This window comes from Salmo salar, chromosome ssa01, assembly GCF_905237065.1.
Source record: "Salmo salar chromosome ssa01, Ssal_v3.1, whole genome shotgun sequence".
In the NCBI taxonomy this organism is placed as follows: Eukaryota; Metazoa; Chordata; class Actinopteri; order Salmoniformes; family Salmonidae; genus Salmo; species Salmo salar.
The window spans coordinates 37,138,594-37,282,772 of NC_059442.1; the positions used below are offsets into that span (position 1 = coordinate 37,138,594).

The 144,179-nt window shown below is 42.4% G+C and overlaps 3 protein-coding genes and 1 non-coding gene across 7 annotated transcripts; 3 read left to right on the forward strand and 1 right to left on the reverse strand.

Moving 5' to 3' along the window:
* Window positions 1-953: 953 nt before the first annotated feature.
* Window positions 954-25,654, forward strand: ehd4 (EH-domain containing 4). Its single transcript, XM_014192753.2, has 7 exons — window positions 954-1,235; window positions 1,370-1,855; window positions 6,808-6,984; window positions 12,998-13,095; window positions 21,589-22,001; window positions 22,956-23,120; window positions 24,194-25,654. The coding sequence occupies exons 2-7, from the start codon at window positions 1,626-1,628 to the stop codon at window positions 24,749-24,751; spliced, it is 1,641 nt and encodes a 546-aa protein (XP_014048228.1). The 5' UTR covers window positions 954-1,235; window positions 1,370-1,625; the 3' UTR covers window positions 24,752-25,654.
* Window positions 25,655-28,537: 2,883 nt separating this feature from the next.
* sptbn5 (spectrin, beta, non-erythrocytic 5) lies at window positions 28,538-91,662 on the forward strand. Of its 4 annotated transcripts, none has more exons than XM_014192723.2 (71): window positions 28,538-28,754; window positions 31,367-31,520; window positions 37,389-37,556; window positions 37,964-38,080; window positions 42,185-42,342; window positions 42,581-42,809; window positions 45,543-45,956; window positions 46,192-46,412; window positions 46,756-46,894; window positions 46,986-47,209; window positions 51,441-51,594; window positions 51,924-52,124; window positions 54,215-54,421; window positions 55,058-55,229; window positions 55,338-55,474; window positions 55,839-56,051; window positions 56,345-56,497; window positions 56,693-56,823; window positions 57,073-57,327; window positions 57,617-57,904; window positions 62,089-62,335; window positions 62,492-62,631; window positions 62,769-62,868; window positions 62,955-63,125; window positions 63,562-63,726; window positions 64,078-64,304; window positions 64,527-64,713; window positions 64,935-65,135; window positions 65,482-65,598; window positions 66,010-66,167; window positions 66,321-66,453; window positions 66,628-66,773; window positions 67,032-67,146; window positions 68,461-68,571; window positions 69,191-69,370; window positions 69,627-69,830; window positions 70,070-70,219; window positions 70,395-70,499; window positions 71,953-72,144; window positions 72,860-73,015; window positions 73,217-73,408; window positions 73,772-73,867; window positions 74,005-74,123; window positions 74,336-74,450; window positions 76,770-76,883; window positions 77,014-77,135; window positions 78,227-78,389; window positions 78,596-78,784; window positions 78,949-79,026; window positions 79,149-79,321; window positions 79,461-79,551; window positions 81,054-81,200; window positions 81,444-81,581; window positions 82,981-83,237; window positions 83,526-83,712; window positions 83,957-84,169; window positions 84,350-84,546; window positions 84,785-84,989; window positions 85,301-85,477; window positions 85,733-85,888; window positions 86,095-86,312; window positions 86,547-86,736; window positions 86,957-87,133; window positions 87,400-87,507; window positions 87,697-88,443; window positions 88,577-88,645; window positions 88,808-88,891; window positions 89,004-89,095; window positions 89,278-89,397; window positions 89,607-89,848; window positions 90,108-91,662. In XM_014192723.2, the coding sequence occupies exons 2-71, from the start codon at window positions 31,407-31,409 to the stop codon at window positions 90,254-90,256; spliced, it is 12,225 nt and encodes a 4,074-aa protein (XP_014048198.2). In that variant the 5' UTR covers window positions 28,538-28,754; window positions 31,367-31,406; the 3' UTR covers window positions 90,257-91,662. The 4 variants fall into 4 exon arrangements, with proteins under 4 accessions (XP_014048198.2, XP_045573440.1, XP_014048215.2 ...); XM_014192740.2 differs by lacking the exon at window positions 28,538-28,754 and adding an exon at window positions 31,089-31,207; XM_014192732.2 differs by lacking the exon at window positions 28,538-28,754 and adding an exon at window positions 31,105-31,211.
* Window positions 41,236-41,310, reverse strand: trnaa-ugc (transfer RNA alanine (anticodon UGC)). Its single transcript has one exon. It is a non-coding gene; the product is annotated as a tRNA-Ala (tRNA).
* Window positions 91,663-98,555: 6,893 nt separating the features above from the next.
* foxg1a (forkhead box G1a) lies at window positions 98,556-100,958 on the forward strand. The gene has a single exon (XM_014192712.2). The coding sequence runs from the start codon at window positions 98,749-98,751 to the stop codon at window positions 99,985-99,987; it is 1,239 nt and encodes a 412-aa protein (XP_014048187.1). The 5' UTR covers window positions 98,556-98,748; the 3' UTR covers window positions 99,988-100,958.
* Window positions 100,959-144,179: the final 43,221 nt, after the last annotated feature.

A 144,179-nucleotide genomic window follows, 5' to 3' on the forward strand; every position in this document is an offset into this window, starting at 1 on the left:
TTGTAGTGACACAAGTTTGATGTAATCATTGCGTCCTAGGAATGTGACCAAATACTAAACTTTTGACAACTTTGATACACATAAGTGAGTTTGTCCCAATACTTTTGGTCCCCTAAAATAGGGGGACTATTTAAAGTGCTGTAACTTCTAAACGGTTCACCTGATATGGATGAAATTACCCTCAAATTAAAGCTGACAGTCTGCACTTTAATCTTAGTCATTGTATAATTTCAATTCCAAAGCGCTGTCACTGTCCCAATACTTTTGGGGCTCACTGTATAAATCATGTTAGTATGTGAAGATATTGTATGATACCACACTTCTTTATGATATTTGCATCTAAGCAACATAAATGTAGATGCCTACATACTGTATGTAGTACATGTATTCTCATCAGACCTGGGTTGAAATACTATTTAGTATTTTACCTTCGAAGACATTTGGAAGTAAGGATTTGGATATTTTTTCTTTGAAAATACAAGTAGTTAACTATTGGAATGTATTTGGAAATACACTTGGAAAGTATAGGCAAGTATTTGAAAATACTCAAATACACAGACAAGTGTATTTTCAAATACAAATATTGAAATACTCCCATGCATGTGAACCCAGGGCCCATAATCCACAAAGCATCTCATTGATCAACTTAATCGATCAGTACTCCTACTCTGAGATGCTTTGTGGATACAGGGGTCTATTTGGTATTTGAAATAATGAAAATACTTTAGAATACATCCAAAGGAAGTAGTTGATTCAGCCTACATCATTTGAAAATACTCAAACAGAAAATAAGTATTTAAATAACAAATAATGAAATGCACATGTATTTGTTTAACCCAGGTCTGATTGTCATTGTCACTGAATATCGATTAAATTGTGTGTGTAAAAATGTGACAATATAAAACTCCTGTATTGTCCAACAAGTTTGCATTGAAGACTTGGAAAACTACATTTCCCTGCTTAGGGTAGAGCAGGGCTGCCAAATCCTGATCATGAGATTCCGTGAAAACACGGCACTTTTTTTCCGTAGCGAAGTTAGGAGAAAGGGTAATTAGATAAGGTTAGGGTTTAGCGAAAATGCTCTCCTAACCTGATACAAAAAGTCACTGCCGGTCGAAGCTGTACCGAAGTGTGATTTTTTTTTTTAGGGAGTTCCCAGCTCCCGGAGGGCCGAAACATTTCTGGTGTTCATCATCTCCTTCTAATCTGGGACTAATTCAGTCCTGGGACACCAGGTGAGTAAAATTAACTACAAGGTAGAAACAAAAAAACAGAAATGATTTTACCCTCCAAGACCAGGATTGTGAAGCCCTATGCTAGAGTATTTTTCGCTGTTGAATTCTCAGTCATGCCCATATGTCATTTACAGGAAGGGCGGTGCCGTTCAGGTAAGGCAGAGTCAACACTGAACCACTGCGCCGCGCAGAGGAGCTACTGTGAGCGACCAGTAATCCGTTGGGAAACAACCGTGGAATACAGGTGCCAAAGAAGAACATATTTTATTGAAAGTAACAAGTGAGATATTCGGATGCAAAGTAGATCGTTGCGCAAATCTTGAAAGCTGTGGGAAATAAGGAAGTCAAACGTTAGTTCTTGGTTTGGGAACATAGAAGAACAGCAGCATCATGTTTAGTTGGGTGAATAATGAACAAGGAGGCAGAAACAAGGACGGCGAGATGTACCAAACTGTGACGGAGGGTCTTCAACAACTTTACACAAAAAAAATATTACCATTGGAAGAAACGTACCTTTTTCATGATTTCCATTCTCCGGCGTTGGAGGCAGCAGATTTTCAGAGCAAGCCAATGGTTCTGCTGGTTGGACAGTATTCTACAGGGAAGACGACGTTCATAAGGTAGTCCATCCAGGCATCTGCAACAGTTATGCAGCCTCATTTTTTTTTGTGACAACTGTATTTTACCTACAGGGCCTGCATGTCAAATTATTGAGTTGTTAAATAATCCCTAGGCAAGTACTTTGACAAGTTGAGCTGTCAAAATGTGTGTGGGGATGAATTTATGTCAAAATGTAAATGAGGAAACAACCTAATGTGTAGCGTTAGAAAATGGTCTAACATTATGTTAAGGTTATAGATGGTTTGTTTATACATTTTTCTTTTTACCAATATTCCATATTCACACTCAATACAACATGAATTAGACTTCCCTTTGTCCTTAGATCAGGGGAGGTGCCACGCTAACTGCTTCTTAGATATGTTTTTTTTTTTTAAATGTCACGAGGTAGTGACATTAAATGTGTGCTGTTGGGTGTACTCAAGGACTGGAGTTGGGAAACATTGCTTAGAGAGAACAAGTTAATCCACCAGCCTGTTCTTGATTGGTTGCTTTTCAGTTTCCGCCATTAATATCAATGACATGTCTGGTGACCATTGAAACTTAAGTCTTTTGTGCACTCCAGGTCTCTGAACAACCAACCGCAATAGGTGAGAAAGAATAGAACCATTATAAAAGTCCAACTTCTCAGTTTCAATGGCAATTTTGAACACATTATTTTTGACTTATCAGGCCTAGAGCGAACACTGTCAGTTTAGTAGCTTTGTGAACGGCATGTTCTGCATCAAGATGGGACATGCAGCTTCACTATCTTTAGGAACGGAGCCTCTGGTAGGCTCGCTGCTGAAAGTAGATGCACAATACTGAGAATTAGGTCAACACACCCCTTTTTGTCCCAGGGGTATCATCTCACATTGCAGATTATGTGCACACAAGAAGAAAAATGGTTTCAATTTAGTCAAATCCCTTTATCACTTGACCTTCAAGTAAAAAAATAAAAAAAGTTACAAAAAAATCTACTTTAGTGAAAACAGTTTCTTATCCTAAGCAGACTACACAATTACTTGGTGTTTGTACTGCTCCTAAACAATAGCTGATTTCATTCTTGCAGCGCTCAGTACCATCAGACAGAATCCCACCCAATTCTAAGGAATGTAATGATGAATCAGGGGAGTTGATCATTGCCTGGTCCTAGATCTGTTTGTGCTGTCTTGTCAACTCCTATGGTCGTTGTCAAGCTGAACGTGATGTGTTTGGCAGAACAATGACCACAGGAGTTGGCAAGACTGCACACAACGATATGGGACTAGACTAGGGTAGAAAGCCAGTAACAGTCCTCCTAAAGACATGTCTTCTCCTTTGAGTGGATGTGGCCAAGGCAAGCTGGCGTTCCTCTGTTTGAAGACCTTTGACACAATGTCATCCTCTCACAGGAAGGGCTGAGTACCTATAGCATGGCCAGAACTTTGTTTTTCCTGCAATGTTACTGTTTTTTTTCTTTTTTCTTGGGGGGCATATATCAAGCACTCCGCCGGACTTTGAAGTGTCTTGTCTTGGGGGTTGAAAATGTGCCATCCAGTTAAGCCCATATCAAACGAAAAGTTTTTTTTTTTTTTAACACGCTTGTACACGCTGAATTTGGAATGCACAGGAGCGAATGAGAGAACAGATGGGACGCGAGCATCTACGGCGTCATAGCGCGTCAAATTAGAAAACACGTCTATTTTTCTGGTGTCTATGCAGAGCAATGCTGGTAAAATAAGCAGATAAATTGCGTGGGTCGTTTTGTAGAAAAGGAATTCGAGGAATTATGATCTTCCCTATGCTAGACTAAAGATGTATTTTTTAAATGTATGTAGCTTCAAATAAAAATCTTTAAAAGATGTAGCTTCAATGCCATACAACTCTCCTTCCGTGGCCTCCAACTGCTCTTAAATACAAGTAAAACTAAACGCATGTTCTTCAACCGATCGCTGCTCGCACCTGCCCACCCGTCCAGCATCACTATTCTGGACGGCTCTGATTTAGGTATTTGTAGTTGTCCACATATTCTAAGTGTCTGGTTAGACTGTAAACTCTCCTTCCAGACTCACATAAAACATCTCCAATCCAAAGTTAAATCTAGAATTGGCTTCCTATTTCGCAACAAAGCATCCTTCACTCATGCTGCCAAACATACCCTCGTAAAACTGACCATCTTACCGATCCTCGACTTTGGTGATGTCATTTACAAAATAGCCTCCAACACCCTACTCAACAAATTGGATGCAGTCTATCACAGTGCCATCCGTTTTGTCACCAAAGCCCCATATACTACCCACCACTCGCTAGTCACCATAGCTGCACCCACCCGTAGCACGCGTTCCAGCAAGTATATCTCACTTGTCACTCCCAAAGCCAATTCCTCCTTCGGCCGCCTCTCCTTCCAGTTCTCTGCTGCCAATGACTGGAACGAACTACAAAAATCTCTGAAACTGGAAACACTTATCTCCCTCACTAGCTTTAAGCACCAGCTGTCAGAGCAGCTAACAGATCACTGCACCTGTACATAGCCCATCTATAAATAGCCCAAACAACTACCTCTTCCCCTCCTGTATTTATTTATTTATTTTGCTCCTTTGCACCCCAGTATTTCTACTTTGCACACTCATCTACTGTCAAATCTACCATTCCAGTGTTTTAATTGCTATATTGTATTTACTTCGCCACCATGGCCTTTTTATTGCCTTTACCTCCCTTATCTCACCTCATTTGCTCACATTGTATATAGACTTATTTTTCTACTGTATTATTGACTGTATGTTTGTTTTATTCCATGTGTAACTCTGTGTTGTTGTATGTGTCGAACTGCTTTGCTTTATCTTGGCCAGGTCGCAGTTGTAAATGAGAACTTGTTCTCAACTTGCCTACCTGGTTAAATAAAGGTCAAATATAATCAGTCAAATAGGCTACATATTTGAAAACAATTGCAGGTTACCTGTGTTGATTTCGATCATAGGCATATAGCCTAGGCAGGCTACGGCTGGGAAACTCGAGGAACCCCGTTTTCAAGAGAATACTGTTATGTAGACGAACGAGAATAGCTAAATTCTTTCTAAACTGCTCGGGTTTGCTAGCTACAACTCTCCTCACGTTCACCGAGGTAAAGACAGATTCAGGTTGGATATTCACCTGTAGTTTTCCTTATGTCCACCAACAGCTGTTAGGGACTGTCAACATAGTGACAAATCACATTTTTAAAATTTCAATAGCTCTTTAATCATTACTCCTAAAACTTTAAAAACTGGTTCTAGCTAACCCGATGGCATAGACGCACATTGCGCACATTTTTTGTTGTTGTTGCCGGTTTACATCTCACAGTATTTTACATTTATTTATTGTGATTTTTGAAATTCAATAGCGCCCTGGTCATGTGACCCACACATCAAACAAGGTTCATAATATACACTCAGTGGGCCTAGACATTGCACACCCTTTTGTTTGCTCATTTGCATGTCATGAGATTTTATGAGAATTTGTAAAAGATTTACATTTCAATAGCACCTTTTGTCTTATGACCTTATAACTTATAACTACTTTCAGTATATCCACTGATTAGCCTTATATGTAGCACAACCTTTTGTTTGTCCATCTTCATCTCACACAATTTTACACAATGAATTGCCTGCTCCGCTCCCCTGAAGAACAGTGTCACTCACACACCTATTCACTTGGCCTTCTCCCTGGGGCCCAGGCAGTCCCCCAGTGACCTCTGACTCCAGTCCTCTAGCCGTACACTCCCTGCCCGCCTGCCTGCCCTCTCCCTGGGCCTGAGAGTGTATAGCTTACTCCCTGGAACTATAGACCTCCAGGCCTCCACACCTACTCTCCCTACCCGGTCAACACTCCTCTCCCTTGGCCTTAGAGCAGGGTTGGGCAAACTTTTTTTGGCTCAAGGGCCACGTCGGGATTTTGAAATTCAATGGAGGGACGCATTTTTAGGGGACCAATTGTTTGGTAAAATCAATTTGCGGGGGCTTCCCGAGTGGTGCAGCGGTCTAAGGCACTGCATCGCAGTGCTTGAGGCATCACTACAGACCTGGGTTCAATCCCAGGTTGTGTCACAACTGGCCGTGACTGGGAGACCCATGAGGCGGCGCACAATTTGCCCAGAGTCGTCCGGGTTAGTAGAGGGTTTGGCAGGCTGAGATGACATTCTCCCATCGCGCTCTAGCGACTCCTGTGGCGGGCCGGGTGCATGCACGCAGACACGGTCGCCAGGTGTACGGTGTTTCCTCCAAAACATTGGTGCGGCTGGCTTCCGGGTTAAGCGGGCATTGTGTCAAGAAGCAGTGTGGCTCGGCTGGGTCGTGTTTCGGAGGACGCACGGCTCTTGACCTTTGCCTCTCCCGAGTCCGTACGAGAGTTGCAGCGACGGGACAAGACTGTAACTACCAATTTGGATATCACGAAATTGGGGAGAAAAAAGGGATAAAAAAAAATAAGTACATGTAAGGTGAGTTAAAAGGAACACACAACAATAATTCACAAGGGGTACATAGTGAACATATCAAATACAACTCTTTTCTTATGGATTCTCATGGCAATTAAGTTGGCATACGCTGTGCTGTGTATGTGAATTGACAGTTTCCTCGCACGCAAATTTTGATGCCGTTGACGGCGTCTCTGTGTTATTTCGACTTTAGGCAGATGGCCTAGCACTCCCATAGTAGTATAGTATGTGGTATTTGCTCATGTGGCATTCACATAAATCTGCATATGCAAGTATTCTTTAGTGGTTCTGCCTAAACAGAAAGGCCTAGTAATAGTAGCCATTGGCCTGGTGTTTGTGCAGATGTTTCAGTCAACAGTCAGAGAGCTTTGTAATCATGTTGGAGTCAGATGATCATTACTGCTGTTATATTACTTCATCAACCATCATGCCAAGTCCTGTGTTGTATTGATGTAAAGTTTTGCTGATCTCAAAATATAAATGTCCACAGTGGTGATTTACTCTTACTCTGTTCTGTTCCAGGTACCTGCTGGAGCAGGACTTCCCGGGCATGCGGATTGGCCCAGAGCCCACAACGGATGGCTTCATCGCTGTCATGTATGGGGAGAACGAGGGGGTTGTCCCTGGTAACGCTCTGGTGGTCGACCCCAAGAAACCCTTCCGTAAACTCAACGCCTTTGGTAACTCCTTCCTCAATAGGTAAAGTGGACAGTTTTTTGGGGGGGGTTTATTACTGCTAACACTTTACATTAAAGGGGAACTGCACCCGCTGATTTGGCCTCGTTTTTTGGCTTGCTCGAGAAATGCTTGCGGCCATGCCTGAAGCCAAACGTGAGTTGGTTTGGGGGTGTGGTTTGATGTGGGTGTTTTTTGGGTGTGTCCTTGCCACCACCAAGACACACCCATCGTCAGAACCTTGCTCTCAGCTGTTTCCCACCATTCAATCACAACAAACAAACCTCCTGCAGGTTGAGTTCAATAACTATAGGCAAATGTATGCGAGATGCCAGAAGAATCTTTAAATAGGTCAGTAGCCTACAGATTAATATGAGAAGAATGCAATTGCTGATTTTATGTAGATATTCTAAACTTTTTTTTGTTAAATTTTAAATGTAGTAACAGGTCCATGTAGAATAAACAAAACTTTACATAATACCATAGAAGCAGTGTTCTGCTAATATAACTAACAATGTGCACCTTTCATTGGCATTCCCAGCTGATACAGATACTGTGCCTATCTGCATTTTGTCTGGTGGTAATGGTACACTTGGCAAACAATTTATTGGTCATACCTTCCTGTGCAGTGTCTCGTATACAACAGGAGTTCCCTGATCCTGGTGCAGAATACACAGGGTTTCTCCCTCCCCATATTGACTGAAGCCATTCAATTCAATAATAAAAAAAGACAATACAAGTAAAATTTGTCTAGTAAACTTTTAATGCCGAGTTCCAGGTCTCTTCATTCAGAGACATCAGTATCAAGTCTGTCTGTCAGTCTGGACTTCATCACATCATTTTGCAAGTCTCCATGTGCTGGCTCCATAAATGTTTCTGTGAACACATAGTCACTGTTCTATTACCAATGGCAGTTAGGATAGGTGGTATCTGACAAACAAACATACTATGTTGAAGTTTGAACAGGTCAGACTAAACATACCCAATTCTGGTCTACCCATCAACAACTGTTGGTGAGCAGACGAGGTGGCTGGAGGTAAGGTCTTTCCCAGCTCCACATTGATGGGCATGGCAGCGTAGATCAGCTCCTGGCCCCTCATCAAATATACTGGTTGCACACACACACAAAAAACACGATTACATTATCAATGGTTGTTATGATTAGCCTGGTGCAACCAACCTGACCGCTGTGTTCACCTTTCTATTTCACTTCAGATATCATATGATGTGAAATGGAATAGTGAATACAGCGATCAGTTTAAGTTATGCCCTAGACATTATATGGATCTAGGAAGTAGAAAATAAGCAACAAATAATATCAGTTTAAATAAATTATGTTTCACAATTGAGTTATCGAATGTGTCAAAATAATAAAGTGGGTTACCTTCTGTATTTGTACAAATGATGAGCCTGTGAACGCTGTTGCCGCTGACAGGTGAAGGTTGATGGCCGGATACTTACCAACATGTGTCTGACTGTTCCATTCATAGGAATGCTCAAAGCGAGAGCATGTCTGCATGATGCTGATGAGGGCCTCCTTGCTGGTCTTCTCTAGGCTGCATGTTTGGCTGCAAGCTGGACATCTCTCAAAGCAGCTGCAGCATGCAATCTTATGAGGTGGTGTTGACTGGGAGGGCCTGTGACAGGGTGATATAATTGACGGCCGAGTGGTAATTTGCATTTTCTTCTAAAGAAAGGACAAAGCTTTTTGCTAGTGCACTTCATGACCAAATTGACGACTAGTTATAACTGCTTGGCTGGGGAATAAGCCTACTAGTTTATTAAGCCAGGTATTTTTCTATACTACAATTCGCAACACACCTTACCTGTCATTGTTAATGGAGCCATCTTTGTCATCAGGGCAGTAACTCTGGTCACTATCAGAGGCCTCATGATGGCGAGTCCTTTTCATAAGAGTCGAGGGAGATTTTGGCAACAATGGAGGAGGTGTCACAAGGGTAATTGTCTCATGACGCACATTTATTCTGAGGTCTTCCCTGACAAGCTGTAAAAATAGCAAGTGAACAGTGAATGAAATGATTTTTGGAGGTCACTAAACAATTGCAATCATATTTCTGGACATGTTAATATACCCACCTTTGCTCCTTCTGGTAGGTCCTGGCATCCGTTCATAACCAGGGGATCAGTCTGGCACCCAACTGCACTTTGTCTAACAGAAAAACAGGGTCAACGATCGTGATCATCCCTCACTTATGCACATAGTTAGAGAAATAACGTGATCTCGTTTGGAAGCTAATTCTATGCTTTACCGATGTAGACTGACTGGCTCCAAATTGGATTCAGGCGGTGACGCCGTTACAGTATGCAACCAACTGTGACATGTTTTGTTATGGCCCTGGGTTGGTTTGAGTTTGTTGCTGCTAGTTCGAACACTGTTGTAGTCACACGGAGCGGCAGGTAGTGGTTAAAGCGTTGGGCCAGTAACCGAAAGGTTGCTGGATCGAATCCCCGAGCTGACCCTGAACAAGGCAGTTAACCCACTTTTCCCCGGTAGGCCGTCATTGTAAATAAAACATTTGTTTTTAACTGACTTGCCTAGTAAAATAAAATAAACACATGAGTTAGCTACTACCACCCTAGCTGCATCCAATATTTATTTGTGCCCTAGACATGGGTTGCACATTGTAGGCTTATTTGACTGTAAAAATAACTAATGGAATGACATTGCTCAAGTAGGCAAATATCTGTTGCTATTACTGTTAGCTAGCTAATATACGCTGGTCCCCTCAATCTTAGTTAGCTGGCTAAAGTTATAGCTACTGCATCTTAAGTCAATCTGGCGACATCACAATCATGACAAAAGGTTTTCCTACTAATTATTTGCCTACTTCTGTAAGGTTATCTTGTTTTCAAGCCAACTCCGAGTTGTATTGAGGTAGGCTAACATTAGCCAGCTAGCTGGGTAGCTGTACTAGTGACCATTGGGGACCAACAAACTCCAACCACGTATTCCGTACGGTAGGGTCCTTCAGCAGGGCATGCAAACCATAGTTGGCTGTGCATCCTGCTGGAAGCATGCATTGCCGAGCCAGAGGCATGGTCATTCCATATAGGGCTTTTCAGTCTCAATGGCCATGATCCTTTGAACCCGTTGGGTGAGACGAATCAACGAAGCCCCATTTAATGAAGGGGGGCAAAGTGGGTGGAGGGGTGATTTTGCACGTGTAGTTTAGCAAAAGGGGGCATGAATTATTGACATTGTAATCTAAACCCAACCTTCATTTACTTGTGACGCATTCAGGTTTAAAACTCTGAATTTATGACGACAAATTCCTATTTACACTTTGTAGACAATTTTGACACTAGAATATATGTTGCTGACTCATATCGATGTGACAGGCCTTTTTCAAAGAGATTAGTTCAGGGGTGGGCAAACTTTTTGGCTCGAGGGCCACATCGGGATTTTGAAATTCAACGGAGGGGCGCATTTTTTCGGGGACCAATTGTTTGTTAAAATCAATTTGTGGGGGCCTCCCGAGTGGCGCAGCGGTCTAAGGCACTGCATTTCAGTGCATGAGGCTTCACTACAGACCCGGGTTCGATCCCAGGCTGTGTCACAGCTGGCCGTGACTGGGAGACCCATGACGCGGCGCACAATTTGGCCCAGCGTCGTCCGGGTTAGTAGAGGGTTTGGCTGGCCGAGATTTCCTTGTCCCATCGCGCTCTAGCGACTCCTGGGGCGGGCCGGGCGCATGCATGCTGACACGGTCGCCAGGTGTACGGTGTTTCCTCCGACACATTGGTGCAGCTGGCTTCCGGGTTAAGCAGACATTGTGTCAAGAAGTAGTGCGGCTTGGCTGGATCGTGTTTCAGAGGATGCACAGCTCTCGACCTTCGCCTCTCCCGAGTCCGTACAGGAGTTGCAGCGATGGGACAAGACTATAACTACTAATTGGGGAGAAAAGAATTTGTAAAATAATGTCTTTAAATATTTGTTTAAAATGTCTCGCGGGCTGGATTTAGGGGCAGCCGTTTTTTAAGTTGCTTTCACAAAGCTGTTACAAGCTATTACATTATGTAACAACAATATTGTAACAAGTACTACACAGGTATAAGCATAGAATTACATTACTTTCATTTGAAGGATCTGTGGGTATAAGAGCAACTCCACATAGTGACAATTATTACTGAAATGCTGTGGCATGTGGAACTTTCCATTACATAAATAGGCAGCTGAGCCTTGGGAGAGGCTTTGAGCAGAGATATGTGGAATTGCTAACAGCCCCCCTAGCTGATAACTCAAGGTGAACACATTTTCTTTGATATGAGGATTGATTACAACCAGACACCACCTCCCACTGCCCCATGGTCTATTATCTTCTCTACGTTTACCTCCCTCTCTCACTTTGTCCTAATAAATCAGACATTAGTGACATGGGGGTCCCTGTTCATTATAACATCCTGTATAAGTCATTCTTGTGCAACGAGAAAACATATTTGAAATGTAATTTTTTTCACATTCTAAACATGTTTTGTTGAGTACATTTGTCCAATCCTGCATTCCTGCAGTGCAAACAAACAAAAAAAGATTTGGCTTTTCTCTCCCTGTGGTAATCATGTTCTAAAAAAGCAGAAGTTAGCGATTTATTTTGGTATTGTCGTCCCATTTCTTCCTGTCAGCCCAGCCCTTTTGGCATAGCTGTCATTTTTTCCGAAAACAGTTAGGAGAGGGAAGTGACTGTCACTTTTCATTTAGTGTGTGCTACAACTACAATATCTTGGAAATCTGTTGTTGGCTCAGTCAAGAGGTTCTTTTAGCTTTAATTTTAGCCAAACGACACTTGTCTGAAGCATGTTTTCTATTTCCAGATATTTGTAATCCATGGGAAATGGTTAAGTACTTATATGACATTTGGCCAAGTTAAGGTCAAAGACATTCCTGACAGGACAGAGGACATCTCCTTTCCAGAGGAACTTCTGACAATGCACATTGTTTCCAGTGGACGTTAATGTGCGTCACACAAGATGTCACTTGGAGTATGCTCCCCCCCCCCCAAACTCAGTTATTTTACATAGTGGAATTTATAGCTCTTAAGAAGGCGTAATGGTTGCATACTAGGCCTACATCATGTTTTTATTTTTGCAGTTGAATCCTTCCTGCCCAAGTGCCCAGACAAAAATAATATACTTTTTTTTATTTATTTAACCAGGTAGGCTAGTTGAGAACAAGTTCTCATTTACAACTGCGACCTGGCCAAGATGAAGCATAGCAATTCGACACATACAACAACACAGAGTTACACATGGAATAAACAAAACATACAGTCAATAATACAGTAGAACAATAGAAAACAAAAAGTCTATATACACTGAGTGCAAATGAGGTAAGATAAGATAATAAATAGGCCATGGTGGCGAAGTAATTACAATATAGCAATTAAATACTGGAATGGTAGATGTGCAAGTAGAGATACTGGGGTGCAAAGGAGCAAGATAAATACAGTATGGTGATGAGGTAGGTAGATGGATGGGCTGTTTACAGATGGGCTATGTACAGGTGCAGTGATCTGTGAGCTGCTCTGACAGCTGGTGCTTAAAGCTAGTGGGGGAGATATGAGTCTCCAGCTTCAGAGATTTTTGCAGTTCGTTCCAGTCATTGGCAGCAGAGAACTGGAAGGAAAGACGACCAAAGGAGGAATTGGCTTTGGGAGTGACCAGTGAGATATACCTGCTGGAGCGCGTGCTACGAGTGGGTGCTGCTATGGTGACCAGTGAGCTGAGATAAGGCGGGGCTTCACATCACCAGTGTTGGCCTGAATCTGCCAACAAGCCAGATTTACGGCTATCACTAATGCTATCTCTGTTACCATCACACGTGATCTGATCTGAATGGCTGAATCACTGCCCTTCCAAAGCAGAAACATACCAGCTTAGAAATGGGAAAAGATGGGGTAAAAAAAAGAGGAAGAAAACATCCTGAGTATGTTTTGACAACATGAGTTTAGCAGGGTTTTTTTCTGGAGCTGCTCTTCAATTCATGTCTGTAACATGTATTGTGTTTTCTCTTCTCCTGTAGGTTAATCTGTTCCCAGATCCCTAACCAGGTCCTCCGGGGTATTAGTATTATTGACACACCAGGAATCCTGTCTGGAGAGAAGCAACGCATTAGCCGAGGTCAGTAGCTAGCTATCGAGCTGAGATGTGACATTGCTTGATACAAGAGGAAGGCCTTTATCAATCAAACTACCCAACTTGGTAGTACTTTGCTTTAAGAAATAATAGTTATTTTGTTTATGATGAATCAATTTAACAAGTCTATGCTTGTTTGAATACATTTCACAGGTGTAGATATTTCACATACTGGCTTTGTATTCTAAAGTGCACTAATTTGATAAACTAATGGTAAATGGGTAGCTATCAAGTGTGATTTTAAAGTGTCAGAGCTGTGTTAAGTGTGTTGTGTAGTTGTTGTCAACGGATAGGTCACTCTATGCCAGCTGTTTGTCCTAATTGTACCAATATTACATCTGATAATATCACAACATGATGCAATGCCTCCAGTGCCATAGTTATGTTTTCTCCATAATTAGAATCCAACATTGGCTTTCCAAGCCTCCACTGGAGACCCTGAGATATGAAGTCATACTGAAGTAAGTCTTACGACCCTGCTACACTGCAACCATTGGGCAACTGGTGTTGCAGTCAGACATCAGCCGTTGAGGGAATGCTTCCTTTAAAAAATCAATGAAAGTTGCTCTACTGCTCATGTTGCGCTCGTGTTGCGTCGCATCCAATTACAGCATCCAAGCTCAAGAATCGCAGAGGTTCAGTTCTTGATGCCTGCATTCGTTCTATCTTGTGAATTGAAATTGTGAAAAAAACTTGATTTTGACTGCTTATTTTATTAGGATATCCATTAGCTGTTGCGAAAGCAGCAGCTACTCTTCCTGGGGTCCACACAAAACAGGAAACATGACAATACAGAACATTAATAGACAAGAACAGCTCAAGGACAGAAGTACATAAATGTAAAAATGACACACACACAGCCTACATATTAATACAGACACAAAATATCTAGGTCAGGTAGGGGAGAGCTGTTCTGCTGTGAGGTGTTGCTTTTAGGGCTGTCCCCGACTAAATTAAATCTTGGTCGACTTAGATTCGTCCTGTTTCAACCAATCGATTGGTGGAAATGTTTTTACTTATTTTTCCATATATAGACAAAATAAAATCAACTGCATATCCACTGAGCTTGTGTGATGCTTTAAGCACACTGTTTTAAATAATGAAGACATGTAAATTACTCAAAAAAGAGCCCGATGGTCACACTGTGTTAAAAGAAATGACAGCGAGTGCCTGTGTGACTGGCGCAAGTTGTGGCTCTCCTCCCTGCTGCGGTGAAAAGGCACCACAGCACAGCAAGTTTTTATCACACTGTCCGTGCTGAAGCTGTAACATAATTACAGCCATTTTAGTATCTTTCTTGTTTGTGACTGAAAAGTTCTGTTACCGAAATCACTTTGTTTAAGAAAGACATTCCCTATTTCCTCAACCCTTGCTCTCTTTACGTGAAACATGTAAGCATCGCATGCATGTGACCAATAGTCTTGCCCTATGGCCTATCATAATCACATCAATAGATTGGTTAAAACAAAATGGATGCGGTTGTTGAGTATCATAGTATCATTAAATGTGAAGACTGTTATTTTATGAAATAAATTCTCTATTATTCTGTGATTAAACTAATCATGTAAATTGAATTAACTAGGATGTCGGGGCACCACGGAAAATGTTCAGATTACAAAGGTATAATTTTCCGAATATAACTCTTCAGGTATTTTAATATCTGATCAATTAGTCTTCTATTAATGAATTATTGTTATTATTACCTTCATCAGTCTCATCTGAATATCGTAAATTGTTGGTTATCTGCACAAACCCAGCCTCTTATGAATCATCCATACACCAATTGTCTCAATGTTTAGTTAGTCAATAAATAAATCACAGAAATACATAAGCAAACCATAGATATTGGTTACTAACAATGATGGGAAAGAGTCCCTAGTGGGCTAAGCCGATATGACGGCTTGGTGGACAAAGGGAAAGGGGTGGGACTGAGAGAGAGCGAGAAAGACAAATGGATTCATTACACACAGTCGATAATTATATACATTGAAATGCTTATCCTTCGCACATGAATGGCTGCTCATTCGAGAATAATTGCAAGTATATATTTACGCCCGAATGTCATTGTTGTCTTCTCTGTTGGAATCCGGTCCATCTGCTGGAGCGTTCATCAGAGTCTCTCTAGTTGCGTTTCCCCGAAGATCAAAGTATTTGGTAGTTAAAATGGATATTTCAGAGTACCATTCAGAAATGTTCTCATAGAACAGATTAGAGGTCGACCGATTTTATGATTTTTCAACGCCGATACCGATTTATTGGAGGACCGAAGAATCCGATGCCGATTTTTATATATATATATATATATATATGTAATAATGACAATTACAACAATACTAAATGAACACTTATTTTAACTTAATATAATACATAAATAAAAATCTATTTAGTCTCAAATAAATAATGAAACATGTTCAATTTGGTTTAAATAATGCAAAAACACAGTGTTGGAGAAGAAAGTAAAAGTGCAATATGTGCCATGTAAAAAAGCTAACATTTTAAGTTCCTTGCTCAGAACATGAGAACATATGAAAGCTGGTGGTTCCTTAACATGAGTCTTCAATATTCCCAGTTAAGAAGTTTTAGTTTGTAGTTATTATAGGACTATTTCTCTCTATACCATTTTGTATTTCATATTCCTTTGACTATTGGATGTTCTTATAGGCACTATAAGAGTCAATTGGTGGTGTACCTGTGGATGTATTTCAAGGCCTGCCTTCATCTGTACAAACAATAGTACGCAAGTATGAACACCATGGGACCACGCAGCCTGCATACCACTCAGGAAGGAGACGCATTCTGTCTCCTAGAGATGAATGTACTTTGGTGCGAAAAGTGCAAATCAATCCCAGAACAACAGCAAAGGACCTTGTGAAGATGCTGGAGGAAACAGGTACAAAAGTATCTATATCCACAGTAAAACGAGTCCTATATCGACATAACCTGAAAGGCCGCTCAGCAAGGAAGAAGCCACTGCTCCAAAACCGCCATAAAAAAGCCATACTACAGTTTGAAACTGCACATGGGGACGAATATTGTACTTTTTGGAGAAATGTCCTTTGGTCTGATGAAACAAAAATAGAACCGTTATGTTTGGAAGATAAAGGGGTAGGCTTGCAAGCTGAAGAACACCATCCCAACCGTGAAGCACGGGGGTGGCAGCATCATCATGTTGTGGGGGTCCTTTGCTGCAGGAGGGACTTGTGCACTTCACAAAATAGATGGCATCATGAGGAAAGAAAATGATGTGGATATATTTAAGCAACATCTCAAGACATCAGTCAGGAAGTTAAAGCTTGGCTGCAAATGGGTCTTCCAAATGGACAATGACCCCAAGCATACTTCCAAAATTCTGGCCAAATGGCTTAAGGACAACCAAAGTCAAGGTATCAAGGCATCACAAAGCCCTGACCTCAAACCTATATAAAATGTGTGGGCAGAACTGAAAAGCGTGTGCGAGCAAGGAGGCCTACAAACCTGACTCAGTTACACCAGCTCTGTCAGGAGGAATGGGCCAAAATTCCCCCAACTTATTGTGAGAAGCTTGTGGAAGGCTACCCAAAACGTTTGACCCAAGTTAAACAACTTAAAGGCAATGCTACCAAATACTAATTGAGTGTATGTAAACTTCTGACCCACTGGGAATGTGATGAAAGAAATAAAAGCTGAAATCACTCTCTACTATTATTCTGACATTTCACATTCTTAAAATAAAGTGGTGATCCTAACTGACCTAAAACAGGGAGTTTTTACTAGTGTTGAATGTCAGGAATTGTGAGTTTAAATGTATTGGGCTAAGGTGTATGTAAACTTCCGACTTCAGCTGTAATTAAGTTGGTTTCCTCTCACCTCAATTTTCTCAGACAATTAGGCTAAGGCAAGGGCTGTTTCCTTGTCTCTGCTGCAGCTGCCTCCGTCGCATTGTTCTCAATCCCAATATGCTGGTTAACTTTGCTATTATGCACACAGCAACATAGGGAAAGGCACCAATTCTATGGCACACTGAAGATTGCTTCAGATCCGTGGACAGCGACAATATCAACATGAAAGAATGCACATTTTGTTTTAATATTAGATTTATTAGTTTTGCACCATTTATTTTTTTAACCATGTGTGTGTGACTGCTTGACTAAAGAAATGTTGGTCGTCCAAACAATCGACCAGTGGGTTAAATGGGGTCAGCCCTAGTTGCTTTATCTGTTTTTTTAAAGCAGGTTTGATCTTTTTTTTTTTACCTTGATTTATCTAGGCAAGCAGTTAAGAACCAATTCCTTTTGTCAATGACGGCCTAGGAACAGTGGGTTAACTGCCTTGTTCAGGGGCAGAATGACAGAATTTAACCTTGTTAGCGTGGAGATTCGATCTTGCAACCTTTCGGTTACTAGTCCAACGCTCTAACCACTACGCTACCTGCCACCCCTTGAGCAATATGAAATGGGGTTTCCATGCAGTAATGGCTCTATGTAATTCTGTATGCTTTCTTGAATTTGTTCTGGATTTGGGGATCATGAAAAGACCCCATGTGGCATGTCTAGTGGGGGATGTGTGTGTGTCAGAGCTGTGTGTAAGTTGACTAGGCAAACGATTTGGAATTTTCAAAACATTGTTCCTTATAAAAGAAGTAATTCAGTCAGTCTCTCCTCAACTCTTAGCCAAGAGAGACTGGCATGCATAGTATTTATATCAGCCCTTTGATTACAATTCTGGGCCAGCTGCAGCTTAACTAGTTATTTCTTTGCACCACTTGACCACATGACTGGACAATAATCAAGATAAGACAAACTAGAGCCCACAGGACTTTCTTTTTGGACTGTGGTGTCAAAAAAGAAGACCATCTCTTTACTATGGACAGACTTCTCCACATCTTTACAACCTTTGAATCTGTGTTTTTACTGTGATAGTTTACAATCTAGGGTAACACCAAGTCATTTAGTCTCTTCAACTTGTTTAACAGCCACACCATTCATTACCAGATTCAGGTGAGGTCTAGAGCTTAGGGAATGATTTGTACCAAATTCAATGCTCTTAGTTTTAGAGATGTTCAGGTCCAGTTTATTACTGGCCACCCATTCCAAAACAGACTGCAACTATTTGTTAAGGGTTTCAGTGACTTCATTAGCTGTGGTTGCTGACACGTATGCTGCGATTCAAATATATACATGGACACACAGGCTTTGTTTAAAGCCAGTGGCAGGTCATTGGTAAAAATAGAGGGCCTAGAGAGCTGCCCTGCAGTACACCACACCCTACATGTTTGACATTAGAGGCTTCCATTAAAGAAAACCCTCTTGAGTTCTTTTAGATTGCCATATTGTGGATTCAGAGCTGTCTGAGGTTGAAAAGCCATAAATGTTTTATCAACATCCGGTTATGGTCAATAATATCAAAGGCTGCACTGAAATATAGCAATACAGCTCTCACAATCTTATTATCAATTTATTTCAACCAATCATCAGTCATTTGTGTTAGTGTAGTACATGTTGAGTACCCTTCTCAATAAGCATGCTGAAAGTCTGTTGTAAATTTGTTTATAGAGGAAATAGCACATGTCCTCGACTATACATCACTAGTTATTTTTGAAGTCAAGACGCTAGCTAGCTACATTGACTATCTAGGTTCACAATGTAAACAAAAGCAACTTGTGTAACTAGAGGATCATTTAGTAAAACCACTATTTAATGAGTACTTGCAAGAGTCTGCTCCTCTCCGCTCTCAAAACTATGCACTTTGTGTAGCAGGTAGAAACATCACATTGACACAATGCTGATGGCAAAGAAATGTGACACTTATAGAGGAGCTGAAAGTGTCAGGTATTAGCAGCCCAGCTCCAGTTTCCTCTGTCTTGAAGGAACGATAGTAACCTCAACCCTGTTTTAGATATTAGGGTGATTTGTGTTCTGCCCACAGTTCTCGCTTTCTTTTCCTCTTTGAAAAAGCACAAGGTTTCAGATTTAAAAAGCTTAAAAGAAAAACGATACTTACAATGCATAATAGTGATGGGGGATCACTACAGTTATATACTGGGATATTATTTTTGACGAAAAACATTACCAGTCAAAGGTTAGTATTTCTACATTCTACAAGCAAGTCTCTTCTTCTTATTGGTGTCCTTTAGTAGTGGTTTCTTTGCAGCATTTCAACCATGAAGGCCTGATAGATGGCATCATGAGGAAAGAAAATGATGTGGATATATTGAAGCAACATCTCAAGACATCAGTCCGGAAGTTAAAGCTTGGTAGCAAATGGGTCTAACAAATGGACAATGACTCCAAGCATACTTCCAAAATTGTGGCAAAATGGCTTAAGGACAACAAAGTCAAGCTATTGGAGTGGCCATCACAAAGCCCTGACCTCAATCCTATAGAAAATGTGTGGGCAGAACTGAAAAGGCGTGTGCGAGCAAGGAGGCCTGCAAACCTGACTCAGTTACTCCAGCTTTGTCAGGAGGAATGGGCCAAAATTCAACCAACTCATTGTGGGAAGCTTGTGGAAGGCTACCCAAAACGTTTGACCCAAGTTAAACAATTTAAAGGCAATGCTACCAAATACTAATTGAGTGTATGTAAACTTCTGGGAATGTGATGAAAGAAATAAAAGCTGAAATAAATAATTCTCTCTATTCTGACATTTCACATTCTTAAAATAAAGTGGTGATCCTAACTGACCTAAGATAGGGAATTTTTACTAGGATTAAATGTTTGGAATTGTGAAAAACGGAGTTTAAATGCATTTGGCTAAGGTGTATGTTATCTTCTGACTTCAACTGTATGTAGTGCACTACTTTTGACCAGGGTCCATAGTGCTTTGGTCAATAGCACAATGTAGCAAACAGGGTGCCATTTGGGACAAATACCATGGAGATATGGGCGTTCTTTTACATCTGTTGTTGGTTGCTCTCTGTGTACAGCTGAGGTTGCATTCCTCAAGCTCTAGCCATGTAAACATTCTTTCAATGACTCATCATTGCATCACGACATCGGTAGTTTTCATGTTGAATTATATTGTACATTTTTAAAGGCCCACTCCTCAAAATCAGAGTGGGCGTTTTTGAATATGACAAAGACATCATGGCCAAATGAAGTCATTCATGATTACTGGACTTGGTGAACTCGGAGTAGTTATCAGAATAAGAAGTGCTATTGATATATTTCCAAGTTCCAATTGATTCAAATTAGTCATACAGATTTAAGTTTGTTTCATGAATGTCTGTCTATACCGATGTCCTCGGAGTACTCTCTCACATCATTACAGCATTGACAGTTCTCACACTATCCTCTCTCAGAACTCCTCCTAAATGGCTTGGCCCTTTTTTTAGGCTGCTCTCATTTTTTTATAGCCTTGTAATCCATGCCATTTGTTTGTGTTAGCAACACACCATTAAAGGGAAATTGAATTGCTGCTCGAAGGCAACTTTACATTTTCCTTTTGAAATTGAAGCACAATTTATTTGAGGATTATTGCTCATTCAAGAAAATCACAATATGCCTCGTCTTCCAGGCAATCATTTGATTGTAATGTCCTTTGCACATGCATGTATGCACACTTTTTTTTTTTTTTTTTTTTTTACTGGCGACCGTCTACAATACTTGTCAATGGGCCAACACATGATACGCCTCCTGAAATCTACCAGACGATCTAGGTGTCTGTCTTTGTGGACCTGTTTTCATTACAACCTGACATGGTTCATTTAGGAACGGAGTGCCACAGCTGCCACCTGCACCTTTTTTTTTTTTTTAGCTGTACCTGTAGGCTAGTGTTTGAACCTCGATAGGGTGTATTTTGTCTACAGGAACATAAAGGATATATCTGTCATTCATATGTCAACCCTCATTCTATTTCAGGAGGCCCAGAGTGTAGTCACTGGTTGGCTGTTGGCTGTTGTATAAACATTAGTGTTGACTTTCAAGAGACGGTGCGCTCTTTTTCTACTTACCCAGTCAGATTAACTCGTGGATACTATTTGTATGGCTCAGTGTCCGGTATGAAAGAAGTTGAAGGTAGTTTCGCGAGCAAGTGCTAACTAGCATTTAGCCCAATGACTGGAAGTCTACCGGAACAGCTAGCATAGCTGCAGAGACATAAAAATGGTAGTGGAGACATACAATTGGTATCTATGAGTTCATCTGACTCATAGAAGTAGAAAAAGAGCTTAATTGACAAAATCTCGCACTATCCCTTTTAAGATGGTGCTTTCACCCTTGGGCCACTGTAGAGATCTTAGTTAGAGGATGTATAAAAATCGGACTAGGTGTTGGATTTGTGTTTGGTTATTTGTTTGTTCCATCTATGTTTTCAAGTGCAGGAAATCGTCACATTCCAATAGATTGGAAATCAGGTGTTCTGCAGACAAAAGACTATAAACAATAGCAGTACAGCTATATCAGTTATAATTGATGTTTATCGAGAGTGATACTTCTTCAATGTTGGCTGAGCATCATGATTGTATTTTATTTTTTTTAAATCATTTTTTTCACTCAACAGGCTATGATTTCTCAGAGGTGCTGCGATGGTTCGGGGAGCGTGTGGACCGCATCATCCTCCTCTTTGACGCCCACAAACTGGACATATCAGACGAGTTCTCTGAGGCCATCAAGGCCTTCCGTGGCCAGGACGACAAGATCCGCGTGGTGCTGAACAAGGCTGACCAGGTAGACAGCCAGCAGCTGATGAGGGTCTACGGAGCTCTGATGTGGTCCCTGGGGAAGGTGATCAACACACCCGAGGTGGTGAGGGTCTACCTGGGCTCGTTCTGGGCCAAACCCCTGCGGAACACAGAAAACCGTAGGCTCTTTGAGGCAGAGACGCAAGACCTCTTCAAGGACATTCAGGGCCTGCCTCGGAATGCTGCCTTACGCAAACTCAATGACCTCATCAAACGGGCTCGACTTGCTAAGGTAATAAGCTGCTACGGTAACGCTTACTGTTCTCCCCACTCTGCCCTGCCAAACCCTGTGCTTTCTGCCCTGCCAAATCCTGTGCTTTCTGCCCTGCCTAATCAGCTGCTTCTGCAAAAGCTAACAAGGATCTAAATAAACAAATAAACAAAAACAGGAATCCGGCAGCTCTCTGTATTCCTTCCTTCTATGCTGAGAGTGTGTGAGACCATGTGATGTAGTAAAGCACTCTGTACCCCCAGGTTGGCCCTGTCATTTTCGGTTGCCCCTTTCCCTGGTCAGTGGGGAATGTATGATGTCCTAACCAAAAACTAAGACCCTGCTTACACACCCTCTCAACCTCTCCCACCCTGTCCCTGCCAGTCTGTCTGCCATGTTTACGCCAAACTTGTCTGTCTTTGTCCATCTGTTTGTCCATCCCACAATGCCTGACTGCTTCCAAGAGGAATAAACATCATATGGGAACTAAAGGCAAAACCTTACCTTGTCCCCTGGAGCGAACTTCCTTCCCTTTATTGAGGACATGTTAGTGTAAACACTGGTGTGAATGTTCCCCTGGCAAGGACATCTTAAAAGGTGGAGTCGCACTTGCGAACACATTGATAACCCTGCTGGTCCAACAATGCTTGGAGAGGTTGAAGGACCCTGCTGAATGAATGCAATCAGCTTCTTTCCGAAGTGTTCTAGTTTTAACCCACCTTGTCATTTCCCCTCATACAATTTCAGTTCACACATACTGTGCAAGTCTCATTATGAAATCAGATGAAAATATCAAGCATGGAGGAAGGGAACCACACATGTAGACAAAGTTTGCTCGACAGCAGCATGACCCCATACCTACAGTGTAATAGGAACTTATTTGAATATGTGGAAAGCTGAAATCTGCAAATGAATTCAAAAGACAAGTGGTTCATGCTAAAACCTACTAATACTTTACCTCTCTCTCTCTCATAGGTGCATGCTTACATCATCAGCTACCTGAAGAAAGAGATGCCGTCGTTGTTTGGGAAGGAGAAGAAGAAGGAGGAACTGATCCTGCGACTTCCTGAGATCTACACCATACTGCAGAGAGAGCACCACATATCCGCTGGAGACTTCCCCAACGTCGTCAAGATGCAGGTCAGCTGGGTTATACCATGGCTCCTGAGAGTAATGAATGCGGGTGTGTCCCAAATGGCACCTTATTTCCTATATAGTGCACTACTTTTGACCAGCTCTATCTGTGCCTTAGTCAAAAGTAGTGCACTATGAAGGGAATAGCGTGCCATTTGGGACGCATCATAGGTTATCATCTAGGTGCAACTCAATGGCTCATCTGAAAATGCAGAGTATTGTCAAATATTTACCCCTAATCAGTTTAGTTATCTTGAACACCTCAAGGGAGTTGTGAGACAGTACGTGTCGATTCAAGTAAAGGGGCAGATCATCAACAATGAATCAGAATGTCATCATTGCCATCCAGTTGAAAGCGAGAGACGGCCACACCCCTAGCACCTCCCCAGCTCTTTGTGAATGCAGCTGTTTTCTGTCAGCTACACAGAAGATAGAGAGCTAGGCCTTAGAGGTAGACTGAGCCTGCCTTTGGATTTGGAAGGGAGTAGCTCAACTCGTTGAACCTAGAGAATCATCACAACACTTGGACGTGAGAGCATTGCAGCTGGTTATGAGACATTGTCTAGAGAGAATGCTCCACATTGAGCATGTTCTGGTATGTATGGGTCCCAGAGGAGCAGTGTTATGCCCGGTCCTGTTATTGTGTGTTGAGGAGAGGGACCACCCGCCGTAGTCTCAAATTCCTCTGCATTTTAGTCATGGGAGATTTACTTAACAAAATGTTCTACACAGCACCTCAGAGACCTGTCAATCAGAAACAGTCAAACAATGAAATGTAACCGTAACATACCCTTTGGTCATCCCACCGTAATCTTAACCCTGATATGATTTTAGGGTCCATTAGACACAGGCAGCCAAATTCCCCATCATTTTCCACTAATTGGTCTTTTGACCGATCAGGTCTTTTGCCCAAGTCTCTCTGGGTCAATATATCTATTGCCAAGAGTCTTTGTATGGTTTAAGATCTTACCTGCACCCTACTTATTGGTTGTATGTAGGAAGCCTGTAATGTGTGATTTTGTGCCGCAACAAATTACATTGATCTCTGAACGTTCTTTGTGTCTTTTTTGTTTTTACAGGAGCAGCTCCAGCACTATGACTTCAGCAAGTTCCCCTCCCTGAAGATGAAGCTGATCGAGTCTGTGGACAAGATGCTGGCCAACAAGATCTCCGGCCTGATGACCATGATCCGCGACGAGGAGAGCAAGGCGCCACCAGCCCTGGTGAGCGGCGGGGCCTTTGAGGGCTCCCAGGATGGGCCCTTCGGCCAGGGCTACGGAGAGGGCATCAGCGCCGGGTCTGACTGTGACGACTGGATCGTGAGCCATGACAAGCACAAGTACGACGAGATCTTCTACTCCTTGAATCCCATCAACGGGAAAATTAGTGGAGTCAACGCCAAGAAGGAGATGATGAGCTCCCGTCTGCCCAACACAGTCCTGGGGAAGATCTGGAAGCTGGCGGACTGTGATAAAGACGGCATGCTGGATGACGAGGAGTTTGCCCTGGCACAGCACCTGATCAAGGTGAAGCTGGAGGGGTACGAGCTGCCCACCGAGCTACCTCAGCACCTGGTGCCTCCCGCTCACAGGAAGAACGAGGTCGCTGACATCCTCTACAACCACGACGCGGACTAAGGACGAGCCAAAGAAACACCAGTGGAGGACACTCCAACTCTGTTGTGTCCCAATGCCCAAACTCATGCATTATGTAATATGACGTGATGTTTTGGCCATGCATACTAAGTAGTGTGAATATTGGGAAATAGGCAGTGAGCCAGTCTTAACAGGAAACAAAGCGGGGAAAAATATGACTCAAAAACAAGCAGTGACCTTACTAAAGTTGGAATTAAAAAGGTATTTTTCTGACCCAAAGCTTTTATTTTCATCAATGAAGGATTTATTTAAAAGATTGACACTGCACTTGAGTTAACATTAGTGAAGGTTAGTTGTATCAGTATCCAGGAACAGTGCTTACCATACAGTGCCTACAGTACCATTCTGCCACACAATTTCACAATTGTCTTAAGTATGTTTAGTCTGTAGTCAGAATGTAGAGGAAGAAAATATGCGGAATTGTTTTCTTGAACAAATACATCCTGGGAAGCTGTCTGGGTGAGATACAGAGGAAGTTTTCACATGGAGAGGTTGATGTGATAGACTGAACAAAGGTTAGAGTGCATCTCCTCTTGTTTTAAGTGGCTTGGCCATTTTACCTACCGGAAAGAGATTTCTATTTTCAGAGAGCACAGTCTGGTTTTGAAAAATCAAGCATTGAGGCAGTGGCGATCTTTTTGCAGCAAAATAAAAAGTTTGGGTAACAAAATACATTTTGTCCCATGTTTGTGTGCTGATGACAGGAGTGGATTCCTTGAGGACACATCATTGATACTCACAACAAGCTTATGATTGTGCCTTTCCTATAAGTTCTTGTCTGTATAGTTAAGTTAAAAATGGTGCACTGTCTTCTTACCTGGCCAGCTTGTAGACGGCATATAGAGAAACTCAAACATTTTAAATGTAATAAAAAGTTAAAATGTGTTTTTGTAACATTGTTATTTGAATAGTGTAAGTGATATGCATGTTCATCTCTTCAGCCTTAGACTATTGCTTTGACATTTAAGCCCTTTTTTTCTACTTACCCAGAGTCCGATGATCTTATGGATACAATTTGAATGTCTCTGTGTGCAGTTTGAAGGAAGTTGAAGGTAGTTTCTGGAGCCATTGCTAACTAGTGTTAGTGCTATGACTGTAAGTCTACAGGAACAGCTTGCTCGCTACCTTCAACTTCCTTCTTTCTGTAAGTAGAAAAAATGTTTCGCTGTCCCTTTAAAACTTCTATGCAAATCCTGTTTTATTTCACTTTATCCAGGTATTTATGATCAGAGAGATTTCTGTATTATTCAGCCACTAACCTATGTGTTCATTGTACACCACACAAAACAGACCTGTCCTGAGGCAGGATTCATGTTTTCAGAACATAGGTTTACTATTTTGCACCGCTCTGCAAACTAAGATCTCATGCATACAACACTGTCTGTGGCTCTTGGGAGATGTGCTTGAGTGTAAATTCCTGCCTGTCAACATTGAGTCTACAGTGAAAAAAACTGTAGACAGAGATATTGTATAATTTCCTCTCTTGGGAGGTGGAGGCTCTGTTTGCATTTGTTGTAAAAATATGTTGCGCATTCTAGTGATTTACTAATTCTAATGATTTGTTTTTGGCTCACAAAAAAATTTGCAAATTAGCTGGAAAGGGAGGTCAGTTATGAATATACAGGAAACTCTGTCATATGGCTTTCTGTCAAACCACATGTGATGCACTGAAACCCATCTGAAACATTTAGAGTTCTCCTTTGTCAAGATAATCCAACCACCTGACAAAGTTTGGCATATCAAGAAGCTGATTAAACAGCATGATCATAACACAGGTGCACCTTGTGCTGGGGACAATAAAAGGCCACTCTAAAATGTGGAGTTTTGTCACTCAACACTATGCCACAGATGTCCCAAGTTTTTGAGAGCATGTGCAATTGGCATGCTGACTGCAGGAATGTTCACCAGAGCTGTTACCAGAGAATTGAATGTTCATTTCTCTACCATAAGCCACCTCCAGTGTTGTTTTTGAGAATTTGGCAGTACGTCCAACCAGCCTCACAACGGCAGACCACGTGTATGGCGTTGTGTTGGCGAGCAGTTTGCTGATGTCAACGTTGTGAACAAAGTGCCCCATGGTGGCGGTGGGGTTCTGGTATGGGCAGGCATAAGCTATGGACAACTAACACATTTGCTTTTTTATCGATGGACATTTTTATGCACAGCGATACCGTGATGAGATCCTGAGGCCCATTGTCGTGCCATTTATCCGCCGCCATCACCTCATGTTTCAGCATGATAATGCACGGCCCCATGTCGCAAGGATCTGTACACAATTCCTGGAAGCTGAGCATATCCCAGTTCTTCCCTGGCCTGCATTCTCACCAGACATTTCACCCGTTGAGCATGTTAGGGATGCTCTGGATCAACGTGTACGACTGCAGTGTTCCATTTTCCGCCAATATACATTAACTTCGCACAGCCATTGAAAAGGACTGGGACCACATTCCACAGGCCACAATCATCAGCCTGAAACTCTATGCAAAGGAGATGTCGCGCTGCATGAGGCAAATGGAGGTCATACAATATTCTGACTGGTTTTCTGATCCACATCTCATACTTTTTTTTAAGGTATCCCAGTCATGTGAAATCCATAGATTATTAAGGCCTAATGAATTTATTTCATTTGACTGATTTCCTTATAGGAACTGTAACTCAGTAAAATCATTAAATTTTTTGCATGTTACATTTATATTTTTATTCAGTGTACAGTGTATATACAGCCTTCCTGCATTTTGTTTCAATCAAAGCACATTCTGCCTAGTGGTACGTGTTGAGTTTTGGCTGCATTCATTTTTTGGGGGGGAATTTTCAGTTAACCAATCCAAAAATCTTAAGGAATGAGGTGGTGTTTTTGGTGTAGCAGTAAAATTTGATAATCCAGAAACGAGAGAGCCCATGTGTGGCTGTTTTTATGAGAATCTGTGAATATTTGGCCAAGGAAACATTTCTTGTTGGTCTCAGGGAATGTGAAACCATTAGGAAAGGAGACTTCTAAAACAGGGGTTGGGTGAAGTTGGAGCAAATATGTGGAATGAGCATGGAGAGCCTCACAAATTTGTTGAAATGACCTTATCGTTCAGTCTAATACAGCTATTTATTTTTGAAGCTCTTCATCAGAAGCACGTTTTTGTAAGTTGTTTGGCCTAACTGTCCTCTCCAAGTTTAGCTGGAACTTAGCCAGAAAGGATTTGAGAAATATGATTGTTTGACCGATAGGCCTATGACATTGGCCTACGTCTCGTCTTCCACTGTGCAGATATAAGATCTCAACAACGATTGGAGAGACTGGTTCAAATGTCTGACTGAAATACGAGACAAATCTACTTTTTTTCTAAATTAGTGGCGTTTGAATTTGTTGTTACAATGCAGGACCTGATTGTTTGGTTCTGGGACAAGGGTCAAAATGCGGGATTGTCCCGCACAATCCGGGACATGTGGTCCCAACTACCAGGGGCCCCCCACCCAGAATTATTATTTTTGGGAAACCTGCTAAACTTCCTGTTATTCTACACATTTTGCCATGAGTTTGAGACAAAAGGTTGCAGTTTCAAAGCTAATTTCCTGCAATTCTCCAAATTTTGCCATGGATTATTACATGTTCATATGCTATCTGGGGGGGCCACGATCCTAAAATCCTACAAAAGCGCGGTTGGTAATCCTGCCCCGACTGTGCTTTAGATCAAATCAGAATCCACTTCCTTCTCACGCCCCCTTTCTGCAATGTAAGTTGCCTATTCAGCATATTACTCTGTCTGCCAAATTGCCCTATAACGCTAGCCCTTTGCCTCCCATGCAGTCAGGTGAGTCAAGTGTTCATGCTGTAAATTCCTTACTCCAATGGTTTCAAAGTTCACTTCTGCATTACTGGACAGGAGAAGGATCCCCCCCCCCTAAAATCTGCGAGATGGGTAGAGGAGAGTCTCTGAGATTTATTCACATTGTGCATCAAAATCTCAATTGATAAGGATACTTTAGAAGGAAGGTAAGCCAAGAAACCATATCTTTTTTCCTATGGGCTTACGATTCTCTCATGTTAACTGTATAACTCCAGATTTGTCTTCCGTGATTTATTTACATTATTCAAGAGATAATGCTTATTATACTCAATCTACTGTATGTGTTGACAACAGCTTCATGATAAACACTGTTGTTTACCTTACAAAAGCTTTCTTTTCCAAAACGAGGCCACATAATACTGCTACATTACTGATACTGTGTGATACCTAAAGTCTTATCATGCCAGTATTTAGTACGTCCCGTGTACTTCACAGTATGTATATTGTTTTTAACTTTGTTGCATGTTCAATATATATATATTATGAGATACTGCTCATTGTTGTAACTATAGTCAGTTAGTATGACCAGACACCAGTGTCTTAGCTAGTTACTGAGTAAGGTTTCTTTTTTTCATTATAACGGCTGTCACATGACTTGGCTCAGATGAAGGATTCCAATGTTGAGCTGAGACAGTTTTAACACTGAAATGTATTCTTCTCAGCGGACGGAGAGAAGGAAAGGTTTGTCCGGTATAGTGTCCAGTTTGAATGTATGTGGGAATAAAAGCCTGTATTGTTACTGTAAAGTATAAGTAAGCACCAGCTAAAACCTACTACATAAAATGATGGATTTAGTTTATCTTAGTCCAAAAAGTACAGTTAAAGTCGGAAGTTTACATACACCTTAGCCAAATACATTTAAACTCTATTTTTCACAATTCCTGACATTTAATCCTAGTAAAAATTCCCTGTCTTAGATCAGTTAGGATCACCACTTTATTTTAAGAATGTGAAATGTCAGAATAATAATAGTGATTTATTTCTTTCATCACATTCCCAGGGGGTCAGAAGTTTACATACACTCAATTAGTATTTGGTAGGATTGCCTATAAATTGTTTAATTTGGGTAAAATGTTCTGGGTAGCCTTCCACAACGTTCCCACAATAAGTTAGGTGAATTTTGGCCCATTCCTCCTGACAGAGCTGGTGTAACTGAGTCAGGTTTGTAGGCCTCCTTGCTCGCACACGCTTTTCAGTTCTGCCCACACATTTTCTATGGGATTGAGGTCAGGGCTTTGTGATGGCTACTCCAATACCTTGACTTTGTTGTCCTTAAGCCATTTTGCCACAACTTTGGAAGTATGCTTGGGGTCATTGTCCATTTGGAAGACCCATTTGCAACCAAGCTTTAACTTCCTGACTGATGTCTTGAGATGTTGCTTCAATATATCCACATAATTTTCTTTCCTCATGATGCCAACTATTTTGTGAAGTGCACCAGTCCCTCCTGCAGTAAAGCACCCCCACAACATGATGCTGCCACCCCCGTGCTTCACGGCCGGGATGGTGTTCTTCGGCCTGCAAGCCTTCCTCCAAACATAACGATGGTCATTATGTCCAAGCAGTTCTATTTTTGTTTCATCAGACCAGAGGACATTTCTCCAAAAAGTATGATCTTTGTCCCCATGTGCAGTTGCAAACCGTAGTCTGGCTTTTTTATGGCGGTTTTGGAGCAGTGGCTTCTTCCTTGCTTAGCGGCCTTTCAGGTTATGTCGATATAGGACTCGTTTCACTGTGGATATAGATACTTTTGGATCCTTTGCTGTTGTTCTGCAATTGATTTTCACTTTTTGCACCATAGTACGTTCATCTCTAGGAGACAGAACGTGTCTCCTTCCTGAGCGGTATGACGGCTGCGTGGTCCCATTGTGTTTATGCTTGCGTACTATGATTTGTACAGATGAACGTGGTACCTTCAGGCGTTTGGAAATTGCTCCCAATGATGAACCAGACAATTTTTTTCTGAGGTCTTGGCTGATTTCTTTTGATTTTCCCATGATGTCAAGCAAAGAGGCACTGAGTTGGAAGGTAGGCCTTGAAATACATCCACGGGTACACCTCCAAGTGAAATAATCTGTCTGTCATCAATTGTTGGAAAAATTACTTGTCATGCACAAAGTTGATGTCCTAAACGTCTTGTCAAAACTATAGTTTGTTAACAAGAAATTTGTGGAGTGGTTGAAAAACAAGTTTTTATGACTCCAACCTAAGTGTATGTAAATGTACGACTTCAACTGTAAATATGTTGGCAATAGCAGACTTCAAACACAGTTCCCAGTCCAGAATATGAGCTGGCATTGCCCTGTGGATACAAAGAGCATGCCATGATCCGGATGATATTATCTATAAAGCCAAGAATTTTTACAGTCCTGTTGAATGGGCCAGTAAAAGAAATGAGGCGGTATAAAACTATATGATCAGCAGGGTTAGGTTGGACTAACTGTGATAATCTCTTCAGATTCACCGTATTGACACAGTCCAAAGACAGAACTATTTCACTCTGGACTCAAACCATGGGAATCGGGAAAATCTTGTTCAGCCACCGGACATAGACGTTGCTATTCAGGCTGATTTACAAACGGACTACCTTACAGCAATTGCGAGTACTGTTTAGTGTTCCAACCAACAAATAGTTTGTTTTGAAGTGACACAAAATATGGAGATTGAAACGAATACTCAAAACTTTGTATTGAGCAGTGTACTGTAGGCTGATTTGACAAGGAATGGTAGTGAGGTTGATATTGCTCTCTCCCTACAGGTGAATATATATGTGTGAATAGATATATATAACCGTCAGGATGGACGGGGAGGAGTTCGAGACAGGCCGTATTCAGGTTCTTCAGGAGCAGCGTATGGCTGTCCAGAAGAAGACCTACACCAAATGGATGAACAGTGTCTTCACCAAGAACGGGGTAAGAGGAATGGATGAAAGCAAATGGCCCTCTGAGACTATAGTGGGTGTCAACACCCACTGCTTCTCCCTCAACTGTTTAGGGTTTAAACAACGGCCTGGCTCACTGCCTAGTCCTGCTGCTTTTGTGGAAAACGCCTTTTGTAATTGTTTTGGGGTAAATATTTTGCTCAGTCATTGTTCTTCATGCGTATCAGCTTTTTAACTGTCATGCCTTTTAAGTACCGTGCTTATCAAGTGTCTAAAAGTAATGTTGTACACTAATCACATACTCTTGGTGCTGGTCAAAAGGTTCAACTTACCAAAGACCACACTTCACAAGTGTGCCTGATAACCTCTCCTTAGCAGCTGGCTGACCTCCGAGTCAGCCCTTACAAAAAAATATTCGTTTTTAAACTGCAGTAAAAGTGCACTAACTGCAATCGACTCTGGTATTTTAAAGGCAGTAATTGCAGAATAACCTAAGTGTAGTGAAGTTGAACTGCACTGTAACTGCAGTTAAACTGCAAAATTACTGCAGTAAAAAAAGTGTCATTTTGGATGCAGTATTTGCAGCATACTGCAGGTATTCTGCACTCTGTCTGCAATCTTCTTTCATAAAGGAGACCTCAAAGTGTCTGATTAGCCACTATCTGTGAAAGCTGTAACAACATGTTGAAGCTTAACAAAATCATAATTATCTCACAGACACTAATCAGCTGTTGGCTCAGAGGTAATATTGACTAATAGCAATGTAATAAGGAAATAGATCTGTGGTAGATCAGTGCCAGCAATATTTGATTAATCCAAAATTTGATTGAGATTTAACTGTGAAATTTGTTCCAATTCGCTACATTACATTCTATCCATTCCTCTGAGATGTACTCAATGTGAGCCTGATGGTGCAAAACTGAATGTAATTGGCAAGAAACTCAAGTTATTCAATTCAATACACCTTTATTCATCCCCTCAGGGGCAATTTAGATGGGTAGGGCTATGGCTTCTTATCGCCAAAACTGAGGATTGAACTAGCTGAGGGGACCGTCATGCTTTATGGACTCCAGAAAGGTAACAGTGCTGATGCTTGGTTAATATGTAACCTCACTTTATCATCTATGGCAGGGAGGGGGGAGGGAGGGAGGGATGGGGAGAGACAGAGAGAATCCAAGATCTGGCATAAATATTGCACCAGCCAGACACACAGGAAGGAAAGAGACTCTTTTTATAGCATTAGCTTTGTTTAATGTTCCATTTCTAGGGTAAGATAACATTGTTATTCAGATCCCATCAAGTCAGATCTCTTCGAGGAACTGAAGGTAACATAATTGGTCAGAATATGGGCACTGTTCTTTCTTTTATGTCCCTCTTTTTCCTACATGGGAACAAGGCATATAAAGGTTGTTCACACCCACACAGATGCATGGTTCACACAGATGCATGGTTCACCACATGTATTTGAAATGCTTCCTCTTCCCTTTCCTCCTCCTCTCTCTTTCTCTCTCCCCCTGAGTGTTGTTCTGTCGAAATCAACCCATAAGCAACATTTGCCTTGCATATCACGGTAGTGGAAATGTTGCATGGCAGGCAGAGGCCTATAGATAAGCCTTTGACTGGACACCACTTTTCTGGAATTACCCATACATAAGCATTTCACTGTAAGGTCTACACCTGTTGTATTCGGAGCATGTAACTACAAAGAGAACCGGATCACAAACACACCAAGTCAACCTGAATCTGTATTTACACTACAGCATCATGCATTGCCAACTACTATGGTCATTGTCATGACATGGCCATAGGTATTTTTGGTATTTCATTAGGATCCCCATTAGCTGTTGCAAAAGCAGCAGCTACTCTTCCTGGGGTCCACACAAAACACTAATCATAATACAGAACATTAATAGACAAGGACAGAACTACATACATTTTTTAAAAGGCACACGTAGCCTACATTTTATTTGTATTTTATTTCACCTTTATTTAACCAGGTAGGCAAGTTGAGAACAAGTTCTCATTTACAATTGCAACCTGGCCAAGATAAAGCAAAGCAGTTTGACACATTCAACAACAAAGAGTTACACATGGAGTAAAACAAACATACAGTCAATAATATAGTAGAAAAGTAAGTCTATATACAAAGTGAGCAAATGAGGTGAGATAAGGGAGGTAAAGGAAAAAAAGGCCATGGTGGTGAGGTAAATACAATATTGCAAGTAAAACACTGGAATGGTAGATTTGCAGTGGAAGAAAGTAGAAATAATGGGGTGCAAAGGAGCAAAATAAATACAGTAGGGGAAGAGGTAGTTGTTTGGGCTAAATTATAGATGGGCTATGTACAGGTGCAGTAATCTGTGAGCTGCTCTGACAGCTGGTGCTTAAAGCTAGTGAGGGAGATAAGTGTTTCCAGTTTTAGAGATTTTTGTAGTTCGTTCCAGTCATTGGCAGCAGAGAACTGGAAGGAGAGGCGGCCGAAGGAGGAATTGGCTTTGGGGGTGACCAGAGAGATATACCTGCTGGAGCGCGTGCTACGAGTGGGTGCTGCTATGGTGACCAGTGAGCTGAGATAAGGGGGAACTTTACCTAGCAGGGTCTTGTAGATGACCTGGAGCCAGTGGGTTTGGTGACGAGTATGACGCGAGGGCCAGCCAACGAGAGCGTACAGGTCGCAGTGGTGGGTAGTATATGGGGCTTTAGTGACAAAACGGATGGCACTGTGATAGACTGCATCCAATTTATTGAATAGGGTATTGGAGGCTATTTTGTAAATGACATTGCCGAAGTCGAGGATCGGTAGGATGGTCAGTTTTATGAGGGCATGTTTGGCAGCATGAGTGAAAGATGCTTTGTTGCGAAATAGGAAGCCAATTCTAGATTTAACTTTGGATTGGAGATGTTTTTTGTGAGTCTGGAAGGAGAGTTTACAGTCTAACCAGACACCTAGGTATTTGTAGTTGTAGTAGTCCACATATTCTAAGTCAGAACCGTCCAGAGTAGTGATGCTGGACGGGTGGGCAGGTGCGGGCAGCGATCGGTTGAAGAGCATGCATTTAGTTTTACTTGTATTTAAGAGCAGTTGGAGGCCACGGAAGGAGAGTTGTATGGCATTGAAGCTCATCTGGAGGTTAGTTAACACAGTGTCCAAAGAAGGGCCGGAAGTGTACAGAATGGTGTCGTCTGCGTAGAGGTGGATCAGAGACTCACCAGCAGCAAGAGCGACATATCAATGCAGTAACAAACTATCTAATAGGTCAAATAGGGGAGAGGCGTTGTGCCGTGAGGTGTTGCTTTATCTGTTTTTTGAAACCAGGTTTGCTGTTTATTTGAGCAATATGAGATGGAAGGAAGTTCCATGCAATAAGGGCTCTATATAATACTGTACATTTTCTTGAATTTGTTCTGGATTTGGGGACAATGAAAAGACTCCTGGTGGCATGTACAGTAGTGGTGGGATAAGTGTGTGTGTCAGAGCTGTGTGTAAGTTAACTATGCAAACAATTTGGGATTTTCAACACATTGTTTCTTAAATTAAAAAAAAGAGGAGTTGGCTATAAAGCACCAACAGATCTGGGAACAGGCTAAAGTGCTCTATGCTGTACTGTAAAAATCGACAAAGACCTGAGCCAGCAGGCGTGCATACTGTAACAGTGATGTATAATAACCAGTGTAATGATATAATGGATGAGCCCTGGCCTGGTACAGGGGTACCAGGCCAGGGCTCATCCATTATATCATTACAGCCTCTCACCACCTTGGATCCAGAAAGACCAGGGCAGACCAGGCCTACTTAGGCGCTCCGATAATTACCCCTCGAGGAGAGGCAGTCAGCAGACCTGAGTTCAAATACTATTTGAAATCTTTCAAATACTATTTGAAATCTTTCAAATACTATTTGAAATCTTTCAAATACTTTGAGCAATTGTTCTTGCCTGCCTGGAGTGGTGGGTTTTGAGGTTTTGGGACTAATGTATTGGTCCATTAAGCCAGGCAAGCTCAATCAATCACAGAAAGTATTTGAAATGAATTAGAATAGTATTTGAACCCAGGTGTGGCTGTCAGGAGGTAAAGCAATCTGTTCTGAGACATATGATTTCCCTGGCGTCTGGATTAGGGAGTGGCTGTCACACTGGTCCAAGAGGATAGGTGCAGGAAAGGGCGGGAAGGAGACGAGAGGTCGGGGGGAGGGAGGGGAAGGGTGCTTCTCTGAGTCACACTTTAATGGAGCACAGTGGCAGCAGGCCTAACTAACAGGCCCCAATGTCAGAGCAGAGCCTCATAGCCCTGGCTGCAGCTGGCTGACTGGGCTGGAGCCAAGCTAACATTTCCTGCACCTCCTAACCCAATGTCTTAAATTTACACAAGTCAGTGAAAATAGACACCCCAGTATGTATGAGAAAGTGAATTGGATTTTTGCAGAAGTGAAGGTGATGACGATTTGATCATAGTTTCCTTCCTGACTTGCACAATCTGTGAATAAAATGTTTCATCACATCCACTAATCATATTTCTAAGAAAGAGATGAGCAGGTTTAGAGCTTTACTCTAACTAGAGCTGGGTGATCAGGTGACGTCACAGAGGTGCAGTCTCATGGCAAGTTTCGTAACACGGGTCATAAAGGTGTTCTGATAAACAGGAAGTGATTGTTCATCACCTATGTCAGTACATCTTCTATCATGTTACAAATCATGTTACAAATCTTCTATCGTGCTATGCTTCCAACTGAAACTACTACTACAATAGCAGGAAATTGGCTGGCAGGACTAAGCATGAATCATATATTCAACAGTCCAGTATAGCCATTCTGTGCTGTCAACTAAAACTAATAGTATGGAATTGCTTGGCTGGAACATGTGACTGAATTGGAGAAACTATGCACACATATCATGTTTCCAAGTGCATGCAGAAAACAAATAACGAAAAAGGAAGAACCTCCAGCACTCTGGGGATCATGGATGCTCCACATACAGTACCAGTCAAATGTTTTAACACACCTACTCATTCAAGGGTTTTTCTTTATTTTTACTATTTTCTACATTGTAGAATAATAGTGAAGACATCAAAACTATGAAATGACACATATGGAATCATGTAGTAACCAAAATGTGTTAACAAATCAAAATATATTTATATTTGAGATTCTTCAAATAGCCACCCTTTACCTTGAGGAGCGCTTTGCACACGCTTGGCATTCTCTCAACCAGCTTCACCTGGAATGCTTTTCCAACAGCCTTGAAGGAGTTCCCACATATGCTGAATATTTGTTGGTTTAGCAACCAATATTTTTTGGTTGTTAAATTATTCCATATGTGTTATTTCATAGTGTTGATGTCGTCACTGTTATTCTACAATGTAGAAAATAATAAGTGGAAAATAGTAAAAATAAAAGTTAAAATAGAAAAGCCCTTGAATGAGTAGGTGTCAGAGGAAGGCCCTAAAAATGTACGCTGCTGCTTTACGCTGCTGCTCCTCTGTTATTATCTATGCATAGTCACTCTAATAACTCTACCTACATGTACATATTACCTCAATTACCTCGACTAACCGGTGCCCCTGCACATTGACTCTGTACCGGTACCCCCTGTATATACAGTAGTCTTGCTATTGTTATTTTACTGCGGCTCTTTAATTATAAATTTTTTTACGTATTTTTCTTAACTGCATTGTTGGTTAAGGGCTTGTAAGTAAACATTTCACTGTAAGGTCTACCTACACCTGTTGTATTCGGCGCATGTGACAAATAAGATTTGATTTGTGTCCAAACTTTTGACTGGTACTGTACATACAGTATACAACAACTTAATGGACCTCACACCAATGTCCTTTTTTTAATAGACCTTCATCAGTTTGACAACCCCCCCCCATTTACACACACATGTTGTCTGTCCCTCTCCAGGAGAAGCTGTCCCTTAGTGATGTGTACACAGAGCTGAAGACAGGGGTCCCCCTTGTCCGTCTGTTAGAGTTAATCTCCAGGGAGAAGCTGCCCAACCCCAGCCGACGCACCCTACGGGTCCACTGCCTGGAGAACAACAGCATCGCTATCAACTTCCTCAAGACTAAGGTACATTCACAATACAGAGTTTAGTGAACTGAAGGATTTAGAAATCCCCAAAAATATCTTACACCAGGACACTTCGCATGATAACTAATTCTGCAAGGATCTTTGAGGTTCATTTTTAGGGAAACAGGCCTACGTTTCATGTGAGGTGTCATGGGGTAAGATTTTTTTTGGTTTTACAGTTCTGGGGTTGTTTCTGAGTTGTTGGGGGTATTGTTTTGCCTCTGACAGTAGTTCACATGAACAAGTATGCTTACTTTTGTTTTGCAATATCAGAAACTAAAATTGGAATATTTCTTCTAGACTAGTCGCTAGCCATATTTATTTGATGTACTCTTGTACCCCTTTTACGATTGTACGTTTTGGATTTCTCCTGAGTAGTTATCAACCAGTACCTGCTGACCTTTCAGATTCGTGTGGATCTGATTGGCCCTGAGAACGTTGTGGATGGAGATCGGACCCTGATCTTGGGCCTGCTGTGGATCATAATCCTACGCTTCCAGATCGGAGCCATCAATCTCGATGAGGTATTTCCCATATCATTTTAAAGAGTAGAACAGGCTTGGAACCTCAGGCCAGAATAGTTATAATTCTAAAATACACTTGATGACCGAAAGTATGTGGATACCTGCTCGTCGAACATCTCATTCCAAATCATAGGCATTAATATGGAGTTGGTTCCCCCCTTTGCTGATATAACCGACTCTACTCTTCTGGGAAGGCTTTCCGCTAGATGTTGGAACATTGCTGCAGGGACTTGCTTCCATTCAGCCACGAGCATTAGTGAGGTCGGGCACTGATGTTTGGCGATTTAGGCCTGGCTCGAAGTCGGCGTTCCAATTCATCCCAAAGGTGTTCCATGGAGTTGAGGTCAGGGCTCTGTGCAGGCCAGTCAAGTTCTTCCACACCGATCTCGACAAACCATTTATGTTTCAACCTCGCTTTGTGCATGGGGGCATTGTCATGCTGAAACAGCAACGGGCCTTCCCCAAACTGTTGCTGCAAAGTCGGAAGCACAGAATTGTCTAGAATGTCATTGTATGCTGTAGCGTTTAGATTTCCCTTCACTGGAACTAAGGGGCCTAGCCCAAACCATGAAAAACAGCCCCAGACCATTATTCCTCCACCAAACTTTACAGTTGGCACTATGCATTGGTGCAGGTAGCGTTCTCCTGGCATCCGCCAAACCCAGATTCATCCGTCGGACTGCCAGATGGTGAAGCGTGATTCATCACTCCAGAGAACGTGTTTCCACTGCTCCAGAGTCCAATGGCGGCGAGCTTTACACCACTCCAACTGATGCATGACATTGCATGGGGATCTACAGTGGGGGAAAAAAGTATTTGATCCCCTGCTGATTTTGTACGTTTGCCCACTGACAAAGAAAGGATCCGTGTATAATTTTAATGGTAGGTTTATTTGAACAGTGAGAGACAGAATAACAACAAGAATATCCTGAAAAACGCATGTCAAAAATGTTGTAAATTGATTTGCATTTTAATGAGGGAAATAAGTATTTGACCCCCTCTCAATCAGAAAGATTTCTGGCTCCCAGGTGTCTTTTATACAGGTAACGAGCTGAGATTAGGAGCACACTCTTAAAGGGAGTGCTCCTAATCTCAGCTTGTTACCTGTATAAAAGACACCTGTCCACAGAAGCAATCAGTCAATCAGATTCCAAACTCTCCACCATGGCCAAGACCAAAGAGCTCTCCAAGGATGTCAGGGACAAGATTGTAGACCTACACAAGGCTGGAATGGGCTACAAGACCATCGCCAAGCAGCTTGGTGAGAAGGTGACAACATTTGGTGCGATTATTCGCAAATGGAAGAAACACAAAAGAACTGTCAATATCCCTCGGCCTGGGGCTCCATGCAAGATCTCACCTCGTGGAGTTGCAATGATCATGAGAACGGTGAGGAATCAGCCCAGAACTATACGGGAGGATCTTGTCAATGATCTCAAGGCAGCTGGGACCATAGTCACCAAGAAAACAATTGGTAACACACTACGCCGTGAAGGACTGAAATCCTGCAGCGCCCGCAAGGTCCCCCTGCTCAAGAATACATATACATGCCAGTCTGAAGTTTGCCAATGAACATCTGAATGACTCAGAGGACAACTGGTGAAAGTGTTGTGGTCAGTTGGTATTGTACGGTCCCGTGTGGCTCAGTTGGTAGAGCGTGGTGTTTGCAACGCCAGGGTTGTGGCTTCGATTCCCACGGGGGACCAGTACGGGAAAAAAATGTTTATGAAATGTATGCATTCACTACTGTAAGTCGCTCTGGATAAGAGCGTCTGCTAAAATGACTAAAATGTAAAAATGTCAGATAAGACCAAAATGGAGCTCTTTGGCATCAACTCAACTCGCCGTGTTTGGAGGAGGAGGAATGCTGCCTATGACCCCAAGAACACCATCTCCACCGTCAAACTTGGAGGTAGAAACATTATGCTTTGGGGGTGTTTTTCTGCTAAGGGAACAGGACAACTTCACCGCATCAAAGGGACGATGGACGGGGCCATGTGCCGTCAAATCTTGGGTGAGAACCTCCTTCCCTCAGCCAGGGCAATGAAAATGGGTCATGGATGGGTATTCCAGCATGACAATGACCCAAAACACACGGCCAAGGCAACAAAGGAGTGGCTCAAGAAGAAGCACATTAAGGTCCTGGAGTGGCCTAGCCAGTCTCCAGACCTTAATCCCATAGAAAATCTGTGGAGGGAGCTGAAGGTTCGAGTTGCCAAACGTCAGCCTCGAAACCTTAATGACTTGGAGAAGATCTGCAAAGAGGAGTGAGACAAAATCCCTCCTGAGATGTGTGCAAACCTGGTGGCCAACTACAAGAAACGTCTGACCTCTGATTGCCAACAAGGGTTTTGCCACCAAGTACTAAGTCATGTTTTGCAGAAGGGTCAAATATTTATTTCCCTCATTAAAATGCAAATAATTTTATAACATTTTTGACATGTTTTTCTGGATTCTTTTGTTGTTATTCTGTCTCTCACTGTTCAAATAAACCTACCATTAAAAGTATAGACGGATCATTTCTTTGTCAGTGGGAAAACGTACAAAATCAGCAGGGGATCAAATACTTTTTTCCCCCACTGTAAGACTTGTGTTGGGCTGCTCGGCCATGGAAACCCATTTCATGAAGCTCTAAGCGAACAGTTATTATGCTGACGTTGCTTCCAGAGGCAGTTTGGAACTCGGTAGTGAGTGTTGCAACCGAGGACAGACGAGCACTTTGCAGTCTGTCTGTGACCTTATTTGGCCTACCACAATAACAGCACTTACAGTTGACTGGGGCAGCTCTGGCAGGGCAGACATTTGACAAACTGACTTGTTGGAAAGGTGGCATCCTATCACGGTGCCATGTTGAAAGTCACTGAGCTCTTCAGTAAGGCCATTCTACTGCCAATATTTGTCTATGGAGATTGCATGTCTGTGTCCTATATTTTATACACCTGTCGGCAACGGGTGTGGCTGAAATAGCCAAATCCACTATTTGAATGGGTGTCCACATACTTTTGTATATATAGTGTATTTCCTCTGTTCTGGGCGTGACCTGGAATACACCTCACTGAATTTACATTTTAGTCATTTAGCAGACGCTCTTATCCAGAGCGACTTACAGTAGTGAATGCATACATTTCATACATTTTTTTTTTCTTTCCCCATACTGGTCCCCGTGGGAATCGAACCCACAACCCTGGCGTTGCAAACACCATGCTCTACCAACTGAGCCACACGGGACCTGAATGAATAGAGATTATACACTGAGTGTACAGAACATTAAGGACACCTGATCTTTCCATGACATAGACTGACCAGATGAATTTAGGCAAATCCAGGTGAAAGCTATGATCCCTTATTGATGTCACTTGTTAAAACCACTTCAATCCGTGTAGATGAAGGGGAGGGGATAAGTTAAACAATTCTTTTTAAGCCTTGAGACAATTGAGACATGGATTGTGTATGTGCCATTCAGAGGGTGAAAGGACAAGACAGAAGATTTAAGTGCCTCTTTGAACGGGGTATGGTAGTAGGTGCCAGTTGCAGTAGTTTGTTTCAAGAACTTCAACGCTGCTGGGTTTTTCACGCTCAACAGTTTCCTGTGTGTATCAAGAATGGTCCACCACCCAAAGGACATCCAGCCAACTTGACACAACTGTGGGAAGCATCGTAGTCAACATGGGCCAGCATCCCTGTGGAACGCTTTCGACACCTTGTAGAGTCCATGCCCCAACGAATTGAGGTTGTTCAGAGGGCAAAAGGGGGCAAAAGTACAACTCAATATTAGGAAGGTGTCCTTAATGTTTTGTACACTCAGTGTATACTGTATTATATGTCATACTATATTTTAAATCTGAACTTCATGTGGCTCAAAGAAATGTGAAAATGTTCATTAAAATTACAAGATGTGATACATTTACATTTAAGTCATTTAGCAGACGCTCTTATCCAGAGCGACTTACAAATTGGATACAGTGTATATTGTTCTCATCAAGTAAGTGCCAAAGGTCAAGCATAACCTCTTGGATTAAAAAACAAGAAGTAATACAGATAGTTTTCTTTAAAGTAAGTGCCAGAAGTGCAGACTGCATACTATGTCTGGTCTACCGGTTTCAGGCAAGTGGTGGTGCCAGCAACGCCCGTCGTTCTGCCAGGGAAGCTCTTCTGATCTGGTGCCAGCGTAAGACAGCAGGATACTCCAACGTCAATGTGCAGGACTTCTCAGGAAGCTGGAGGAATGGGCTGGCATTCAACGCCCTCATTCATGCCCACCGGTACAGAGCAGCAAGGGGAAAATGGCAGGATAGTTCCCGAGGGGCAGTTTCTTAGATTCAGATTAAGCCTATTTTAATGGAGAATCTCCATTTTAAGTGATTTGTAATCATCCAGAAGTACATTTGCTTAATCTGGGTCTGAGAACCCCCCCCCCTAGGAGTTTACAGATGTATAGTTTTTGTTAATGAATTTACTGTACCCATCATATTTTTTTAATGGAAAAACATTTTGTCGCAGACCTGACCTGTTTGATTATAATCGTCTGCGTGAGGAGGACCCTAAGAGGAACCTGGGCCATGCCTTCTCTCTGGCCGAGAATGAGTTTGGCATCCTCCAGCTGCTGGATGTGGAGGACATCGATGTTAAACACCCAGATGAGAAGTCTGTCATGACCTACGTCTCTCTCTACTACCACTACTTCTCTAAGATGAAGCAGGGACAGACCATCCAGAAGAGACTGGCCAAGGTCAGTAGAATCAGAATCCAAAAACGTTGTTACTAGGAATTTCTCTTGGTGATGTACATAGAAGCATCCATAGTCCTAATCCATCCTGTCTATGGTTATCTATAGTAAGATGTGTGAGGAAAGCATATCCTTGTCTCATATCCACGTCAGATCTAGTCAGGGATGGGCCCGCCTGGCCTGGTGGCTCAGTTGGGATGAAGATAACATCCATTCTCTCTTCAATGTTGACAAAACAATAGGCGAGGCCACTGTGCAGTGTACACAACACGCTCACACAACACGCGCACACACACACCACATTAACATGTTAATATCCAGACCTAGGATTCAGGTGCCCTCTGTAGGCCATTAGTTGAACTGCACCTCTCCTAATCTTGAATGTACTGTAATTTCTAAATAAAGGCAACGCCTCCTCTGACTGACCTGTGGATTAGGCCGGGGATTTCGCTGTGGAGCAATGGGAGGACGGGTGGTGCTACTGCTAGAGCTAATCAGATCAGTACAAACACCGATCCTGTAATGCAGACCAATGACTGTCCGTTGTGGGGAGAAAGACACTGAGACGCACTGTAGCCGGAAGCTAGGGGCATAACCTGAGTTTAACCTACTACTCACTGACTGACAACTCCTGCAAGATTGGGCCCAGCCAGCAGGACTGACAAAGTGGAAGGAAGGGCTTAATCTGACCCAGTCAGTGAGAGAGACCGTGCAGTTAGTTACTCTGTAGTGGATCTGAGGTAGAGAGAGAGAGAGAGAGAGAGAGACAGGGAGCTCTGTCGGAAGGACAGTACGCTAGCGTCGGTTATGTTAGCACAGTGGCCAGAGTGACCTGAGCCACATGGAGAGCTGCAGCAGGACTGAGTGGAGTGCTGTTTGTTTTGAATGTACTGAGCCTGAGGACTGAGCCAAGCTGGGTGACACATCATCATCCTCTCATCGCCACCACCATGCTAACACGTGGAAACAGACACAGCAACGTGTTTCTGCAGTGCTGAGGGGGAGAGCGAGAGTCTCTGTGGTGTGATCATAAAGGTGTATTACAGTACAGTAAATGATGACTGGCAGGTTGCGTGGGGGATAAGGCGGCAGTGTGAACTAGACACTATGATCATTTACAAAGAGCAGTGGGGCTGACAGGCATAACATGTCCTTCGGTGGCAGTTTGAGTAACCAATGGTTTAGATGGCAACACAGGAGGGGGTCCACCATTGGACTCCAAATGGGGAAACTGAGCAAGGTGTGTACTGGTGTAGTGTATATGTAGGCCTAGTGTGTATGTACAGGTGTAGTGCGTGTGTATGTAGCCCACCGGTGTAATGTGTATGTACTGGTGTAGTGAGCAAGGTGTGTAGCTATGCCTGGACTTAGTTTGGCTTAGAGATCTAGCCATCTGCACTGTCGGTTTCCCACAAAGACAAAAATGTGTTTGAGAAAGCCCTCACTGCTGAATTTCTGAATGTCAGTAAATGGCTATATGACAATAAACTGTCTCTTCACCTTGGAAAAACAGAGTCCATCTTGTTCTGATCCAAAGTGAAACTGAGGAAATCCCCTGATTTTTAAGGTGGTAGTAGGTGACATAGTAGTCACAGCAAAAGACTCTGTTAATTATCTTGGATCTGTGCTAGATAACCATCTGACAGGGGAGAGCATGGCACAAAACCTTATCTCCAAAGTGAACCATCAAATTAGGTTCCTGGCTAGAACCTCCAAAGATCTGGATAAGAATGCAATGGGGGCATTGTCAGGGGCTCTTGTTCAGTGCCACTTTGACCATGCGTGCTCTTCCTGGTACAATAGTGCCCCCAAGATAATACAAAATAAATGACAGACATCTCAGAACAAATTAGGATTATTCTTAAACTTCCAGCAGTTACGCATCTTGACCATTCCCACTTTGAAAGTGGTATGGGGAAAGAAACTTTTTTATCCTCCGCTGCCTTTCTTTGGAATATTCTTCTGAAAAATGTGAAATGTATAACCTCCATAGGTAGTTTCAAGTTCTCACTGAAAAGAATCATTAAATAGTAGCATGTCTCAAAAGTGTGTCATAAGATTATAGTATGTGGCTGAGATAGCATTTGGTCTGCCTTTTGGTGCCTGTTGTTTATCATATTGTGATTGTCTTGAATATATTAGGGATTGATTATTTTATATATTAATGGTGTGTGTGAGACAAGGGAGATGTACCTGTCCATAGTTGTTTATTAGGAAAGGGAATTGTACTAATTATCTCATGTTATGAATCAAACAACAATTTGGTCTGTCATTGTCTGTTGCCACTTAACTTAGTTGCATTTCCCCTTCCCTCTTCAAAAGGACCACAATTGAAATAAGCTTTTAAGCTTTATTGTGTTATCTTGATGATTTTTCTTATATTGTATGTGGAGGCGTCACAGGCGAGCGCCCTTATGTATGATTTTTTGTATTTTTTGTTGTCAAATAAATTCAATCAACCTTAACCCTTTAAAACTCTGTTTGCAACTGCAGTGTATGTAGTAAACATTGTTTGACATCATTGAATAGAGAATAAAGAATGACTGATTACTCCCAAGCAGCCACAAACTCTAAATTATGCAGAATGCACAGTACCCTCTAGCCTTCAGATTGAATGAAATTATATGAACTTTATTTCAATATGTCTTCATTATCTATAGGAGGTTCTACTGTATGTTTCATCTGTATCTTTCTGATTTGTTAGTTTAACTCCCTCTCTTCTTCTTCTTCTTCCAGATCGTGGGTCTCCTGAAGGAGCTAGATGATCAGAAGATCCTGTATGAGAGAATGGTGTCTGACCTCCTGCGGTGGATCAAGACCAAAGTGGTGGAGCTCAACGATCGCTCCTTTCCCAACTCCCTGAGGGACATGCAGCAGCTGGTGGCCTCCTTCAAGACCTACCGCACTGTGGAGAAACCCCCCAAGTACCAGGAGCGAGGGGCCATCGAGGAAAACTTCTTCAGCCTGCGCACCAAGCTCATAGCCAACAACCAGTGGGCCTATGTTCCCCCAGAAGGAAAGACCCTGGGGGACATCGAGAAGAACTGGGCCTTACTGGAGCGGGCGGAGCATGAGAGAGAGGACGCCCTCCAGAGGGCGCTGCTAAGGCTGGAGCAACTGGAGCAGCTGGCCCAGAAGTTTGGCAGGAAGGTAATGTTTTTTGTTTTGTAACTTATTTTTTATTATTAGGTGTTATTTGATTTATCATTGAGGCCCACTTCGGAACTAAGTGTTTTATTTAATAATAATGCTTGCATGTCTTGGTCTTTGATTAAACTTTCTATAAAGCACATGCATATAATGCTCTATAACATCCTTTATAATGCCTTATAGTACACTCATAATGGGTTATGACACTGACTAAAATTCAATTCCATCCATTCAGGCAGGGCTGAGGGAGGGCTATCTGGAGGACACAGCCCAGCTGATCAGCAGACAGGACCTGAGGGGGTTAAACAGCCTGGAGGAGGCCCAGGCTGCAGCCCGGAGACTGGAGGCCCTAGGGACAGACACCCTGGCTAGGGAGCCTCGCTTCAGAGCCATCAGCGACATGGCAGCTGTCATTGAGAAGGGGAACTACCACAGCAAGGCCCAAGTCATCCGGAGGTAAGGCTTATAACTAAATTACCACGGTAAGGCCCAAGTCACCTGTAGACAAGCAGCTGGCGTTGGCTAATGGGGATCCTAATAAATCAAATCAAAGTCACCTGGAGGTAAGGCTTAGAACTAAATGACTACAGCAAGACTCAAGTCATCCGGAGGTACAGTAAGATTCAGTGCTGTAAGACAGTGAATGTAAATACTTAGTAAATACACCAACAATCAGTATGTTTGTTTCCCATTGGTCCAAATAATTAATCAAAACTGAAATAAAGCCTACATGATTGAATAGGAACAGAGAGCATGTAGGAAGCATATCTGCACTGGTGTTTTCCGTCCGTTGTTTCAGAGAGGTGAGCATCACAAAGCGCTGGAAAGACATCCTGGTTCAGTTGCAGCAGAAGAGAGAGCAGCTGGGGGACATTGTGAACACACTGAGTGTCCTCAGGGACATCGAACTGGTTGCCCAGGAGCTCCGAGATCTACAGGTACACAACTAATGGGCAGCAAACAACACAGTATAATGTATAACAGTATTACGCTCAATGCTTCATCCTTCAATTTTCATACTTAATGTAGGTTTTAGCAGGGTCCTCTGACATTGGGAAGCAGCTCCCGGAGGTGGAGGCCCTGCTTCAGAAACAGGACCTGCTGGAAACCCAGATCTCTGCTCATGGAGAGACTCTGAGTGCCATCAGTAACAATGCCTTAAAGGGGACACACCGAGTTGCACAGCAGATCCAGACCAGGGTCAAATCACTCAACGCTCAGTACAACTCTCTGGTGGCCCTTAGTAAGAACAGGTGAGCACACACAGGACAACTTAGGCCCACATTTAATACATTGTAGATAACGGCAAACCCCAGGTTAATTTATACAACTATTTTAAGTATAAGTGTGGTTGTAGCTTAGTAATGACAATATTTGTGTGAGAAACGGATTTCATGGTGTGTTTGTTACAGAGTGGTTTAAACACTATCTGCAATTGATTGAATTGGTTCTTAGTTGGAACTTACTGATAATTGAGACCTATTAGTAGTGTAGTGCCTTGTAAAATCTACATCCACAGGAATGGTAACCGTTGATTGATGTGGGTCTATTTAAGTGATAATGCCCGAGAAGCTGGTGTTTTGGAGGATATATTGGCACGGGTGTTCGTCGAGTGCCGGTGTTGTGCTGAAAATCTCCCCCCTGCCAGAATTCCCCCACCCTCTTCGCGTTCTTCATTGCTGCGACTTGCTTGCGAGTTGAGATTTCTGCTCTTCACTCCGTTGTCAATTTAGCCTACATTTCACTGATCTAAGTAGCAGAAAGCATTTTTCGGTTTGGCTATTTGTTTCAAGTGTATGTGGTGGTTGTAGCTTGTATGGCACCCTGGGCGAACCCCCCCCCCTTCAGCGCCCGCCCCCGGCAAGATGACGCCCTGGGCGAACCCCCCCCTTCAGCGCCCGCCCCCGGCAAGATGACGCCCTGGGCGAACCCCCCTTCAGCGCCCGCCCCCGGCAAGATGACGCCCTGGGCGAACCCCCCTTCAGCGCCCGCCCCCGCCAAGATGATGCCCTGGGCGAACCCCCCTTCAGCGCCCGCCCCGCCAAGATGACGCCCTGGGCGAACCCCCCCTTCAGCGCCCGCCCCCGCCAAGATGACGCCCTGGGCGAACCCCCCCCTTCAGCGCCCGCCCCCGGCAAGATGACGCCCTGGGCGAACCCCCCTTCAGCGCCCGCCCCCGGCAAGATGACGCCCTGGGCGAACCCCCCCTTCAGCGCCCGCCCCGCCAAGATGACGCCCTGGGCGAACCCCCCTTCAGCGCCCGCCCCGCCAAGATGACGCCCTGGGCGAACCCCCCTTCAGCGCCCGCCCCGCCAAGATGACGCCCTGGGCGAACCCCCCCTTCAGCGCCCGCCCCGCCAAGATGACGGCCTGGGCGAACCCCCCCTTCAGCGCCCGCCCCGGCAAGATGACGCTCTGGGCGAACCCCCCTTCAGCGCCCGCCCCGCCAAGATGACGCCCTGGGCGAACCCCCCTTCAGCGCCCGCCCCGCCAAGATGACGCCCTGGGCGAACCCCCCTTCAGCGCCCGCCCCCGCCAAGATGACGCCCTGGGCGAACCCCCCTTCAGCGCCCGCCCCCGCCAAGATGACGCCCTGGGCGAACCCCCCTTCAGCGCCCGCCCCGCCAAGATGACGCCCTGGGCGAACCCCCTTCAGCGCCCGCCCCGCCAAGATGACGGCCTGGGCGAACCCCCCTTCAGCGCCCGCCCCGCCAAGATGACGCCCTGGGCGAACCCCCCCTTCAGCGCCCGCCCCGCCAAGATGACGCCCTGGGCGAACCCCCCCTTCAGCGCCCGCCCCGCCAAGATGACGCCCTGGGCGAACCCCCTTCAGCGCCCGCCCCCGCCAAGATGACGCCCTGGGCGAACCCCCCTTCAGCGCCCGCCCCGCCAAGATGACGCCCTGGGCGAACCCCCCCCTTCAGCGCCCGCCCCCGGCAAGATGACGCCCTGGGCGGCTGCCCATGTCGCACATACCTAAATCCGCTACTGATTTTGTATTAGTCTATAAATATATCTCTTTGCCAAAATTTGTGTCTTATTCAACTAGTATTTTTTGAAAGTGTAAGAATAATAATTCAGCCATAGTTGTTCTGAAATGTTTATTGCTTGCCAACGTTTTTATTTCTTTTTCAAATCAAATTTTATTAGTCACATGCGCCAAATACAACAGGTGTAGACCTTTACAGTGAAATGCTTCCTTAAGAGCTCCTAACCAACAGTGCTGTTTCAAAAAATACGGATAAGAATAAGAGATAAAAGTATCACATAATTAAAGCGCAGCAGTAAAAAATAACAATATATACAGGGTACCGGTTAGTTGAGATTTTACTCCCTCCTCTATGTTTAATATAACACACATACATGAATTATTAATTTCGGTTGCCTATCCTGATGTGAAGTTTGTTCTATAGAAAGTATCTGACTCTGATGTGTGTCACAGAAAGTATTTGACTCTTGACACAAAATTAAGGAAATTAGAAGGGGGGGATTCTGACCACGAGCGGTTCTGGGGGCAGGGGGGCCAATGCCCCTGTGACAACAATTTTGGACCCCCTTGTGGCCCCCCTAAATGTGGAGTATGAAATCATTTTTACATAACAAATTTTTGCTATCGTTCTTTTTTTACATCCGTTATTAGACAGTGGCAACGATGATGATTATGAACATGGTCTTTTGCCTGCTAATGCCTGCAATGCAGTGAAGAAAACGATATGACAACAATAATGTCTAATGTAACTGGCCCCTCTAACAGTACAACTGGCCCCAGCTTGGCCCCCCCCAGTTGAAATGGTCTAGAACCGCCACTGATTCTGACGGGGAGATTTTCGGCACAACACCGGCAAACCGTGTCAATATATCCGCCAAACATTGGTTTCGAGGGCATTATAATTTTTACACAACGGGTTACCAACATATTCAAATAATGATTGACATATTTTCATTAAAACGTTATTTTGATGAATTTATTCATATTATTTAATCCTTCCACAAGATCGTCCCTAAACAAATCTAGGGTTGCTACCCAAGCCAGCTATTCGTTGGTTCGGTTGCCAGAGACGCGACTCGGTCTTTCAGTCTTTTTATTCTGTATCTATGGACGCGACCTAGTCGTTTGTTCTAAATGTTCCATTGATAAAATCAACGTTCTTATCCCTTGCTTGCTAGCTAGCCAACCACGGCTAACTTACAGTCACATCAAACAGTGCAGACAGAATAACAACAGTAGCTGCATTTGTTTAAACTGTTTTCTAGTGACATTTATTTGGATACATGCATAACAATGAGCTAAAGAGGCACTCTTGTTGGAGATCGAATTTGAATATTGAAACAATGTTGCGAATGTCGGCGAGACAGATAGCAAGGTTTATACAAGTCTTCGCTGTTGAAAACTAAATGTTAGTCTAAAAGAAATGTGAGATAATGTCTAGATGCTTTTTATAGTGGGGATCAAGTTTATAACTTCCCTGCCTGGGCTGATGAGACAGTGGATTACGCAGTCAGGTGGAACAGAGTAAATAGGCATTTTAACTTCATAGATTTAGCCAGTGGTAACTTGTGGAATAGGCTGGAATGCGCTTCTAACCAATCAGCATTCAGAATTAGACCCACCCGTTGTATAATTAAGCAATAAGGCCTGAGAGGGTGTGGTATATGGCATATATACAACGGCTTAAGGGCCGCTCTATCGTGCATAAATGTATTTTGTCCCCCCACACCAAACGCGATCTACACATGCAGGTTAAAATATGAAAACAACTCTGAACCAATTATATTAATTTGGGGACAGGTCGAAAAGCATTAAACATTTATGGCAATTTAGCTAGATAGTTTGCACTTGCTAGCTAATTTGTCCTATTTAGCTTGCTTGTTGTTGCTAGATAATTTGTCCTGGGATATAAACATTGAGTTGTTATTTTACCTGAAATGCACAAGGACCTCTACTCCGCCAATTAATCCACAAATAAAACGGTCAACCGAATCGTTTCTAGTCATCTCACCTCCTCCCAGGCTTTTTCTTCTCTTGACTATATTGCGATTGGCAACTTTCATAAATTAGGTGCATTACTGCCACTGGCCTCGTTCGTCGAGATGGGAGAGGCAGGACTTGCAGCGCGATCTGCGTCAGAATTAGAACTGACTTCTATTTTAGCCCTTGGCAACGCAGACTCTTGTTGGCGCGCGTGAGCAGTGTGGGTGCAATAATTTAATAATATAGATTTTTAAATTTATTTTGCAACGCTCGCGCATGCAACACGAGCGATGTAGTCAGCCTGTTAACCGTATATTGGCCATACACCACAAACCCCCGAGGTGCCTTATTGGCATTATAAACTGGTTACCAACATAATTAGAGCATTACAAATAGATGTTTGGTCTTACCTGTGGTATACGGTCTGATATACCATGGCTGTCAGCCAATCAGCATTTAAGGCTCAAACCACCCAGTTTATTATGTTGGTTATTGTCTTAATGAATCAACAGGAGGAAAATGCTGGAGGGCCAGTTGAAGCTGTTTGAGTTTTTCCACGACTGTGAGGAGGTGGAGGCGTGGATCTATGAGAGGTGGCTTCCCCTTCAGTCTGCCAGTCTGGGCAGAGATCTCAGCCAGATCCAGCTGGCAATTCAGAAACACAAGGTCAGACCTTGGTTACATCACAAATGACACCCTATTCCCTATAGTGCACTACTTTTGACCAGGGCTCTCGTCCAAGTAGTGCACTATATAGGGAACAGGGTGCTATTTGGGTCAGGCCTTCTTCAGTCACACAAACAGTGATTATTCAATTTCAAGTTTAATTAAGCTTACATAGCAGTCAATATAAACTTAAACCCATGGCATGATAAATAGTTTGGAATAAGCTTATCTAAATACACTGACATTTAAACAAATGAAAATACGTAATGTCATAATGTGAACCAAACCCTCACTTTTATGTGTTTGTTGACCCGTCGCTGTTTTGGCAGGTTCTTGAAGCCGAGGTGCAGTCTCATGAGTCTCTGTGCTCAGGGGTCGTGAGTAGAGGTCAGGAGATGTGCAGAGGGAAACACCCCAGTGAAGAGGACATCCAGAAGTCGGTCCGGACGCTGAAGAAACAGTGGGAGCACGTGAAGGATGAAGTGGTCAATCGCAAAAACAGACTGCATGCAGCCATCGTTATCAAACAGGTTACAACTACTAAAACAATGCAGAAATAAAAGTCAGAGAAATAGATGGTTTGACAGAGGAATTACATTTAGGAGCATGTACGTAATAGGCTGGAGAAAGGTACCATAGCTAGTTCTTGACATTCTCTATTTATTTTATAGACCGTGATAATTGGAATGTAGAGGGGAGACAGAGAGACTGAGACGGGATTCGTACCCACGTCACTAGGGGTATATGTGTTTCGGAGTCTGGGGGGCTAACCACTACGCCAGACTCTGGCATGTGATATTCTCCTTTCCACAGAATTAGATAGAACAGTCACTAGGGGTATATGTGTTTCGGAGTCTGGGGGGCTAACCACTACGCCAGACTCTGGCATGTGATATTCTCCTTTCCACAGAATTAGATAGAACAGTAGAATAGACATTAGCATCCTGGCAACATAACTACAGGACAGACATCTTGGTCAGGGAAAGTTTTGTTTAAATTGTACACTGCTCAAAAAAATAAAGGGAACACTTAAACAACACAATGTAACTCCAAGTCAATCACACTTCTGTGAAATCAAACTGTCCACTTAGGAAGCAACACTGATTGACAATAAATTTCACATACTGTTGTGCAAATGGAATAGACAACAGGTGGAAATTATAGGCAATTAGCAAGACACCCCCAATAAAGGAGTGCTTCTGCAGGTGGGGACCACAGACCACTTCTCAGTTCCTATGCTTCCTGGCTGATGTTTTGGTCACTTTTGAATGCTGGCGGTGCTTTCACTCTAGTGGTAGCATGAGACGGAGTCTACAACCCACACAAGTGGCTCAGGTAGTGCAGCTCATCCAGGATGGCACATCAATGCGAGCTGTGGCAAGAAGGTTTGCTGTGTCTGTCAGCGTAGTGTCCAGAGCATGGAGGCGCTACCAGGAGACAGGCCAGTACATCAGGAGATGTGGAGGAGGCCGTAGGAGGGCAACAACCCAGCAGCAGGACCGCTACCTCCGCCTTTGTGCAAGGAGGAGCAGGCGGAGCACTGCCAGAGCCCTGCAAAATGACCTCCAGCAGGCCACAAATGTGCATGTGTCTGCTCAAACGGTCAGAAACAGACTCCATGAGGGTGGTATGAGGGCCCGACGTCCACAGGTGGGGGTTGTGCTTAGAGCCCAACACCGTGCAGGACGTTTGGCATTTGCCAGAGAACACTAAGATTGGCAAATTCGACACTGGCGCCCTGTGCTCTTCACAGATGAAAGCAGGTTCACACTGAGCACATGTGACAGACTTGACAGAGTCTGGAAACGCCGTGGAGAACGTTCTGCTGCCTGCAACATCCTCCAGCATGACCGGTTTGGCGGTGGGTCAGTCATGGTGTGGGGTGGCATTTCTTTGGGGGGCCGCACAGCCCTCCATGTGCTCGCCAGAGGTAGCCTGACTGCCATTAGGTACCGAGATGAGATCCTCAGACCCCTTGTGAGACCTTGTGCTGGTGCGGTTGGCCCTGGGTTCCTCCTAATGCAAGACAATGCTAGACCTCATGTGGCTGGAGTGTGTCAGCAGTTCCTGCAAGAGGAAGGCATTGATGCTATGGACTGGCCCGCCCGCTCCCCAGACCTGAATCCAATTGAGCACATCTGGGACATCATGTCTCGCTCCATCCACCAACGTCACGTTGCACCACAGACTGTCCAGGAGTTGGCAGATGCTTTAGTCCAGGTCTGGGAGGAGATCCCTCAGGAGACCATCCGCCACCTCATCAGGAGCATGCCCAGGCGTTGTAGGGAGGTCATACAGGCACGTGGAGGCCACACACACTACTGAGCCTCATTTTCACTTGTTTTAAGGACATTACATCAAAGTTGGATCAGCCTGTGGTGTGGTTTTCCACTTTAATTTTGAGTGTGACTCCAAATCCAGACCTCCATGGGTTGATAAATTGGATTTTCATTGATTATTTTTGTGTGATTTTGTTGTCAGCACATTCAACTATGTAAAGAAAAAAGTATTTAATAAGATTATTTCATTCATTCAGATCTAGGATGTGTTATTTTAGTGTTCCCTTTATTTTTTTGAGCAGTATATTATATTATTTATTATCTGTTATTTTCCTCTTCAGTACTTTGCTGATGTGACCGAGGCCAACTCGTGGCTGAGCGACAGGAAGCCCCTCCTGATCAGCGAGGATTATGGGAAGGATGAGTCCTCCACCAGCGCCCTGCTGCAGCGCCACCTACGGCTGGAAAAGGAGATGGGAGCGTACGTCGTGGAGGTGAAACGTTTGGGAGAACAGGCCAAGGGAGCCTCCCAGCTGGCCCCGCTCACAGTAAGTTCCCCATCAGTCACTGTGCCTTCAGAAAGTATTCACAACCCTTGACTTTTTCCTAATTGTGTTGTGTTACAGCCTGAACTTAAAATGGATTAAATATAGATTTTCTTTCACTGGCATACCCCATAATGTCAAAGTGGAATTATGTTTTGACATTTTTACAAATTCATTAAAAATTAAAAGCTGAAATGTCTTGAGTCAATAAATATTCAACCCCTTTGTTATGGCAAAACTAAATTAATTCAGGACTTAAAATGTGCTTGACAAGTCACATAATAAGTTGCAAAGTCTCTGTACTCCACACATACAATACTGTATCTGTAAGGTCCCTTATATTTAAAAAAAAATGCAATGTTTTTTTGTGAAATCTTTCAGTATTTTGTGAAGATCATTGACAAAAAAACGACATTTAAATCCATTTTAATCCCACTCTGTAACAACAAAATGTGGAAAAAGTAAACGGGTGTGAATACTTTCTGAAGACGCTGTAACTACACCACAGTCTTTAAATGTCATTGTATCATGAATACATCCTCAAACACATTGGGTTTTAATAATAAAGAAGTAGCTTACTATAAAATCCACCCCCATTGACTTCCAAGAGTTGCTGAGGACTTTCGTATTTTTCCACAGGCTGAGGCCCAGCAGAACAAGATGCCCCAGTACAGTGATTCCTCTGGTGACGAGGTGGGATTGACCACACCTGGGAGAGTGACCTCCCTCAGAGGAGCAAAGATCACTCAGACATCTACCCAGACCCATACACAGGAGGCTAATGCCAAGATCAGGTTTAAATACACAAGAGGTACAGATTCTCAACTTCAATAGAATATGGATTATTTATAGAAACAATGTTACTTTTCCACCAATAGGCTTAGTCCAGTTTCTAAGGTAAATAGTCTCTGTTTTCCAGGTGTGACGGTGTGGGACCGTGGGGAAACTGTGACTATCCTCAACAGAGACAATGAGGATATGTTTTTAGTGAGGGACAGCAAAGGCAACGAACAGCTGGTGCCAAAGACGTACCTCACAGAACTCCCATCATCTACAGTAAGGTTCACTATTAGCTGTCTCTATGGCCTAGTAAAGAGCTTTATGGCACTTAGCCCATTTGAGTCATCGCAAGTATAATTGTGTGCCTACATTAACTCATTAACCAGCCCGCATAATCCCAGGTTGGGATCAATGATCTACACCCCTCAAATTCAAATCTGGACCTCAAAGCCAGTTCCACTGTTTTTCCCCCTGTATTATTCTCCTCTAGTCAGGGACTGATTTAGACCTGGGACACCAGGTGTGGGAAATTAATTATCAGTTAGAACATAACACCAGCAGTACTCCGGACCTTGTAGGGTAAGATTTGAATACCCCTGGTCTACACAGTTTAAACTTCATAATTTTCCATTTTAAATAGAACACTCCCTCTACACCACCGCCATCCACCAATGGGGTTACTGAAAGCCCCACTAAGAGGGTGAACCGGGCGCGTCGCAGACGTTCCATGCGCCGGGGGACCGCTGAGATCCAGTCCTCTTCGATTCCTGATCCACATTACCAGAGAGAAACCATAGAGAGCACCCAGAGCAGTCTAGACCGGGACTTCAACAGCCTGCACAACCTGGCTATGGTGAGAAATAAGACCTGGGGTTTCAGATTCTCCTCTACATTTTTGGGGTGAAAAATGGTTTCCCATTGCATCACATAAGCAGTACAGCAATACAAATCATTACACTACATCTAAGTTATAACACTACATTTTGTTTTATGCTTTGACATTTTTGTGAAGACATCTTTGATGATGTAGTGGCAGCGCCCTGTACAGAGAATAGGACCCAGAGGGATCATCCTGTAGCACACGTGTAAGTTGTCACATACTGGCACCCAAATAGTGTATTTGTGTCAAATTTCTCCACCATACAGTCCAGGAGGAAAACTCTGGAGGAGACGGTTCGGTTGCACCGCTTCTACAACACCTGTGAGGAGTTTGAGTCCTGGATGGAGGACAAGGAGAACATCCTTAACACCTTCACTCCTAACTCCGACAACGTGGGAGTGGTGCAGGCCAAATATGAGGTAACAATCCAGCCTCATCACTGAGATTATTCCGTAACAATTTATTTGAAGGCCACCTACATAAGGACTTCATTACACATTCATAACACATACTTAACTCAATAATTAGCAGTACATCAGCGTTTGTCTCTAGTGCTATTATTTCATTGATATAAGAGTTGGAACTCCCCTTCTCATGAACTCCCCATGTTCCAGAACTTTCTGACAGAGCTGGCAAGCGGGAAGGGCCAGCTCGATGACATCACCAGACTGGGGGAGGAGCTAGTGAAGAGCAGACACAGTAAACACAGAGAGATACAGGCCAAGCAAGGACAAGTCACACGCAGGTAGGTGGACTAGCAGAAAACTATTTTGTAATAGTACTACTGACATCTACTAAGAATAACATGATAAACACCGTTTTTCAGATTAGATAGTTCTTTATTGTATGTTGTTCACAGAAATGTTTATTACGTACAGAGAATGCACTGCGTTTTACTGAGACGCACACACAATGTTTAATCATTGAAGAGAGCTGTTCATGTTGTTATTGTTGTTGTCACTGATGTTGGTGATGATATTGTTGTTCTTGCTAGGTGGGAGCGCATGCAGAAGCTGAAAGATGAGAAGGGCCATGAGCTGCTGAGCACGGCGGATGTGCAGTCCTTCCTCCAGAGCTGTGAGGAGGCCCGGGCCCAGCTCATGGAGCAGTTCACCCAGCTGGACACTGTGGACGGTGTGGGTACTACCTCCACAGCCCTGGACACTGAGGAGAGGGCCCAGGCTCAGGCACAAAGAGACATACAGGCCCTGGAGAGGAAGATAGCATACCTCAAGAGTGTGGCTAAAATGTAAGGCACAATTGTAAACCATCACTAGTCCACGTTTCAGTAAAAGTGACGGTTTTAGCCAGCCGGCTAATTTTCAACCGCAGTCCCTGGGCAGGTTATTAAAAACAATTACAATATAGACAATCATCGACCAGTGAGCACACGCAGAGCAACATAGGACAAGCAAGACGTAGCATACATACAGAGCAACATAGAACAAAAAGCAACAACTGTTGATGGTTTTGAATGTAATGCCAGGTAGTTATTCATCCATCCATTCATTCACGTTCTACATATGTGTGTGAACCAGGAAGCAGGACTGCAGCCCAGCAGAGGCTGCAGCCATCATGGAGGAGGTGCGGGGCCTGGAGGCTCTGCTGGAGCAGGTGAAGGGCCAGGCATCAGAGAGACAGAGGCTTCTGGAGGAGGCCAAGCGGCTGCAGCTGTTTCAGCAGGAGACCAGGGACCTGCTGTTGTGGGCCGGGGCCGCCCAGGACCGCCTACTGGAGGACGACACAGCCTCGGACGTGACCTCCGCTCAGACCCTCTTGAATGACAACCAGGATCTTAGGATAGAGATCGACGCGCAAAGGGAGAGGTGAAACAGAATTTGGGGTTCTTTCCTTTCTGGAAAGTTGACTTATGTTTATACTAATATGATTTCCACCGGTCTAATGTACATTGCTCGTGTTACTTGGCTCAAGCAAGTCTCTTCTTATTATTGGTGTCCATCTGAGGTGCAGTTAACTCTAATGAACTTATCCTCTGCAGCAGAGGTAACTCTAGGTCTTGCTTTCCTGTAGTGGTCCTCATGAGAACCAGTTTCATCATAGCGCTCAATGGTTTTTCAAATCAAATTGTATTTGTCACATGCACCGAATACAACAGGTGTAGACCTTACAGTGAAATGTTTACTTACAAGCCCTTAAACAACAATGCTTTAAGAGGTAACAAATAATTAAACAGCTGCAGGTAGAAGCTGTTAAGAAGCCAATTGGACCTAGACTTGGCGCTCCGGTACCGCTTGCCGTGCAGTAGCAGAGAGAACACTCTATGACTAGGGTGGCTGGAGTCTTTGACAATTTTTAGGGCCTTCCTCTGACACCGCCTGGTACTGAGGTCCTGCATGGCAGGAAGTTTAGCCGTAGCACTACCCTCTGTAGTGCCTTGTGCTCTTGATGGTGCAGCTGTAAAACCTTTTGAGGATCTGAGGACCCATGCCAAATCTTTTCAGTCTCCTGAGGCAATAGGTTTTGTCGTGCCCTCTTCACGACTGTCTTAGTGTGTTTGGACCATGATAGTTTGTTGGTGATGTGGACACCAAGGAACTTGAGGCTCTCAACCTGCTCCACTACAGCCTCATCGATGAGAATGGGAGTGTGCTCGGTCCTCCTTTTCCTGTAGTCCACAATCATCTTCTTTTTCTTGATCACGTTAAGGGCGAGGTTGTTGTCCTTGCACTACACGGCCAGGTCTCTGACCACCTCCCTATAGTCTCATCGTTGTCAGTGATCAGGCCTACCACTGTTGTGTCATCGGCAAACTTGATGATGGTGTTGGAGTCGTGCCTGACCATGCAGTCATGAGTGATCAGGGAGTACAGGAGGGAACTAAGCACGCACCCCTGAGGGGCCCCCGAGTTGAGGATCAGCGTGTTGGATGTGTTGTTACCTACCCTTAACTCCTGGGGGCGGCCCGTCAGGAAATCCAGGATCCAGTTGCAGAGGGAGGTGTTTAGGCCCCGGGTCCTTAGCTTAGTGATGAGCTTTGAGGGCACTATGGTGTTCAACGCTGAGCTGTAGTCAATGAATAGCATTCTCACATAGGTTTTCTTTTTGTCTAGTTAAGTGCAATAGAGATTGCATCATCTGTGGATCTGTTGGGGTGGTATACAAATTGGAGTGGGTCTAGGGTTTCTGGGATAATGGTGTTGATGTGAGCCATGACCAGCCTTTCAAAGCACTTCATGGCTGCAGACGTCAGTGCTACGGGTCGGTAGTCATTTAGGCAGGTTACCTTAGTGTTCTTTGGCACAGGGACTATGGTGGTATGCTTGAAGCATGTTGGTATTACAGATTCAGTTAGGGACAGGTTGAAAATGTCAGTGGAGACACTTGCCAGTTGGTCAGCGCATGCTCGGAGTACACGTCCTGGTAATCCATCTGGCTCTGCGGCCTTGTGGATGTTGACCTGTTTAAAGGTCTTACTCACATCGGCTACGGAGAGTGTGATCACACAGTCGTCCAGAACAGCTGATGCTCTCATGCATGTTTCAGTGTGACTTGCCTCGAAGCTAGCATAGAAATAATTTTGCTCATCTGGTAGGCTTGTGTCACTGGGCAGCTCGCGGCTGTGCTTCCCTTTGTAGTCTGTAATAGTTTGCAGGCCCTGCCACATCCGACGAGCGTTGGAGCTGGTGTAGTGCGATTCAATCTCAGTCCTGTATTGACGCTTTGCCTGTTTGATGGTTCGTCGGAGGGCATAGCGGGATTTCTTATAAGCTTCTGGGTTAGAGTCCTGCTCCTTGAAAGTGGCAGCTCTACCCTTTAGCTCAGTGCGGATTTTGCCTGTAATCCATGGCTTCAGGTTAGGGTATGTACGTACGGTCACTGTGGGGATGACGTCATCGATGCACTTATTGTTGAAGCCAGTAACTGATGTGGTGTACTCCTCAATGCCATCGGAGGAATCCCAGAACATATTCCAGTCTAGAAAAATAGTCCTGTAGCTTAGCATCTATCTGACCACTTTCTTATTGACCGAGTCACTGGTTCTTTCTGCTTTAGTTTTTGCTTGTAAGCAGGAATCAGGAGGATAGAATTATGGTCAGATTTGCCAAATGGAAGGCGAGGGAGAGCTTTATATGCTTCTCTGTGTGTGGAGTAAAGGTGGTCTAGAGGTTTTTTCCCTCTGGTTGCACATTTAACATGCTGGTAGAAATTAAGTAAAACTGATTTAAGTTTCCCTGCATTTAAGTCCCCGGCCACTAGGAGAGCCGCCTCTGGATAAACATTTTCCTGTTTGCTTATGGCCGTATACAACTCATTAAGTGCGGTCTTAGTGCCAGCATCGGTTTGTGGTGGTAAATAGACAGCTACGAAGAATATAGATGAAAACTCTCTTGGTAAATAGTGTGGTCTACAACTTATCACTCTACCTCAGGCGAGCATAACCTTGAGACTTCATTAGATTTCGTGTACCGGCTGTTGTTTACAAATATACATAGACCAGAGGCCGCTGTTCTATCCTGCCGAAAAAGCTTAAAACCCACCAGCTGTATGTTATTCATGTCGTCATTCAGCCATGACTCGGTGAAACATAAGATATTACAGTTTTAATGTCCCGTTGGTAGGATATACGCGATCGTACTTCGTCTATTTTATTTTCCATTGATTGTATGTTGGCTAATAGGACCGATGGTAAAGGGAGTTCCTCTGTCCAGTGTCTGTGTTCTTTTGCCCATCTTAATCTTTTCTTTTTATTGGCAAGTCTGAGATATGGCTTTTTCTTTGCAACTCTGCAAGTCCAGCATCCTGGAGTTGCCTTTTCACTGTTGACGTTGAGACTGTTGTTTTGCGGGTACTATTTAATGAAGTTGCCAGTTGAGGACTTGTGAGGTGTCTGTTTCTCAAACCCGGAATCCCCACCGGCTAGGTACAAGGTCATCAAGGTTCTTGTTAGCAGCTTTGAGAAATTCCTTGTATATTATGCTCACCCATCAGGGGGCTTTGCCAGGCAGGCTCAGAATCTTGAAGGGGCGGTGCTGCTTTAGTAGGTCTCTGATCGCATTTATCTTTCTGTTTTGGTCGCCTATCAGCTACTTACAGTTAGCCCATAAAACAGATAAGGACTTCTCCTTAGTGTGAGGGTCGTTCAGATCGGTGTCTAGGGTATAGGGTTGGAGACTGTTCCTTCATGATAGGACAATAAATACATAAACTATATTTATAATTTATTTTAAAATGTATATCCCATATCTGCACAAAATTGAAAGCTCTCTCTTATAACCCCTGCTATCAGACTCACACAAGTTTCTTAACTTTGCACACAGTGATGGAGCACTGTGTTTTGGATCATTGTCATGTTGAATGACCAACTTCTTCTGCAGTTAGATTTTTGTGGTAGAGGGGCGCAGGTTTTTATCTAGTATGTCTCTGTATTGTGCGCCATTCATCCTCCCATCACTCCTGACAATATTGCCAGTCCCTGCTGCTGAAAAGCATGCCAGTAACATGACGCTTCCACCACCATACTTTACGGTGGGGATGGTGTTACCTGGCTGGTGTGCAGTGTTTGACTTGTGCCACACATACCGCTTAGCGTTCAGGCCAAAAAAGTCCACTTTAGTCTCTCTTTCTTTTGAAAGTCTCTACCATACTTTGGGACCATACAGAGAGAGCAGTATTTATCCTCACAGATTCATTTAAAGCAGGTGATCCACTAATTTCTTACACAGGTGGAGTCCATCAACAAATTGTGTGACTTGTTGTGGTAATATATTACACCTGAGCAAATTTAGACTTGCAATTACAAAGGGTATGAATACCTTTTTAATCTGATCATTTCTGTTTTTCATTTTTAGTACATTGTTGAAAGCTTTTGGAATTTTTCTTTTGATTTGACATGGTGCTCTAGGCTTTGGATCAATTGTAAAGAAATCTGAGACAGCAAAATGTGGTAAAAGTGTTGGGAGGGTGAATACTTTTTTTTAAGGTACTGTGTGTGCAACACATTTTTTATGTAAATCTCTCTGTAATGTACTTGTATTCTTCTAACTAAAAGGGTGAAAGACATGGAGAAACTTGGAAAGTCTCTTGAGGAACAATCAAGGGGAAACCGAGGTGTGAAGGACATCCAGCAGACGCTGGGAAAGCTGAGCCAGGAGTGGACCAAGCTGGACAAACTGTGGGGCAGTAGGAACAGGAGGCTGGAACAGGGGGTGGAGCTACAGAAGCTGAATCAGGAGGCTGACCGTATCGAGGCAGCCCTGTCTGGGCATGAGGCCAGGCTGAAGGTCAAAGACCTGGGGGTAAGATACAATATACTGTACACTGTTATACAATTAATGAAAGGATAATAATAATAAGCCTTATGGTATGTGGCGATGGATGTGTATGTGTGTTTGTTCAGGTAAGACCACTTCTGTTCTCATCCAGTGTGTTTGTCTTTCCCTCTCTGTGCTCAGGACTCTGTAGACAATGTCCACAGTCTGTTGGGCAGACAGGAGGAACTGGAGGGCCTACTGAATTCTCTGGACCAACAGATCAGCCTCTTCCAAGACAAGAGCAAGGAACTCGTCAACAAACGACACTTTGCTGCCAAACAGTAAGGCTTATGTTGATGACCAGTTTGGAGACATTTCCCCCAAATGCATAGGAAATGTGTAGCAGTGAACAATGTATTGTTCAAATGATTCAAAAAAACATTGAAATGACCAAATCATTTTTTTAATGACTTTTTAGAATACAGGAGAGGTCACAGAATATTCAAGAGCGCAATAAGAAGCTTGGAGAGAGCTGCAAACGAAGACGGACCCTCCTGCTTGATTCACATAAGTATCAGGTACACTTGATATAGAAACCCACATTTTGTGTACCTTTTACAATGGCAGTTAAGCGCTTGAACATTTTTTATGTGTTTGTCATCAGGAGTTCCAGAGAGATGCTGAAGAAATGCTGTTGTGGATGGAGGAGAAGTTCAAGATAGCTGAAGACGAGTCGTACCGGGACCCTACCAATATCCTCCGCAAGCTGAAGAGACATGAAGCAGCTGAGAAAGAGATGCAAGCTAACCAAGTGTGGCTAGACAGACTCACAAAGGTATCACAGGGCTTTCACCATTCTATCCTTTCTATACCTAATGGCTCATAATGACACCTTCTCTCATCTGTTCGAATCGTGGCAAAACTACAACAACAAAAAAGCACTATAAAGAAGAAAAAAAAGTCTGTTCACTGTTTGTTGCTCCCACTTCTTAATAATGCTATTGGTGATACAGACGCAAAGTTTCAACCAACGTGATGGTAAACTTGACAAACATTCAGTAAAACTGGACCACTAAACCAGTTGGGGGAGGAGATGCTTGTGGATGAGCACTACCAGAGCCAAAGCTTTAGGATGAAGGCCTCCTACTGTACTGTACTGTTAAATATTGTATGGTAAGCCTAATCGCTTTCCATTCGTTTGGGGAGCAAATGCTACTGTTACTGTACTGCTATATTGTACTGTAAGTTAACCTGTTGTCTGGTTCCATCAGTTGGGAGAGGAGATGCTGTCGGAGGAGCACTACGAGAGCCAGAATATCAGGAGGAAGTCGACCCAGGTTAACAGTCGCTGGGTCAGGCTCCAGGGGAAGATGACTGAGAGAGGAGACAAGCTGAGACAGGCTGGACAGCAGGAGCAGCTCATGGAGCTACTGCAGGTAACACACTAACAACCTCTACACTACCTACCTGGATCTAGTTTGGCTATCGATTTGTGGGAAAGAATGCTGTAGATAAATGTGGGTAGCATGCTTCATTTTACAGTACTGTTTCCACTGGTATAAAACAAATAGGTCAATCAGGTTATTATTAGGATGTTATTATTATTTTACAAAGTAATTTTTCAGTATATACCTAGTTATTTCTTTACCATAAATTGAAATGTGTTGATGATGCTTATGATGCCTATCATAATTTGGTCTCGTCCACCAGCCAGCTCTCTCTCTCTGTCTATATGAGGTAGCAATTGAACCTGAGGACGAGGTAAATTGTAATCACATTGTTCCCAGGATGCCAAGCTGAAGATCGAGGCCATCCAGAGGATGTTGCAGAACGCAGCCAAAGGGCACGACCTTCGCTCCAGCCGCCAGCTGTTGAAGGAGCACCAGCAGCTAGAGGCCGAGGCCCAGGAACTGGCTGACAAGATCAACACCATCGTGACCCGGGCCAAGCACCTGGCCACTAACCACTTTGACTCCCAGAGGATCCTTCAGGAGACAGATACGTACATGAAGCTGTAAGTAGTAAGGACTGATTAATATGATCTGTAATTAGTAGCGTAAAGCAATCCACTGATCGATCCATTGATTGATCGATTCATTTATGCATTGAATTAGCTAACCTAGTTCTCTATCTAGGGCCCAGAGTTTTTCCAGTTCAGGTAACATGGTCAGAAAAAACATCTGTCCCCTGTTCATAATCAGTGTGGATATTTTTGAGACATCATCTCTGTATGCAGGTTCAAGTCGCTGCAGAAGCCTCTGGATCGTCGCAGGGCCCAGCTGGAGGCGTCCGTGGCTCTGTTTGGCTTCTATCATGATGTAGACATAGAACTCTCCTGGATAACCGAACACTACCCATCCACTGGCTCCACCAACTATGACAAGTCCCTGGCAGGGGCTATCAACCTCATGCAGAAACATAAGGTATCAGTCTGGTAACAAGATAATAATGACAAAGTTTGATTTACATTTTATTTTATATCTAGTCATTTTGTTGCCTCTCTTATCCAGAGTGACTCTCATCCAGTCTTTTTGGTTAGTTTGTTTCCTGCCCAGGGTGGACAGATGTAAATGAGTTAAAGCTGGTGCAATATATGTGTTGTGCATAGTCCCTGACAAAAATCAAATGTGTGTTCTGTGATCAGGAGCTGCAGGCAGAAGTGAACACCCACTGTAAACACTTGAACCGGGTCCTGGAGAAGGGGCAGAGCTTGGAGAAGTCCAGCCAATATGATGGAGAGGAAGTCCAGCAGAGGAATACACACCTGGCCACAGAGTGGGAGGAGCTAGAGGCAGCCTGTGACAAGAGGGCCATCCACCTGAACAGGGCCATCACTAGAGAACAGGTAGGGCCAACAGGAAAAGCACAATCCTGATTGTGATGGATCCAAAGAGGTTTTATTCATGATTATACAACAGGTGGTTCTAATCCTGAATGCTGATTGGTTAAAACCGCATTCCAGCTGGTGTCTATTTCACAAGTTACCACCGGCTAAATCTATGACGTTAAAATACCTATTTACTCTGTTCCATCTGACTGTGCAATCCACTGTCTCATCAGTCCAGCCAGGCAATTTATAATCACGATCTCCACTATCAAAAGCATCTAGACATTATCTCACATTTCTTTTAGACTGTACCTCTGAAGGACAATAATCATTATACCTCATCACTGTACTCCTTTGCTCCTAGATCTTGCTTGACTGTGCGGAGCTGGAAACCCGTCTCTCTGAGACTCTAGCTTTGGTCAGCACTGATGAGTATGGCAAGAACGATCTAGCCACCCAGAGCCTTATCAAGCAACATCAGGTACTGCAACCCCATTCTCCTGTTGTCTTGCGTTTGACTAGCCGTATTCAAACTATACGTCACTGTCAGAAGTTCTGTTGTTTGGATATATATGTTTTGGATAAAGCCATCTGCTGAATGGCCATAGTATGCCATGATAATCAGAGGAGTTGGTTAGAGCATCTACAGATCTAGGGACCACTGTCTAATGCAGCTGCACGGTGAGGAGCATGGTGTCTAATGCAGCTGCACGGTGAGGAGCATGGTGTCTAATGCAGCTGCACGGTGAGGAGCATGGTGTCTAATGCAGCTGCACGGTGAGGAGCATGATGTCTAATGCAGCTGCACGGTGAGGAGCATGGTGTCTAATGCAGCTGCACGGTGAGGAGCATGGATTGTGTAATGCTGCTGTCTCTGTTGTGTGTCCTGCAGGCGGTGGAGGGGCAGATGGAGGTGCTGGAGGCCCAGGTGGAGGAGCTGGGGGATAGCGTGGAGTCAGCTGTCCATGAGTGGAACCTGGACGAGGTCAACAGACCATACAGCCGCATCAGCAGTCAGATGAGCCAGCTGCAACACCAAGCCCAAGTCAGGTGAGCTCAAGCAATCAAACACATGACATTTGATACAAAGATGCCATGAGATCATGGTTTGATGCCCCCCCAAACAACAGGCACCACGAGGAGACATATATGTTATGGGTGAGTGTCTTGTGTGTAACAGAGGAGTTGTCTACCTTCTCTTAGGGGCCAAAAGCTGAGGGAGGCTCTCCACCTCCATGAGTTCAGACGGGAGTCTTCAGAGCTGGACGACTGGATCACACAGCAGAGACAGATAGCCTCCTCTGAGGACTACGGAAATGACTATGAACATGTAGTGGTGAGAAGTACCATCTACCACTACTGTCTATATATATTTGCACAGATCTCCAAAATATTCAGTTGGAAAATATTATCCAGATTGTGAGCGTGAGTCATGCCTATTTCTTCCAAAATGTGGCATTTGTCATTGAAAACGTAAATTTAAACAAATGTTCTTGATTTCCCATGATAGCTACTGAATGGTAAATTTGAGGCCTTCCTGAAGCATTTGGACGTGGGTTTTGATAGGATGCGGAGCTGCAAAGAGCTTGCTGATAGGCTCATTCAACATAAGCATCCTCAGGCTTCCACCATCAGGGACACACAACATCAACTCAGGTATGGGCACCTAATCGATATTCTTTATTGCTCACACTACCAGTCCACTGTACAAATGAACAATGCATGTATCCACATTCAAATGACGAAATACAACTCAAATCTGGTTGAAATGACATCATTACATGCTTGTTAACTTGTTGCAATGATGATGTCATTTCAAGCAGCTATGTCTACTGGGATGAAAGTCATGTTAAAGAGATCTTACCTGATGACCTGAGTCGGTTGTTTTTGTCTTGTTTCCCTCCTGTTTGATAGATTGTCATGGGAGGAACTGCAGGACTTGGCCAAAGACCGCAAAGACCATTTACTCAAAGCCGAGGAGTGTCACAAGTTTTACAGAGATCTCACCGATGCCTTAGGACATATTCAGGTACAGTTTAAGCATAAATAAGTATATTTTGGATGAATTAGATTGCCTTGAAAGTAGGGCTCCCGAGTGGCGCGGGAGTCTAAGGCATTGCATCTCAGTGCTAGAGGCATCACTACAGACACCCTGGTTCGAATCCAGGCTGTATCACAACCGGCCGTGATTGGTAGTCCCATAGGGACTAGCATCGTCTGGGTTTGGCCGGTGTAGGTCGTTATTGTAAATAAGAATTTGTTCTTAACTGACTTGTCTAGTTAAATCAAATAAATACACTACCGTTCAAAAATGTAGGATCACTTAGAAATGTCCTTGTTTTCCATGAAAACATACATGAAATGAGTTGCAAAATTAATAGGAAATATAGTCAAGACATTGACAAGGTTATAAATAATGTGAAGGGAGTAGTACGCAGCGTTGTACAATATCTTCAGTTTCTTGGCAATTTCTCACATGGAATAGCCTTCGTTTCTCAGAACAAGAATAGACTGACGAGTTTCAGAAGAAAGTTATTTGTTTCTGGCCATTTTGAGCCTGTAATCGAACCCGCAAATGCTGATGCTCCAGATACTCAACTAGTCTAAAGAAGGCCAGTTTTATTGCTTCTTTAATCAGAACAACAGTTTTCAGCTGTGCTAACATAATAGCAAAAGGGTTTTCTAATGATCACTTAGCTAATCCAAGTTTATCATTTTAAAAGGCTAACACAACGTGCCATTGCAACACAGGAGTGACGGTTGCTGATAATGGGCCTCTGTACGCCTATGTAGATATTCTATAAAACAACTGCCAATTCCAGCTACAATAGTAATTTACAACATTAACAATGTCTACACTGTATTTCTGATCAATTTAATGGACAAAAAATGTGCTTTTCTTTCAAAAACAAGGACATTTCTGTGACCCCAAACTTTTGAACGATAGTGTATAATAGCTCAGTGCCTTGCAGAGAGGCTCAGCGTTGCTCCGAGTTCATATAGAGTTCATATAAAATGATCAGTCTTGACCTACAATGTTTACTGTGCTGCTTATCAATGTGGTGTCAGGACATCAACTTAATTTAAGGCACTGATCTGACTCATACAACCAGTCAGCTGTGTAATGCTCACTGAAAGAACACCATGTAAATTAAGTGTGAGGGTAAAATCGAATTATGTCTAATGCAAATAAAAGTCACTACTGCTTAGCAAATGCATGCTGATAAATTATTATTGAGTTTGTGTGATTCATGCTCTGTCTGTGTCCTCTCTGTCTCCATCCATTCATCCACCCCCCCACCCCACCCCACCCCACCCCTCACTCTCTCTCCAACCACCACAGGAGAGGTACAAGAGCATTCCTGATGACATCGCTAGGGACCTGCGAGGGGTGCTGTTGCAGCTTCGTAAACACGAGGCTCTAGTCCACGTGCTTGCAGGGAACGAGCAGCAGGTACTGAACACAACACATCAATAGTTTACCCACAACTTTTGTGAACAAATGTTTTTATTGACTCGCTTTAACAACAATACAATCAATGATAATCCGTTCACCCAGAATTTAGATGTTTGCCCTATATTATACATTTTACATTTTAGTCATTTAGCAGACGCTCTTATCCAGAGCGACTTACATACATTTCATACATGAATGCATACATTTCCCAAAAAAAATTCTCCGTACTGGTCGCCCATGGGAATCGAACCCACAACCCTGGCGTTGCAAACACCATGCTCTACCAACTGAGCCACACGGGACCATAAATTGTATAAAACTGTCACATACGCTTCCATTTTCTTTAGCTAACGATTGAGCTAGGGCTTTCTAAGCAGTTTCTTTGAGGATATTCCACTCAGTGGTTCCTGTTACTGTAATGGAGGTGGTTTTGTGAGCCACGCTTGTGTGATAAGTAACCTTGCCTGAGACTTGTCTAGGTTTTAGCCCAGCGGGCTAACACAATCTTGTGGCGCACAGGTCGCTCAAATTACCATCCAGGCTAGTTGTGGGGGTTGCCTGCATGTCTTCATTGTCCATCTCCTATGAATCTTCCTATCATATGGGTTGTTCTCAGCTCCAGGAGCTGCTGGATATGGCAGACTCCACCCTGGACCTGTGCTCCCCAGAGATGAGGGTTCTCCTGCAGGATCAACAGCAGGAGGTGGTGGAGCACTGGGAGAAGCTGCGCCTCCACATGGACCAGAGGGAGGGAGACCTCAAACGGGCACGCCAACGCTACCTCTTCCTCAACACGGTAACTAACTCAATAGTTACCGTTAGAAACACCATTTCCGTTTGCAAACTCTCTCTGAGCCTTTACCAGGACTAATAAGCATTGTCAATGGCGATTCTACATTGAACGTGCTTTTTAGTCCAGGGGTAGACTTAATTTGAGTCTAGGAAATCAGAATTAAGAGTTTCCTAGTTCTTGTTGCACTGATTTGATTTGGATATTACATGATGTATGTATTGCATGTTGGTTTTAACGTCAATCTATTTTGGTGTTCTAGGTCCAGGACTATGCTCTGTGGTGTGCCCAGGTGCTGAGTGGGATGACAGCGGAGGAGTCTATTAGAGATGTGGCCACCTGTGACCTGCACCTGGCCCAGCACCAGCAGCTGTGGGCTGAGATCGTGGCCCGGGAGGAGACCTACAACCAGGCAGTGGCCATGGGGCAGGAGCTGCAAGAGCAGGACAGACACAACGCAAGAGAGGTATTCAATTTAATAGATCTTTGTCACAGAAACACAATTCAGTTGCAGCAGAATTACACACCCTGTATGAGCATATACACACTCTGTATTCCGATAAATGTCTCAATGTTTGTTTTCTGTGCAAATATTTTCTACTGTCCCAGAATTCTGAGGCTTGAATACATACAAGATGAGAGAGTTGGTTTTACATAAATGGTACCTAAATAAGCTGTTAATGTGTCATGTCTTCCTCCTACCAGGTCAAGGATAAGCTAAGTGGTCTACAGGAGGAGAGGAACTCACTTCATGGCCACTGGGAGAGGAAACAGAGAGGCCTGGAGGGGACCCACCTGGAACAGGTCTTCTACAGGGACACAGAGAGCATGGAGAAGATCACCAACTCACAAGAGGTCAGAGGTCAAAGCTGGTCAATTAAAGAATATATGCTCTGTTTCAAGACTCACATTGTCAGTGCAAGCCCCTGACGGTGCAATTACATCCATTTAGAAGCAAAACAAATGTTCTCCTATGCTGCAGTACATGTTCATATTTTGAATGCCCCCAACTTCTTGTTTTTCCTTCCAGATCCTTCTGAAGAACAGTGATCTGGGGACGTCAGTTGATGAGACAGAGGGACTCATAAAACGCCATGAAGCCTTTGAGAAACTCCTTAGCACTCAGGAGGACAAGGTCTGAATTCCTTCAATCCTCCGCTGTCCGTCTTTATGAATGCACTATCCCATTGTCCTTAACTCTGAAAGCGCCAACATAATTTTAGCTTAAAAGCTCCAACTGGGATAATTTTTGATAATTAGTATTGATTTCAAAGAGATACAATTGGTAGTCATTTCAGAGAGATATACTGTCTGTCAAGCAGTAACACTTTATTTTTAGTAAATAGTTAAAATTCCCCCAAATAAGCATTTTATTTTTTTATTACACATTTATAGTCAAAATGTGATGTATCAAAGTAGACATGTTTGTATGTTTTTCATGATTAGAACAGATATTTTGATTAATTTCATCCATGGCCACTTGTTATCAACATTGGTCTGTTATTCATTCAAAGTGTTGTTTCTGTGGTACTCGGAGGCAGAAAAAGGTGGTGATTGAGCTAATCTGACATGCCTGTACGACGTAAAAAGGCCACTGATATTGGCAATATGGGTGCCGGTGCCATCACACGTTTAACTCTAACTTTGGAACGTTATGGGCTATCAACTCTGTTCCAATTGCATCTGAAAGATCATAATCACAACTTGGTTATGTAGATTGTGTTATATTGGCTGCTACGCCCCCTAGGGGCCAAATCTGGGTTTGCTCCATATCTATAAACGCAGCATGCAATAATTTCAACGATTTTACTGAGTTACAGTTCATATAAGGAAATCAGTCAATTGAAATAAATGAATTGGGCCCTAATCTATGGATTTCATGTGACTGGGCAGGGGCACAGCCATGGGTGGCCCTGGAAGGGCATAGGCCCACCGACTGGGAAGCCAGCCAATCAGAATGAGTTTTTCTGCACAACAGGGCTTTATTACAGACAGAAATACTCCTCAGTGGCATTGTGTAATGTGACAAAACTGTACATTTTAGAGTGGCCTTTTATTGTCCCCAGCAAAAGGTGCACCTTTGTAATGATCATGCTGTTTAATCAGCTTCTTGATATGTTACACCCGTCAGGTGGATGGATGATCTTGACAAAGGAGAAATGTTAAGTAACAGGGATGTAAACAAATTTGTGCACAACATTTGAGAGAAATAAGCTTTTTGTGTATATTTCTGTGATCTTTTATTTCAGCTCATGTAAAGTGTTGGTCCCATGTTTCATGTTACGTTTATATTATATATTTTCAGGGTACATGCATCTACCTCTGTGCCAAATTTGGTTTACATAGTTTACTATTGAGTCCACATTTTCAGGTTTGCAACACACCACTAGTATACAAAAGAGAAATCATGGTCATTTTTTTTGTCTGTAACTAGTTGCTTGACAAAGTCCTAAAATTTCAGTAGGATAAAACTGTTTTTGAAATAAACAAACAAGGGAATTTAAGAATCTATGATAAAACATACACTGTCAAGTGTTCTGTGTATGTGTCTCAGCCTGTTCAACCACAGCACTGTCATTGCTCTTTAGATATCATTGTTGAAGGACCTTGCTGAGAGACTGAAGAAGGAAGACTTCAGTCGTGAGAAAGCCAGCCACATCCACAACAAGCTGAAGGCCCTCCTGGAGAGGCGAAGCAGGATTAAGGGACTGTCAATCAAACGCAGAGAGGAGTTGGCTATCTCCAGGCTGCTCTGCATCTTCAACCGCAATGCTGCCGAGGTACAGTACCACACATCACCTGTGGTCAGACATGGGTTCAAATCCAGGGGCCAGGGTTCCAGGCCAGAAGCACGCTTTTGACTGCACTTACAGTTTTGCTTCGGTACTGCAGTTTAATTGATGTCTGGGCCAGAAAGACAATTCCCGTAGACGACCCCATAGAAAAGTCAAATTTGAAAATTCCTAAGAAGACACTTTAGTCATCACCTTTGAGTACAAACTATCCATTGAATTATTTAAATACTGTAGCTGAGGCCAATCATTTTTCCATCACTCACAGCTAAAGATATTAACATTTTATATTCATGCTCTGAGGTCATGAGCCCAGCTAGCCAGGGGAAGTGTCGGTTGGCTTGTTTAGCTGTCCACGTGCTCAGCACGCTCTGACAGAGTTCCCAGAGCATGTTCGCGCAATACTGCTGTCTGTCCAGTGTGCAGACGCAGTAAGAAAGATGTAAACAACCATGAAACGGTGTATGCGAATGTGAGTAGATTACGTTGAAAACTACGGTCGGCCATCTTGCAAGCAGTCTAGTTCTTTTATTCATCAATGATTCAAATACTATTTGTTTTCTTTCAACTACTTTCACCCGTTGAGCCTGGCTGTCCTGGAGTGCCAGATGGGCTTGCACTTCGAGACTAGTCCATTAGTTCCCTTGCGCCAGAAAAGCTCAATCAAGTGTAGATGGAGTGATGTTGTCTGTTTTTGGCCCAGGCTGAGGAGTGGGTGTCGGAGCGTATGCAGAAGATGCAGGAGGACTCCAAAGTGGACCTGAGCAACCTGCAGACCAAGATGAAGCTGCTCCAAAAACATCAAGTCTTCGAGGCAGAGATTCTCGCCCACAGCAGAATCATTGACTCGGTGCAGCTGGTATGAGCTGTTATTAAACTACACTGGGGAGGGTTTCTTGTCAGCGATAACTACAGTACATAGTTCAGTAACACTTCATCCTTATAATCCTTTAAAACTTCTTATAAGCATGTATGAGCCTTTATAATAAGTCATAATATGTCATAGAGATTCATGTATCAATTTTTGAGCTGACTCAAACTGACCCATGTGCTGGCCTAGGCTGGTGAGGAGCTGGTGTCTCTGCATCACCCTAAGTCCCAGGAGGTTCGTCGTAGTGTTGCAGCTCTGGAGAAACACTGGGAGGAGCTGAAGCTGGCGGTGGCCGCCAGGGGGAAGGTTCTAGAAGACAACAGAGACTTCCTGGAATTCCTGCAGAAGGTGGACCAGGTGGAGGTCTGGATCAGACAGAAGGTAAGAATGGACTAGAACAATCGATGAAGGAGTCCTAGAAGAGCTATGAAAAGAAGTCCCTGCACACTTGAATCAGATGCAAGTTTGTGTTAAATGTGTTAAGCTTCAGTCAACAACAACCTTTTGTCAGAGCACACCACCTAGAAGAGCAATGTATGAAGGAACTTTCAAGAGTAGGCAGTATGGTAACATGAGACTTTAGATGAGAATGCAACCACAAAACTTTGGATTCCAAGAAGAATGCAGGAGCTACCACCATACCAGTAGTTGTCAGCATGTCTCGCATATTGATAATATAAAACACAAACATGGAAATAATTATTTTTCACATAGCTTTGTTGTATGTTTTCTGTTATTTCTCAGGAGGTGATGATAAACATAGGGGATGTTGGCACAGACTATGAGCATGGGCTCCAGCTGCTGAAGAAACTGAATGAGTTTAGAGGTTCAGGCTCTGGGGTGAGTTTGTTTCTGAACAAACGGCATTTACAGTATTAGCGCTTTCCAACGCTTCTGGTCTTGGAACTTTGGGTGAGTTTAGTGACCCTTATCAAGAAGGAGAATTGGAAAATTTAATTGAGTGCGTTTTATTACAGGAAGTCACAGTGGACGATGCTCACATCAAGGCCATCAACAAACTGGCTGCTCGGCTGGAGCGGCAGAACAGTGACGAACTGGCCACAGTGAAACAGCGCAGACAGCAGCTTAATGACAGGTGACACCCAACCTACTGAGAAAATTAGTTGATGATGATGATGACTGTGGTGATGTTTGTCCTTCAAGAGGAAAACTGTTTCTACAGCTCACAGGTTCCATTGCCTTTATTCAACCAGAAAAGTTGTAATGTACTGTACACATACTGTAGTATAATTATATATTTTTTGAACCTGCTCTAACACCTTTTCTTTTCACCTCACCTTCCATCAGATGGAGTAAGTTCCATGGCAACCTGAGCAGCTATAAGAAGAAGCTGGAGGCAGCGCTGGTGATCCACTCTCTCATCAGAGAACTGGATGAAGTCCGGGAGAGAGCCAATGAGAAGGTTGGAATGGCTTCATCTTAACCCTTCTCTATAAAACCTACTTAATATTAAGTCTCTTATGTATGACTTACTGTAACAGATGTCATAAGAAGATATCACAGATCTCAGTTTCAGAGAACAGTATTTGAGTATACACCTGTCGTGTCTTTGCTATGCCGGATTAAGTGATATGACATGCTATTTTATAAAATAATTTCTCTGTAATTAATATTACCTGATTAAACTAATCATGTAAATGTAAATAACTAGAAAGTCGGGGCACCACGGAAGAATGTTTATAGAGCTGTTGTCTTCCGAATAAACTCTTAAAGACCTGGTAATCTTTTATATCAATAGCAGCCAATTATTATTTAAAATGTCTTTTTCACCCTTTTTTCTCCCCAATTTCATGGTATCCAGTTGGTAGGAGGTTACAGTCTTGTCTCATCGCTGCAACTCCCGTACGGACTCAGGAGAGGCGAAGGTCGAGAGCCATGCATCCTCCGAAACACAACCCAACCAAGCCGCACTGCTTCTTGACACAATGCCCATCCAACCTGGAAGCCAGCCGCACCAATGTGTCGGAGGAAACGCCGTACACCTGGCGACCGTGTCAGTGTGCACTGCGCCCAGCCCACCACAGGAGTTGCTAGTGCGCGATGAGACAAGGATATCCCTGCCTGCCAAACCCTCCCTAACCCGGATGACGCTGGGCCAATTGTGCGCCGCCCCATGGGCCTCCCGGTCTGGGCTCAAACCCAGAATCTCTAGTGGCACAGCTAGCACTGCGATGCAGTGCCTTAGACCACTGCGCCACTCGGGAGGCCCTAGCAGTCAATTATTAATCGTCACCTTATTCAGTCTCATCTGAACGTCGTAGAATTCTTGGTTATCGAACCCTGGCTAACAAGTTGAATCAGCAATAAAAATGTGGTTTAATTATTTATTTACTAAATACCTAAATAATCACACAGAATTACATATACACAGGATGGATCATACATTGATTACTAATTATGTCATACAAGAAAACGTCCCTAGCGGACGGAACCAAAATAACGGCTGATTACACAAAGAAAGGGGGTTGGGTTTGAATGAAAGCGCGGGAAGACTGAGGAACAAAAGGATTGGGTCTCTATCGGACCTTATGAAGCTATGCTATCGTAAATACAGAATCTTATGCATTCTAAATAACCGCCCATTTGGAAAAGGAAAATGCAAGAAATATTTACTCTGAGCTGCGCTTCGATAGATTGGTCGTAGATGGAAGGCTGGGTTGCCCAGCAGAGATCTCTCTTGTCCTTTGAAGAATATGTCTTGTGGTGGAACGGTCACGTTGTAGTACCATCGTCGGGTGTTAGAACGGATAAGTTGTAGTACCCTGTCTTTCTGAAGAGATTGTCCGTCCTTTCCTAGCCCACGTTTACAGCTGCTGCTGCTAACTCGACGTCTAGGATGTATCACTTCTTTAGTGAATAAGAGTTCAAAGTTCCTACCAAGTTGCCATACTATAAGCTCATGCTATATTCTGGCTGGTATAGTCGAAATTCATCCTTCCAGCGTGTCGATCGTCACCTCCACGTTGAAATTTGCCCTTTTAAACGTATGGACATTAGTCCGGGAATGCAATGTTCATTTCGTTAGGTTGTAGTCGTTCAACCATTCGCAACCATAGTTCATGCTGAGGTTGACTTAGTTCTGTAGTTGATATTAGCCCTTTTTAAACGTATTGCAGCAGTCCTCACGTCATTGGGAACACAAGGTTGACTTTTCGTCAACGGGCTTTTGTAGTGGTGGAGAGAAGGGCGCGTTTCATAGTTTACAACCAATGTCTGTTCACATGGGCGGGGCCACTGAGTTGAGCATAGTTCACTTAGGAAAACAATTCTCTCATTTAGAAGCTAAAGTTACATTTAATCTTTCCACAAATAGTTTCATATTTAAACATTTAAATTGTACAACAATTCCATGTGAATCTGATAACTAGAATGTGTAGACTTTCCAAGATACAGTTTATGTCATCCTATTATCAGTAATAATGTCTCAGACGACAACTGATCTGACATCATATTCTTTAAGTACCAACGCATATTTTCAACTGGTTGGATTACCGAAATATGGTTCTGTTCCCCACCCTTTTGACGTTACCAGACTCTCTATGTTAACAAAGGGCTTTTCCAAGAGTCAAATCTGTAGAGTAGAGAGAGGAAAGGGGGAAATGTATTTATGGGGGTCATAAACCTCACCAACAGGGCAACGTCATGACACACCCTTGTTGTCTTGAAAGTGTGTCCACATCACATTGTATTTAATTCCTATCTGCTGGGATTCCTATTGTAGATGCATCTACTGCAAGGCCAGGACTGTGGCTGGGATGTGGAGAGTGTGGAGAATCTGATACGACGCCACGAGGAGACTGAACGCGAGGCTGGAGTCATACAGGAAAGAGGCAAGGTGAGAAGAAGCCACAACATGGCCTGATATACTGTAATGCGTTTTACAGTGAAACAGAAAAATATAGTTGAATTGAATCGAATATTTGAAGACCAACTAATTGCATCCTGGTCTTGTGTTGTTTTGCCAGGCACTGGAAAAGGACACCGCTGACCGCCTGAAAGCTCAGTCTGTGATGGCTGACAAACTGAGCAAAAAGCAGAAAGAGGTCAAAACCGGCCTTGTGAAGCTGGAGAAGGACGTTAAACTCAGGTGTGTTGCAAATAATAACTGAAATATCCTGAAAATATGTACTCTTTCCCAATGTGTTACACTACATGACCAAAAGTATGTGGACACCTGCTCGTCGAACATCTCATTCCAAAATCATGGGCATTAATATGGAGTTGGTTTCCCTTTTGCTGCTATAACAGCCTCCACTCTTCTGGGAAGGCTTTCCACTAGATGTTGGAACATTGCTGTGAGGACTTGCTTTCATTCAGCCACGAGCATTAGTGAGGTCGGGCACTGACATGGGAGATTAGGCCTGGCTCGCAGTTGGCGTTCCAATTCATCCCAAAGGTCTTCGATGAGGTTGAGGTCAGGGCTCTATGCAGGCCAATGAAGTTCTTCCACATTTATCTTACAAAGTTGTAAGCTCAGAATCGTCTAGAATGTCATTTTATGCTGTTGCATTAAGATTTTCCTTCACTGGAACCTAGCCTGAACCATGAAAAACAGCCCCAGACAATTGTTCCTCCTCCACCAAACTTTACATTTGGCACTATGCATTGGGGCAGGTAGCGTCCTCCTGGCATCTGCCAAACCCAGATTCGTCCGTGGGACTGTCAGATGGTGAAGCGTGATTCATCACTCCAGAGAACACGTTTCCATTGCTCCAGAGTCCAATGGAGGCGAGCTTTACACCACTCCAGTCGACGCTTGGCATCAACTTACAGTTGACCATGGCAGCTCTAGCAGGGCAGAAATTTCACGAACTGACTTGTTGGAACGGTGGCATCCTATGACGGTACCATGTTGAAAGTCAATGAGCTCTTCTATAAGGCCATTCTACTGCCAATGTTTGGCTATGGAGATTGCATGGCTGTGTGCCTTATTTTATATACCTGTCAGCATTGTTTGTGGCTGAAATAGCCAAATGCACTAATTTGAAAGGGTGTTACACATACTTTTGTGTATATATAGTGTACTTTGATCTTGCAAAAATGACACAATGGAATCATTATTCAAGTCATTATGACAGTATAGATGTGTGTGCTCTATTAGGACACCATCTATTTCCTCTTGTATTATTATGGGGTATGGGGAAGTGGCAGAGAGACTAACAGGAAGTGATGTTATAGGAAGGAGAGGCTACAGGAGGCTCACCAGCTGCAGCTTTTCAAGGCTAACCAGCGCCTCCTACTGGACTGGACCCTGAAGCAGAGCTCTGAGATGGGAGAGAAAGGCCTGCCCAAGAGCAAGAACGAGGCAGAGCGATTCATAGTAGAACATCAAGACTGGAAGGTGACGACTGATTATGATATTCAAGTTATCTTGGCTCTCTTTCTAGGTCTCCTTGCTGTTTATCTTTCTAGGTCTCACTACGAAAGGAGGTTTTCAACCTTGTGATGTTTTAAAAAATCCCCCAAAAATGTCAACCTCCCATAAGACCCATTTTAAATTGCAAATGTATGTTTCCGGAAGAGATTAAATGTGTTAATGTGTTCTAGACTGAGATTGATGCACGGGGGGAGCGTATCGACTCTGTGAGAGACTTTGGCCTGAGTCTGGTAAAGTCTGGACACAGCTCATCATCAGAGATCAGTAAGTCTTTGACCAAGCTGGAAGAGGCCAAGATGGGTCTGAGCCAGACCTGGCAGAACAGGAAGAAGACTCTGGATCAGGCTCTAGGCCTACAGGTAACCCTAACTTAGAGACATTTGTACAATTTATGTTGTGAATGCAGCTCATCGAACATTAGGCATGTTTTCCAGCTTATTTAATGCTTATTGGCAGTCAACGCACCTAATAATATAAGGGTAACATACATTTTAAAAAGTTACATATCTTGTTTTCATTTCAGATATTCTTTGGCTACATGGAGCAGAGTGAGAGCTGGTTGAGTAACAAGGAGGCCTTTCTAGCCAATGAAGACCTTGGGGTAGGAACTCAATGTATTTGCTCATGAATTATGTGTGAAGAATTTATGTAGGCCTTTTAAAGGACTTATGAAGGCTGCATCAGATGTGTTGTTTAAATTGTGACATTGATTGATTATTGCAGAGTTCTCTATCTGATGTGGAGACCCTCCAGAGAAAGCAAGCCCTGTTTGAGAACACTCTGGATGCTCAGATGGAGCAGGTGGAAGGAGTGGAGCGGTTCGCCCAACAGCTGATCCAGCAGAAACACTTTGACTCTGACAATATCAAGTGCAAGAGCAAGTCTGTGCTGCTCAGGTAGAAGCCAACAATGAACTATGAGCCAAATATTTCCCTGTTTTCAAAGACTGCCGATATACAAAGATATTGTTTGGTGTATGAAATGATTTCTTCTGCCTTTTTTTATACCTGACTCAAAAACTATGCCTCTCTCCAGAAAAGGAAAACTGTTGGAAATGAGTAAGGTTCGCCGGAAGGCTCTGGAAGAATCTCTACAACTCCAGAAGTTCCTGGGTAGCAGCTATGAGGTATGAGAACTTGGGTCTGCTTGATGAGCCCGCTTTAACCAACTCAATGTTAGTGTGGGTCTATGAGTTTGGTATGCAAGACTAAAACATAAGTATACCCCTGAGTCAATACTTTGTAGAAGCACCTTTGGCGCCGATTACAGCTTTGAGTCGTCTTGGGTATTTCTCTATCAGCTTTGCACTTCTGGATTTGGGGATTTTCTCGCATTCTTCCCTGCAGATTTTCTCAAATTCTGTTAAATTAGATGGGGAGTGGCAGTGAACAGCAATCTTCAAGTCTTTCCACAGATTTTCAGTGGGATTCAAGTCTGGGCTTTGGCTGGGCCACTCAAGGATTTTCACATTCTCGTTCTGAAGCCATCCCGGTGTTGCTTTGGCTGTAAGCTTGGGGTCATTGTCCTGTTGGAACGTTAATCTTTGTCCCAGTCTAAGGTTGTTTGCACTCTGAAGTAGGTTCTCATCAAGGATTTGCCTGTATTTGCCTCCTTTCATTATTCCCTCTATTCTTTCAAGTCTCTCAGTCCCTGCCGCTGAAAAGCATCCCAATAGCATGATGTTCCCACCACCATGCTTTACGGTAGGGATGGTGTTAAATGGGTGATGAGCTGTGCCTGGTTCTCCAGACATAGCGCTTTGCATTCAGGCCAAAACTTTTTGTCTCGTCAGACCACTAAACCTTTTGCCTTATCATCTCAGTCTTTCACATGTCTTTTTCCAAACTCCAGGCGGGCTGTCGTGCCTTTTTCTCAGGAGTGGCTTCTGTCTGGCCACTCTCATAAAGTCCAGATTGGTGAAGTGCTGTAGAGACTGTTGTCTTTCTGGCAGTTTCTCCCATCTCAGCCAAGGAACTCTGTAGTTCTGTCAGTGTTCATTGGGTTCTTGATCATCTCCTTGACCAAGGTCTTTCTTGCCCGGTTGCTCAGTTTGGTCGGACGACCAGCTCTAGGCAGAGTCTGGGTAGTTCAATATTTTTTCCATTTCCCAATGATGAAGACCAGTGTGGTCTTGGAAACTTTAAACACTCTAGAAATTGTTTTATACCCTTCCCCAGATATATGCCTCATCACAATTCTATCTCGGAGATCTACTGACAGGTCATTGGACTTCATAGTATATTTTCAGCTCTGACATGTTCTGTCAACTGTGGGACCTTATATAGACAGGTGTGTGTTTTTCTAAATCATGTCCAAACAGTTGAATTGGCCACAGGTGGACTCCAATCAAGTTGTAGTGACATCTCAAGGATTATCAAAGAAAATTGGATGCTTCCTGAGCTTAATTTGGAGGTTCATAGCATTAGGGTGTGTGAATACTTATGTAAATTCGATATTTCTGTTTCATTTTCACTTTGTCATTATGGGGTATTGTGTGTAGATGGGTGAGAACTAATCTATCTAATCAATTTTGAATTTAGGCTGTAACACAAAATGTGGTTATAAGTCAAGGGGTATGAATGCTTTCTGAAGGCACTGTAAGTAATGTGTGATAACTGAAACCTGCAGGTGTGCTCGTGGCTCAATGAGAGGAATGCAGTGGCCCTGGATGAAAGCTGGAGAGACCCCATCAACCTCCAGGCCAAACTACTGAAACACCAGAGCTTTGAGGCTGAGATCTTAGCAAACCGTAACCGAGTTGACACTCTTACTAAGGTATGTGTGATTCTGAAGAAGTGCTTTCACTGCACATTAATCACAGAGTAGTATCTCAGTACTTGCCTATGGCTTATGACAGCTCAATACACCTTAAGATAGAATAACATAGCTCTCGAACCTTCATAGAATCTGCAAGGTCCTCTGTTCTGAGACCAGTGTCTCGGCAGATGTTATCCACAGTACAGTTAGTTAGCAGTGACTGGTCTAGGCAAGTGTTATTGAGTCAATGTTCACCCACAGGAGGGGGAGAGAATGATAGCAGCGGGTCACTCCACTCCTGGGAAGATCAAACCGTGGCTGAAGGACCTTAACCATGGCTGGGACCAGCTCCTCAACAACTGTAAAGAGAAGAAATCTCGTCTGCAGCAGGCCTACCAGGTATTTGCACCTCACAGATGTATTGTACTCATCTTTGATGATAGATACAGTAGATGATACTGTGAAAAAGAGAATGTAACTTTTATGGATGAAAACTAAAAATCTAATTTTATTGGTCGCCTACACATACAAAAGTATGTGGATTCGGCTATTTCGGCCACACCTGCCGTTGCTGACAGGTGTATAAAATCGAGCACACAGCCATGCAATCTCCATAGGGAAACATTGGCAATAGAATGGCCTTACTGAAGAGCTCAGTGAATTTTAACGTGGCACCGTCATAGGATGCCACCTTTCCAACAAGTCAGTTCGTGAAAGTTCTGCGCTGCTAGAGCTGCCCCTGTCAAGTGTAAGTCCTGTTATTGTGAAGTGGAAATGTCTAGGAGCAACAACCCCTCAGCTTGTGGTAGGCTACAAGAGCTCACAAAACGGGACCGCTGAACGAGACCACTGAGTGCTGAAGCATGTAACGCGTAAAGATCGTCTGTCCTCGGGTTGCAACACTGCCTCTGCAAGCATTGTCAGCACAGTAACTGTTTGTCGGGAGCTTCGTGAAATGGGTTTCCATGGCCGAGCAGCCCCGCACAAGCCTAAGATCACCATGCGCAATGCCAAGCGTTGGCTGGAGTGGTGTAAAGTTTGCCGCCATTGGACTCTGGAGCAGTGGACACACATTCGCTGGAGTGATGAATCGCGCTTCACCGTCTGGCAATCCGACGGATGAATCTGGGTTTGGCGGATGCCAGGTGAACGCTACCAACTGCGAGCCAGGCCTAATCGCCCAACATCAGTGCCCGACCTCACTAATGCTCTTGTGGCTGAATGGAAGCAAGTCCCTGCAGCAATGTTCCTGCAGCAATGTTCTAACATTTAGTGGAAAGCCTTCCCAGAAAAGTGGAGTTTGTTATAGCAGCAAAGGGGGGACCAACTCCATTTAATGTCCATGATTTTGGACTGAGATGTTCGACGAGCAAGTGTCCACCTACTTTTTGTCATGTAGTGTATTTGCAGAGACAACATCCCCTCCAGGTAAAATAATAAAGTAATAAAGTGTTCTGCTTTAAAGGCCCAATGCAGCAGTTTTTATCTCAATATCAAATCCTTTCTGGGCAACAATTAAATACCTTTATAGTTTTCCATTAAAATGGTTGAAAAGAAACAAAAATAGCTTTTTAACGAAAACATTTCTCAAACAAGAATTTAGCTAGGACTGTCTGGGAGTGGTCTGAGTTAGACTCTCTTTGTTATTGGTCTATATTAACTTATATCGGCTGCTGATGTCACGCGGCAAGCCAAAATGATATAAAACACAGGAAAAAACACATTTTGACTGCTCTTGGTCTTTAAGTAAAGTGTTAAGCTATAAATCTTCTATGAATTTGTTCTTTTCTACCACCAGGCTTTACAGTTCCAACGTTCTCTGGACGACATCGAGGAGTGGCTTGGGTCCGTAGAAGTTGAAGTAACCAACGAGGACTGTGGCACTGACCTCCCATCAGTCAGCAGGCTGCTGAAGGCTCTACAGGACCTGGAGGAGGTAGTGGATGGCTATCTGGAGAGGGTCCAGGGCCTGGTGGATACAGCCAAGGACTTCAGCTCCAAGGGCAACTTCCTGGCCCGGGAGATCCAGCAACGAGTAGGCCAAACTGTCAATAGGTAAGTTGTTGTTTTTTGTCAAAGATATATAAATAATACTGGCAAAGCATATTTTGTCTTTGATTCTCCCCAACTACATTTAAATATTAGTCAGAGTACGAGACATTAAAAGAGGTTAACAAAACACACGTTTATTACTATGTAATAGAGCACACACACACCAATACTGCATGGCTATGAGACTGCGCTTGTGAAAGGAATTGTAAGGGTTTTGCACTGTAGTAAGTTTTGGGACTTTTTTTTTCATGGTCCTTCGAGACGGATTTTAACCAACTTTCGTTATTGTAGATATAACAGTCTGGCTGAGCCATTGCAGAACCGACGGGAGACCTTAGAATCCTGGCAGCTGTTGTTCCAGTTCTACCGTGACATGGAGGATGAGCTGGTCTGGGTCCAGGACAAACTGCCCTCTGCCTCCGCCAAAGACTGGGGAACCTCCCTACAGAGTACTCAGTCTATGGTCAAAAAACATCAGGTCAGAGACAGGGATGGTCAATGTTCCAGTTTGCATTTAAGATACTAACAACAACGTTGGGCTTGGGTTTCTGTCAAGAACTTTGTGAGAAATGTATTTGTAAAAAGTGTTATGCATGTAAGATTTGATTGGTTGATTGATTGAACCTGTGTGTGTGTGTGTGTGTGTGTGTGTGTGTGTGTGTGTGTGTGTGTGTGTGTGTGTGTGTGTGTGTGTGTGTGTGTGTGTGTGTGTGTGTGTGCAGGCTGTGGTGCAAGAGATAGCGAGCCGTACCCCTCTGGTGCAGGCTGTCCAGAACGCAGGGCAGAACCTGGTGAGGGGCAGACACTTTGCCTCGCATGAGATCAGCGAGAAGCTGGCTGAGCTCAAGAAGATTTTTGAGAGCCTGAGGAGAGAGTCAGAAAACAAGGGCCGACTGCTACAGGAGGCTCTGAAGATACAGACCTTCCTCTCTGAGGTAGATAACTGTGACCACTGACTATACTCTCTATATACATTCTCTTTGGACACAAACACAGGTTCCACAATCCACAAAAACTCCCAATACATCTTTCTACCCAACTTTCTACAGTGTGGGACTCTTATGTGCCACACAGATATGATGAAGAACCTTTTATAAGCTTCCGTTTCTCTTTAGGTTTCAGAACTAGAACTGTGGATGGATGAGCAGAGACCGATGTTAGAGTCCAAAGATTTTGGGAAGAGTGAGGAGGCTACCGAGGTCCTCCTGAGGAAGCTGGACTCTGTAGACCTGGACATGGAGAACCAGCGGCTGAAAGTAGAGTCTCTTCAGGAGACTGGCGCTAAACTGGAGCACTGTGGCCACCCCAACAGGTACAGTATACAAACCTTACAGTATGTACATTATTCACTTTATCTGTTATCATTGTCATGAATTAACATATGTGGTCTCACAGATATATTCTATATTCACATATTTAACTACATTCACATATTTGAAATATGTCCATTTAGTGATTTCTAAATCCATTTAGTTTATTTCTTTGTTTGTCTCTCATTCCAAATGTTGTAAGCCCATTGACATGATGCCATTTCTCTCATACCACATCAGCCATTTAGTGAGTAAGAGTCTTCCAGACGTGCTGGATGAGTATGAGAGTCTGCTGCGTGTCTCTGGCTCGCGACGGGCAGCTCTGGAGGACCAGCTGAACCTTTATGTGTTTGAGAGAGAGGCCCGGGAGCTGCAGAACTGGCTGTGCTCCCGCAAGACCCTGGCTGAGTCAGAAGACTTTGGACAAGACCTGGAGGACGTGGAGGTATAGATGCAGAGTGGACTATTCCATTGGTTCCATTATACAGAGCAAATTAGGTGCAGCTCAAGTGTTTACAATTTTTGACCCATGTCTTGGGGGATGGGAATAGTGCCAGTATGGATAAGCCAAGTACTGGCCAGTTTGTATCAGGTGTTGGGTGTATGCATCGTTTATATATTGCTGTAGCGAAAAACAATCTTTGTGAGATTACAGTGTTGTTAAAGTACTGTAATCAGACAAGTAATGATCGATATCGAATGCATTTTAGTTTAGAGGCAGGCCACGCTTTTCTTAATGAAGTGACTTTCTTCCAGATGTTGCAGAAGAAGTTTGAAGACTTTGTGGCTGAGGTGAACACGCTGGGCCAGAGTAAACTCAGCACTGTTCAACAACTACGACAGGAGGTGAAGTCTGCTGAAGGCCCGAGACGAGAGGCAGCGCTGCACAAATTATGGGACGACCTCAACCAGAATGTGAAGATTAGAGCGGAGGTAAAATTCTAAGTCCAGTTCTTCTATCAATAATAGAATAATAGAATAGAATATAAGTCACTACTTAAGTGGGACATTAAACGGTAGGGAAGAAAGGCAACATCTGCTCATAATTCTATACTGGCCCTATTTTTTTTCCCAGCTCCTGTACCAAGCTTGATGTGCGTTAAGCACTCACCTTCTGAGTATTATTTATATATTACTGTGGGTAATTGACCTGAGCCTTGGTGATTTATCAGCCATTTTGTGTGACAGAACCTGAAGTCTGCCCGAGAGGTGCACCAGTTTGACCATGACGTGGACGAGCTGAAGGGTTGGATGAGTGAGAAGGAGGTGGTGTTGGACTCTGACGACCACGATCATGATCTACTCAGTATCCAGGCACTCATCAGACAACATGAAGGACTGGAGGTACAGTACACAACCAAAGTTTATTTAACATGTTTGACTGAGATGGTAGCAGAGCAGTTTCATTGTGGCAGACTCCAAAGATTCACCATTTCATTAGCCATTCAAGACCTGATGACTTGCTTTAGCTCCCTAAATGAATGCCTTTACCTCGGTGGGCTAACAGCCGGTTACACTAACTCACCCATCAAATAACTGTTTGTTTCCAGAGAGACTTGGCGGTCATCGAGGGAGAGGTGTCTCGGACCAAAGAGGAGGGGCGGGGCTTAACCAGGAAGTACCCCCAGGTGCAGGCCAGTCTGGGTGAGAGACTACAGGAAGTGGAGGCTAGCTGGGCTAGTCTGCATGCCAAGGCCATCCAACGCAGGAAGAGACTGGGGCAGGCTGAGGCTATGCAGAGATACCTCACAGAGTGGACAGAACTCATGTAGGTCTACTTATTTTGATTTCATGTAATTAGGTTTGATAAGATAAGACCCAAGATGAGACCCAATTCTATAATGTCACATTTATGATGTGCTTATAGATGTGTAATGTATGCTTTATGAACGCATAATTATTGAGGTGTGAACTGGATCTAATTTGAACATTTTTAAAGTAAATGGAAGTGCTATTATGTTTTCAATCATGAGGTTATTTTATTTTTCCCTGTGTTGCCCAGGGCATGGCTGAAAGAGACCCTGTCCCTGGTGAGAGGGGAGGGGTCAGGAGGGGAGGGTGCTGACCTGGAGCAGCTAATCAAAAGACACGAAGAGTACCATGTTCAGATTGACAAGCAGCTCAACAAATCACAGGCTGTGAAAGATGAGGGCAGATACCTCGTGGAGGAAGGCAACTTCATGTGCCAAGAGGTAATAGCACAGTGTTTAACAATTTAGACATGATGTCAAAGAAACCTAAACATCAATGTAATGGCAAGATCCGGAAATGTTACGTTTCTCTTTTGCTATTGAATTTTCTGCATTATTTTAAGCATTATTGTCCTTGTTTCTATGAATATGTCTTGTGTCACAATGTTAAATATTGTTATAGGAACATTTAATAAAGCTATCTATTGCTGCCAAATTGCAGTTGGAGGAGCGTCTTCTGGAGCTGCAGGAGCTGGAGACGCGGGTGCAAGAGGTCTGGGAGGAGAGGAGGGTGTTGTACCAGGAGGAACTGGAGATCCTACATCTACAGAGGGAGTTGGAGCAGGCAGAGCACTGGCTCAGTACCTACGAAGCTACTCTGAGGGTAGAGGAGTACGGGGTGAGTCTTTTAACTGGTGGACAGCCCGTTTAAAAGCCTAGGTGTTAACATAGGATTGTGGCACAGGAGACCAGGGTTTGAACCTTGTCACTTATATAAGTCATCATGCTTTCTGACAATAGTATGAAATAGTGAATATTATCTTCAATTCAAGATTTTTGATGATACTGGTCATTGGTTTTAGTGCTATGTATTTTCCTTTTCGACCCACTAAGTGAACGTTGGTTAAGCCTGGTTAAGATGCTCAGTGATGTCTCCTTTCCCAGGACTCTGTGTCAGACGTTCTGGAGTTGATGAAGAAACAGGAGGACTTGGAGGCTATGATTCAAGCCCAGAGTGACAGGTTTAGCACCTTACAGAAGAAGAAAACACAGGTGAGTGAAAGATGAGAGGACGCTATTCACCTTTCCTGACAACTGATGTTATGGCTGTTGAATTTTGGCTAACTCCATTAAACCATACAACTCCTTTTGGTTTTCTTTGAACAATGACAACCCAAAAGATGGCTTTGGCATGGATACAGTAGATTACTCTCACATGTAGTTTTATTATATCTTTTTTAGAGAGAGCAGAGATTACAAAGCCTCCATGGTGATGATGGAGACAATTCCAGGAAGAAGCTTTCCAGGGTGACCTCCCTGAAGAGGAAACCGTCTGACCCGAAGACCCCCCGACCCACTGGCCCTAAACCCCTAAAACCCACAGACCGGGTCCGCAGAACCAGCACCAGCAAAACACCTGATCCAGATTCATCGCCCTCCATCTCCAGTAGCCCCCCTCCCAGCCCCGCCCCTAGGGCCCTGACCACCCAGAACCCTGCCTCTGTGGCCCCCTCTAGATCCCCACGCTTCGCCCCTCCAGTCAACCCTCCTCCATCCCCTCCATCCTCTCCCACTACAGAGAGCAGTAGCCACTCCTGCTACAGACCCCATAGATTGTCAGTGAAGGAAGAAGAGTTGCCTCCCACAGATAGACCATCTATCGCCCCCAAGCCAAGGCTCTCCCTCATAGAGAAGTTAGCTAGGCATGAGGAGCTGGCCCCAGAAACACCTGTGTCGGCCCCAGCCCCAACCTCACCTGAGCCAGCCTCACATGCATCTCCCCTACCCTCACCTGAATCTGCACCTGTCCTCTCTGAAAATCCTGAGCAGCCAGATAATGAACCCACCACACCCCCTAAACTCCCTCCCCTCTCCGGAGATGTCCCTCCCTCCTCCAGAGACCTGCCCCCTTCCCCTCTACTGCTACACCACAGGAAACTAGAGGACCTACCAGAGGAGATGGCTACGCTGTCAGACTCAACATCTGATGTGAGATCAGATCACTAACTAACTAATTAACAAACTACACTCTGAGTCTGAGTGGATACCACATGTTTGTATACGTTTTACACTACGTCTACTGTTTTCCATCTTGAGAACTGTGTTGTTTACATCTGTGCAGGTCAGTGGTCAAGTGCCTGCCAGAATGGATGGGATGTTGGAGATCAAGGTGAAACAAAGCGGAAACAAAGTAAGACCCTGTTTTACTTTCTCAATGTGGAGGACCGAAACATTCTGACCTAAAACAATTGTTGATGCTAGGTCATCTCCAGTGTTTTTTTTTAATGATCAAATCATTCATGATTTACAGTTAGATAAAGCAGTAAAACTGTGAAACTGTATTGGTTTTCAGGGTTTGGAGAACTGGGATGCTGTCTATGCATTACTGGAGAGGGAGACACTCAATCTTTTCAAAGACAGAGACGCAGCTACAGAGGTACTGCTTATTCATCAAGTCTACAGAAAAAGTTCAAGTTAAATTCACAGGTGCTTTTAGAGAGAACAATGACTTTTGAACGTACAGTATGTCACTGCTTTTTTTTTTACAGAGGTCTTCCCTATGGCCCCCCATCAATATGGTTGGAGCAGTGTGTAAGGAAAACCCATACTATAGGAGAAAGGACCATACCTTCAAACTAACGTGAGCCTTTCACATTACTGACAGAGAATCCATGCTTAAAGTGGAAAAATCAAGCTATTTCTAAGTACTGTATAAAACATGCCATGTTAGAAGTTTGATGACTTGTAATAAAGTATACAAAGACTGCTCCTCTGACTAAATGTATGTGACCGTCTGTTCTGCTGTCTGTGTATGTCCTTTAGTCTGGATGATGGAAGTCAGTACCTGTTCGCTGCCTTTAGCCGAGAGCAGCAGCTCAAATGGGTAGAGGAACTTCAGAACTGCACCAAGTCTAGAAGCTCCTCTGATTCTGAGGATTCTGGGTAAGACAACTATCAAACAGAAGGGCCATTTCTTAAAACGTTGTTATTATAAATTAATAACACATCTTTTACCAGTGCCTTTACCGAATAGTTTGCCAAATAAACAATTTATTTGAATCCTGGTGTTTTTGAGTGATGTTCTCATTATAAAATTGAGTAAATATAGTGTCTTGCTTTTTGAAAAATTTGCCAATTCCCATTTCTTTCAGGAACTCCTCAAAGGACACAGTAGATCACCAGTACTCCAAACAGGTCAACATCAATGATGCTTCTGAGAACAAAGGGTTTCTCAGAGTTGGCTCCAGTGAAAGTGTTGGTTCCAGAGTTGGCTCCAGAGAAAGTGTGGTTTCCAATGAAAGTTTTGAGAGCGATATAGGGCCACCACCAAAGCCCCCCCATACCTATTACAACAAGCACCGCTACCCTACAGGAGGGGGGACCAAAGATGAAGGTGAGACTACACATGCATTAGTTTCCCACAACTTGAAATATTACAATAACAACCATTTTGAAACTGAAATAAATTCCAGGTGAGACTGCATAACCAACACAATGGTTACAAACAACCATTTTTGTACAGAAAGAAATTAAATTCTTCACAATTTTTGGGGGGGAATGTTAACATTGTAATATTATTAATAAATCCTTATAAAAAAAAAAACTCTGAAATACTTTGATGCCTCATAACATAATGTGCGGTCTTGTTCCAGGGACTGTAATAACTCAGAGCCTGAGTTCCTTACAGAGGAGCCAGCCCCCCACCGCCCAACCTCCTCTACCTCCACAAAGCCTCGATGACCCTGAGACCAAAGACAAACCCAAGAACAAGAGTGTCTTCAAGAAGCTCTTCAGAAAGTGATTTGGGATATTTCCTGTGTTATTAGAATAGAGTCATCTTACCAATTTATATCTTAATATTACCTTTACAATGGTCAAATCAAATGCCACAATCTTTCTGTTGTTAACCATTAGCATTGGTTTATGATATGTTAGCAACAATTTATATGTTAATTTTCTCCTTGTGTTGATCTACTCAAGATGGCTGCATGCTCATGAGATTTTATACCAGTGCCTATATAAAAAGCGAATTTATTTATTCAATAGAAATAAGTACATTCAGTTGGCCTATTTAATTTTACACATTTCAAACCACAATCATTTTCGAATCACCACATTTGGTAATTGAACTAATATATCTTCTGTAGAAAACGTATAAATAGATCATCCTTACCATGCTCAAACGAAGTTTCACGTTAATTATGCATTATGTCAATGACAGATTTGCCGATATTAGAATTATACTTGTGTATTTTAAGTAAATATGTCACCGATATTTAATTGTATGGATTATAGGCTGCCAATCTTGTTTTGAAAATGTGAGAATATTTTTAACTGCACATTGGGTGAGAAGGAAATACATGATATGAAGTGTATTCTTATCTTTAAATATTTTAGTCTAACGAAATAAGAGGACATTTTTCAAAGTTAGTATAATTTTTGCAATTCATTTTCATGCCATAATTTAATGACCTTGTGATTTGGATGGGTGTACTTTTACCACTTTTACGTTATACATTTTGCAAAAGTCATTCGTATTTTAATTATTTTCGGTTTAGACTGCAACTAAGAATCAACAAAATGACATATTTCAGATTGAGAATGTGTTAGTATAATAAAAGCCTGCATTCAGATAAAATTAGGGGACCGTTTTTGTCATCCGATATTCCACATGTATTACGCTTTTTTGTGTAGGCCAGTAGCCAAAATACCTTCACTTTTGATCGTCTGATTAAACGGTTATGTATGTTTTGCGGATTCTGTAAAAATACATGTCTTTGTTGGAAATGTTCAATTTCGCTGGAATTGAGAAATGCGTAAAGAATTGGACTACAACATACAAACCTACAATAAGTGTCAGCAAAGTACATGCCACAAATGAATGATCATTCAGCATTTTCGATCCTAGGCCTTCCGGACTATGCCGGATATTCCTTCTTGAATCAGCAACATTTGCTACCGCTTGATGGCGTCAGAGACAATAAAGCAACAAGACAGTCTATTCCTCAAGTCTATTCCTTGCAGTTCAAAAGTTAATTCGAGATGTTGCCTTTGATTTAACATCTTGAGCTTTGTCTATTTGTGATTGTTGCATTTAACTTGTTAAACAATTTGGGTAATGTGCCATGATATTTCAGGTCATGCGTTTGATTACTCATTTGGTGTCATTAGGCTAGACGTGTGGGTAGAATAAAAATCATAAAGGGATTTCATATGTGGGCTCTTTTATTGCCTCAAACACAATGATTGTAATGTATAGAGGTTATGGGCAAGATCATTTATTTCTGGATCATTTCTGTGCGGTGGTTAGTATTTATAGTAGGTTTATTTATTACATTTACATTAGTTTGAGGTTTTCCAGAAGGCCTAATTAAAGGACATCGTGTTTTGAACTCGATAGCCTTGCGTTTGAATTGTAATTGAAAAGAAAACGAAAAAAAACAGCCCAATTATATAGTAATAATAACACATTTTACATTTTCAACAATTCAAGGCATAAGAAGGCTTATACATAGATTCTTTAGAAATCATTCATAAGCAAATGTCATGCTCTACCATGTAACAGGGTGGAAAATGGCTTATTTGTCAAAGCACCAGATGTAGCCTTACAAATTCTATTGAATATTAACGGAATATATGTGCCTGTATTTCCTCTTCTACAAAATCACATCATTCGGCTTGCTTGCAAAAATATTTCATTGTAAACTATGTTGGTAACCCCAAGCCAATAGAATTGTCTTCATTCGATAGGTTATTTGATCAGAAGCCAGTCCCTAGTTGTTATTCGGATCACGCGCCTCCCAAAGCAGCTGCAGCTGATTTAATGAATCACCACACAGCTCAAAAATGTAACAATGTTGTTCTCGGCCAGTAAAATCAGTCAAATAAATCGGAAATACATTATTCTTGAGAAACTAATTTTAAAACTCCAAATAAACGGCTATTTCCCAAAATGACAAGATTGTAAAAGGGACACGTCTCTTGTCCTCAGTTTAGTTTTGTTTCTAATTAATTCAATAGACCTATACACGATAGTAAATTAAAACCTGTTGTGTATTAAAATTGGCTATATATTTACCGTTACTTCTCATCTTTAAGATTTGTTGCAGGATAAAACTATATGCCACACACACATACCCAATTTAAGCCTGGTTAAATTAGGCTCCCACTCCTTGATTAACCAATACGTTCATAAAATAGCCGACTGTACATTTAGGGAAAACGAAAAGCAAATAGTCTCTATTCACCTTTTGAAGTATTGTTCAAATATCCACACATTACTACAGAACATAACAGTCAAAATTCTGTAGACTTGTCTGTTATATAGTCATACAGATTCACAATACCGTAACACAGCAGCACCTCTAAACGACAAACAGCATTTTAAAGGCTGCCGGTAGGTTAGGTCCATAAAATGAATCCACAACCAGACCAATTTGATAATCAAATGTATGATCAAATAATATCGAATAATGATTCATTATCATTTATCAAGTTTATAAATAAATATAGACGGTTTTCTGTGACAACAGTTGTACAGATACTTTATCTTCATACCTCAATTAGCAAACGCTTCTAAGTTGCGTATAAACTGCAGGGTGAACTTGTTTTAATTTTACATTAAAACACATGCAGACAATAGTTTGAGGTTAATTTTATTTAAAGTCCCGATCAAACATTGAATTTTCATTGAATCAATTGAATCAAAATTCCTTTCTCCAATAAACAATAAGATTCCCTCTCTGGGATACGCCTGCTTTTTAAACCAAAAGCCCTTCTCTCCTCTACCGCTAGGGGGCTCTCTGCTCTCACAGATGTGCGCCGGTCTCCATCAGTTTTATAACGGACTTTTGCGGTATGTCTGCTTGCCTATCGTCTTATTTCCACACAACACAATTTATTTGTGCCCTAAAGTGAATAATAATGTGTTTACATCAACGGCGTGTTTATAAATATTTTGCAGTAGCCTATGTGTTGAGCAGCCCTGTCATTCTATTTAAACAAATCCATGCCTACACTCAATTTATTATAAAGATTAAACTAGTACTTTCAATAAATTATGGTTGTCAGTCTGAGATTAAATTGTAAGCGTTTTGTTTTAGGTGTGCATCTTTTTTTATACGTGAAACATAACATTGGAATTATTGATAGAATTCTACTTTTATGGCCGTAGTTGTGTTCTAAATCAAGGATGGGCAACTTTGGGGGCTTCAAAAAACCACACACTCAGTCAGGGCCGGCCCTAGACTTTTGGGGGCCCTAAGCCACATTTTGTTGATGATTACAAGTTTAGATAGCTAGACTAATTTACCAATCTAAAAAAATCTTAGCGGACATGAGCTAATTGAGTGACTGTTAGTAACCAGGTTTACATGCAACCTTTTTATGCCTGTAAAGTAGACTACATGTAGGATAAAAAACGTCAGGACAGACCTGATGGAAATTGAAAATTTGTGCCGATAAACTTTTCAAATGTAAAAAAAGATACTAAATAAACTAGACAAGGTAGGATCTCTTTATGTCTGTAAAATTAATTATATGAGAAATGCTTGGCTGCCTTTTGACAAATAAAAATAATCTCGCTATTTTGCCAATAATAATCTCATGTGGGCTATACGTTCTTGGTAAACTTTCCAAATATCGACAAAACTAAATATACTAGACAAGGTGGGATCTTTTTGTGTAGGTAAAAGGAATTCTGCAAGAAAGGGCGGTGTCAACTGTTTTATGCGCAAATATTGATATAATAACTCATATTGAAGTAAAACTTGAAGTCACACGATGACATGTTGTGTAGTCCTCCCATTACCATTTGGGAAAGCATACCGTTTATTAGGCTACAGATTAAATAAGTGGCTAGAGCACACGTGCCAATACCACACTCGCTATAGAAAGCTATAGAAAGCAACCTTTTTTGTGACAAAACCATCAGTAGAGTTGAAAATCCGACGGCATTTATTTCTTTTTTGCTACATGGGAATTGAACAGAAAAAGTTATTTTTATGTGCACTATGTCTTCACGCATAGACATTGACCCGCAACAAGTCAATTTGATGGAAACATCTCTGGTGTATAAATATTTTATTTATGCAGATTTTTGAATATTTGCATGAAAATCTGCCGCCAATTGGATGGAAACCTGACATAACAAGAGAAAAACTTCTGATGCACAACCAAATTGTACCTTGTGTATTCTACTATTCTAACTCTCAAAAGTAATTTGAGACCCCAATTGAGTTCCTAATACAGTACATACAGTATATTATATATATTAGGAACTCTGTTGGTGTCTCAACTTACTGTTGAGAGTTGAAATAGTATAATACATAAGGTTCAATTTCGAAATTATATGTGTGTGATATATATATATATATATATATATATTTATTTATTTTCGTTTTTGGAAATTGATCCACTGGCCTATAAAAAGGTTCGCTGTCAGTTGCCCATCCTTGTTCTTAACCATTATTATAGTTCTACCATTTGTTTAATGTAGGTTCCCTTATGGAAATACGGTTTCTATAGTATAAGAATAACGTTTTATTTAAAATAGGCCTATATTACTGTAAACCCAAGGCATTTTTAACTCTAATACTTCTAGTAAGTTGTACTCAAAGTCAATGAAAAGTAATTATTACTTAAAATGTTAGTACCACAAACTCAAAACTAAATGAGAAGTCACACCAACATTCTTTTTTTAAAGATATAACAGCATGCTCTACTGCAGGTAGATTTTTCTGGAATTGTTTTTAATATCTGTATTTTTGCATGTACATTTAGTGATTGATTGATTAAATGTTATACTACACAAAGATAAAACAATTCTAAACTAATCCAGTCATTTCATTTTTGCGCCTGTTACTGAAATGGGTGTTCCAGTTTTAGGCTATCCAACAGATGAACTACCTAACACTGGCTAGAATCCAATAGGAATTACACATCACTTTGCAAACCAGCATAATGTGATTTACAGATCCTGGTTGGTAGATTAATATATATATATTTCTTTTTAGGAAAGTTTGTGAAATTGTGCAACCCTACTTGTAGGCCTGATGTGGCTTGTAAACTATGACTTTCAGGCCACTGTGTAAGGCCTCATGATATATGCAATGGTTCAATTATAATGATAATATTTGCCTTAGGAACTCACTTGGTGAAGGCCACAGGAATGAAAATGAATTCAACAACTATGTCTCTGTTACAAATAAATACAGTCATGGGTGGTAACAATTGAATCGAAAAGGCAAGGCACACCGGGAAATTATTGGAGGCGTGGCTTAGTGGGGGCGGGAAATGTAAGAGTCCCTTACAAGTAAAATGCATTTGTATTACTCATGTGAAGCTAGTACTGCTCACTTCAGCTATTTAAGTTTCTTAACTTCATTTGTTTTAGGTAATCGGTTTCCTCAAAATGTTTGTGTAGCCAGAACGTATCCGGATTTACAGTGTAGGCAACCATTGTAAATCAGAGAGTAATAAAAGTATTTTATCATGCATTAGTCGCAAGAAATGCTACTTTCCTACTCTTGGCTATTAATCCTCAATAGAGATTTGCTGTGCATCAGGCCTGTGCATGGGTTATTGTAGTATGCTAGGTTAGAATGTAATATACTTATACACCTTATGATTCAGACTTGTATTATTCACTTTCAGTTGCACTCCCAAAAGTCATCATCATCATCAGTAGCTGCAGCATCTCCAACTGTGCTAAACCCTATGATTGTGTTTATTAAAACAAATGGCCTTCAAACATACACTCAACAAACGATTCGGCACCTAATTTGTAAAGTGTAGAATTTTCGGATGCTTGCACGTGCTTGCACACCACGGGCACAGCACATGACTATAATTGTCTTTCATCCTATATTTCAAATATATTTAAAGTATAGGCTACTACTGGTAGTTTTCTACTCATAGAAATGGCATTTATTCGTTACATTTATTAAATCATTTATTGGTGGAGTGCAAACTCATTTGCAAGAACAAAATAGAGGATATAAGTTGCGGAGATAATACCAGCCGCTCATGACCTTGTTTGTTAACTCGCTGAAAGAAAGCGTTGACAACCAGTCCATTCCTTTTAAGTGATGCGATAAGGCTGTTCAGGAGTATCACATTCTTTGTTCAACAGCTAGTCTCTGGGATAGTTGGACTCATGACCACCATGAGAATGCAAGACAAACCATCCGATTGCGCATAGATGAGATATGAGCGTTGCTAGTGCTTGTAGGCCTACACAGTTTACCTTTCTTTTGCAAACCGGTAATAATAGCAGCCAAAAGTATCCATGGTAGCCATTCGTCATAGCACTGTCTTGAATCATCCGTGACTAACCACAAGACGACATATTGGATATCATAACAACATAATGAAATGACCAAAATAGGCAAAATAACATGCTGTTTTTTGTTTCATTGTGTTGTTAAAGGAAAACGAACTATGACTGTTATACAACTATGGGTTATTTTTGGATATCTATGCGTATATGTAATCACTGTTTTAACATTTCTTAAAACACATGATGTTGGCTTGACATTTTTAACGAATGCCACTAATATTTACATGAGTGTGCATCAACAGTAGGTCGAGCCAAAAAAAGTCACCTTGTGGGAATTCACGAGGCTCTCTGTTTGTATCTCTCCTTCCTATCAGTTATTTCTCTCCTGTGCGCTTGTGCGCTCTCTGCTTGGTGAATGTGTGTGTGTGTGTGTGTGTGTGTGTTTGGGTGGGTGGGTGGGTGGGTGTGTGTGTGTGTGTGCGCGTGTGTGTCGCCCATCCTGACAAATATCAATATGAGTTTACCTAAACACAAATACAACAACACAAATAGACAGCTATACTATAATGACCTGGAGCTGGTCTGAGCTGAGCTATGTGAAAACCTATGATGTCCAACATTTAGGCGACTCGTTCTCGCAAGGCTGTTACGCACCTGGACTAAAGTAATACATTTGTGTTTGAATGTAATATTTCAGATGAAGTCAATGGAGGATGGGTTATGACCATTGACTCGAAGGTGCAAAGCTTGTTTCTTGGAGCGTTATGACTACTGGGGCCACATATTTGTAGGCTAAATATACCAACCAGTACAGTTCTCCCCTATCGATAAATTCCCACTATGACTGAGAACCCTTCGTTAACAAAAGTTGAAACCGTTTTTGTGTTTATAATCCCGGTAATAAAGGCTCACGCTTGCTCTCTAAATTGTAATATCCCTCGTTACCTTGTTACCCGTCATCGTGATTTACTATTATGGTGATAATTATTCTTATTATAGCCCTAGGTATTATGTAGTAGCCTACCACCAATATGAATACTAGGCCTATAGGCTACTATACTAGGCATACAACTATTAGCAGGAAAGCCTACTACAACTGCTAGGCGAGTTATAGTAAGCCGAACAATTCTACTAATAATGATATGTTTGTGATGTTTGCAACGCCGCATAGCCTATTGGATAAAATATATGGATTACTTCTCAAAACCGTAACTCCAAACCATTACGCACGAGCGCACGATGGAGATCTTGGGCTCCAAGTAGCGGTGGGCCGAGGGTTGGATTTACTTGATCTCTAGAAAGATGGATCGTAAACACACATCATTAATTATGAATTAAGTATCATCTTTAAATGCTACCTGAACATTTAATAAGGACCACCGTGCTACTGTGGAGATCTCCATATAAAAACCACAAATTAATGTCCATTCATTAACGTGTAATCTAATATCCACATTTTAATAGTAGGCTACTTATGCTTGAGACAAAGTAGTACCTCTCCTCGGTCGCTACATTTATGTGTCCCTCTTGTGTTTATTTCCATGGGAATGCACACAAACTTTTGAAGACGCAGAGATATGTTGAATCAGCAATCTGGAAATATCAAGAGCAGTGAAATGGATTAAGGTTAGCCATATGTGGTATATTTTCTTGGTATGATTTTTGTCCGAGAAAGAAAACCTTTGTTGATGGGGATGAGCCCATTCTGCGTTGCATTGGTGGATGTGTATCCTTGCGCACTTCAGCAACAGCTAAGAACTGCTCTGTGATTGGCTGGAAGGAGGGAGGACGCGTTAATACTTATGGTGCTGTGGTTGGCTCTCAACTGTAAAGGTTCAACCATTTTTTTGTTTACATCTTAGTGTCTGTGGCTCCATAATTAATTGTAGCTATCTGTCTCCTATCGATGTGCTGTAAAGAACATGAAATAGTTGTTTTTTATTAGCAGAGTTGCAGGCGTAAGAGATTGAGACCCAACTGTGCTGCTGCTTGTTGTCAATTTTACCTTGCGTGTGATGTTGGATATGGGAGAACGGAAAGAAGTGAAAATGATTCCTAAATCATCGTTCAGTATAAACAGTCTGGTGCCTGAAGCCGTCCAAAGTGACAACCACCACAGAACCGTCCACGAGGAAGAGGAGAAGATTCCTTTACCTACCCTGGTGCAGGACCCAAAGTCGGAGAACATTTGCACCAAAATCGAAAATTCGTCCAATGAAACGACTTGCACTGACGAGAAGGAAAAACAGGAAGAGAAGAAGGATAGCAAAGAGGGGGAGAGCGGTGGGAAAGATGGTGAAAAGAAAAACGGCAAGTACGAGAAACCACCATTTAGCTATAATGCTTTAATTATGATGGCTATTCGGCAGAGTCCGGAGAAACGACTAACTCTGAACGGTATTTACGAGTTCATTATGAAGAATTTCCCCTATTACCGGGAGAACAAGCAGGGTTGGCAGAATTCCATCAGGCATAACCTTAGCCTAAACAAATGTTTTGTTAAAGTCCCGCGGCACTATGATGACCCGGGTAAGGGGAACTACTGGATGCTTGACCCCTCGAGTGACGATGTGTTTATCGGTGGGACAACCGGCAAACTTCGCAGGAGATCGACCACATCCAGGGCAAAGTTGGCTTTTAAGCGAGGCGCTCGCCTTACTTCCACGGGGTTGACCTTTATGGATAGAGCCGGCTCTCTATATTGGCCAATGTCACCGTTTCTTTCGCTTCACCATCCGAGGGCCAGCAGCGCGTTGAGCTACAATGGGACATCATCGCCATACCCTAGTCATCCTATGTCCTACAGTACAATGTTGACTCAAAACAGTTTGGGGAACAACCATTCTTTCCCTTCTTCCAATGGCCTGAGTGTTGACAGACTTGTGAATGGAGACATTCCCTATGCCACTCATCACCTAACCGCGGCAGCGTTGGCGGCCTCTGTGCCATGTGGTCTATCGGTGCCCTGCTCCGGGACTTACTCTTTAAACCCATGTTCGTCCATAAACCTCCTTGCAGGACAGACAAGTTACTTTTTCCCCCATGTCCCCCATCCATCAATGACCTCCCAGAGCAGCACTTCGATGGCGGCCCGGGCTGCCTCCTCCTCCTCCTCCCCGCAGGCGCCCTCATCTCTACCCTGTGAGTCCTTAAGGTCTTCTCTACCAAGTTTCTCTTCTGGACTTTCTGGAGGACTTTCTGATTACTTCACACATCATAATCAAGGGTCAACTTCAAATCCACTTATACACTAACAAAACATCCCACGGGAGCAAGACTGTAAGTGAACATTTTACACCCATTTACATTGTAAAATATATAAAGAAAAGCGAAATTAAACAAAGAGAAAACAAAATGAAAGCAGCCCGAACTGAAGCCCAGGTATTTTTTATTAATATTCTGCATTTATTTCTCTGTACATAATGTAATGTGTCGGGGAGTTGTTTATTATTCCACTGTCAGCAACGTGCAATGTGATACGGGAAAAAAAACGAAGAGAAAACGTCGTTTTTGGACTGAGAGGCATTACCTTAGAATGTTGTATTTAAATAGTGTCTGCAGATTTGCCTAATTTTAATATTAAGAATCTTGTGATCTAATACCATCACATGAACCACCAGTCTCCATGTTTGCAGTATTATCACGTATCATGAGTGCGCTGGTGGAATATGATTGTTGCAAAGCAATTCAACACTAATTTTAATTGTTTCTTTTCAAATAAATGTGTTTTTAAAATGCAGAATAACCATACCAACCCATGGCTCTTTGTTATTTTGTCCTCTCCCATAATGAACAAAGTAGTAGGCTACATTATACTGACATTACATTTATATATAGGCTAATATTTTCACAATGTTATTATACTTTATAGACCAAAGAATGGGTTTAGAAAAAATACTCGAGAATTTCACTATTCAACACCAGAACAGATTCAGAAGGGGACAAAATGAACGAATGCCTTTTAACTTGTGTTGTGCATATTGTACTGTATGTGGTCACCACCTGGTCACATCCATTTTGTAATTAGTCAAATGTCAATATACCTATTGTAATTATAGGTTAACTTTGCGAACGTGTAACCCGTGTTGAGCAAATGCCTCATAAAAATATGGAGTGATTGTTTATGTCGTCTTTAAATTTCATGGTTGTGATATTGTGGTCTTATTCCCGTGTTTGTCGCTAAAACTGTTTATCGAACAAAATAAAATAATAGGTTACGTCCATATCTGATGAAAACGTTGTCTTTTTTTCCATTCGTATTACAATAGTAGTACGTTTCGGTTGTTGTGTTGTATGTGGTTGTTAATTGGATGGCTGCGCAGGCAACATTGTGCGGGTATAGGCCTTCTCGGTTCAGCGTTTGGCTTTGACAACCAACTGGCACAGAAATGTTTCAGCGTCCTTTGCCTCCCTTATTTAGACCACTTGGTACTTAGTATTTGTTAGTTAAAAACAAACCAGTCATACCCATGCTAAATAAACTACAACCACAAATTACAAATAGTGTTCTAAAGTGATGCGTTAAAGTTGACACATCTAGTAGTAGGCCTACATAATGCCGAGACTAATCACGGTCTCGTGCAGGCTGCTTAAGGTTTTGGATACGTTTTGAACGCTTTAACCGCTGTTGTTTGTGTGGTTTTGTATTTGGCCTCCTTCTTCCATCTCATATCTTCTATTTAATGAGTAATGATGTATTAGCTTCGGGGGCATGAATTGTTTAAAGGTGAAGTGTTATTGATTGCAATGCAGACTAGGTCCTACATGTTTTCCTAAAGGCACTGTGTTTTAATGTAGCCTACATAAATAATAAGGAAATGCATGACATGCCTACTACGACCTATGGAATAATTTCCACTTCCTGGTTTCTTTGTTTTTTTTAATTTTTTTATTCCAAATGATAGTAAGGCCTAATACAAATGAAACACAACAGAAGCGTCTAACTTTCAATACTGTGCGGTCAGTAATTTGTTCATTTCCTAAAGACCATCGTGTTAAATGAGTCTGAATGTAATGCAATAACCTTACTGCTTTTCACAATGGACTAGTGCAACTCAATATCTCCTCGCTAGATGTTATCGTTCAGATGTTAAATGGGGTGACCACTCAAAAGACAAAGACTGAATGAGGTAGGGTTAAATCTTGAAGAAATATATCTTCTTAAACTACGGAAATATATACGTGCTACTAGAAATAATAGGATACATTCGAAGCAGAAAATGTCGTTTCTCACCCATTTCTAAAATAGTATTTAGATGTATTCGTAGGTTAATAAGAAATTTAAAACAGCGAATTCTGTTAATATTCTTATTTCAAATTTAGGCTACGCCCACAGGGAATATAATAAAAGAAATTGCAACTGGCCAAATAATACTTGTTAGGTTTAAATTTAATATGACTATTATACTTATGATTATCACTATGATTATTATTTTTTATTTAACCTTTATTTAACTAGGCAAGTCAGTAGAGTACAGTATTTGTTTATATATCAATGTGCGAGTTTTTCGCTTGCCCCTGCCTTCAGTCTTCCTCCTGACTTTCAGCCACAACAATTAGTAATCAATATACCTGAACCATAGAGGACTCATATTTATGTATTATATTTAGAACAAAGCATCAACTGAAGGATTTCGTGCCAAGCGTTGGTCTTTTATGACTGGGTTGCTTTATGCTATACTGTGTGGATGATGTAACAGCTAATCAAGGCGGAAATATAGGCTATAGGTTACTGTCTGTCAGCAAAATAGTAGCTATTTTTAAAGTGAAGAACTTCAAGGGATTGGGTAAGGGCGTGGTTGTACCTCATAGTGATAGCATAGCGATTTGAGGACATCCTCCTGCCTTGTAATCTCCCCATTTAGGCTATGGTTCAACCCAGCCACCGGCTACTGAAGAGGCCTAGGGCTACTACAAAGCATATTACCACCGGAAGTGACAAAATCGATTACATATCTAGACCAAAATCTCGACCTTTAGGCCGTGTTAGACAAAATAAACATTTTGAAGTAACCCACATAGACCTATGCCCAATCAACTCAACAGCCTGCGACAAACACACATGTTTTTCTTCAAATTAATGATACCACTGATTTTAGAATAACGCCATATCACACGGAATGACATGGACCTCAAGACATAGAAACCCGCCGCTTAAGGTACTTAACAAACAGACATATTTACGAATATATGTCGACGCAGCCACGTATTGATAACAATTGACAGGGCATTTTTACGCACGTTTACGCACTGATGGGTATAGCGGGCATATCGTGTGTATTTGTTGTCCAATAAGACGCTGCATGCACCAAATCCTGCTTTACTGCATGCAACTAACAGCGTATGGCAGGGCACGTGCAGTTCACATACTTGATCCTAACCGGCTTCAGTATACACGTAGAGGAACAATCCTGAGGCTCAGCGCGCACCGGCCTCAACAGACAACTCTCTGACCACAAACATTAACGTCATCAACATGAACAACAAGAGCAACAACAGCCACTAATAATAATAATACTTACTTTAATTTAATTCATTCATTGCCTGTGTGTGTGAAGAAAGCTCGCATTGGCCATTGTCTGGAATACATTGTAGGTCTACGACTCGCAGATTGAGGGCGCTAGAATCTTTTCGAAGGCAAGAGCAGATATGATATATCATGCTTTGGGTGTCTTTTTTGATAGCCACCTTATCCCTGCATGGCTAACAATGCGTGCTGTGATGTGGAGAGAAGCGTTAGGGTTATGATAGGGAAGAGCAAGTGCAGGAAAATATATTTTCAGTTATTCTTTATCCCCTCCCAGTAATAAACAAAGTAGTAAGGTGCTGGTCAGAGGCGTTGATGTAAAAAGTCACAATAGGAAGTAAACATCTGTCCATTATATGTAGGCCTGTAACATATTTACAACACATTGGTGAAGTAATTAGTTGTAATAGTATTATTGTTTGTGGGGGGTGGGGGGTTAGGTGTTCAGGTCGCGGTTAGTTTGTTCAAGCATGTCACGCCAAGGCCCACACCACACCAGCAGCGATTAAATGTTGCGGAATGCTGGTTCAACAAGGTACTTATTTTGCGGTAGTCTGGCAAACTTGTCCCCAGTTTGTGAGAAGCAACAGGCTTCTATCAGTCAACTAGCCACACAAGCAATAATAAAATATTTGTTGTAGTCTCTGACTGTATTGCTTGGCTAGAGGTTCGTGTGAACGAAGTAGAAAACATTCGACAGATCGTGAATAATCGTTTTAATGAGCGTGTAAAGCGTGCGACTTTGAGCACGGAGGTGTCGGGTTAAACAAACAGCCCCCCGTACCCAGACGAAATCCGATTGTGTCATTTCAATTGACGTATTCTTTCCGTAAAACTACAGATCCTACACGGTGCTCCAGTCGTATGAAATAACAACTATTTCTGAAACCGATGTGATCTCTATTTATTGTTATTTTTAGCCTATTCATGCTCGAGCACTTTTTTTCAATAACCTATCGATACAGAAACAAATAGCTGGCCTAGTCAAAGGGCTACTGGCCCGATTTGATTTTATGATGCATTTCATTAGGGTACCATTATTCGTGTGTGCTTTGAGAGTGCATCTCTGCATAAAAAAAACCACCTTGTTGTAAATCTTATTTTCGTATAGCTTTTTTGTATAAGGGGATGAACTCTTCATCTTGCATATTAACTTAATAATGGACCGTAATTAATGAAAAAACTTGTGATATCCTTTTGTTCCCGCAGGCTACAAGTTAGTTATGGGTTACATCAAAATACATCACTTGCGCTGAAACTAATTCCATAAAGTTGACTAAATAAAGGATCGTGTGTGTGTGGTTTTGCAAAGTAATTATCTGCTTGTGTAATTGACCAGTGAAATGCTGGCATAGCATATCTCAATTGCTAATATTTGAATTATTAAAAGCCGTTTTTCTTATTATCTGCCTCGAGCAAATATGAACGTTTTAGCTTCAGGCGAAAAATTATTAGGGATATTGATAGGTGACAGTGACAGAAAGTGGCAAAACTTCGTGTGTGTGTGAGATCACCGCCGGTAGCTTAGTATCCTGTGACCAATATGTTTGTGCACACGCCTGTATTGGTATGCACATGTTGGGGAACATAATGCCGTTGCATACAACACAGTTTTATGAATTTGTCAACAAGCAGATTCATCCACAAACAATGAATGATTGCTTCACTTCTGCCTTGTGGAAATTAGAACAATGGGAGGGTCCGTGTTTTGGCTAGGCGATATGTATCCTCGATCAAGCTTCACGTTTAGACTAGGGTCTACTTGACAGATTCGTAAAGCCTACAAAGTACCAACATTCCTGATTTTATGGTAAGTTTCAAGTTGTATTTGTCACATGCACAAGTACAGTGGAATGCTTAACTTGCGAGCCCTTCCCAACAATGCAGTAGCCTATTCAATATCAAAATAACCAGAAAAATTAAATGGAAAAATGAGAAAAAAAGATATAAGAAAGGAATACAAATGTGTAGGTCTTTAGACGAATTTACTTCATGTTGATTCATGGTTGAAGGCTGTTGGAAGCGTACTTATTGACAGTGAGTTTCGATATTGAGACATTATTATGTCCTTTGATTGATCAAGCCGGGCGCTCACCTGAGGCAACTTGTCACACTCAAGCGCATGTTGCTGACCTGGTGCTCAAAGTTGATTGTTTAGCTCACATTTGGTGTAGGAGGTGCATCGTCGCAACTTTTTATATATTAAGCTATACTAACGTCCGTTGCAGGGTTGTTGCTGTTGTTTATGACGCTGTCCTATACCCAGGCATATACATAAACTAAACCTAAACATTTAGCAGTGCGACCAAATTATAACCATAGTCTGAAACGTCTGCGCTCGTCTAAGTCCCCAACTGACAGCGAATAAAATTATGGACAGATTTGAAGAACAATTAAGCCTACGAAGCGTGAGAGCTATTTTGGACAACTATTATTTTTACAACTTGACAAGGCTTGAGGTATAAGGCTATACATGGCCAGGTCCTTTGACATAATCCCGCAGAGTGGTGTTCATTCAATAGAGGCCCAAAGACTATTTCAAAGAGTTTTCTTTCTACACAGACGGCATGGTTAAAACCAACATTTGTCTGTTGAACGTGGTCACAGAAGGGGGCACCACCTGGGTGATGGCAACCAGGTGATGATTGTGTATAATAATAATAATCACCATTGTAATATAGCTTTTGGAATGATCAATGATAATGACAGAATATTTTTTTAAATAATCAAACATTTGTTATTAGGCTATTAGGCTATTGTTTAATTGTATTTTGCAGTATTGTATTATTATTACTTCACTACTAAATATAATACTAATGTTGATAGTAGGCCATTTCTCTTCGCGCTAAATGTAACTATTATTTTGGTTTAACCCGTGCAATAGGCTACGCGGTCACACATACATTTCCTTTGAAGACACCTGGGTATATAGCCTAACCATCAGAAGTGTAGCATATTCAAGCGATGGCTTGGATTCACACCTCTGATGGTTTCATGTATCAAACTCCATCTATACAGAGCCACAAAGCGTTGTGGTTAACATGGATGTTTCCAAGAATGTAGGCTACAGAAAAAAAACATAAAAGATATCGACGATTTATTAGAGGCAGAGTAATAGCGATAGTATGAAATATATTCACTTTCTAATTCAATTTGTAGTTTTAATTTCAATATCTTAGCTTTAGTTCAATGTATATTTTATATTTTCGTTTTGTCACCTTCCGCGAGAGAGAATGATTTGCCTTGCCATGTTTATACTCTGTAGACTTTTTAAATGAATATTTAAAAAAATCTAATAATATAAAATGTTTATGATGATTATTATTATTAGGCCTAGTAGTAGGCTAGTAGTAGTAGTATTATTCATTGGATAAGAGCGTCTGCTAAATTACTAACAATTTAGTAGGCCTAGTAGTAGTGTAATAGTATGCCTATTCCTAGTGGTACTGGTAGTAGACTAGCCCTATACGTGTAATAGTATACAGTAGTAGTGTAATAGTATACAGTAGTAGTATCTTGACAGCAGTTGTGACTGAAGCACTCGCACGTTTTGTCTGGTTTCGGTTCCTCGTGCGCTGTAAGATGATATTTGGAAACGAAAAGCAACTAAACCGGTTCATATACTACCCCAACCACCGGATACTTACTGACATTTCTGTCTATATATGCATTGTTATAAATGCCGGAATGAGCTCAGTACAACCACACCTTTACACAATACAACTACTACTGATCTAACCTCCTCACCTTCGAGAACAAGAGGTCCAATTGGTGAAAATGCATCTGAAGGCTAGGTCTGCAGCAGGCTTTATAGGCCTACTTTGAACAAATATTTTATTTCATACCGTAAAATAGTTTTATAAACATATTTATCGTTTTTTTATTACGGTATTTTGAACCATTAGATACATAGGTATTGTGTGAAAATCATAGCCTACTGACGGCATCTTTAATGGGGTAGCGGGTGTCGGTCTCTACTGCTGAACAGGCTAACTAAAACCATTAAAGTTTGAAGTGTTTCAATTCTTTGCACTTTAAAGTAAAAATGTTTGATATATCTGACATATATATAGGACAGCGTTATATATATATACAAGATGCCTTTTAAACCCAATATATCTATTGCCACTGGCCCATTATAACGACTAGGCTACTTCATGGCCTATATTCGAGTGACTGGCGCTTTGATGCATTCTCAATGAGCTACAATAAAGTTCGAATTGATATCAAGAGAGGATGTGAGAAAAGATTTTTGCTCTTCATTATCGATATTTAAGCAAAATCAATACATTCGATTGAATTACCTCTTGTATGTGTGTTCAAAGAGATGTAATTTGTTAAACACTTCCATGATTTTGTTGGACATTTAAACAATGTCATATGAATCTACAGGAATTCAAATATAGGCCTTAGCGTTCGCACTTTTTTTGTTCAGATCGCTTGTGCTAATTAGTTGGAAATTAGATTGCATACAATTATTCATATCCCTTCCACATGTTCAGCACTGCCTAATTTCCTCCCTTGTTGCGTGTAGAGAGATAGTGGAATGGATTATTCTCCGATGACAAAACAGTCTGCGCGTAATGGCAGGGATTAAAGCCGCAAACAAACATAATTAGATTGCTGCTGTATTAAGTTCTAAAATATTTTTCACACATTGGACTCAGTTCTCAGCTTCTCACCCACTTTTCTTTTGACCCCTGAAAAAAGAATTAAGATTTTTTTTATCCCGTCTTTTGGGGGTGAGGTAGGTTGTCTGTCAGTGAGGTGTAGGCGACAGTCTGTCTACAAGCCGTAAGCTGATCTGGAGAGTGCTGGAGGAAAACGGGCAAGATTCCGGGCTTGCAAGTCGAGATATCGATCTACCTCAACCACCTAAACAAAGACTCACCTGTTTTCCTTGTCCATACTTTATTTTATGCAGTCTAATGCTTGTTTTGTTTGACTTTTCTTTGATACACTTTTGGGAGTACATAAACACCGTGTTGTACCTGGACATCCCCATCTCCCGTGGAGCTCCGGTGGTTGAAAGTCAAGACCACCTCTCTCTCTCTCTCTCTCTCTCTCTCTCTCTCTCTCTCTCTCTCTCTCTCTCTCTCTCTCTCTCTCTCTCTCTCTCTCTCTCTCTCTCTCTCTCTCTCTCGTCTTTTCTCTCGCCAGCCTCACCCACTCATAGACCGGAACAGAAAATTACTCTTCGTTGTATTTCGAATCAGGCCGGGCATAAAAGTTTTCATTCAGCCGACTTGTGTCCAATAACAATCAACGTGAGATACAACTAATTACTCCATTATGGCCCCCCAGTTAATATTTCATAAATTGGATCCACTAAAGGGTCGTTTATTATTTATCACCCTTCTCCATGAGCTGCCTGTTAAACATATCAAGATTAGTCTCTGGGGCTTGTATGACTATTCAGCCCCAGTAGCGGCGCGCAGATCCCTTTATTCACCATTGACCACCCCTTTAAAACAATTACAATATGACAGTGTAATGGGTTGTGGTGGTATGTTTGTTCTGAATTTTCTTTGTAAATAAATAATCAACAGTCAGTGATGCTCCACAAAGCAAGGATATTGCGTTTCCAACCCGTTAGAGATTGAAAGATGATCAAAAACTGTTGATAGTGCGTTTTTTATGAGGAGGCTGCATGCCTCTTGGTAGTATAGGCCTACCAAGACTATAAATGTGAGTCAATAGTCTCAAATATGAGTCTATACTTTTTTTTAAAATCATAAAATGTATTGGGAGATCGCATTCCCACCTGAAGCCATTACAGAAATCACGTCTATAAATTGAAATGAGAATATCCACTCTCTTACGCACCATTACGCTCGGACTCAAAGACCCACCCCAACGACCATATGATGCGGGGAGTCAAAAAATCTCGATTTCTATTTTAATTTCAGCGTTCTTATGACAAACGTTGTAATTGCATGACAGATTGAATTAACCCTTGTGTTATACAGACCTAGCAAATCCTGCTGACATTGTGCACTCCCACACCGGAGTAATAGCGGGCTAACTTATTTAGCTGCTGTGTTTTAACAGGTTGGGTCATTGCGTGCTCTGGTGATCTATAAGCCAGCATTATAGATCCGTAAAGTGGATATCACATGTAGCCTATTAGTGCCAATAGTGAGGGTAATAAGTCTAACCGTAGAATGAGGGAAAACCCTCTCCACCAAACACACAAAATTATTATTTTGTAAGTGGTTTTGAACTGTAATTAATCTTCTCATCAATACACAGCATGAAGTATACTGATGGCTGCATCTTGATAAAGTAGTATGCACTACTAGAGTTATAGTGTGTGAGTGTATGTGTGTGCGTGTACGTGTAAGTGCGTGTAAGGGGCTGTTGTGCTGTGCATAAGTTGTGTTATGTGGAAACAGGGGTGTTTGGGGTGCCCTCTTCCTGACCTTAGCCCCTAGCGCTCTAATAGTTTGTGCACGAGCCCGTGACTCTCTGAATAGTTTTCACTACTCATCCCTCCCTGCCTGACTGAGTGCCTGCTTGAGAGAGAGAGATATTTTGGATTTCATTTTCAATTAAAAGCATAAAAGTCATACATGCACTTATACAAACAATCAACAAGCAATTATGCAAAGAATATGGTATGATTTTCTGTACATTTGGGATGTAGGCTATAATCAAAACAAGTCACTTCATACAGCATCTATGTCCTTGATAACATTATTAGGACTTTTGTTTTGGATGAAAAAACACTGTATGAAATAAAAACATCAACTGAAAATTGTTTTGTTTTATTTTAACAAGTAATACAACAACGACAATATTGGCACCCTGTTTTCAATGCTCCAGCACTCGCCCCTATCTAGGATTACTGCATTTAACCTTTTCCCAAAATGTTTCATGAGTTGGAGAACACATTGGGAGGGATCTTAGACCATTCCTCCATACAGAATCCTCCCAGATCCTTGATATCCTTCATCTGTGCTCATGGTCCCTCTTCAATTCAAACCACGAGTTTCCAATGGGGCTCAAGTCCGGAGACTGAGATGGCCATTGCAAAATGTTGATTTTGTAGTCAATTAACCATTTCTTTGTGGATTTTGTTGTGTGCTTGTTGGCACCCCTAAAGATGATCCACTTGCGGCCAAGTTTCAGCCTCCTGGCAAAGGCAACCAGGTTTTTGGCTAAAATGTCCTGGTACTTGGTTGAGTTCATGATGCCGTTGACCTTAACAAGGGCCGCAGGGCCAGTGGAAGCAAATCAGAACCATAACATCAATGATCCAACACCATATTGCATAGTAGGTATGAGGTTCTATTCTGTATATGCATCCTTCTTTCGAGGCCGAACCCACCGCTGGTGTGCCTGGCCAAATAGCTCTATTATTGTCTCATCTGACCATAGCACCCAGTTTCAATACAACCTGCCAATGCCGTTTAGCAAACTCCAGTCTTTTACATTTGTTTGTTGCTCTCAATAAAGGCTTTTTTTTTATGGCAACCAAGATGACCCCAAGATACATCCAAGTTCTGTAATTCTCCCACTGTGGCCCTTGGACTTTCCTTTGCCTCCTGAAACAACCGTCCTCGCTATGCGTGGGGACTAGATACACTTGCGTCCAATACCACTGTTCCAGTGGTTTTAAACGTCTTAATTGCTGCCTGAATAGTGGTAAGTGCATATTTATTTTTTCAGTAGGTTTTTTTGAACCCATTGTCTGATTTATGAACGTCAACAACCATTTGTGTCTTTTTTTTGTGAGTTCTTTGCCTTTCCCCATGGTGATGGATGACAAAGGGATTTTACATGAGTGTTACCTCATTTTTATACCCCAGTGAAACAGGAAGCCATGAAAGTCCACAAGACAGTTCCCTAAGTTGAGATTCATTTTACAAAGTAGAATGTTAATGCTAATATAATTTTGTTTGATTTTATTAAGTCTTTGGAGTTCACAATAATTCAGATTTTTTGTTGCTGTTGTACTTGTTAAATAAAATATATTTCTCTGAGCTATTGTATTAGTATAAAAGGATATAATTGTTATGTCTTGTTGTTGCATACGATATAGCTTGGTATTTGTATTATTTATTTTATACAGTCTTTTTTGCTCATCTTTATCAAGGGTGCCAATATTTTTGAAGTTGACTGTACACTGAATCCCCAAATGTACAGCTTCTGTCCTATTGAGCGTCTGTATGCCCGGTTTGTAGTCTGCCTTATATGTTGTCTTGGGCATAAGAATATTTTGGCATCCACTGCATCTCTCTGACAGTCCAATCTGGTGAGACATGTTTTGCCAATATTAGTGGTAAAAATGTTTCCTGCTGCTAGCCATAATGCATGTCCGTTAACAACATTAATACATTCTCTGCAAATGACAAGTAGGTTTGTATGCCATCAGTATACTGTTAGAATGCCTTATATGGATGGTATTTTCTTCTTCTATTTGAACAGATAGTGGCCCTGTGCTCTAACAATGGCATCCCCCTGAGCTTTGTTTTAATGTTACCTTCTCCCCTGTCAGTCAGGCTAGTCGCTAACTAGATCTGCACTGTTGGGAAAATGACATAAAATCCACAGATGTGCAGGTCTGTTAGTTTTGGTAACTTTACACACATGAGGCTCCTGGGGGTATCCTAAACATACACTAATGTTACCTTGACAACAATAACAACAGAGCTAGGTTATCAGTTGGGTCCTTCCAGCCATGATTCCCACAAAATAAAGATGACAATCTCTTTTTGTTGTTGAAAAAAAATATATAAACGTTCAACTAATTCATCAAATAATGTCTTGCCAATTTGAATTACCATTCGTCCACCAACATTGTGCTGCTGGATGTGCTACTGTACTGCCCTTTACAAAACACTGCAATTCAAAGTCACTTCAACATCAACATCATCATCCTGTGATTCTATTTACCTCTCCCCTTCCAAAACAATCAAATGATGTTTTATGGTTTTGACAGTAGTCTAGTGCAGAGCCAATACAACTCCTTAGGTTTGTTATTGTCTTCCTCCCAGCCTCTCTAGCAGTGGGAGCAGCAGTAGACTGCATCCGCCCCATGATGTGTTGCTCACCCATGCTGAGAATGTTTACTGTTGTAATCAAGGTCCATGTAACTTGTTTGTGAAATGTTTTGCCTTTATGTTTTAGAGGTGCTATATAATTTGCAAATAGTGGGGCATGAAGTCACAGTTTGATTAAATTGCTGTCTGCAAAAAAACGAAAACAAAAGAAGCGTTCTACAAAGTGGAGATGTGTTTGAGAATAAAGGAATTTCCTGCCTCCGAAGACAAGCTGATCTAATATTCAGCAAATGTGAGAGTGTGAACATGTATTTTCATAGGTGCCATTTATATTAATATTTAAAGGAACAATATGGATATATAATGAAAAGCATGATCCTTTCATGTGACTTAGTTTTAACCTTACAGATGATTTCTCTATTCTGTTTCATTTTTGATTCAGGAAGCTATCTATTCTTTACATTCATTAACATTATACGTCAGCTTCTATAAATAATTGCACATCAATAACAATTCACCAGCTTGTGACAATAATAAAATGACTAGCTATCAGAATTTGTACATTTTCTAATGATACCATGTTGCATACGGAGCTTCAAACATATGTGATGTCACTATATTGTTTTTAGACGATGATGCAACCCCTCTGAGACGTTGCGTGGAGCTCCTGGGTTACTAGCTGTGTTTCCCCAACTTTTCCTCAAGTTTGCTGACAGAAAAGAGACTATGGCTATAAACAGACTCATCTGTGTGCTTAAAAGCTCTCAGCCCCTGGGATCCCCGAACAGTGGTTTGATCTATCTGAGACCTTTCCAAACATGCTCAGAGGACTAAGGGGAATAAACATTGACAAACACTTGATTATGCACGGTGTTGCTGGTATTTGAGTTCACATTTTGCATACAATCTTTTCCTAAGGTCAAGGTGGGTCTGTGGAGTTGAAGTTTGTGCGGATTCAGGTTCAAGCCCTTTGTTCTAGATGGATCTGTCTGTATTTTTTAGGGTAAAAAAATCCCCTCGACTTTTTGGTATTTTAAAAGTAAAAAATGAGTTGGTGCATCTGTCTTGCTCTGTGCTTTTTGACACCTTGCCAGGACTGTCTCATTTTAAATGTTGCAAATTACAGAAATGTTTTTTTTCTTCACTTGCTGATAACAGATTCAATAAACATTTAATATGCCTAATTCTCTTTTTATTTTCTTTTTTACAGTGGGGTGAATCAAAACACACCTTTTGGTGTAATTTAATTATGTGTTTGTATTCCCAAACGTGTTTGAACTAAATACATGTGCTATGTTTCTTTCATGTTGTAATGTTTGTTTCAGTATTTATCCCATTGTGGATTATTTTAACTGTAATGCAAATTGTGCATTACTACAACATCAGATCAATAAGGCAGAATACAATGAGGCCAGGTGGTATAGTCTAAGGGTGAGACCCCCCAGCTGCAGCTCACAACAACTAATAGCTGATTGTGAAACTGGTGAACATGTTGTGTAGAGGATGATCAAATTCACATGGGATGACATTTGCTGTTTTCCCCAATACCCAGTGCAACACATTAAACCTTGTCACTGTTGTCAAGTCTGCCAGTCCTCCAGTACAGCTCCCAATGTAACTTTCTTGTCAATAATGAGCTTTTCTGGAGTCCCCTCCATCTCCCCCATCTCCCTTGCTCCCCAGGTACAGCCAGGTACTGCCAGGTACTGCCACCTGAAAACACAACAACAGAAAACATTTTTTTTAGGGTTGGTGGTCTCGCTGTGAAGTTTTCAGAAATTTGTGAAAATCAAAAGGGATGTAGTCCCCACCAGCTGAGCTGAACGTGGAACCTGGGATGCCCCTGCCACCAATTTTACAGACCAATTATCTACTTGGAATAGTGGGAGTTGAACAAACAAACAGCAGCCCTGCTGAGCGCTGGCAGGTCTCTGGCTGGTGGGAGACCTCTGAGCCTCTCACGGGGCTTTTACACCAGATCAATTCCTCATCACAAAGCAGAGCCAGCGCCAGCCACGATTCTCCCTGCTCATCCACTCACCCGGTCGCATGGGCTCCACACCAACTACCAACCACTTTTCATTCATTGATCACCTCTGTGTCATCATCGTGAAGGAAGGAAGACCTGGGAAATCTATGCATGTATTTATTTACAGGATCACAGTTTTTAATGATATACTTACCACAAACTGGGGTTTGTAATGGTGCTCAAATAAAGTCCTGTTTTGTTTAGTCTGTGAATAAATATTCTCTCTTTTCTTTTTTGTTTGTTTTGGAGAGATAGAGGCTCTGAGTGCATCAGCAAAGCATGGTTGTAGGCTGACCGTGACAGTGACAATGGTCAATTGCAGCAGGCAGCAGCACAGACAGCTAGCTATTAGTCAGCCACAGCAGTACTACTGCAGAGTAAAATCAATGGCATCCTGATTAGACTGATGACAGCAAATTCACAGTTTCAGGCGAGAGTGTCCAGACAGAGGCGAGTTGTACAGCAAATAAGCTCTACTTGTCTGCATACAAAGAAAATCCACCCACTTTGTTTATCAGGTGTAAAGATTTGGAATGATTGCTGCGAATAGGAACATTTCAGTTGTTATTCTCCAATAGGGACATTTCAGTTGTTATTCTCCAATAGGGACATTTCAGTTGTTATTCTCCAATAGGGACATTTCAGTTGTTATTCTCCAATAGGAACATTTCAGTTGTTATTCTCCAATAGGGACATTTCAGTTGTTATTCTCCAATAGGGACATTTCAGTTTTTTAGCTCCAACATTTCAGCACTGATCTGTTTTCTTTTCTTGCCAGCAATTTGAATGTAATTGTGCACCATGGACTAGAGTCACACAATGCCGCTGTTATTATTATTACCTGAATATTCTGACAAACAAATTTCGATCAAAAAAGAAGGCGCAAATGGTTATAGATCTCCCATCTGTCTTAGTAAAAGGCTGGGATAATGTGATGGATAGACAATGGGTTGATTATATATTGATTACGGTGATATTGAATCTGCCGTGACCAAGTGTGCATTGTTGCTAGAATATTCATGTTAATTCCTTTTTAATCATTCATTAAACTTGCATACTAATCTCCATTTAATTTACTCTCTCTGGTCGTGAGTTTTAGTGTTTTATTGCTGACAATAAAGGCTTATTAGCGTCAGACTTAGACATAGGCCCATTTTCTACGGTGCCCATAATAGGAAGCCCATGTATTACTGTACAGTACTCATATACTTCTAATTCATTCTCACTACCTTGCCTCCAACATAATGTTGAGATGTTTACTTTGATGCTGCTCCATTTGTTTTCAAACTCAACACTGCAACATTTCTCCAGCCTCCCACCAACCCTTTGAGTGCCGTCGATGCCGGTGCCCGCAGTCTCCTTTATATCTGAGACGAGACTGCCTTTGTGCATAAATTGCAGCAGTTACGTTTGTTGTGAGAAGCTCGGAGAAAGAGAAAGGAGAATGTTTTTTTTTCTTCTACTCCACATCTCCAGATCAATCTGTGAGCAGTAAATGGATATTATTAAACAGCATGGGGCTGCATGGAGCGCTAGGTTAGAAAGAGGCTCATCTCTCTCTCTCTCTCTCTCTCTCTCTCTCTCTCTCTCTCTCTCTCTCTCTCTCTCTCCGCTGCAACAGGGCAATTGTTGACACGCTTTTCCTGCCAATCTACAGCCTTCCTCCAACTGTGGCTGCCATGGCAACCTGCTCTTGCCCGTTGTGGTAGCTGGCAGCCCCACACTTACAGAGTTGTGCTGCTTCCGTGATTGACGACTCGTAAAAAAAGAGAGGGAAGAGAGAGGGGAAAACAGGTCTCTACAATACGCATGGCTACTCAGTACCCCAATGATTTGTCTTGGTCTGGCTGGAGTACAAATAGCCCTGACAAACACCATAGTGATTTGATTTCAGATCCCATACAGCGAGGAGAGGGAGAGCATGAATTTCTTTGGTCTATCAGTAGGCCTGTGTGTGTGTGTGTGTGTGTGTGTGTGTGTGTGTGTGTGTGTGTGTGTGTGTGTGTGTGTGTGTGTGTGTGTGTGTGTGTGTGTGTGTGTGTGTGTGTGTGTGTGTGTGTGTGTGTGTGTGTGTGTGTGTGTGTGTGTGTGTGTGTGTGTGTGTGTGTGTTCATGCTGTGCAGTAACACAATACTGTGATAAAAGTATGTCTCTCTTCAGCTACACTACAGGCCAACTCTGTCAAAACTTAATTCCTGTATCAACACCAAGGCCTTGATTTTATTTGACAACCATGCAGCCTTTCCCTATCTGTCACGATCTAAGATAAAAACACAAAAGGTTTCGTATTGTGCTACTATAATACATAATTCCCCCCCCCCCTTCCCCCCGGTACAATTATTTCCCCCCTCAAAACATGAGGCTCTTGCGGCACAGCAAGTCACACCATAGTCATCTCACTATCTTAATCTGTTCCTTTCACTTGCAGTGCAGCGCAACCTGGAATGTTCTCATATGTCAACCTCCTGGCTGCATTGAGCTATCACTTTTGACTGGGGGTAAGGCTTCCCAGTGGTTCACACAGCTAGAAGGAGGAAAGGAGAGGAGTGGGGAACAGAACAGGAAGGATCTTTATCTGAACCAGATGTGATTAGATATACAGCTCCAGCCATGTGTGTATGTTTTCAGACTAATCTGTGTTTAAAGGGAAACTCAACAGGGTCCACCTTTGAGGTCATGGAAAAGTCATTGTGTTAGAGAAGACCACCACACATGTTCTCAACAGATAGACGTGTCCCAAATGGCACCTTTTTCCCTAAAGGCCCTGGTCAGAAATAGTGCTCCGTATAGGGAATAGGGTACTATTTGTGAAGCAACCAAGATTAGGAATGATCTTCACTTTCGTTTGACCTTATGTAAAATTCCTTTCTTCAATACAATGTTTGACTTTGTTTTATTGTTGAGAAGTGAGTGAGGAGCCAATGTACCAGTCTGGGACATGCACAGTATCATTATCCTTCCTCATGATTATGATGTGCATTGTAGACTTTGTATGACCCCTATCAAAAGGTCGCTTGTACAGGTAGTGTTCTTGACAGATGAGGAATAAAGAATATGCCAAATAACCTTTTTGTCTTCATGGTTTATTCTTTAGTAGAGTAACAAACAGCAATACTTCTACACAAACTACATGATTGATCAGGTGCAGAATGTCATTTTATCACAATAATACATTCCACCTACTTGGGGGGTATTAGGTATTTGTTGAAAATTCACTTGACTCTGGTAGTTGGTAACCCATATGGAGAATGCTGATGTCGTTCTGAAGGCTTTGACATCTGTGGAGATTGAACAGAGCAGTATATCTGACATGAAATATATTTTTAAAGATAAATATGTTGTGCTATTTCAGAACGCCATTAGAGACATTTTGTATTGTTACGCTCCATTTTATACATCTCTGTGTGAGTGAAGAGGGCAGAGTAGAGCACACATTAACATCATTTTAGGCTTTCAGCTGTCATGAAATTGCTGCAGAGAAATGTCTTACATGCCATTGTTGAAAATCTGTAATTTTATCATGTTTCAGGAGTTATCTATCCTGTGAAATTGTTAACTGGGTGCTACAATTGGCTTGTAAGTATTAGGACAATAGCAATTCCGGAACAACTGGGGACTTTGTCAAGGGATGTTGAGTAGATTTTTCCCCTCTAATTCTTTGAAGTACTTTAGGATTGTTTATAACCGGTTGAAGGGTATTTTAGCACATGGAAATGCTTTGGAGTCGACATGTTTAAAATACAAATATAGTCCCTCTGAGGAACTATGGAACTAGAAAATATGCAGGTTCGTAGTGGAATTTCATTCATGCAACGAGACAATATTCTAGTTGTAAGTGGAACTTAATTTCAATCTTGTAGTGTGTAAATTTGTTCGTGCTGCATTCACACGTTTGCCCACATTCCCAGTGATCCGGTTACTGTACCGGCTACAGCGGCTCAGCCTTTACTTTACTAAGAGGCTTTGGTGGCTGGGAGATTGACCTATGACTCTGCTCCTACTCCTCCTCTTCTCACAAATCCCTCTCTCATCCAGAGTAGGCACCAATCACGAGGGCCCTCACCATAATGGAAATACACTACATGACCAAAAGTATGTGGACACCTGCTTGTCGAAGATGTCATTCCAAAATCATGTGCATTAATATGGAGTTGGTCCCCCCTTTGCTTCTATAACAGCGTTCTTCTGCGAAGGCTTTCCACTAGATGTTGGAACATTACTTTGGGGACTTGCTTCCATTCAGCCAGAAGAGCATTAGTGAGCTGGACACTGATGTTGGGCGATAAAGATTTTTTTGCAGTCGGTGTTCCAATTCATCCCATAGGTGTTCAATGGGGTTGAGGTCAGGCTCTGTGCAGGCCAGTTCTTCCACACTGATCTCAACAAACTGTATGGACCTCACTTTGTGCACAGGGGCATTGTCATGCAGAAACAGGATAGGGCCTTCCCCAAGCTGTTGCCACCAAGTTGGAAGTATAGAATCGTCTAGAATGTTATTGTATGTTAAGATTTCCCTTCACTGGAACTAAGGGGTATAGCCCGAACCATGAAAAACGGCACTATGCATTCAGGCAGGTAGCGTTCTCCTGGCATCCCTCCAACCCATACTTGTCCGTCGGACTGCCAGATGGTGAAGCGTGATTCATCACTCCAGAGAACGCATTTACGATGCTCCAGTGTCCAATGGCTGCGAGCTTTACATCACTCCAGCCGACGCTTGGCATTGCGCATGGTGATCTTAGGTTTGTGTGCGGCTGCTCGGCCATGGAAACCCATTTCATGAAGCTCCCGACGAACAGTTCTTGTGCTGACGTTGCTTCCAGAGGCAGTTTGGAACTCGGTAGTGAGTGTTGCAACTGAGGACAGACAATTTTTATGCGCTATGTGCTTCAGAACTCGGTGGTCCCATTCTGTGAGCTTGTGTGGCCTGCCACTTCGCGGCTGAGTCGTTGTTGCTCCTCGAAGTTTCCACTTCACAATCACAGCACTTACAGTTGACCGGGGCAGCTCCAGCAGGAAGAAATTTGAAGAACTGACTTGTTGGAAAGGTGGCATCCTATGACAGTGCCACGTTGAAAGTCACTGAGCTCCTCAGTACGGCCACTCTACTGCTAATGTTTGTCTATGGAGATTGCATGGCTGTGTTCTTGATTTTATACACCTATCAGCAACAGGCGTGGCTGAAATAGCCGAATCCACTAATTTGAAGGGGTGTCCACATACTTTTGTATATATAGTGTACTTGTCAGTGAAAGTGTATGATGAAGCTTTGAACCTGACACAAAACATCTGAAAATATTTTATCAACAGTCTTTCCCAAAAGGAATCAAATTGGTTTAATTGTTGTAAATATGTAGTTTCAGTCTGTAAATATATGACAAGCCCCTTGTGAACCTCCCTGTGAAGTGTTGAAATTGCCGTTAACCAGCTGGTGTTCATTCTGACTCGAAGGCTATAGGGCCTATCCTTCCCTTCTTTAAACATGTACAGATCACAACTAGACCCTTGAAGTTAGCTAGCTGCAGAACTGATCATGTGTTGACTGGACAACTATTTTAGCATTTTCAAGGGTTAGCAACCTAAATGATGAACGGAAGACGAAGAAGAGTTACGCAGCTAGGGAATTATTTTATTGTGAAGTGCAGAGAGTGGAGGAAGTCAAGGGGGGAGCTAATAGAGGGAGAGACAAAACCCAGCTGGGCTGTGGATAAAGACAGCACCTTTACATAGCTTTTCATTAGCCAGGCATATCCCCTTTCAGACTGACGTAAGCTAGCTACACTACAGACTGTATGTCTCATTCATTTCTCTCTACTTTATCTCACTTCCTTTACCCTTAAGTGTACTGTAAGTGTTTGCTTAGAGAGTGACTCTGGTAAAGTCACCTAAAAATGACTGCTATACCATAACACAGGGGTGTCCCTCCCTTGTAGATATAAAGGCCTTTGTGTGAGCTACCGTGGTCCACTGAGGAGGATTGGGTCAGGGTGCATCCTGAAGCTTAGTCGAGGTAGAGGTGAAGAGGTCAGTCTAATGTCTTGACTGAGAGATCAGAAGTCACGCGCCTCGCCAGGATCTCTTTCAAGGCGGCTTAAAATGTTGTCTTCCTGACTTCAAACACTGGTGAGCATCAGGGTTGGCGTCAATTCCATTTCAGTTCAGTCAATTTAGGAAGTAAACTGAAATTCCAATTGCTTTTCAATGAGGACAACTGCTGGGCATTAGAGTTTAAACCAGCGAACAAACGTCAACCGAACCCCCAGCTCCAACAGATTTAGACTCCTCAACTTGAACTTTCCATGTATACACAGTTGGATATTGCCAACAGCGCACACCTTGGGTCAAGCCAGGGTTTCTGTGTGTGTGTGTGTGTGTGTGTGTGTGTGTGTGTGTGTGTGTGTGTGTGTGTGTGTGTGTGTGTGTGTGTGTGTGGCAGTGCAGGGGTTGAAAGAGATGTGGGAGGCTAGGGTGCACTGAGCAATCAGTGACATATTGCTTTCTAATTGGTTGAACAAGTGGCTGTTGATAGAAGGGAACAGAATGTTGGTAAGAGATGTGTGTTAAGAAAGAGATGAATGGGAGAGATCCCCAGGAGGAGGATACGTAAGGGACATGGTGAGGGAATCTTGCACTGGGTGAAGTGTGATACAAAACATTTGTATGTTAGAGATTAGGTAATGATAGGAGGAAAGTTCACCATACCAGGAGAGGAGTCAATTTCATGATCTGTTCTCCAGGAAGAGACAAATGTTGATGTTGTTATTGCAGTTTTAAGAGTCAGAAGTTCGTCATTCGTAACACAATTCGTATGCAGCCAGCCATCAACTTGATATGAAAGTACTATTAGTACTTGAACATACCGTATCTTCCCTAAACACAACGTTAGTGATTCCAAACATTCCATCTAATTGGAATGTGCGAAATGGGGATCATCGAATACATTTCATCAGGACATGACGTTCCTGCTTAAACAGTAACACTGCCATAACAGGTTAGGATCAGACTGGTGTATGACAATATAAAATATATTGTATATATTTAGCACCTGTTCTCATCAACCTTTGTGTTATTTTCCCTTAGGCTTCTTTCTGTCCCCAGTGAACGATTTACATTTATACACATTTCATATCACATTTCACTTCATATTTCTCCTCAAATTTAACCCAGAATCCATCGACAGAATCAGAGTGTTTTCAATCAATCTCATTAACCAAGCTGAAATTAGAGCTATGGTAAAACTCTTTATTTAACCAAACCGCACCACATACTGACACCAATTTCACAACAGACTGTTGGTTATCGTCAGTGTGAGAGTTTTAAATGTGTGGCCTATGTACTTACTGTGTGATCATTACCTCTTGGCCGTGATCCACATGAACTTTCTGTGGTTGGCAATATCAGGATTCGTTGTTCTCTTCACAGCTAGTTCACATTTGAACCCCAACCAGTAAACTGAACTTCAAATCATAATGAAATCATGATTATACATATAAAAACGTATAAATAGTTCCCTCAACTGGACAACTGTTTGCTGTTTGAATACAATCTGATAATGCCTATGGTACTTCATTGTAGCTACAACAAAGGAGCGTTCACCACATTCAAGGATTCTTTCCTGTCGCCTGTCTGGTTTCTGGTTGTGTGTTTGGGTTAAAGTGGACATCTTCTCAATGCGATCCTCTTCTTTTCTCACTATATTTCCGCAGCACCAATCTCCTTTATGAATTGAGGCAACAGAAGCAACGTCTGAATAAATTGACACTCTGGTGAACAGAGCCCCCGTGGGAGCTGAGGATATGAGTGTGTGGTACTTTCCATTTTTGATATTTGCACACATTTTTCTCTTTGCACACAATCCCCTGTGCTTTACCCTCTTCTCCCTATCCCTCCTCTCACTCTAATTTTTTCGATCACTTTCTCTCTCTCTCTCTCTCTCTCTCTCTCTCTCTCTCTCTCTCTGTCTCTCTGTCTCTCTCTAGTAAAACAATAATCTGCTGCTGTGATGTTGCCCACTTTCATTCAGTCTGTCTCTGTTGTGTGACGACTGAGGATCAGCCACGCTGCATATTAACAGTATGTCAAGCCCTCACTGTGCCCCTCATCCTCCTACAAAATGACTGGGAACCAACAAGGTATATAATATTCTGTTGGAGATGTTTTGTTGATACTATCATTAGCCACACTATATAGGCAGACAAAATGTACTGTATGTGCTCTAACTACACATACTGGAGTGCTTATTGAGACCGAGTTGAACCGTAACAACACATTCTCAATTTCATTGAAGACCACAGACAGAGCCTACCTCTCAGTGACTCAAACACATGTTGTCTTTCAGGTCACTTAACCACACAACGTCAATTAGTCACTTGTCTCACTTGTTCGTCCTGCACTGTAGACAGGTGTTTTGGCAACATCGGTGATGCTAGCAAAGTATTGTGGAGACTGTCTCCTGGGAAATATATGACCACAATGAATCACTGAAGAACCTACCACTCTAGTAGATATTGCAAGCAGGAGCTTTGAAACCAGTGGTGGAAAAAGTCCTCAATTGTCATACTTGAGTAAAAGTATATATACCCTCATAGAAACTTACTCAAGTAAAAGTGAAAGTCAGCTAGAAAAATACTACTTGAGTAAAAGTCTAAAAATATTTGATTTTAAATATACTTAAGTCAAAAGTAAATGGAATTGCTAAAATATACTTAAATATCAAAAGTAAAAACACTGTTTGAAACTCAATTTGACTTGTGTGTGAGGATTGAAAAATTAACAGTGTTTGTTTTATACAGTGGTGCATGTTGTCAAAGTTGTAGGTTACAATACAAAGGATTAAAGAAGCATTCTTTGCAATCATAGGAAATATACGCACATATGTACACAACAGAGGAGGCTGGTGGGAGGAACTATAGGAGTTTGGGCTCATTGTAATGACTGGAATGGAATAAATGGAAAGTAGTAAAACATGTGGTTTCCATATGTTTGATGTGTTTGGTACCGTTCCATTTATTCCATTCCAGCCATTACAATGAGCCTGTCCTCCTATAGTTCCGACCACCAGCCTCTTCTGGTATACAGTGCATTCGGAAAGCATTCAGACCCCTTAACCTTTTTCACATTTTGTGACGTTACAGCCTTATTCTAAAATTGATTAAATTGTTTTTCCCCCCTCATCAATCTACACACAATAGCCCATAATGACAAAGCAAAAACTGTTTTTTAGAATGTTTGCAAAGTTATAAAAAAAATGTCAAACTGAAATATCACATAAGTATTCAGACCCTTTACTCAGTACTTTGTTGAAGCACCTTTGGCAGCGATTAACGTCTCAAGTCTTCTTAGGTATGACGCTACAAGCTTGGCAAACCTCAAGCTCTGTCAGGTTGGAAGGGGAGCGTTGCTGCACAGCTATTTTCAGGTCTCTCCAGAAATGTTAGATCGGGTTCAAGTCTGGGCTCTGGCTGGACCACTCATTCAGAGACTTGTCTCGAAGCCACTCCTGCGTTGTCTTGGCTGTGTGCTTAGGGTCGTTGTCCTATTGGAAGGAGAATCTTCGCCCCAGTCTGAGGTTCTGAGCACTCTGGAGCAGGTTTACATCAAGGATCTCTCTGTACTTTGCTCCGTTCATCTTTCATTCAAGCCTGACTAGTCTCCCAGTCCCTGCCGCTGAAAAACATCCCACAGCATGATGCTGCCACCACCATGCTTCACCGTACGGATGGTGCCAGGTTCCTCCAGACGTGACGCTTGGCATTCAGGCCAAAGAGTTCAATCTTAGTTTCCTCAGACTAGAGAGTCTTGTTTCTCATGCTCTGAGAGTCCTTTAGGTGCCTTTTGGCAAACTCCAAGCGGGCTGTCATGTGCCTTTTACTGAAGAGTGGCTTCTGTCTGGCCACTCTACCATAAAGGCCTTATTGGTGGAGTGCTGCAGAGATGGTTGTCATTCTCTTCCCCAGATCTGTGCCTCGACACAATCCTATCTCGGAGCTCTGCGGACAATTCCTTCAACCTCATGGCTTGGTTTTTGCTCTGACATGCACTGTCAACTGTGGGACCTTATATAGACAGGTTTGTGCCTTTCCAAATCATGTCCAATCAATTGAATTTAGCACATGTAGACCTAATGAAGTTGTAGAAACATCTCAAGGATGATCAATGGAAACAGGATGCACCTGAGCTCAATTTCGAATATCATAGCAAAGGGTCTGAATACTTATGTAAAAAGGTATATATAATATTTTTTGTAACAATTTCTAAACACCTGTTTTTGCTTTGTCATTATGGGGTTTTGATGAGATTTTTTTTTATTCCATTGTAGAATAAAGCTGTAATATAACAAGATTTGGAAAAAGCGAAGGTGTCTGAATACTTTCCGAATGCACTGTACAAATAAAAGGTAAGGGATATTTAGCTTGCTAACATTGTAACTTAAAAATGAAGAATGAGCTCCAAATACAAATGAAAGCATGATGTTAGCATGAAATTACCATCCCTTGGTGTAGCAATCAATAAAAATGTATGTGCTGATCCACTGTGGGCTCTGCCGCCTCAAGCCTCGTTCACATTACCCATAATCACTCCGTTACGGTGCGCCGGATTTCATGCATTTCAATGGGGACGTCCACAACGGAGTGGAATAGCAACGCCCCCTTGAAGGCCGTGTCGCGAGATGGCCCCCGTATACTTAGACATTTTCCAAACTTTGCGTCGTCTTCCATCCAGCCAGACTCCGTCGAAGAAAGATACCAAACCACAGAAGAAGATGAAAATATCTGGTTTTCAGTGATGGTTTTATGGGATAGAGCTTGCAACTTGAAAACAATTACCAATCTTATAAGTGAGCACTATTTTAATAGTAATGTTAAATAATACACATTGGCTGTTAAAGGAATACTTCAGGTCAGATGAACTCGTGGACACCATTTTCATGTCTCTGGATGCAGTTTGAAGGAATTTGCTAACTAGGGCTAGCGCAATTGCTAACTAACGTTAGCACAATGACTGGAAGTCTATGGGTATCCTGACTAGAAGTCTATTGGGTATCCTGACTAGAAGTCTATCCTGACTAGAAGTCCACCTGTAACTTCCTTCATACTGGACACAGAGACATAAAAATGGCATTTCAATGAGTTCATCTGACTTTGGGAAAGTAAATAAAGGGCCTCAAAATCACGAAGTGTCCCTTCAAGTAAATTGTATTATATGAGTGTTGCCTCTGATTTAAAGGTGCAATATGCAGAAAACGCTCCGCTATTGCCAGCTTGCTAAAATTCTAATAATTTACCTCATTTCAGTTAATGTGACAAAACAAGCAGTCATTGTGTAGAGAATCATTGTACCATCTAAACCGCTGTGAAATATTTTTTCCATAACCAATAATATTGTATTTTCAGCTGTTTGAAGCTGGTGTACAAAACCAAAAGTAAAAGATGCAAAAAACGAAACGTAAGAACAGGAAGCATAGATCATAGATCAATCTGTAGAAACTATGAGAATAGAAAGGTTCAGAACTTTTGTGAAACATTACAGCACATTTGAAAAATATATGGCAATTAGAAATAAAAACGGGATGGTTTTCAGATATAGATGTGTAGCTGAAGGGTGGGACTAACAACAAATAAAAACAAATCAAAAAAGAGAACTAATGTAAAATATACAGCGTCCGTAAAATGTATATAGTTTGTATAAGCCTAAGTATTGTTGTACATTATTTTACTCCAATTAGGGAGGGGTGGTAGGGTTAGGAAAATAATAAAGAAAACATAAACAATACTAATAATAATTGTAAAAAAAAAAGTAATTTACCGCAGGTGGACTCCAATCAAGATGTAGAAACATCTCAAGGATGATCAATGGAAACAGGATGCACTTGAACTTAATTTCGAGTCTCATGGCAAAGGGTCTGAATACTTAAGTAAATAAGTTATTTCAGTTTATCATTTTTAATACATTTGCTACAATTTTAAAAACCCTGTTTTCGCTTTGTCATTATGGACTATTATGTATAGATAGCTGAGGATTTTTATTTATTTATTCAATTTTAGATTAAGGCTGTAATGTAACAAAATGTAGAAAAAGTCAAGGGGTCTGAATACTTTCCGAAGGCACTGTATATATCAAATTAAATCAAATTTGATTTGTCACATGCTCAGAATACAATGAAATGCTTACTTCTGAAAAAAAATGTATTCTTTATTATTACCTCCTAACCCTACCACCACTCACCCAATTGTAGTAAAATAATGGACATATATGGGGATTGGAAATGATGCAGACAATTACATTGCTAGAACCCACAATCTATCTGCAATATTAAAGCTTATCCAAAAATACATTTAAAAAATGTACCCACATAGAACAGATCTGCTACTTCTTAGACTTGCTTTCAATGAGAAAGACAGTTCTATAACTCACATTTCTATGTGAATTTGGTTGGGTCGCCCAAAACGTTGCATCGCTGCAACTCCCAAATGGGCTCGGGAGAGGCGAAGGTTGAGTCATGCGTCCTCCGAAACATGACCTGCCAAATCACGCTTCTTAACACCCGCTCTATTAATCCGGAAGCCGGCTGCACCAACGTGTAGGTGGAAACACCGTTCAACTGACAACTGGAGTCAGCCTGCAGACTCCCGGCCCTCCACAAGGAGTCCCTAGAGCGCAATGAGCCAAGTAAAGCCCCCCCCCCTGCCAAACTTTCCCCTAACCCGGATGACTCTGGGCCAATTGTGCGCAGCCCGATGGGACTCCCGGTCACGGCCGGTAATGACACAGCCTGGGATCAAACCCCAGGCTGTAGTGACACCGCAATACTGCGATGCAGTGCCTTAGACCGCTGCTCTACTCGGGAGACCCAACAAAACATGCTTTATTATCACCTGAAACTATATATTTAGTATGTCTTGAATGAAAAGGTCCTATTTCGCAATTTTGCAAACACTACACTTGTTCGTTCAGTAGTGGGGAAAGACTCCGTGAAGATGACGTACGGTGTAATGAAATACGTCACGATGTGTACTGGGCATCAGCCATACTGTCAATCTATCATCAATACGTCCACTCCTATTTATAAAGTTGATATTGTGATCTTGACAAATCAATGTGTAATAACTGCGTAAAATGTTTCTGAATGTGTCAAATTATTATGTGACGTGTAGTCATATTCAGGTCCTGATTGGTCAACAAGCTTATTTGACGAGTCAAATAGCGTCAAATAGTGTTATTTTATGTGTATCTTTTTTGACAAGCAAAGACTCAAACGGTGTTCCATACAAAACTACAAGCTGCTCTTGTAGATTTGAATGGGAGAGCTCTATTTCTGCACCAGGGAGCTATACTACTGGTCATTTAGTGTGTGTGTTATGTCAAAGGCTATTTGTTCCCCCCTTCTTCCTCATTGTAAAAACGGCTAGCTGGAGCCATCTGAGCGGTTGGCTGTTGATACCCTAAACCACCACTAACTTAAGCTGACTTTACTTGGGTCTGATCCACTACTGGTGGTCCGGCAAGAACCAGGCAGATGTGTCCATGTCCAGAGTTTCATTAGCTCTTGGTCACCACCACACATTAGAACACACAGACATCACAAAGGTGATCTTTGTGGTTATTACCGATGCACACACAACACTTCCAGAAAAACACAGATTTGTTTTATTTTACCGGGTAAGTTGACTGAGAACACATTCTCATTTACAGCAACAACCTGGGGAATAGTTACAGGGGAGATAAATGAGCCAACTGAAAGCTGGGGATGATTAGGTGGCCATAAAGGTATGAGGGCCAGATTGTGAATTTAGCCAGGACACCAGGGTTAACACACGTACTCTTACAATAAGTGCCATGGGATCTTTAGTGACCAGAGCGTCAGGACACTCGTTTAACGTCCCATCCGAAAGACAGCACCCTACACAGGGCAATGTCCCCAGGTCTTCCATCCAGGGACCAACCCTTCTTAGCTTCAGAGTTTAGCCAGCAGTGGGATGCAGGGTGGTATGCTACTGGATAAACTTAGTTACCAGGCAAAATTTGCGTCCTCATCGACTGAAGACAATAAACACTCTGCACTAGAGTGGGTGGAGCTAGAGTCAGTTCAAGCCCGCTGATTGGCTGAAAGGAAGGGGCATTTTTACAGCCTCCCTTGGATTTCTTGTGGAAATCCACATATCTTATGAAAGGCCTCAATGGGGGATTTAATCCTGAAAGGGCCTAGTCCTATCTGGCAGGGCAGAGGGGCAAAGCAGTGAAGGGACCAGACTAGGTGGGGTCCAGTCCAGTCCTACTGTGCATCTGGCTGAACTTGAAGGGCAGCTAATAGCCAGTGTCTCTTTAGAGGACCATGGTGCTAGCTCTGGCGCACGTAAGGGGCTTAGGGGCCGCCTTGTGAGGAAGGTGCACAACATTGCGGGAACAGTGTCTGGCCACCCCATGGGGTGCCACAAGGGTGGAGGAGGGTCCTCTAACTCAACTGGTGCGGGGCTGCTGGGCCCATCCGTGGGCACTGAGTTACTATGCCGAAGGCTGGCCACAGCTGAAGGAGATGGCTCGCCGATTATTGGCAGAGGAATACGGCACGCCGGCCACAACTGTCATTGGCAGCTCACTGACTGCGTCTGAAGTTTGTGACTCTCTCACCACTGCTGAAGGCAATGGCTCCCATGGTGGAACAGGTGGGGACCCCTGGACGAGGCTCATCAGGGATCTGAAGGCAGGTTCCGGCTGGGACCCAGAGACGAGATCAGATGGTTTTCCAGGTGCGAGAGCCTGAGGGTCTTCCAGTGCAGGAGGCGGGAACCCCCCAGAACTGGAGACAACAAGCCATTCTCATCAGGGAATGATAGATCCCCCAGGTCATGCGGGAGGAAACTCAGGACCTAACAGGGCAGGGGATTTACTACTACGGCTGGAGACTTAGAGCTAAGTATGGCAGGAGACTGATAACCAGGCTGAGCAGGGGACTTTGAGGCTGGCACTAGGAGAGGCGACTGGACGCCGGCTTGGGGGTGCGAACTGGCTAGCGGCAGGGACAGCAAAACTAGAGGAGCAGCTAACTCAGAGCCTAGCTGAACAGGAGATGTACTGGAAGTCCCAACGGTCCCGTGGAGGTGCCTCTCAGGGGAGTAGCTGGTCTGACTCAGGAGGTGGTGACTGTGGTGGCGTTCCTGTGCTGTTGACAATGTCTATAGCCGGGGAGGGGGGGCTTAGAGCTGTGATGGTAAGGAGAGTAGTGGAGGTATCGGTACTCCCACGGCAGTGAATCTGGCCGGGAGGGGCTAGAGTGGTGGAGATCAGGAGTGTAGCATCGGTACCGGTGCTCCAGTGGTGGTGACTTAGGCAGGGAGGGCCTAGAGTATGCCGTACTGAACTCTTCCCTCTCATAGAGCAGCTCCTCCTAGTCCCTCTGCAGCTCCCAACTGGAGAGGGTGCGGTCACTCCACTGAGGAAGCCTGGAGCAGGGCTTGTAGTATCTTGGATGAGAGAGGTGTGTAGGCCTGTCACTGACGGGATATTGGTTTACTTCGATAACGTTCTCACTGGTTCTTATTACCATGTTGAATGGATTCTGACTTGTGTTCCCTAGAGCAACAGCAGTGGCGTGTCCAGAACATTTTGAATGGGGTGGCCAAGGTGGGGCACAGACCCAGTTTAGGGGTTCCATAACATTTTGAACCTTAATCGATGCAAGGATTGTTTCAATATAATTATTAGGTTATAAAAAGCAAGTGAACCCCTAGGCAGATGACTTCTCCAAAAGCTAATTGGAGTCAGGATTCATCTAACCTGGAGTTCAATCAATGAGACGATATTGGAGATATTGGTTAGAGCTCACAAAATTTGAGTTTGCTATTCACAAGAACCATGCCTCAAACAAAAGAGATCTCAGAAGATCTAAAATTAAGAATTGTTGACTTGCATAATGCTCGAAAGGGATACATAAGTATCTCTAAAAGCCTTGATGTTCATCAGTCCACGGTAAGAGAAATTGTCTATAAATGGAGAGTTCAGCACTGTTGCTACTCTCCATAGGAGTGGCCATCCTGCAAAGATAACTGCAAGAGCACAGTGCAGAATGCTCAATGAGGTTAAGAAGAATCCTAGAGTGTCAGCTAAAGACTTACAGAAATCTCTGGAACATGCTAACATCTTTGTTGACGAGTCTACGATACGTAAAACACTAAACAAGAATGGTGTTCATGGGAGGACACCACAGAAGAAGCCACTGCTGTCCAAAAAAAACAGCGCTGCACGTCTGAAGTTTGCAAAAGTACACCTGGATGTTCCACAGCGCTACTGGCAAAATATTCTGTGGACAGATGAAACTACAGTTGAGTTGTTTGAAAGGAACACACAACACTGTGTGGAGAAAAAAAGGCACAGCACAGCACACCAACATCAAAACCTCATCCCTACTGTAAAGTATGGTGGAGGGAGCATCATGGTTTAGGGCTGCTTTGCTGCCTCAGGGCCTGGACAGCTTGCTATCATCGACAGAAAAATGAATTCCCAAGTTTATCAAGACATTTTGCAGGAGAATGTTAGGCTATCTGTCCGCCAATTGAAGCTCAACAGATGTTGGGTGATGCAACAGGACAATGACCCAAAACACAAAAGTAAATCATCAACAGAATGGCTTCAACAGAAGAAAATACACCTTCTGGAGTGGCCCAGTCAGAGTCCTGACCTCAACCCGATTGAGATGCTGTGGAAGGACCTCAAGAGAGAAGTTCACACCAGACATCCCAAGAATATTGCTGAACTGAAACAGTTTTGAAAAGAGGAATGGTCCAAAATTCCTCCTGACCGTTGTGCAGGTCTGATCCGCAACTACCGAAAACATTTGGTTGAGGTTATTGCTGCCAGAGGGTCAACCAGTTATTAAATCCAAGGGTTCACATACTTTTTCCACCCTGCACTGTGAATGTTTACACGGTGTGTTCAATAAAGACAAGAAAACGTATAACTGTGTGTTATTAGTTTAAGCAGACTGTGTTTGTCTACTGTTGTGACCTAGATGAAGATCAGATAAAATGTTATGACCAATTTATGCAGAACTTTTTCTTGCCACTGTACATGCCTTTGTTTGACCTGTCAGTATGTCTAGATTATCATATTGTCTCTATCAGTTAACAAGGAACATGTTAGCAGAACAAGTACAGTTAGTAGAAGTATCGTCAAAATAAATATCTGTAAGGTGGAAGATGATTGACAGCATATTAAGACCATGTTGGCAACACTCCTACGTTGTTGTTCAAAAGTATGGTTTGTGTAAAATATTTCTAATCATTTTGATTATATGGTATGTCTATTTCCTTCTTGTCCTAATTGCTTCTCTATTCACTAAAGTTGAAGGTAAAACAGCTTTTAGTTTCTTCACCCCTCACCTATGGAACAATCTTTAGAATAGTCTACAGTTGGACGCATTGGTGCTTTTGGGTAATTCAGAATGTTGATAGTGGACACCCCTCACATTTTTGTAAATATTTGAGTATATCTTTTCATGTGACAACACTGAAGAAATGACACTTTGCTACAATGTAAAGTAGTGAGTGTACAGCTTGTATAACAGTGTACATTTGCTGTCCCCTCAAAATAACTCAACACACAGCCATTCATGTCTAAACCGCTGGCAACAAAAGTGAGTACACCCCTAAGTGAAAATGTCCAAATTGGGCCCAATTAGCCATTTTCCCTCCAGGGGAGTCATGTGACTCGTTAGTGTTACAAGGTCTCAGGTGTGAATGGGGAGCAGGTGTGTTAAATTTGGTGTCATCTCTCTCACACTCCCTCATACTGACTGGCCACTGGAAGTTCAACATGGCACCTAATGGCAAAGAACTCGCTGAGGATCTGAAAAAAATAATTTTTGCTCTACATAAAGATGGCCTGGGCTATAAGAAGATTGCCAAAACCCTGAAACTGAGCTGCAGCACGGTGGCCAAGACCATACAGCGGTTTAACAGGACAGGTTCCACTCAGAACAGGCCTCGCCATGGTCGACCAAAGAAGTTGAGTGCACGTGCTCAGCGTCATATCCAGAGGTTGTCTTTGGGAAATAGACGTATGAGTGCTGCCAGCATTGCTGCAGAGGTTGAAGGGGTGGGGGTCAGCCTGTCAGTGCTTAGACCATACGCTGCACACTGCATCAAATTGGTCTGCATGGCTGTCGTCCCAGGAAGCCTCTTCTAAAGATGATGCACAAGAAAGCCTGCAAACAGTTTGCTGAAGACAAGCAGACTAAGGACATGGATTACTGGAACCATGTCCAGCGGTCTGATGAGACCAAGATAAACTTATTTGGTTCAGATGGTGTCAAGCGTGTGTGGCGGCAACCAGGTGAGGAGTACAAAGACAAGTGTGTCTTGCCTACAGTCTAGCATGGTGGTTGGAGTGTCATGGTCTGGGGCTGCATGAGTGCTGCCGGCACTGGGGAGCTACAGTTCATTGAGGGAACCATGAATGCTAACATGTAGTACTGTGACGTACTGAAGCAGAGCATGATCCCCTCCCTTCGGAGACTGGGCCGCAGGGCAGTATTCCAACATGATAACGACCCCAAACACACCTCCAAGACGACCACTGCCTTGCTAAAGAAGCTGAGGGTAAAGGTGATGGACTGGCCAAGCATGTCTCCAGACCTAAACCCTATTGAGCATCTGTGGGGCATCCTCAAATGGAAGGTGGAGGAGTGCAAGGTCTCTAACATTCACCAGCTCCGTGATGTCGTCATGGAGGTGAACTCCATGCCCAAGAGGGTTAAGGCAGTGCTGGAAAATGATGGTGGCCACACAAAATATTGACACTTTGGGCCCAATTTGGATATTTTCACTTAGGGGTGTACTCACTTTTGTTGCCAGCAGTTTAGACATTAATGCCTGTGTGTTGTGTTATTTTGAGGGGACAGCAAATTTACCTTGTTATACAAGCTGTACACTCATTACTTTACATTGTAGCAAAGTGTCATTTCTTCAGTGTTGTCACATGAAAAGATATACTCAAATATTTACAAAAATGTGAGGGGTGTACTCACTTTTGTGAGATACTGTATATATATATATATTTGCATATCTTTCTTTGTGTATTTCCTAGGCTCCTGCCTTGATTGTGCAATTGTTTGGTCTTGTAATGCAGGACTCCCTCAAAAGATACCTTGGTCTCAATGGGACTCCCCTGACTAAATAAAGGTGAAACATAATATATAAAACACAAATCAAACTGTTGATCAGACATTGCAAACTTTTTTTTTTTCTCGGAAACATACACTGAACAAAAATATGAACGCAACATGCAACAATTTCAAAGATTTTACTGAGTTACAGTTCATATAAGGAAATCATTCAATTGAAACACATTTATTAGGCCCTAATCTATAGATTTCACATGACTGGGAATACAGATATGCATCTGTTACTCATAGATAGCTTTAAAAAAAGGTAGGGGTGTGGATCAGAAATCCAGTCAGTATCTAGTGTGACCACCATTTGTCTCACGCAGCGTGACACATCTCCTTTACATCAGGCTTTTGGCCTGTAGAATGTTGTCCCACTCCTCTTCAATGGCTGTGCGAAGTTCCTGGATATTGGCAGGAACTGGAACATGTTGTCGTACACGTCAATCCAGAGCATCCCAAAGATGCTCAATGGGTGGTGGCATGTCTGGTGAGTATAAAGGCAATGGAAGAACTGGGACATTTTCAGCTTCCAGGAATTGTGTACAGATCCTTGCGACATGGGGCCGTGCATTATCATGCTGAAACATGAGTTGTTTGCAGGCGGATGAATAGCACGACAATGGACCTCAGGATCTCGTCACAGTATCTCTGTGCATTGAAAATGCCATGGATAAAATGCAATTGTGCTCGTTGTCCGTAGCTTATGCCTGCCTATACCATAACCCCACCGCCACCATACTGTAGGGATCTCTGTTCACAACGTTGACAATAGCAAACCACTCACACACACAACGCTATATACATGGTCTGCGGTTGTGAGGCCGGTTGGACGTACTGCCAAATTCTCTAAAACAACGGAGGCGGCTTATGGTAGAGAAATTAACATTAAATTCTCTGGCAACAGTTCTGGTGGACATACCTGCAGTCAGCATTTCAATTTCACGCCCCCTCAAAACATGAGACATCTGTGGCATTGTGTTATGTGACAAAACTGTACATTTTAGAGTGGCCTACACCTGCCAGGTGGATGGATTATCTTGGCAAAGAAGAAATGGTCTCTAACAGGGATGTAAACAAATTTGTGCACAAAATATGAGATAATACGCTTTTTGTGCGAATGGAACATTTCTTGGATCTTTTATGTCAGCTCATGAAACATGGGACCAACACGTTACATGTTGTGTTTCAATTTTTGTTCAGTGTAAAAGGGAATTGTTTATGCATTCCCTATTTTCTATCGTTTGAGGGAACTCACCCATATATTTGACATTTAAAGGTTCTATGTTGTTTTTACGAGTCATACGGCATTAAAAAACAAACCTATTTATTCTACGTTTGAGAGCCTTGTATAGACTAGCTCATTATCTGTAGTGTAAACTAGAAAGGTGTTCCATCGGCTTTTTGAGAAAAGCAGGGGAAAGAAGAAGAGAGCTAATTTACACTCTTCCACGACTCCAGTATTCCTTTCTCTGTCGGAGTGCAAAGCCAGCAATGGCTGTTGATTGTGTGAGCCTAACTGCTGGCCTTTCATGCTCTGTTAGGGCATTTCCTATGCGATTAATTGGTTTTGTTGGTAATCTGTTCATTACTAGGTAATTGCTGTTAACTTCAGGGAATGAATGGCTTAGGAGGGCTTGACCTTCAAGTGGTAAAGGTTGGGACTGTGAATGCGTGACGTTTCATCTACCTGCATTGTCTGGGTCAGAGAGGGGTGGGAAGTGCAGCCGGGAGCTTTGTCTGCTTTGTTTGGGGGGGAAGGAGAGGGGAGAGGGGACTCTAGCCGTTTGGGGCACAGAGCATCCATAGCCTCAGCCTTTCCACCCTCCTCAACCCGGGAAGGTGAAAGGATAGTGTGATCTGAGGATGGATGCATTCAAATGAAAGCACACTTCCTCCAGGGTCTGAGTGAAACGGCCCGAGGGCAACAGCCCGATCTGAGATGCCTTTCTTTTATTTCTCCCTGCTCTCGCTCATTAGCAGAAACATGTAAGTCCCCACTCACGTCTCCCTCTCTCTTCCTACATAGAGGGAGCTGGTCTCAATGGAAAAGAGAGAAAGAGAAGGGGATTAAAAAGAGGGGAAAAAGTGAGTGAGAGAAAGAAGAGAGAAATAGACAGAGAGGGAGAGGTATAGACCTTGTTTTACAGTTTACAAGAAATGTTTAAATGTGTTGGTCAGTAGATGCGTAGCTGTTTTGATATGGAGAACAGTTGTGGGTGACCGGTGAAATGACACATTTCTATCAAGGCTAATTATATCCATAAGGGAGTGAACGTTATTTATAATAAGGATTACATGGAGAAAATGGAACCTCTAAAATGAAAATGAATGGCCCTCCCTTCAGCAAAATATATTTGACCTAAATCCTCACTGAACGCTTGAAAAAGACAAAAAACAAATGACGCTCCTCTATATCCAAAATAGTAATATAAAAAAACTGGATAGCAGAGAACATGTCTACCGTTTGCCCTCACTTCTTTGACAGTACAGAGCCTTAAATAAGCAGTTTTCGTAAATGTTCTTCATCCTGTAAGCATTACATAGCAATGCAGGGATTTTGATTGCGCACAGGGCTGCGGACCAGAAGGTTGTGGGTTCACAGACCACTGTGGACAAGAGTAGGGGTGGAAAGATCTCCTTTACAGTTAAATAATTGCATGAATCTATCATCATATTTGCAGATCCAAGAAAAAAAATGGACTTTCATAAACATTTAATGTAATTCTACATCATTTTACATATTAGCAGAATATTTTTTAATACCTGTAACGATGTGCGATGAGAGTCGGGAAGCAAGTTCAGGGAGTGAGTGTTTTAATAAACAAACACAACATAATACAAAACAAGAAACCACGAACGCACAGACATGACACAGGAACAGAAACAATAACGCCTGGGGAAGGAACCAAAGGGAGTGACATATATAGGGAAGGTAATCAGGGAGGTGATGGAGTCCAGGTGAGTCTGAGGATGCGCAGGTGCGCGTAACGATGGTGACAGGTGTGCACCACAACGAGCAGCCTGGTGACCTAGAGGCTGGATCAGGAGCACACGTGACAATACCACACAAATGACCAAACTTCCAGGCTAAGAATGGACAGAGAGAGAGGCCTATGTGTTCATCTATTCATATTTCTCCAATGCCACATCAGTGTGTCTTGTTTGCGATGAAACTGTCCCTGTTTGCAAATAATTAAATCTGAGACATCATTAAGAATCTGAACATGGTAGTTTTAAAAGATAGGCCTACCTTTCCACCTACCTTTCAAAACAATGATATCCCCATATGCATCGGAGTCACTATTTTAACGCTTGTTTCTAGCGTAAAGCATCGTGGACCAAAATCTTAAATTAACAATGGGTAGGCCTGTGTTTTTTTTGCCATTTTCTTTAATGAAAGCTAGGCCTATGGCATACCCTCTCCTACCCCCTCAATTCAAGTCTTGGTTTTAACTTAACAGCCCTTCACTGACATGGAGGTAGGCTATTTAAACAGTGCATGGTGGGTGGAGGAATTGACTGACAAAATCTATGGATAAAGCAGTTTATAGCCTAATTTCGTCTTTCAAACCGGTAGGCCAACCTCTTATTTCTTAAATAGGAAGAATTAGGACCCAACACAAAGCCCTCTTGTTGTTAGTAAAGTCTAATTAAAATGAAGATGGTTTAAATAAATTATGCCTACTTGAATTTGTGTGCTTTTAGCACCATGAACTGTCCTACTCATCTTCGCGCTCTCCTGAAACTGATCCGAACACAGGCTATAGGCTAATCCGTCCAAGATAGGGATTTATTTTAACTAGGCCCTAATCAAAAATAATTTTACGAAGAAGCCTTTGACTCGCGTCCTGAACTGCCACAGTAGGCCTGCACAGCACAGCCATTGGTTAAGCAGCACAACATTATGGATCAGCAAAATCAGAGCAGGCCGGGGCTCAGGGTTGGAATATCCATTGCAGTGTGTAATGCAGCCTAGATATATTTACACCATCCCAGCAGCGATCTTAGAAATAAAACACTGTTCTGCACTTCTCTGACCATGCACTTTGTAGATCATTTGATTGAGACCACACTAAGTAGCCTATACTGTAGGTGCACTTGATATTGCTCACCCAGCAGAGAATCAGAGATGAGGGGTGGCATCGGGCACAAATCGATATATAGCCTAATAAGCAACTAATTATAAAACATAGAGAAATGTTGACATTTCATCAGCTAGAAATTACATGACCATCCCCAAGACGAGATTCAAAAATACTAAACCCTCCCCTTGACTGAAACTGAAAAAGCATGACCCTCCCCCATTTTCCTCCAGGTATCCATTCTGTAAATTTCGATCCATCCCTAACTGAACCCAAACCCACAATTCACATAAAAACTTGTCTGTCTTTCCAACTTTGAAAAGTGTGTATAATATGTGTCATGCAAAGTGATGTTAGATACATTAATGTGTAGGTAGTGCACAGTTAGATCTTCGCTAATTGAATTCATGGTATTTGACATCTCAACGTATTACTTATTATTCACAACAAACCTACACTTTTCCATGTTATATGTTCTATATTGGTGGTTTTGGATAGATGCCTACTGCCTAGAGTAAATCCAATATTCTCTTGTTGGATGTGTATTAGCTTAGAAAAGAATCCTTAACAGTCTGTTCTCTAAAGCATTCCATTACCAGAATTTACATTACTATGCATCCCACCTGTATTGTCTAAATATTGAGTTCAGTTTCCTAGAATCGGTCATAGGATTTATTGTAAGTTGACACTACATTTCTCATGTCAAGCAGACTGTCTCCCTCAGGTACAGTGTGGGGTTTTAGAAGACACTTTTATGAGCCTTAGCCATGACTTTGATCAAACACAACGCTGAGCCTATGTCACAATCTGTGGAACAAAATGGTTTCCATCAGGCTACATCACAGCTAATCACAGCCTTTAAGTTCTACAAGGACACACCATGCAACCTCGGGTGTCAGCTGATATGTAGCCTGCTGCTTTCTGAGGGTTTTAGCCATGGAGAGGGATGGCTAGCCTGTCTGTCCGTCTGTGTACACTGGCGGGTATAAGAGATACTGAGATAGAGATGGGGTTGTGAGCTATAGGTGGTACAGGTAGTGGGTTAGGTGGGTGGGCAGGCAGCTAGCTACATATTCCTGACAACCACTAACTGCCATTAATTACCCATCACTGTGCTAGAAGAGGTGTCTATTAGGATTGGGGTTGCAAAGCTACAGGCAATTTAGAATTGAATAATAAAAAAATATCTTTATTCATATATAGTATACAATTTTATATGTGTCCATATTGTCCATGAGTTTCTAGTGGATAGACCATATGGTTCAAGATAATTTAATTAAAGAAAACAATTAATTTAACTAGGCAAGTCAGTTAAGAACAAATTCTCTTACATGATGGCCTACAACGGCCAAACCTGGGCCAACTGTGCACCGCCCTATGGGACTCCCAATCACGGCCGGTTGTGATACAGCCTTAGACTGCCGCGCCACTCGGGAACCCCAAGAGAGCTCTTCCAACCATTGTCTTTTGTTCACACTGCCACCAGTTTGGGCACAAAACATTTACAACAAAGACATATTGACATAGTAAAATAAATAAAAGTGTGTAAAAAAATATAAAGGATATTTAATGCTGAAACCCTCATACTAAACACCAATGGTATTCACTAAATTGATGGTTTATAATTAGGATAATGTTTTACAGATGCGTCACTCTAATATATTTTTTTTATAATCGTATTTGATTTAAAAATATATATTTTACATGTGATAAGGCCACACAGAGGGCCAGAGATAATTACAGACACCTGGGGTTTTCTGAAGTACCCAAAAAGGCCACTAGATGTCATCTGATAAAATTCCATATATTCCTTAAAAGTTACCAAAATTCTGGTAGTTTACTGGTAAACTTAGAAAGTTTCTAATAATATACCCTCCCTTTGCAACCCTAATTAGGATACCTGTCAATGGCTGTTAGTTATAGACTCTATATTAGACTCCTATCCTCTAAAGGACATCAGTATCTCGTATCCTAAGCCATAAAACATATCTCGGCTGCACCTTGACTCTAGGTCAAATTGAGCACTGTTTTCCTACGGCCATAAAATCTCCCTATCGTCATCTGTGTGGGTGACGGACAAGTGGTATCAGAAACTTTAGCATTGGTGCCATCAGATTATTTGACTGTTTTCAGGTGTTTGTGCTTTCTGAGTCTTAATTCTGTTCTGTTTGCCATTAAAGTATGTGCTCTTCAAGGTACAGAGACATTGGCGACACTAATCTTCAGCACCTGTGTTGGCAGCAGTCTCCATAACACCCGTTTGACCTCAGACCATACAGGGATTTATTAAAGGAGGGCTTCAATACCTGCATATGGTTATTTTCTATTGACACATGTTGTGAGACAGTTTATATTTATTTTGTAGAAACTAAAGCGAAGACAGTATGTCTGCACAGATAGAGATAGAGCATTCATTTCTGCTCTACAGTGAGGGAAAGTACTTGGAGACTTGTATGCCCATTCATATGATTTGTCAGAAACATTAAAATAGCCATCAGTTCCCAGTTAGCTGTTGCCTAATGGTTTTACAGAGAAGCAACGCGCTTTGGGAGTTATAAATTGATCTTCAACTCTGTCCCTCTCGCGAGAAGCGTTACCCTTTTCATATAAACAACGGTTTCCTGCAAAACCCTTTAAATGATTCATTTTCCTATTGAGGTGAAACTTTGAGAGGTCATTACTTAGACTAGCTAGACGATTAAGATAATCCAATACCACCCGTGAGTGTTTGAGCCCCAGCCTGGCCCAGGCCTCTGACTAACCCCACTATTTAAGGAAAATAAACACTGCAGATGGTGTGGAATGTCATCACATTGAGGACATTTATTAATTTGTTTAGAGACTGCAAAGTGGCCAGTCAGTAAGTGAGTATGATATCTCGGAAAAGTAGCGGAGGGGAAAGTAACCCAAGATGCTAATGATCTTCACCATTACAAATGGCTGGGTGGGAGAGAGAGAGAGATCTGGGTGTAACAAGATCTGTCTAGAATCACCCCTGAAAGGTGCAACAGCCATTGTCCAAGGGGATAAAGAAGACAAGATGGCAGACCTTATGAATCATTTCTTCCCCCTGCCCCCAAAGGCACTGTAGCTGTAGACAGATTGTCATGCTTTGTAGGAATTTTGCTTGTTTTGTTGTACTGAAAGAAAAAACATGTACATATATATTGAGTATGAGTATGAGAACTGTAAAGTCTAATTAAATGTTAGATTCCATCATGGTACCTCTCCAAGGTTTTTCTACACTCAGAAAGTCAGTCCTTCAGGAAATAAGCTAACTAGCTCCCAGTAAATGTCACGACCTGACCATGGAGAGCCTTTGGTTCTCCATGATGTTTAGGTCAGAGCGTGACTAGGGGGGTGTTCTAGTCATTTTGTTTCTATGTTTTGGGATTGAGTATGGTTCCCAATTAGAGGCAGCTGATTATCGTTGTCTCTAATTGGGGATCATACTTAAAGATTCCCTTTCCCACCTGCTTTGTGGGATATTGTTTTTGAGTGAGTGCATGTAGCACCAGTACTGCAACGGTCGTTGTTTGTGTCGTGGTTTGTTTTAAGTTTCACTAAAATAAAGATGTGGAACTCCAATCACGCTGGGCCTTGGTCCGTCTCTCCACACGACCGTGACAGAATATCCCACCAAACAAGGACCAAGCAGCGTGCAACGATGGGAAAAATAAGTTGGACCTGGGAGGAGATCATGGGAGGACACGAGACCCTTCCTTGGCAGGAGTCGCAGAGGACGCAGGAAGGACAGTGACGACGCCGGGGACCGCGGCCACAGAAACCCCAATAATAATTTTTTTGGGGGGGCACATGGAGCTGGCGTCTGGGCAGAGGGAAGAGCCAGAGACCACCTGGGAGGAGATAGAGAAGTGGTCGGTCGACTCAAGGAGAGTACCAGAGCCCGCCTGGGAGTCGATAGAACAGTGTGAGGAGGGATACCGGAGAATGGAGTTGGCTAGGAGTATGCGGCAACGCAGGCTTTTGGAGGAGCGTGTCATCAATCCGGTGAAACCTGGGCTGGCTCCACGCATCTGGCCTCCAGTGAGCCTCCCCAGTCCGGTACGTCCTGTGCCTGCTCCCAGCCCTCGCCCTGAAGAGCGTGTCACCAGTCTGGTGCAACCTGTGCCGGCCCCACGCATCAGGCCTCCAGTGCGCCTCCCCAGTCCAGTACGTCCTGTGCCTGCTCCCAGCCCTCGCCCTGAAGAGCGTGTCACCAGTCCGGTGCCACCTGTACCGGCTCCACGCACTAGGCCTCCAGTGCGCATTCCCAGTCCAGAGCTTCCGGCGACGGTTCCCAGTCCAGAGCTTCCAGCGACGGTTCCCAGTCCAGAGCTTCCGGCCACGGTTCCCAGTCCGGAACCTCCTGCGACGGTCCACAGTCCGGAGCCTCCTGCGACGGTCCACAGTCCGGAACCTCCTTCGACGGTCCACATTTGATTTGTAAGGTGCTTTTCATTGAAACATTTAATCTCAATATGCTACAGTGAGTGCATTAAAATAAATAAAAACAAGACAACAGAAAGGACACAAATAGACAGTGACACTTCGACAAGTTCATAGACGACAGATCAACATCAACAACAATTGAACAGATTTTGCAGCACAAAATGGATACACACATTTTACAAATCCTCAAAGTCTGTACAGATAGCTAATGCATGTTCAGGTTTTCCTTCTTGGTAACAATGGAAAAAGTCACCTCTCATGCCAGCAGTGCATTGTAACCAAGTATTAACGACAGAGCAATTACCATCTTATATAAAACGAAACAAATACTCTCCCTTTTCCATTTTCCCTCTTCCTTCCTTACTGTTAATATGAATCGTGACTAAGGTCAGTGGTGAAGGTACAGTGTGAGTAAAAAAGTCTACTGCATGTCGTTAGGACTATAACATATAGCAGGGGTATTCAACTCTTACCCTACAAGGTCCAGAGCCTGCTGGTTTTGTGTTCTACCTGATCATTAATAGCACACACCTGGTGTCCCAGGTCTAAATCAATCCCTGATTAGAGGGGAAGAATTACAAAATGAAGTGAAACTGGCTTCAAGGTCCAGAGTTGAGTTTGAGGGACATATAGAGTCTGCTATGTAGCCTAAAAAAGTATCAGGATTGTGTTGCATGCTTTTGTTAGGGATTTAGAAATCATACAGTGCCTTCAGAAAGTATTCACACCCCTTAACTTTTTCCACATTTTGTTGTGTTACAGCCTGAATTTAAAATTGATTAAATTGAGAGTTTTTGTAACTGGCCTACACACAATACCCCATAATGTAGAAGTGGAATGATGTTTTTAGAAATTTTTACAAATGAAGAAAACATTTAAATCTGAAATGTCTTGAGTCAATAAGTATTCAACCCCTTCGTTATGACAAGCCTAAATAAGTTCAGGAGTAAAAATGTGTTTAACAAGTCACGTATAAGTTGCATGGACTCACTCTGTGTGCAATAATAGTGTTTAACATGATTGTTGAATGACTACCTCATCACATACAATTATCTGTAAGGTCCTTCAGTCGAGCAGTGAATTTGAAACACAGATTCAAAATGACACTTTGGATGGTGTATTAATACACCCAGTCACTACAAAGATAGAGGTGTCCTTCCTAACTCAGTAGCCGGAGAAGAAGGATAAGAGCGTATGCTAAATGACTAAAATGTAAAATGTAAGGAAACCGCTCAGAGATTTCACCATCACTCTGATGGTAACCTTAAAACAGTTACAGAGTTTAATGGCTGTGATAGGAGTAAACTGAGGATGAATCAACAACATTGTAGTTACTACACAATACTAAACTAATTGACAGAGTGAAAAGAAGGAAGCCTGTACAGAATAAAAAATATTCCAAAACATGCATCCTGTTTGCAACAAGGCACTAAATTAATACTGCAAAAAAATGTGGCAACGCATTTAACTTTAAGTCCTGAATACAAAGTGTCATGTTTGGGGCAAATCCAATACAACACATTACTGAGTATCACCCTCCATATTTTTGAGCGTAGTGGTGGCTGCATCATGTTATGGGTATGCTTGTAATCATTAAGGACTAAGGGGGGTTTTCAGGATAAAACATTTACGTAATGGAGCTAAGCACATGCAAAATCCTAGAGGAAAACCTGGTTCAGTCTGCTTTCCACCAAACACTGGGAGATGAATTCACCTTTCAGCAAGACAATAACCTAAAACACAAGGCCAAATATACACTGGAGTTGCTTACCAAGAAGACAGTTAATGTTCCTGAGTGGCCGAGTTACAGTTTTGATTTAATTAGGGATAGCCCCCTTTTTTAAATTTTCACCTAAAATGACATACCGTAATCTAACTGCCTGTAGCTCAGGCCCTGAAACAAGGATATGCATATTCTTGGTACGATTTATATTGAATTGAAATGTGAATTGAATGTAGGAGAATATAACACAATAGATCTTTTCTACCACTTTCTTTGAAATGCAACAGAAAGGTCCCAAATCTAGCTATCATTCTGGTTGTAATTCCGATGGTGTCCACAAGATGGCAGCAGAGTGTGTGCAAAGTTTCAGACGGATAACTTGAAATATGAGCAAACTACATGACATTTAGTGTGAAGTCACCCATGTACATTTGGGCAAATCGTGAAGGAGACATTTACATTTACAT

What these genes read in the sequence shown, in the direction of transcription:
- sptbn5 (XM_014192723.2), top strand. Translation starts at nt 31,407, where the DNA reads ATGGACGGGGAGGAGTTCGAGACAGGCCGTATTCAGGTTCTTCAGGAG. An exon ending in AGCAAGTCTGTGCTGCTCAG is followed by an intron (nt 79,322 to 79,460) that starts GTAGAAGCCAAC and finishes GCCTCTCTCCAG; the next exon opens with AAAAGGAAAACTGTTGGAAA. An exon ending in TCCTGGGTAGCAGCTATGAG is followed by an intron (nt 79,552 to 81,053) that starts GTATGAGAACTT and finishes TGAAACCTGCAG; the next exon opens with GTGTGCTCGTGGCTCAATGA.
- ehd4 (XM_014192753.2), top strand. Translation starts at nt 1,626, where the DNA reads ATGTTTAGTTGGGTGAATAATGAACAAGGAGGCAGAAACAAGGACGGC. An exon ending in GGTAACTCCTTCCTCAATAG is followed by an intron (nt 6,985 to 12,997) that starts GTAAAGTGGACA and finishes CTTCTCCTGTAG; the next exon opens with GTTAATCTGTTCCCAGATCC. An exon ending in CCAACGTCGTCAAGATGCAG is followed by an intron (nt 23,121 to 24,193) that starts GTCAGCTGGGTT and finishes TTGTTTTTACAG; the next exon opens with GAGCAGCTCCAGCACTATGA.
- foxg1a (XM_014192712.2), top strand. Translation starts at nt 98,749, where the DNA reads ATGTTGGATATGGGAGAACGGAAAGAAGTGAAAATGATTCCTAAATCA.